Here is a 135000-nt window from a genome sequence, read left to right on the forward strand (position 1 = left end):
CGCTCTTCAGTAGCTTCCCACTTTGTGTGCAGTTTGTGGACCGTGTGGGCTCATTGGAGCGCACTGCTCAAAGTGAATCTGGGCCTGGGTTTCTGCACAGTCAGAGCATATTCAGCAGTGCTGTGTTAATGTGACACAAGAATCCCTGCAAATCCGGATACTCTGTGGAGCTGCTGCCATCAGTCAGTGTGTGCACATTTGAATCCACATTGTTTGTCAAGCTGGGCGTCATGCCAGCATCCCCTGAAGGCCCGGTCTGCACCACCGGGAGACCGTTGATCACCGATGACGCTCCCGCAGAGGAGGACAGGCCACTGACTGTTTGCTGAGGTTATGGGCCGACATCTGTCAGGAAGCACACTTTAAGTTGTTAGCCCGCTGCTTACTTTGATGTACTGAATTTGAATCGGCAAAGCCACACTTGCACCAGGCAAGTACACTCTATTTTCAAAGTGGGTCCACAACTGTGGAGAGACTTCGTTTCCCCCTCAGATTCATTCTCAGGTGTTCTGTTTGTCCACCGATTGAGCGATCCTCTCCCACTGGACCTCCCACTGGACCTCAAACCCAATGGTTGACCCTCCTTCCCAATACACACGAGGGACGTCTGGTTCTGGTTCTTTGAAATGTTTGGACAAACTCAAACATTCTCTTGATGCTGCCACTTGAAGCTCAAGCTGACAGTGGTGTAGCTTACTCAGACATGACTGCGGACGACATTGTTCTTTTATTCTTGTTTGATTAACGATTACACTGATGCAATACATGACTCGTGTTTTGAGAAGAGTACCTTTAGGCAACTTAGGCAAACATGACCCATGTCCCAGTTACCGATACAAAGATCTCTTTTGTTGTGCGCTAACTTTTTTGGCAGTTAGTAAAAAAAGACATCGAAGTGGATTTGAGGTGTACCCTTAACACATTTTGAAATGACAATTGTATGAACTTGAAGCTGCACTAATCATTATTGTAACCCTGGCTCAGTGTGTGGTGAGAAAGGGAGAGTTTAAGCTTTAGTTTTCAGCTCACCAGCCTTGCTTTGTGCAGGCAGCTGTAAGATAAAGAAAAGCAGATGGACCCACAGAGCGGTGAGCCTTAAGAAAAGAAAACGTCGCTTCATCGTGTAGAAAGCATCACCAGGGCTCCACAGTAGCAGCTCATCACAACGTACTACAATCGTGAGCCTTTTCTTTTCGCGCAAATAATTCACATCACATATTTTTCGATTGTTTTTGTCTTCTTTCTCGCAGTTTGTTAATATTATGTGGCGAATGAGGGACATGTTCTTCTGTGGACAAAGGTTGATTTTGAGCTTTAGCCATGCGAATGAAGGCATCGACCAATCACGTGGTGCGGAACGGGTTGATCTGCGCTTATTTATGAAGAACACAACACAGATGCCTCGTCGTCGGAACCAAGAAGGAAAGCTTTATTGCTCCTTTCAACCTTGACGAAGGCCGTACTGACCAGATCACCCCTTTCCAATTCTTACCTTTCACAATAAAAGCCCTAAACATATGATAACCACAGGTAACTGATAATTCTTACACACACACACAATAAGAAATGCTTACAGGTACCTGTTAAAGTTAAGTGAAACACAAATGCAGTGCGTCTGCTGTGTTGCCAGGGTTGGAAAGAGTTAATATCGAGAGTCTGTTTCTTCACTCTGATTGTCTGCCTGAGACGTATGGAACATATGGAACATATAGAACACATGGAACACATGGAACAAAGTGCTGGCTTAGTACACTGTGTTCTCTCAGTGTGTGTGTGTGTGTGTGTGTGTGTGTGTGTGTGTGTGTGTGTGTGTGTGTGTGTGTGTGTGTGTGTGTGTGTGCAGAGATGTTGATGTCTTTCCCAGCGGACAGAGTGCTGTATAGCGTATCCCACCCTTTGCATTAACAAACACATGCTGAGTATGGAAACAGAACCCACTCTACTGACAGTGTTCTGGGGTACCGTTGGATGTGAATCATCACAGGGAGATTTGACTTTTTACAGCCATTTTACTCTCTGATCCCAGTACTGAAGAGTGAAGGAAAGAATTTTGGACGAATGTAACTTCTGCACAGCGATGCTTCAACCTTCAGTCAGTTCAAATGTGCAGATGAACTGACCAGCATGATGTGTCTCTCCTCTGAGGAGTCAATCAAATGTTTTGGGGATAAAAAGTTGCCACTGATTTCACAAAGTTGCCTGAACAGTTACCCTGTTGTCCCCGCGTAATGTGAAACATATGAAACTGTTTACTGGTGTGTGTGTGTGTGTGTGTGTGTGTGTGTGTGTGTGTGTGTGTGTGTTGTTCGACCCCTTTATCTGATGTTTGGGTTTTTGTGTGAAGAGTCAGTTGACGTGTCGGTGCCTTTCCGAGGCCTTTGATGTTTCGTATTTATAGTTCTGAAACTCTTTGGTACTAATGACTGAAATAAATACTTACATGTAACCTTTGTCTGTTTCTATTCTGTGGCCTTTCACTGGAAGCTGGTCGTTAAAACCTGACTTCACAATGTCCGGGAGAAGATGACGAGCAGCACATAGCTTACGTTTGGGCGCCATCTGGTGGCTGAGTCGAGTCGAGTCGAGTGAAATAGGATTAAAACATCTCTGTAGTGATAGAGGTCTAACAAACCATTGTTTTCAGTTCACCACTTTTACTCACTACTCTCATCACTATGTTCACCGTGATGGTTCCTGAGGTTTCTTTCACACAAAGCCACAACAACCAAAACATAATTCAGGTAGAATTATACATTAATTTAAAAATATATGCTGTGTATAAATAAATAGACACATGAGTGGCTGTGGAATATGACACACAAGTACATGTAGATTCAGCCTGATGCACTCTGAAGCTCAGGGCTGTGAAGATCCAGTCTTCATAGCCCTGAGCTTCATGTCTGGATAGAAACACAAAGAGGGAATCCCAAACAACACTTTGTATGACACCTGCACCCACGTCTTCCAAAGTCCAGAACTTGTTTCAGTATGTAAAAGACAACTCCGTGGTAGGAAAGAAACATTTTCTACTTCCACGTTTCTCATGAAGACTCGTGTCCTTGGAGATGACGTTCTTGCTGATAATGAGACTACTGGGGGCTGATTAAGAGACAACGGGCCCCTGAGCACAGACATGCTGAAGGCCCCTCTTCTCCATAGGAGCAAGACACATAGAGCTGCTAGTTGTTTAGCTTCTTCTTAATTGTCTGTTTGTAGTCATTTTGAGTATCTTTGTGGTCTTCTTGTGTCTCTCTGTATCCATGTTGTGTCTTCTTAATAACTGTATTGAGTCACACTGTAATTCATTTGGTCTATTAGTAGTTTTTTTTAGATGTTTTGCATCTCTTTGTAGTCCTTTTGGATCTCTGCAGTTGTTTTTTTGTCTCTTTGTAGTCATTTTGTAGTTGCTTTTTTGTCTCTTTGTAGTCATTTTGTAGTTGCTTTTTTGTCTCTTTGTAGTCATTTTGTAGTTGCTTTTTTGTCTCTTTGTAGTCATTTTGTAGTTGCTTTTTTTGTCTCTTTGTAGTCATTTTGTAGTTGCTTTTTTGTCTCTTTGTAGTCATTTTGTAGTTGCTTTTTTGTCTCTTTGTAGTCATTTTGTAGTTGTTTTTTGTCTTTGTAGTCATTTTGTAGTTGTTTTTTGTCTTTTTGTAGTAATTTTGTAGTTGCTTTTTTGTCTCTTTGTAGTCATTTTGTAGTTGTTTTTTTGTCTCTTTGTAGTCATTTTGTAGTTGTTTTTTGTCTTTTTGTAGTCATTTTGTAGTTGTTTTTTGTCTTTTTGTAGTCATTTTGTAGTTGCTTTTTTGTCTCTTTGTAGTCATTTTGTAGTTGTTTTTTTGTCTCTTTGTAGTCATTTTGTAGTTATTTTTTTGTCTCTTTGTAGTCATTTTGTAGTTGTTTTTTTGTCTTTGTAGTCATTTTGTAGTTGCTTTTTTGTCTCTTTGTAGTCATTTTGTAGTTGTTTTTTGTCTCTTTGTAGTCATTTTGTAGTTGTTTTTTTCCCTTTTTTGTAGTCTTTAAAAGTATTTTTGTGTTTGCGTGTCTGCTGTTGTTTTGGTCTCTTTGTAGTATTTTTTTTGTGGTTGTTTTATGTTTCTTTGTGATAGTTTTGAGTGTCTTCCTGGTTGGTTCGTGTCTCTTGGGGGGGGGGGCTGACACTTGTCCCTGTGCCAAGTAGGCCTGTTCAGTAATCCATCCATGGCGGAATTCCAAAAAATAATTTGTAATGACACCTGATTGAATTTATTCTGGATAATGATTTGTGTATAATGTAACATTTAAGTATATCAGTAATTAATGTAGGGATGTATGCACGTGTAACAATATATACGTGTCTTTATAGGTTCAGTAAGCTGACTGCAGTTTGAGTGGTACCGCAGAGAAAAGATGCTGCAACAAGACAACACTAGAAGCCAGATTTAAATCAGGAAACTGAGTGATTTCCCCTTCAAAATAAAAGGTTTGACAGGTCCATGAGGCATTAAAGACTTGCATGATGTGAAGCAGCATCTCGTTCCTCCCCTGGATCCTTATGAGATTGTTTGGCAGCGGAACAAAGCTCAAAATGATATGCAAATGTGATGTGTGTAGAGAAAATGAACCTTTCCTTTCAACAAACTCTTTGCTGGAGCTTATAAATCTCAGTCACGTCATGAAAGTCACCAACAAAGCAATTAAGGGAAAACCAATTCTGCCACACGCGGAGGAAATCGATCTAGAAATATATGGTACACTTGTGAAAATAGTCAGCGGTAACGTTAGCACTAATGGGATTTGAAGTTGACAAGCTGAAACATGAAAAACCACCGACTTAGTCCCTTAATTCTATCATTGTTTTCCATTTGGTTTCCCAAAATATCTACAACATGGTACAAAGCTGCTTGACATGGCCCAATACCACCGCTGCTGCTGTCATTTATTTTCAGGGCTAAGATCAACCCATCAACGATACCACAGCAAATGGAAAACTACAGCACACTTCTGAACACATGTCCTTACTTTTACTAACACCTTAATTTGTACTTCAAATCTTTAATCATTCCATTAAATTCAATATTACTGTTTTCCTTATTAGCATTGTTTGTCCTTCAGGGTGGACATGGCAACCGTTTTTTTATGTGTTAATTATTATTATTATTATAAATTATATTTCATTATTTAATAAGAATAATAATTCGAATTTTCTTTTTTAAAGAAAATGTCCCTCATCTTCCCCCTCCACTCCAATTATATATATAGATATATAGATGTCTGTGTGTGTGTGTGTGTGTGTGTGTGTGTGTGTGTGTGTGTGTGTGTGTGTGTGTTTTAGGTAAGTTCGAAGTTCGGTGGTAAATGATATGAAACATATTTAATAACTGACATATTGCAGCTTGGCTGTCCCGGAACTTTGTTTTGAAAGACGTGTTCGGAAGTTCTACTTCGTTCTCGTTAAATAACACACGGTGAAAACAGAGCCGCGAGAGGAGCAGGAACGCGGGATGGATGCAGTCTAACACTGAGAACATGTCATCAGCAGTTACACCTGATTCATGAAGCGAAATATGCCCTCCTCCTCTCCTCCTCCTCTCCTCCTCTCCTCTCCTCCTCCTCTCCTCCTCTCCTCTCCTCCTCTCCTCTCCTCCTCTCCTCTCCTCCTCTCGGCTAACAGCAGGTGGATAATGCGACAGCCGGGAGGATGGTTTCTGCCCTGATTGACATTTCCCCGCAGATCCAATCGTCTCCCTCGCTTGCTGATATGGCAACAAGCTAATTCAAAGTCCGTCTGAGTAAGCTAGTTCTCAACCGGAAGCTTAGTGGCTTCACTTTCAAAATAATAGCAAGAGCGGTAAACCGAAACCGTGATTATATCAACCGGGTTTTTTTTGCCTTTGTAAATGAATAAGAAAAAAGAATATAAATAAATGCCTACACATTTCTATTGCAACCGACATTTTTTTTGGATGTGTCAGAAATAAACATAACATTTAAAATATTACAATATGGGAAAAAAAATTGTTTTCCACTATACAATTGGTTCTCTGTTACATCAACTAAAGAATTGCAAAATTATTAGACCTTAACATTTGTCTGATATTGGGCTCTAGTAATTGGGAGTTCAATGCCTCAGCCTGCCTCGTATGCTTAGTAAAACCGTATTAAGGGTGTATAAAAACATTCAGGGGAAAAAAAACCTAAACTTTCATGAACTACACATGCCTTTTACTGTGTTAATTTACGTTGCTAAAAAAAGTGTATTAACACTGGCTTTATTTTGGAAAACATGGAACAGGAAGTGCTGCGATCAGTACCGCGAGCTTGACACTGTTGTGGTGAAGAGGTTCAGCTGCGGTAGTTTGAGGAGCAGTAGACGTTTAGAGGAGGACAGCAGAGGAGACAGCGCCGAACAAGAGGAGTCGGGTGGACTACATTCATGGCCCCGGTGTCTACGGAGTGAAGAATGGGCTCCACGCTATCGCAGCCATGGCCAGATTCACCAATAGAAGCGCCGAGGACGGGGGCTCACGGGTAACGGCCCCCGCCGAACGCGGAGAGGCGCGGGACCTGGCCGAGCCCCGGGAACTGTCTCTGGAGGAGGTGCTGAAGTCCTACGAGCAGCCCATTAACGAGGAGCAGGCGTGGGCGGTGTGCTACCAGTGCTGTAGCGGGTTGAGGGTGCCCCGCCCGCCCGCCGGGACGGTCCTCCGGGTGAAGGACCCGACCTCCATCCTCCTGCAAAGGGACGGAACCGTGTCATTGCAGCAGGAGCCGCGACGCAACGGTAGGACGGTCTGACCGTTGATGGCCAATAACTTGCTCTGACAAAAGTCAACTATGAAAAAAGTAAATTCTAACAATGTGTCCATTCCGTTTGAAGTAAGTTAGCGCTTTACCGTCTGACACAGCATTATATTTAAATATCAGGAGCCACTTTTCAATTCGGCGTAAGGTTATGTCCCTGAATCGGCACTATATCTTTATGTAAAACACCGACTTTTGCGTCTGGTCCGCTTGATTCCTGCAGTACTTTTTTTCTGGTAAACCCCTCCGCGGTACCCCGGCGACTAAACTTTATTTTCGTATAACAAACTACACACTGTTCGGTTGAACATATCAGCGCGGAATTGAAGAGTGTCTATCAGTACTTCATCATAGATATTTAATCATGTCTCGTCTCGCAGGAACCGGGAACTAAAAGCAGTTCCGCCTGAAATGATTCGAGTTTCTCATGGAGTTCGGTTCGCAGGAACGTCTTCGGAGAGAAGACGGTGCTCTCCGTCCCAAACACCATTTAATATTCCTGCATAATCGACCTTTTAACTACATTATTTATCATTATTAAGCTGACACAGTATTTTGATAAGTCGCTATCGTGTCGCCCTCCTGATGCCAACAAGGATGACTTGTATTGTGCCGGTAAATGATTAATTATTCATGGCGCTTCACCCGAGCATCCCCTCTTGCAAAAACTGTTTTGGAGACTTCAAAGGGCGGATGGAAGCCCGAAGTCTTCTAGTTGTTTCTGTCACTGCCTCGTGCCCTTACCTGCATTACATCACTATTTGCATACCTCTTTTGAGAACCACTTGATCATAAATCAACTTTCAGAACGCCACAGGGAGTTTCTCAAAGGTCTGGAGTCATAATTCTGTGTTTATGTTGCTGCATCTCTTGCACTAAAACACACAGCCAGAACATTTGAACTTCCCTGATGCATATTAAACACATCAGTGAGACACATCGCGAGGAGCAGGAATGTGAGTAATGATCACGAGAGCCTCGGCTTTTGTCGAGTATCTGGAACAAGTCGCCACAACCGGATGAAAACCTACTTTTGTTTGCTTTTTAAGGAATTTAACTGGAAACGTTTACAGTCTGTCTCCAGGCAATGCTTAATGCTCGTTGCTCAGCAACAGGATGGCGTCTATCTTAAATCATTATTTTAGAATTCCTGCTTTGTTGAACTGTAGAGTTAGACATGCACTATAAAATGACTCCCAGTGACCCATGTCCCCTAAGATTTACACTCTGCTGAATACTGTATACACGGTGAGGTGGTAATATTGGTGAGATTCTGACAATGAGTCACTTTGTATTCTATTCAATTAGATTATAGTGACTTTAAAGTGTTCACCATTTGGCCAGGGACTCATTGGATCCCCCTCATGGTGCATGGGGGAGACACTGGAGCTGCCACAGGAGTGAGACACACAGACTTTACAGCTGGTTAGGCTCTTTTTGTCGTTGTTTAGTTTCTCTTTGTAGTCATTAGGCATGTCTTTGAGGGTTTATGTCTCTTTGTAGTTGATCTGCGTCTCTTTGTAGTTGTCTGGAGTCTTTTTGTAGTTGATCTGTGTCTCTTTGTAGTTGGTCTGGAGTCTCTTTGTAGTTGTCTGGAGTCTCTTTGTAGTTGACTGGAGTCTCTTTGTAGTTGATCTGTGTCTCTTTGTAGTTGGTCTGGAGTCTCTTTGTAGTTGTCTGGAGTCTTTTTGTAGTTGTCTGGAGTCTTTTTGTAGTTGATCTGTGTCTCTTTGTAGTTTGTCTGGAGTCTCTTTGTAGTTGATCTGTGTCTCTTTGTAGTTGGTCTGGAGTCTCTTTGTAGTTGATCTGCGTATCTTTGTAGTTGTCTGGAGTCTCTTTGTAGTTGATCTGTGTCTCTTTGTAGTTGATCTGTGTCTATTTGTAGTTGTCTGGAGTCTCTTTGTAGTTGACTGGAGTCTCTTTGTAGTTGGTCTGGAGTCTCTTTGTAGTTGGTCTGGAGTCTCTTTGTAGTTGGTCTGGAGTCTCTTTGTAGTTGATCTGTGTCTATTTGTAGTTGGTCTGGAGTCTCTTTGTAGTTGATCTGTGTCTCTTTGTAGTTGGTCTGGAGTCTCTTTGTAGTTGGTCTGGAGTCTCTTTGTAGTTGTTTTGCCCCTTTTCCTACTGTGAGTCTCTTTGGGGCTGTTGCATCACTTTGTAGTTGTTTCTTCGTGGTCATGTTGAGTCTCTTCCTGGTTGATGCGTGTCTCTTTGTCGGTGAAGGCCAGGGGGACCCCTGACCATTTTAGAACCCCTGAGCCTGTGCTTGGTAGGCCCGGTCAGTAATCCATCCATGGGAGAACTTCTTAAGATCCTTGCGAACCACGTTTGCCATTTAACAGTAGCGAACACTTTGCTGTGATCATTAATTGTCAGCGCTCACTGTTTATCCTCGTAGCCTGTGTTGGTTCATGCTCTGCTGATCCATAAGTAAACACGATCCACATATAAGTAGTGGTGCAAATGCCCTAACCAGCATGAAGGGAGTCTACTGTAGCGCGTCTGTCTACATTATTAATCTAGCAGTCAGAGGAGCCTTTGCATTGTTTAAGCGGCTAGATTCATCCCAAATCATCACAACAGTTTTAGACAGCAGGGCTGCAGAGGAAACGACGAGTATTGAGCAACAATCTGAGGTCCACGCTTCATTAATAATGCAGAGTATTTTTCATTGACTACTTTCATTTATATTTGTACCACTCATACAAGCACATTTAGGGTCACAGAAACCTACCACTGGGCCTCATTTCACAAAGATCAAAGTATAACTTCTGACTATAAAAGATAGATTCAACACTGAGGACATGAACAGATTTGTGCCACACAGAAAGATCGTTAGTTTAATCCTGAATACAAGAGATCGTTTGACATTTTTGCTTTTGAAATGACTTAAACTAATGTATTATGTAGATGATTGTCCATTGATTTCCTGTTGGTAGACCTAGTTGCTGATGAATCCAGTAAGTAGCAGATGAAAGCACTAATTATATTCAACCCTCATCAGGTCGTACACCGATCTTCAACGGAGGAGGACGTTACTGTGAGTCCAAAAACAAGCCGGGACCGAAGCTGCACTGCACAGCATTTTACTGTAAACGTATCGGCCTGAGTCACTAAGTGACTCTGCAACAGAGGGAGAAGCCGCCTCATCCTCACTGACGCGCCGCACAGTCGCTCTGCTTCCCAAATGGAGCTCTGGTGTCTGGTAGCAGACGACCTGCAGCACCACGGCCGCCGACGGCTCCGCTCACCGGCGTCTCCGCTTCCGTTGTTCTCCGTCTTTAGTCTCCTTTTGGTGTGAAACACGACGGGTCGTCCCTGCTGGTAAACGAGTCCGTGTGTGTGTGTGACGTTTACTGATGTCGATGACATCAGCAGGTTGCAGCGACTATCTTGTAGTCGACTCTGACCTGAAACAGCCTTAATACAAACTGGTGAAGGGTTCGGGTTAGGGTTGGCGCTGGAGAAACTGGTCAGGGAGCTGCTAGCTTGGCACAGGAGACGTTGGTCGGGGGGGGGGGGGGTCAGCCTCTATCAGAAGAGGAGAGGTGCTAAAAAGTTGTCTCATGGGCTTTTCACACTGCACACACAGCAAAGAACTGATGACACATTATAACCCAGGCCCAGGACCACACGGTTCACGTTGCACTCCTGCTAGCCCTGGGTTAAACGTCTTGTCGTGACTAATGTTTACATTCTAGATATCAAACTATTCCTCTGTTCACTATGACCCTGTTTCACACCGGCTACTTCCAGCGCTGTTCATCTGGTTCAGTCGGTTTTTCAGGAGATAACCTGCAAGCCCTGGGCTGACGTCAGGGTTAGCCCACTTTGCAATGTCCAACTTAAAAACCCTGGCCGACGCTTTTCCAATGAAAGTGGCGAGCAGCACTCGCTCCAAAAGTCCCTGAGTGTACCGAGAAAGTGGGAAACACCGACAGCCCGTCCCTTCAGGCCCCCCTTAACGCCACTCCCCCCAAAATGATCATTTAAATGAACGTGAACAGCGAACGTGGCTATTGTTAACACTCACCGCTGTCCAGCTAGATGTATATCTACTATATTATCTCTTTGGGCTGGCCTCTCTTTGACCCAGCATCCTCACTATCATTCACACATTAGAATGCAAACGGATAATATTCATGCATTCAACACTATAAAGCAGTCATACTAATAAGAGCCTTTATTCTTTCCGTCAAAGTTGGTATCCAGGAGAGGATTTAATATATTCTAGCGACTATAACTAGGTGTTCTCAATTTGTCATGACAGCCAAGTTTAGGTTCAAATTATAACAAAATATCTTTTATACCTGGCTTTGAGGAATCTAAACATGGTTTCTGCTAGTTTTATTTCTAAAGGTGAAATGAAAAGTGTTGAGATTTGTACTGTAATACTGAGGACATTTGTGCTCAGATGAGCCTGGATCACTTCAATGGCACAGTACCTTCTTCCCCATTAATAGATTTATGACTAAGTGGGCCTAATGGAAATGGTATTGTCCCTCGTAAAGACTGACTGAGCTCACTGCAACATGTATTCTAAATATGAATATTTAAATTCAAATAAAGTGCTCAGTTTGACCGTGTCGGTCGAGAGAAGCTCTTGATTCGTCATCGATTTACCTTTCTGATATCTTCCTCCTGCGTCAACCGGACTGCTTCCTAATCCGGGAACAATAAACGGACGTGGTAAAGGGATGAGCCGTGGTAGAGCTTCAGATAAGCAGCAGTTCATGTGAAACGGGAGTTTGAAGGCTGCTGGAAGACATTGCAGGACGAATGCTAAAGGGTGAGGTGAGTCGCTGAGTGCAATTAAGGCCAGCAGGAAGTCAAAGTCCAGATACACATCGCTCCTGTCAGATAAAAAAAAAAAGATAAAGAAGCTTGCATCACCCAAATGTCAACTGCTCCTTTTGTTTTTGTTTTTACGGATGAAAGACAAGAACTAGTTTTTAGCTCGCTGACCGTGCACCGGCGAAACACGAGACTCGAGGAGATTCGATTTGCAAGCTTTTCCCATTACGGCATCGCTCTGCTCCTCAAGAGGTCGCGCCAAACGTCTCTCACGGCAGTCACTTCACCGAACACGTAACATAGACATGAACTCCGAATATATAACGAATGCTTTCCCCCTTGATTGTTGTTCTCTTTGAAAATAAGTGCAAAGGTCAGCGCTGACTTGACGTACCGGTCAAAGTGACACACCCTGCCACACATGTATACAGGTCATTTCTGGTGACGGCTGAACAAATAGAAATGTTCCGTCTCTCCTTTCCATTTAGAACTTCTGCTCCTCCCAGCCCAGTTTGTCTTCTGTCACTCTGTGGTTCCTTTTGAATTCGGTCTCTCAGACCTTTTATTATTATGGCAACAGATGGCAAAGTCCATCTTAAGGGACCATGGGTGTCGGTGTGAGCGTCCGTGAGGGTTTTGAGGAAATGTTTTTCCATCTTTACCCAGAATAATCGTGTGACTAAAAGCTAATGAGGAGGAACACCGTGGGGTTTGGTGGGAAGGGGCTCGTGGTTATTAAGACGCAACATTAAAGGACCAGTTTGTAGGATTTAAGGTCACCTAGTGGTGAGTCAATGCCTTGAATCTGCCTTGAAAAAATGGATGATTGTATAGAAGTCTAGTCTAAAATGACTCTACTTCTCTCTTGATTTATTCCCTCAGTAAACATTGTAAACATGAGTTTATGGTCTCAATCTCTAGTTTACAGTCTTCTTCAATACAGCATGATGTTCATTTAGTACATTATGCTCCATTTAGAGTCAAACAGACCATAAAGAGGGGATGCTTTAGGGGCGGGGCTACACAGTGATTGACAGGTCAATAGAGCTGCATATTTGGAACTCCTCCACCTTCCAAATATGGTCACTTCTGGTCATTGGTAGCGAAAAGAAAACATGGCCGTAATCCAAAATGGCGAAACCAAAATCGCAGAACTCAAGGCTTCAAAACGGCGTTAATTGGACTTTCCCGTTCAAAACGACGTATGTCGTCGTATATTGTACGAATGGTCAGAGTGGCGGCCATTTTTCTGTGTACCGTTGCGACCGTTGTAAGGGGCTAGCTTCCGTATAAACTAAACTGACTTACGACAAGTCGTGGACTTGCAGTTACGACTAAAACGAGCAGCGGAGTCGTAGCATTACAAACGACCCAATGCTTCATCCGCACACTTCTGTCACCGCGTAGGAAGGCACATTGCTATTGCAAGATGATTACATTTCCTGTAACCAGTGTAGCATTAAAGCATGGCAGAATTAGCACGCTAGCTAGCTAACTAGGGGACAGCTGGCTAGTTAGACGGGTAGCCTCATGTGGTATTATTGGGATGCTAATGATGCTAATTTACAATTCTTGTGAACGCGTGTCCTTTTACGCATTCAGTCATGTTTATGCCGGTCATTTACACAGATACCGGAAGTTAGATTCCGCACGAAAGAAAGGAAGAGAAAGTTATGACAAGAATACCGACATGTTCTTGAGGTCCAGTGTCTTATTGTCTCCTGTCATGAAGCAACTATCCCTACCAACATTGTGTCTCCTAATAACGTTTCCATGAGCTCACAACATAAATCGTTAAAGGCGTTAAAATTCGAAATTCAGAGCATTTGTATCTCTCGCTATGGTGTTAGCTAACAGCGCTAACAGCGCAAACAACTGCAATAGTGCTTCTTTACCATTCTCTGCTCAGGTAGACGCACTTACTCGATACCTTTACACTGCTAATAGTTGTTTGCTGCTACATTAATGCTCTGAGTATCGTATAGGGAGTCTGTAAAGCTGCTGAGATGTATTTAGAAAAACCAGCCCTGACAATTAAATTAGTTTTTATTGTAAAAACCAACGTTGCTTCCAGTTGCTGGTAGGCATATATATAGGCATATATATATATATACACATATATGTGTGTGTGTGTGTGTGTGTGTGTGTGTGTGTGTGTGTGTATATATATATATATATGTGTGTATATATATATGTGTATATATATATATATATATATATATATATACACACACACACACACACACACACACACACACACACACACACACACATATACACAGTAGTTTAATGTTTATGCTTACCTCTGTTCTACCTGTCCTTGTTTTCTGTTTATTTTTCTATTTCTGTGTTTGTACGTTGAGAGTGAAATTCCTTGTATGGCCGATAAAGCTGATTCTGACTCTGGGTTAGAAAAGCACCGCAGCTCAAAGTGCCAAACATTCCCTGTGCGTATATCTAACTGGGTTATTGTGTTTTTTTCCAACATCTAATCTCTTGGAAGTGTTTTTTTTTCTTCTGTTGTGTTCACTGACCTGTAACTGTGGGAAAGAGGCGGCGGTATCATCGGGTTGCACCTCGTGACCGAGCCGAGCATTATTTGAACCTGTCTGGCAGGTCTGCAGGGCTTCATGTTGTCTCTCATAACAGAGAGTCTCCTTGCCCCTCCTTCAGTGTCAGTTGCTGCCCTTTTGTTGCAGAGTGAAGCGGCGTTCACACGGGGGAACAGAGTGACGCTCTGTTGGTCCGAGGTTCGAGTCCGGCTGTTGACGGGGGAGGATGCTGCGACCGGCTCTGATCTCTCATCTCTCTCTCCTTTCATCTCTCTCTCTCTCTCTCTCTCTGATGTTTCCACCGGCTCCCTCCGTCCATCTTTGTCTCCGTCTCCTGCTTCTCCTGTCCGTCCATTCTCCTGTTCCTCTGCAGCGAGAGCTGCTGATAGAGGAGTTTCAGGCCTCTCGGGTGTCATTGCCGACATCAGAGTTTTTACTCTCTCTCTCACACACACACACACACACACACACACACACACACACTCTCTCTCTCATAGTTAGGCACGGCAACCCTGGCTGCGGCACAATAATGCACGGCCCAGTTATGACTGTGGGACATATGGAGTACCGCATTTGATTTATTGAGTAGAAGATTGAAAACCAGCTGACTGAGGTTTTTTTTTATATTAGTGCAGTAAAGCACGACTGCTAGTGGCACAAATCTCAGGTTTTCTTCAAACAATTTGCTCATTTAATCAACCAGCTCAATATGGAAGCATTCCTGTTTCTTGGTTGAAAGCTGCTCCTGTGACAAATAAAATGTACCATGATGTGTGAATCTCCGTTCTGAGCATTGCTGCAGAGAGTGCCAGCTGTTGGTGCATCAGAGAAGCAGAAAGCATAAGTAATGCACATGTTGTCTCTTCTCTGGGAGCATTTTGGGAAGACCCCAGTGACACTCGTGTTCATGTTACGCAACACCGGGTTGCACAACGAAATGTTAATATCTTTAAAAATCTGAGACAAAACAAAAACGTGAAACCGATCAAATGATCAAATCTGTGCAAAATGTTTAACAAAGGCTGTAAAACTTTTGCAGGAAAAAGTTCAAAAGCATTTTACACCATCAGAAGCAGACTACTCTAATCAAACCTTCCAGTTAAACTACAGGTACCAGTTTAAAATGGGTAATAGAACCATTTCTAACCCACAAGAAGACAAAATGCATTTGGACTTTCACAGAAACTGTCCACACCTGGTACGCAGGGTGGACAATATCCCCTCACTAGTGAGGACTCTGAGGTAGAGCAGGTCCTGTAACCGGAGGTTTGCCCGTTTGCTCCTCCAGTCCGCATGTCGAAGTGTCCTGGGGCAACATACTAAACCCCAAATTCCAAGATGGGAACCTAATCTCTACACAGAAATAGACAAATACAATTATTGAGAAAAAAAAATTCAACAGACAGTTTTGGCCCGCCCCATATTTAATCAGCCCGAACACCAACAGTTTTTAAAGAAATAATTGAGTTATTAAGCGCTAATTATCAAAATGAGTCACTGCAGAAAGATTTGGTGCATTAAGTTCCCAGTTTAACAGAAGTTGACTCCTATAATGTGAAAATATGCAGTGAGAAAGAGAATCGGCTTGTTGTATAAATGAATAAATAAAAACCCGTCGTGATGAACATTTGAATGGAATAAAGAATCACCGTTCTTTGTCTCCTCAGATGACACTGATGGACCTCCTCCTCCGCCTGCTGCAGAGCGTCAGGTGAGAAAGAACGAGGACTTTTATTTGCAAACAGAAGGGGTTCCCCAGGAGGCATGAACGACAGTTTACTTATTGTGAATTTCAGTTCTCCTTTATTTTCAAATGTGGAACAGAAGTTTGGAATAATATCTTACACTTGGCCTTTCTAAAGGCATCTCTGTCGTCATCTTTCTCCTCTTGGCACATTGTAAATATCATGCATCATGACTGGTTACAGAGAGTCTGTTATGTGAAACTCGTGTTCACGTTCTGTCTGAGTGAATTGCATCTATGTGGGTCTTTAAGACGTTTCTGTTATTGGTAAAGGACGACCTATTCATCCCCTTGTTGCATCTCCCGTCCGTCCCTCCAGCTGGTCCAGTCGCTGGGCGTGGCCATCTACCGCGCTCTGGACTGGGGGCTGGATGACAGCGAGGAGCGGGAGCTCAGCCCCCAGCTGGAGCGCCTCATCGAACGCATGGCCGGAGGGGACCAGGGCGGAGAGAGCGTCTGCGCCGTCGGGAAGTTCACCACAGATGAAGGGTACAGCGGGCAGGAGGAGGAGGAGGAGGAAGAGCAGCGGGAGGGAGCCACGAGGCCGGTGTGCACGTTCCGCCAGGTGACGGCGCTGTGTGCCTCTCGGCTGGCCGACCCCGGCTGTGCTCCGGAGCACTACCAGGCTGTCTGCAGGGCTCTGTTTGTGGAGACTCTGGAGCTGCAGACCTTCCTCATCAAGATCCGAGATGCTAAGGAGGTACGTCTGTTAAAGCAATGTAGCTGGAGCAAATACCGGAAAATAGACTCATGACTGCTTCTCAGCTGTGGACTTCCATCACCTGCAGTGGCCTGCACCTTGCTGTGTGTGCACTCTTTGAATCTGAAGTGCTTCCTGTTCACATGCCCCCCCCCCACCACCACCACCACCACCACATTCACACACACACACACTGTTTCCTTCTAGTGCTCACCTTTACATCTAGACTCCTGTTTACACACGTCGCCACTTTTCTCGGTTAAAATATTGTCCCAAAAATAATAACAATATTAGTTTGTTTGGTGTCATTTAGCAGCTGGATTCCCAGATGTGGAACCAAACGTCCAGTAGAGTCATGGTTTGATTAAAATGTATTCTATTTAAAGTGTTCTTCAACAAACGCACCAATATCTTGAATGCTGCACAGTCACTCAGGTATGGGCTCATTTTTAGGGTTATTCCCATTATTACAACTTATTTATAGCTTTGACCATTGCGTCCATCAGTCATAATAATATTCACCACATGACGGGTTCCCTGTTTCTGTTTACATTCAGCTGTCTACCCTTTAGCCTTTACGTATTTTGAATGCATTCCATTTCTGATAAAACATTTTCAAATGGTATTATTTGACTTTGATGTTTGCTGCTGTAGCTCGTCGTCTGTCACCACATTGTTAGGTTTCTTCACGTTACCAACACCGGCGGTCGATCGCTGAAATGTTGATGGTTGACGGGTAGTTACTGCGCCCCTGGTGGTGGGATTATGATCTAAACCTGTCGGCTTGTAGAATCAAACAGAATTAGGATTTGTTCTTTGTTTTTCCTCTTTTAAAGGGATCTTTTTTCATTTTCTTTTCTTTTAAAGCAGAACTCTGAAGGAAAACGGTATTCTGTCACGTCGTTGTGCGGATTGAATGAAATGACTGGACATATACAGTATGTGGGAGCCATATATATATATATGCCATATATGTGCACATGGTTTCCCATGTAGATTACAATTGACACTTTACGTCTCACTTTTGATTTTTGTTTTTAATAAAGTCTTCTGTTGAGGGAGTTAGAGCCACCGTCTAGTGGTACCATCATCAGAAAGGAACCTGATCACCCATCGGATTTGATGCGCACACACACACACACACACACACACACACACACACACACACACACACACACACACACACTTATCCCATTGAAATCAACAGGACCATCCTCCAGTCTGTCTAAAGCTGTTGAGTTCGACCCTTTTAGAAAAACCCAAAGTGTTTGAAATGAGACTGTTGCCACTGTAGCTTGTCTGTTGCTTTTTGCCGCACAGATGCTGAAGAAGATCACAACAGAGGAAGCTGTGGAAGACGCCTCCACAGCTGAGCTGGACGCTCTGAAACACACAGACTGGGTGAGCAGAGCGAGAGCGCAGTGTCACAGGAGGACAATGCAGCGGTGTTGTTGACCCAGGAAGGCGGTGTTGTCGAGTTGACGTGTGTGTGTGTGTGTGTTGTTGTTGTTGTTGTTGTTGTTGTTTCCATCCCAGGCTCGTCTGTGGGTGCAGCTGATGAAGGAGCTCAGGCAGGGAGTGAAGCTGAAGAAGGTGCAGGAGCAGCCGTTCAACCTGCTGCCCACCGAGTTCAGCCTCACACCCTTTGAGATGCTGATGCAGGACATACGGACCCGCAAGTTCCAGCTACGCAAAGTCATGGTGAGAGACGAGACTGGCTTTAAAATAATCAAGCCAAGCATGAGTTACGATATGAATATGAAGATGTAAAAGCAGTAGTCATGTCTGTGCCATGAAAGCAGTTGAAGTGTCGGTAGAGGTGTTAAGCTGAAGGCAGCTAAATCAAAGCATCGCAGATCTTCTGGAGGAAATACAAGATCCTTCTTTCCTGAAATCATAACCCCGAGAGCAACGTTTTTATCATCACTTGACTTTGATTCAATGGAGCATATGCCGTACATACGGCTGTGTTACAGGAAGGAACTGTTGTGTAGCAGGCATACATGAGGCAGTCACCTTGAGGCCTTCTCCACAGGCAGATGCATAATTCAGCCTCGGAACACAAATATTAATGAAGGCTTCTCACAGCCTTCTGTCCCCCTGAGCTCTACGGAGCACTTCAGCTTCTTCTTTAAGCGCTTCTGCTTTGGTTTCATGGCTTCAACTGGTTTGTGTCTTTTCAACCCCGTCTCCAGCAGCAGCTGTTTTTATTGAGAAAGCTCTGATACACCAGAAGAAGTCAGCAGCAAGCTGCTGAACACTGTGGACCATTTAGCAGCTGCCAATTTAGTTTTTTTTGCAAAAGTTGGTGGAGACCAAAACGGAGCTAATAGAGAGTGAATTTCTGCAGGTGTTAATCGGTGACGATCTTCCAACGTTGTCCTCGGAGGTTGTTTGCATTGATCCCTGTGATGATTTACACACACGGCCCTACAGTTGGTGTTTCTCTGTTTCATTTAGGTGGACGGTGACATTCCCACCAGGGTGAAGAGAAATGCGCATGAGTTGATCCTGGATTTCATCAGATCAAGACCTCCTCTTAAACCAGTGAGTTCCCCAGAGAGATGTGAAGGAGGCTGCATGCCTGCAATTCTTAAAATAAAAGCTATTGTGAGGATTTTGAGCGTTACTCACTTTTTTTAAACACATCGCTATTTATTAACTGTGCATGTCTTCATCTGAACGTACAACTGTGACACATGATTGTAGTTTAAGTTAACAGCTTGCTAGAAAGGCATCCAAATGCTAATGCAACTCTGAGTCCTGAACAATAGCTTTGACATGTTACTATAATTGATATATTAATGATTAAAAGCTGTTATTCATACAAGCTTTTATGTCAGCAGCGTTTATCAAAGCCGTTTACACGCAGTCACAAACACTGTGGGTTACATCGTGTCTTTAATTCGTTACCTTCGCTCATCCATTCATAGACGTATGTATGTCTATATCTCTCTCTATGTACGTAGTCTCCTCTTGTAGCATAGCTGTGTTCTCATTGCTTCTCCTCTCCGTCAGGTTTCAGAGCGCAGCCTCCCCCCTCCTCCCCCGCAGCAGCAGTCCCTTCATGAAAAGGTCCTGGCTGAGATCAAGCAGGAGAGGAAGCTCAGGCCGGTGGTCCTGCCCAGCTCCAGACGTAAGGGGACCATGGTCCGCATTCCTGCCCCGTCTCTCCCCTCACAACACCAATTCAGCACCCTGAGTCAATGGACAGCGACAAAGATACGCTGCAGCGCCGCCCTCTTATTCCGTGATATGAAACGTATCAATGCGCCGAATATATGGACGCTTTGAAGCTTCATGCACAATGTTGATGTGCTGATAACGGTACATTGTAAACAACCAGTCAGTGTTTACATTGACAGGAGGAGAGCTAGTAACGTTAGCGGCACCGCTAACGGCTAATGAACCAAGGTTCACTTCAGTTACATTACAGTAACAAAAAACACATTTACCTATCTTTTAAAGTTTGGTTTGATTCATGTTATGCTCATAAAACATCAGTGATTAATTAAGAGACTAAATACAACCTTAATTTATGACTTTTACATACTTAACGTTGTAAAAGTGAGACGGCAGAGTGCAGTTTGAAGCGTTCAGCTGCGCTGCTTTGCAGGTCTAAGAGCAGACCTTAGATACTGTATGTTATGTTTCCACCAGACGGACACAAAAGCACCTCAAATACAAATGGTCTCTTATTAGCTTTATGCATGTGAAAGCGTTGCATGGTATCTGGAGAGGAGCGTCACGGTGATATGAAGCGCAGTAAAGGATCTGTGACTGTGTTTCTGCAGCTCGCTGCTGCAGACGAGTGTGTGAGCTGTAGTGTGTGCTACAGAACACGTGGAGGTGGCTTTGCATGAATATTGAGCACCAACCGGAACAAACCGTACTGCTGTCGGCTTAAAGTCAGTTCCATAAAATCTAACTTCTTAACGTTTACACTAACATGGCGGCGTTGCTTCGCAGTAATTCTGCCGCGTCGCTGTGAGTTATCGATGCTAAAATGCTACCCAGGGCTCGTCTGAGAGTCTCTGCCCTCTGATCTCAGTTCCTGACTTGCTTGTCCCCTGACGGTGCTTCTGGTGTCTCCTCCCTCAGCGTTTGGCTCTCTGCCCTGCCTGGCTCAGACTTGTCCCTGCGACGTCAAATCCACGTCATGCATCGACCTGTCCGCGTCGGAGCCCCGGCCCCCGTCCCGCCCCCGCATCCTGCTCAAGGCTCCGACTCTGGCCGAGATGGAGGAGATGAACATTTCTGAGGTGAGGTGTTTTTTTGGGGTGGGTGGAACCATTGCTCTTAGAACAGTCTGGTGTTTTTCACTGTAGCACATGCTTTGTTTCCCAGCCTAAGCGGGTTCAGATGCCTCTGTGGAAAAAGAAACAACACCAGAGAAGAATCCTCTTTGTCTTTTGCACAAAGACGCAACAACTTGGGGATTATTTTTGACATTGACCATCAAAACTTTATACTTCAGCATCTTCAGAAATCCCCTCACTGGCCCAAAGTGAATCAACTTAATGCAGATTGGAGTTTTAGTTAAACAAATATGATACTGGAGGAGCAGCTGCTAAGCTACTAGCTTGCAGTCTTCTTCTTTTCAGCCTTTGCTGGTGCACTGCAGTATATCTTGGCATGATGCCTTCACCATTGTAGGACTTTGTATCTCGTCATCTGTGTGTCATGGATGGATTACTGAACTTGACTTGACCTTCACTTACAAACTGTCCCTCTGTGTAACAACCAGGAAGAGACTCAAAATGACCACAAAGAAACATTAAAATGACCACAAAGAAACATTAAAATGACCACAAAGAAACATTAAAATGACCACAAAGGACCACAAAGAATTATTAAAATGACCACAAAGAATTATTAAAATGACCACAAAGAAACATTAAAATGACCACAAAGAAACATTAAAATGACCACAAAGGACCACAAAGAATTATTAAAATGACCACAAAGAATTATTAAAATGACCACAAAGAATTATTAAAATGACCACAAAGAAACTACAAAGAGACACAAAACGAACAGAAAGAGAGTGTAGACAGCTGTCAGGGTTGTGTGTCTGGCTCCTGTGTAGGACAGTTGTTGGGGACTTTTGCATATCTGTGCCCAGGGGCCCTTTGTCTCATGATCTATTCAAGCACACGAGAGGATGAAACTTGTAGAAATACTGTGCCACTGGAGATCTTAAACTCCACAGGAAGCCTTTGAGCTACCAGGGACCCTGGTCCTGATCGTGGTGTGTTTCAGGCTTAGCTGCACCCCTCACTGAACCAGAGGGACAATCAATCTGCCAGACTGATCCAGAGTCCCGTTGACCCTGTTTACATCTGGCATTAGCGCGTCGCCTCCTGTCCTTCACTTTTCCTTTTTTCTTTATTGTCCTCCATCACATCCGACCCCTCCCACTGTCTCTGACCCCTCATTTCCTTCTTTCCTCTTCCTCTCCTCCCTCCACCCTTCAGGAGGAGGAGTCCCCAGACAGCGGGGAGCTGAGGAGGACGGAGAGCTCCCCCGGCCCTCTGAAAAGAGACCGCTCCTTCTCGGAGCACGACCTGGCCATGCTGCGCGCCGAGATGCTCCCCTCGCTCTCCGAGTCGGCCCGGCTGGGCGGGGCGGTCAGGCTGAGGGGGGAGAGGCCTCGGTCCAGGACGCTAAGCGGCGTCGGACCGCCTCCTCATCACAGAGGTCAGTGTGTGAATGTAGTGAGGACGACTTCACCCAAAGTTGTCTACAGAAAGCAAAAGTACAAGATGGTTTAATTAATTGAGCAGACGCGTCAAATCCAAGAGAAGAAGAAGAAGAAGAAGCTCGTCATGGTCGGTATTAATAATATAACATAACTTTATTTATATAGCACCTTTAAAGACAATACAGCAAAAGCAAGGCAGCGAAACAATAGAAAGCTCAACAAAGAGATGAAACATATGAACAATCAATACGATAAAAATAATCTAATAAAGACAATGATTTAATAATATCAATGATAAAATAAAGCAGTAAAGCGACGACGTCACATACAAACCAGTCCGTAAACATGGTTCTGTTCGCAGGAGAGCCTGGTGTGTGTGAACCATCTTGAGCATCAGAACCCAATGAGACTGATGTTCTGGATGATACCATGGAAATCAAATTCTGCTTTAGCTTTTTCAGCTTCCTAATGTGTGATTAAAGGAATAGCTCAAATATTAGAGTAAATACTAGAGTTGTGAATGAAAAAGATGCAGTGCACCATGAATGACCACACGGTGGCACTGTTGCTGCTAAAGACACGGTTCTCTCGCGGCCTAACTCTCCACCAAACGTCTCTCTGTCTCACCGTCATGCTTTACGGGGACATTTGAATATAACCGACCTGTGCTCTCCCACTATGGCAAGTCCAAATGTCTCTCATCTGCAGCCAGGGCTGGGCCCAATGCTGAATTGCAACGAGTTGTTGTATTTTTCCATTTGCTCTCTATGAAACATGGCCACACACATCGGCACATCTGGTTCCGTCCAGGTGATTCTCAGCCAGACTCGTCGATCTCCAGGAGTCTGAAGACACTGCGGCTCATTCCATCGGTTAGATCCTGTGACTTGACTGAAGGAGAGATAATGAATGAGACCAGCTGCTTGCAATGAAAGCCTGCAGCCCTGTGTGGCAGGTGGTTCATACGTCACGCTGTTTTTAAGGGGAGATGCTAGTGGTGAACAGAGTAAAACATGTAACTAATGGATATCACCATGAAACTTCCCCAGTTGATTACTTACACTAAGACAATCGTTATGTTTAAATAGGCAAACGAGGCATGATCTAATTAAATATGTACTCATTTTAGGAGCAGAAATCTGAACATTGGAGGTTCAAAAACATGTTTCATTTCGTCGACACATTCGAGTCAAAGGTTTTTACTGAGGGGATTTTACATATTACTTTGTATTACTGTAATACTCTCAACAGCCATAAAAAAACAATCATTCTCTCCATGTTTTTAGTAATAAAATGATGAACAAACTCGGGGCCAATAACAGTCGAGAGTGAGACGCAACACGGCGAATTAATTAAGCTGTTCTCTTATTTTAAGGCTGTAAATTACGGTTGCAACTAAGTTATCTTGATTCATGTGTTGAAATATGATATAAGTATCATTTATTTTTATCAAAGAAATCAACCAAAATTGTATTAAATTAATTTAAAAAAACTAGTGCAAATACATTCATAACATTAGAATTATATTCTTATAAAAAGCACAAGTAAATGTCCTCAGAAGTGGGTGTATCTCTATCTAACTATTACAATGACTCGCACTGTGTCGCTCATAGAGGTTTGTGTGTTGAGTGGCCAAACACTTTATCATCGACATCATATGACAAATCAGTAACAGAAAAAAATAATGTTTTTATGCGACCCTTAAGACTTTATTAGATTTGAGCTAAACTAGCTTCCTTCACAGTGTTCATCGGCTCTTCTAGAAGCACTTGGTAACTTTGTGTAACACTTTGTGTAACACTTTGTGTAACTTTGTGTAACACTTTGTGTAACACTTTGTGTAACTTTGTGTAACACTTTGTGTAACACTTTGTGTAACGCACATTTAAGTTCAAAAGGGCGTCGCGCCAAGTGGAATCTGCTCTGAGGGGGACCAGATGTTTCTCCATGCCGGCAAATGAATGCTTCTTGTTTAGCTAACAGAGCATCAGGACATAACAACACCACAGTGCCAAATAACTGCTAGACTCTTACCAAACGTCACTCTCTTTAGCTTATGGGGACCGGAGTATAGGGCAGATAAATCAACTGTTTCTATGTCACGTCCACTTACATTTATACTATTATTTTGTGTGTTTAAATATGCAAATAAGGCATTATTTTAGTAAATATGTGCTAATTTTCATTTCCACAATATAAATGTTTCATTTTGTTGATATAAGGGTTTTTGGATATCTCATTGTATCATTCCATAAATTATAAAATGCATTTTTAAATGTACTATTAAATGAGACTATGAATGATGTATGAACAAAGCCCTCTGTAAGAACCTTCACAATGAAGACGTTTGGTGTATGTAAGTGCTAATGAAGAGGAGATTTCTGGCTGTCTTAAAAAAACAAACTAAACTATTTTGTACGTTTTCTTTCCACTAGTCTGGAAGAGGACAAGTTATGGAAATCTGAAAATTGACAGAAGCCATGTTTTTGCCCGTAGTGTCTCTTTAATCCCCCTCCCACAGAAGGAGACACCGTGCACAAGTTACCCGTCTAACGAACAGTTAAGCTGAGTGCACTCAGGTCGTCGATACAGCGGCTGTCGGCCTAAACACCCTTTTTTTAAATGTCCAGCTCCTCTGCCTCGAGGCCTGGAAGGAACGAAGCAGTGCATTAATTAGAAGGTCATGACAAAACCCAGCAACCACTTTGATTGTTTCCATTCCGCTTGTAACTGTAGAATATCTATTCAATTAAAAGTACAGGGTTTTCAACCTTGAATCAAAAGATTCTTTTGTTGTGGAAGCACGGTGTCCCCGCTGCTTATCCTCAGCTATACCTCGAGCACTAACCTCATTAAATTACTGTTACTCACTGAAATACGAGCTGAATTTCATGTCAGTCCACAGCAGTGGTCCTACACTCCTTGCTGACAGGATTACATCTGCCATGAAGCTGTTACGGAGTCTAATCAAATCTAAAGATGTACCGATAAGGTCTAACTTGGTGAAGGAGGGTAGAAGCTAATGGGTTTGAAATGTGTGCTGCACGTAAGCAACAGGCAGGATGTTATCTGTTTGATGGCCATGATTGGTGCATTAGCAGCCCGGCCGTCCATATCCAGAGGCTTGACTTCATCCATTCTCAGTCTGCAAGCTGATCCTCCCAGCTGCATGCCACACATGGGTGGATTATAGGACAATGGGCCCCTGGGCACAGACATTAAAAAGGCCCCAACATGTCTCCAACATGTCTCAAACATAGGAGCAGGACACACAGACTTTATAGATGTTTATTCTCTTTTTGTTGTTGTTTTGGTCTCTTTGTCGTTGTCCTGTGTCTCTTTGTAGTAAGTTTGAGTCTCTTTGAAGTTGTCTTGTCTCTCTTTGTAGTCAGTTTGAGTCTCTTTGAAGTTGTCCTGTGTCTCTTTGTAGTCCGTTTGAGCCTCTTTGAAGTTGCCCTGTGTCTCTTTGTAGTCAGTTTGAGTCTCTTTGAAGTTGTCCTGTGTCTCTTTGTAGTCAGTTTGAGTCTCTTTGAAGTTGCCCTGTGTCTCTTTGTAGTCAGTTTGAGTCTCTTTGAAGTTGTCCTGTCTCTCTTTGTAGTCAGTTTGAGTCTCTTTGAAGTTGCCCTGTGTCTCTTTGTAGTCAGTTTGAGTCTCTTTGAAGTTGTCCTGTCTCTCTTTGTAGTCAGTTTGAGTCTCTTTGAAGTTGTCCTGTCTCTCTTTGTAGTCAGTTTGAGTCTCTTTGAAGTTGTCCTGTCTCTCTTTGTAGTCAGTTTGAGTCTCTTTGAAGTTGCCCTGTGTCTCTTTGTAGTCAGTTTGAGTCTCTTTGAAGTTGTCCTGTGTCTCTTTGTAGTCTTTGCGTGTCTCTTTGGATGACATTTCATAAACAAAGGGCCCCAGTGTCTGTGTGCGGTAGACACGTTCAGTAACCCATCCACAGTCCTTCGACAATAATGTAGATGATAAAATGTATTGTGCAGTATGTGACTTTGCCAACTGGGGTCCAGCTTAACTGTGACTGTGAGGATGTAAGCCCCGGCTGTCATCGGCAGCTGATCCAAATTAGACGAACTGATGATGTTTACCGGCCTGTTTCAGCCTGTTTACTTTCCATTTAGAGCCAAATTGACACCTTCCATTTGCAGGATCGAAGAGGCACCCAGTTTCAGCTGTGTCTGTTTTTTTAACCCCCTCCCAACGTCGGCTATCTGAGCCTCCTCTGAGTTTCTCTTTTAAGGGCGACTGCTGAGCAGACCTCTCACTGGGATCTAAGTTACAGATGAGGCAGCATGGGCCGAATCGCTCCACTGAAATCGGATTAATAATACATGACGGCAGTAGAGTCGATCGTCAAGCACTCTGAAGGCCAGAGACTTGAGATGGAGCTGAATGAAAGAGGCTGATGTGTAATTCATGGCCTTGTTAGACTGGGACTTGTGGCGTTTTCAATGTTGTCTTCCTGCAACAAGTCACATTAACAAACAGACTGAGGTCAAAGGGTTCCTTACCATAATGCTGTCAGACAGTCATAATAACCTGAGCCTGTCAGTTTCAAAAAACCAGCACATTTAGTGGGCCTACACTGACAGTGTGGCGTTGCCTCGAGTGATTACATTGCAGCCCGTTTAGCGGCTGTGGTCTGCAGCCTTCTCCTTCAATACGGGACCAATTTCATAAATCCTTGTCCCCATGAGTAACAGATGCAAGAACGTGGGACAAGCAGTAAACAGGGTAACATGAGTTTTCAACCTGGAAGCGCTCATCATTTCCTCTCTGGCTCATTCACTTTTCCTCCATTTCCTCACCCCAGCCTCCTACCCGGTTCACGGCTGGGTGCCGCCCTCTCCGGCCCGCCTGTCTCTGAGTTCAGTCGACGAGACCACAGAGGGATCAGAAGCTCCGTCTGGCTCCAGAGCTGGAGATGAGCACCAGTGGATGGTGAGTTACAATCACAGCGGTCCCACTGGTGATAACAGCGCACTGCAAACTCATTGAACAATTCTGACATTACTATTTCATACAGTTTCCAATATTTTCAGGAAATGAACGTCAGTATCTTTTCAGAAGACAGAATGTGACCGATTGATGCACTAGATTCCAGAATTATGACACTTGATTTTAGAAAATCCTTGAAACAAGTAGATATTCAAAATAAACAAGTTAATATTAACTCCTTTTGAATTCCATTTAGAAGCTGCTCTGGAGCTTTAGGTCAATATTACATGATCTTCATGAGCAGGTGGGAGTTTGCCAAGTAGTCATGGAATTGTAAATGCAAAATTCTCTATTTCTCTGAGCAGCTCAAAGGTATCCTTCACCCCAAAAATGAATGGGTTTGACGTCTACCAACCTACCGCTCACTGTAGAGTCAACTGATGGGTCTGCTCTCCTCTTCAGGAGGAGTTCAGCCACCCGGTGGAGAGTCTCGCCTTGACGGTGGATGAGGTCATCAACGTACGCAGAGTGCTGGTCAAAGCGGAGATGGAGAAGTTCCTTCAGAACAAAGAGCTCTACAACAACCTGAAGAGAGGCAAGGTACCGGAGCGGAACTTCACTCATTGCTGTATCTCACTCTGCTGTGTTTACAGTAAACGGACTCTGTAACTGTGTGTGTGTGTGTGTGTGTGTGTTCTCAGGTTTGCTGTTGCTGCAGGGTGAAATTCCCTCTCTTTTCATGGCCATCTACCTGCTTACTGTGTAAAAGGTATCAGAGAAGACTTTCCATGCTCCTTGATGTTTGTCCCAAGATACTGAGGGCATGAGTCTGATGCATGTTTTATTTATTTCATGAAGTGCTCATTAACATATTTTCTGTAAATTAGATTTCACAACATGGTCTACATGCGGTCCAAACGTCTCTTTACTGCCAAGATGGTGTCTTTGTTGCCCTAAAAGTATTGAAATTGAAATATTTAACAGTGTTTCTACACTGAACGTTCAGTAAACGGTGTAGTTCCTGGGTTGGAATTTAAAAAGGTAAACTTTGATTGAATTAGCTGCTTGAGGCAGATAAGCTAACGTTAAAGCTAACATGAAGCTGTGATGTCATTCTGTCATTTCAGTGTTAGACCTGCTGTATGTCCCATTCCAGCCAAAAGAGATGAATATATTAGAAACGATCAATGGTTGAATTAATCTGTGAACTGTTTTCATTTCTTATTTTCTATTTATGTTCATGATTATAATGCTCGGGAGCTTCTCGAGATGCTCTAGACAGAGAAGACCTCAATACTGGATCAATTTCCAAAATTGTTAGTCAGATCTTTCTTTACATCAGTGTATTGATTCATACTTCTTTTCTGTTACAGATCTGTCTGCGGCTCCTGCAGTGCAAAGGTACCTTTAACAACGTATAGTGTTTAGTGACGGCCGTCATCAACAGGGCTCAACACTCATTTTTAAAAGCGGTTGCCAGATTGGCAACCAGGCATCAGCTTTTTGGCTGCCAAAAAGTAAAATACGGTTGCCATATTGAATACATTTTTTTTAAGTCATTAAGATACCACGTCAGCAATATTGAAATATCGCTAATGCAACAAAAAGAAAAGTGGTTGCCACTGATGGGAACCAAAGGCCAGGAGTTAGTTGCCAATTTCTCAAAATGGTTGCCAATGGCTGTCAAGCCCTGATCGAGTGCTTCTTGCTTTTTTATTTTGAGTATGGTTCTCTGTGCCTATGTTTCTATTTAGAGCTTAAATGGGATATAGTTCCACTTGTCAACACATTGTTTCAATTTGTCAAACTGAAGTCTTTCTGTTGACGTCATTTCTTCTGTTCTTTTGTCGGTTTGCATTTGTTGCCTCGGTCCCAGACCGTGTTGGATGTCTGGTTCTGTGCTCCATAGGTTTGACATTCAGGCTGTTTTCTCGTGGTTCTAATGAAGTGTGTGGTGCTGCTGTTTGTCGGGGGTGCTGTGACTCATTTGTGTTGTGCAACATTGATCGTGTTTGTTCTGGTTGCGTGTTTATTTGTGTGACAGCTAATGGTCGTGGTGGTTTTGCCGTGTAAGTGTGGAGTCCTTTGTGTTTGTGCGATTGGAATCTCTTGGCTGTACTTTCCTCACTATACAGCTCCAGCTCTCGTCTCCGTCTCACTGTCTTCCTCTCGTTCCTCTTCCTGTGCTCCAGATGAAGATTCCCTCGAAGAAGATGGCCCACATTCCTGTGTACACTGTGGGCTTCCACAGCACTCCAAAGAGCCACGGACACAAGAGCCAAGTCTACAAGTGAGTCTGTGTTCATCTGATTATATAGACTTTCATAAAAGATGACTTCAAATTAGAAAATTGTACAGAAATGACCCAAGACATATGTCAGAAGGCGATCAGTAAAAATATATTTTGCAATAAAGATTTTGTGTGGCCGAAGGCATTCTGTTCCCGACCATCCATCCGGTCAATTCTTATGAACGCGATATCTCAGGAGTGCTTTTAGTGACTTTCTTTAAACTCGGCACAGATGTTCACTTTGACTCGACGATGACCTGATTTAGATTTTGGTGGTCAAAGGTCATGTTGACCCGACAAAACGGGCTCGGGCCATAAATCAATACATTTATGAAGTGATGCAATTTTGGACAGACGTGGACGTCGACTGCAACTTGACCGGTTGGCGGAGGTCAGCTGTGACGTGTGTCTAAAAATGTCTAAATGAAACAATATCTTTTTTTAAACCGGCCGGAGCCCGTGACGAATGCAATAACGAGGGACCCCAAGGAGACGTCGCCTCATTTTAGGATACATCACAATGTACGGGTGAAATTGTCATGACGTGTATTGATCACATGCGTACTCCTCAGAGGATGCACCCTTTAAATTTTGGACTCTCCGTTGGAAATTTCAACATTTTAGACATATCTCATAATTTAATAGAGAAACGAGTGTACATTCATGCTCCCAGGGGGATACTCATTTGATTTTCATGACCTCCCCTCTAGTGCCACCATCATGACTCTTACTCCACGGCCACGCTGCTGACGGGAACGTCGTTAGACTTGCAAGTATTTAGTCATGAATCTTAGGTGTTTTGCCCTGATGATGATGAATGGTAAACGGACTTGTACTTGTATCTCGCATTTCTAGTCTTCCAACCACTCAAAGGGCTTTTACACTACATGTCGTCATTCACCCATTGGTGGGTAAAGGCTGCGCATCAGGACTGACCATTAATACCCATTCAGCCTACGGGAGGAATTTGGTGTCTTGCCCGAGGACACGTCCTTATGGACTAGCGGAGCCGGGGATCGAAACCACTGATCCTTTGATTGAAGGACGACCCGTTCTCCCACTGATCCAAACAAAAAAAATCCAAACAATTGGTTTGATATTTTGATACGGTATGGTGCGCTAGAAATAAGAGCCTCCAGGGCCCTTTAGCAGGGCTCCATCCCTACGGTCCGGTTCTTCTACCGTCCATTAACCTCCAGCCATCTGAGGCCAGTGTGTCATTTCTAAAGTTCTCTCAAGGTAAAGTTGACTTGACATTATGACCCCAGACACTCTGGCCCCGTTTTCCCCACAGCTCCTCCAGCCAATCACAATCCCTGTTCAGTCCAAGGACACGTGTCCAGCTCGAGGTTAAGAACACAGGTTGAGTCTATTTAAAGCTGCCACTGACTGCTGACCTTCGCAGATTGCCTACTCAATCCAATCACACACACACACACACACACACACACACACACACACACACACACACCCCTCCCCCCGCCCATCCTTTTGTTATATAATCAGTGCTGCGACTCTAAGCGGCCATTATGTAATAATTACCCAGCTGTCATTAATATCCTCACTCCTTGTGCCCGTGTGAAGACAGACATGGGGGTGAGAAATGGACGAGGCGTGCGGCCGTGGTGATCCGTCACCGCTGTCCGACCGTGCAGCTCTAAGGGCGGGAATAGTAGGTTTGATAACGGCAAACGTTAACGTTATTTTAATCACACATAACGACCTTAATCTTGTAGTTTGGTGACTGACGGTTCCACCAAAGCACCTTCTGTCTTTTTTTTTAAATTCGATTGCTTTGAGAATATGTTGAATGCAACGACGAGTGATATTAGTTTTAAGATGAGCATTAATGACAAATATTTTTCCTAAATTTGAACTCCCAATAATATATTTGTTTTTCAGTATTAGCACGTCCACAACACCGGACTCACAAAGACGCATTTAAAAACCCAAAGAAGCAGAAAGAGATCAAACATGCTGACTAACTGGACAGCACCGTTTTGTGAAGGCCCGGTCGCACCACAACGAGCAGCAGAGTTCTTCCCTTCTTTCTATTATAAGTTAGTGAAACCAGGGAACATGCTTGTGCTAGCAAGTTGCCACCGTAGACCGTCTGAAGGATCTTCATGTACAGTCTGCAGTCGGCTCTTCAAGCTAGCTTGCTTGAGAACTGTCGGTTAAGAAGCTAGCTACCGTAGCTCGGTCGCTAACTGCACAGTAAGTTGACACAGTTTGTGCACGAGGTGTACCGTACGGTTGACTCCTGTCTCATGAATGTCTGTAAACGCGTCTCCTTTAGTGAAAAGAGGCCGTTCTGGTGATCTGGTTGACGCGGTGTTCGAAGGAGAGGGTGGAGGAGGACGGGGTGGAGTTGTCGATGGTGAGGCAGCAGACTGGTGTTAGTGAGGGATTTGGGACCGGTGATGATCATGAGAAAAGTTTTCTGTTACCTTTTTAAAAAAAGAGCAAAAATAAGAAAACATTTGTTCTTTCATAGCTGCCTGCATGAGGCCCAATGATAGCGTGTTCTGTTAGAGACTCAAAGGTCAGGACTGTCGAGACAATTTGCTGTTCTCTGCGGTGAACAGTGGCACACCATCTGTATTCACACTGAAGACATAAAACCTTTCCAACCTCCTGCAGGTCACTCCGCAGCTTGTCCCGCCGCTCGGTAGAGGAGGAGTTCCCCCACCTGTACGGCCACGGCTGCACGCTGCGCGACATCTGCGCCGAATGCACCAAATTCGTTGCCGACGTCATTTCCTCGAGCCGCCGGAGTCTGGACATCCTCAACAACACTCCCAAGAGGGAAGCCAAAGCCGCCGCCACCCCCCCTCAGAGACCACAGCTGCAATGTCAATCACACCTCCAGACTTGCCCTCACCCTCATCCTCACCCTCAGCCTCACCCTCACCCTCAGCCTCACCCTCAGTGTCAGCCCCAGTCCCAACAGCAGCAGCTTCACGCGTCATCGCCGTCTCCTTCGCTGCATCTCCACACCAAGACGATCAACAATGTCAACCAATGAGGAGATGAACGACTTTTTAATGCCTTTCTGCCCACACACACACACACACACACACACACACACATACACACACACACACACACACACACACACACACACACACACACACACACACACACACACACACACACACATACACACACATACACACACACACACACACACACACACACACACACACACACACACACACACACACACACACACACACACACACACTCCATACTGAGTTTTACTCTTCCGCTACACTGTGTGCACACAAAGTTCTTTGAATATTGCTGGGTGGAGCATTAAGTGCGTTATTTACCGGTTATGCTATGATACATAAACCTTTTCTGGTGACTTTTTATCCCATTCTGCAAACACACACACACACACACACACACACACACACACACACACACACACTCCATAATGAGTTTTGCTCTTGTGCTACACTGTATGCACACACACACACACACACACACACACACACACACACACACACGCATGCACAGAAAAAGTAGGGTTCTTTTAGGGTTTTAATGGTGACGTAGCAGTAAGGACTCAGATAGCTGTGGGATTGGTTCAAATAGATATCAATAGACAATCCAGTGGGGATCCTTCAAAGCTCTTCAAACGTTACTGGGTGGAGCATTCCATTCCTTATTTGACTGTTGTGCTATATGATCTGGAGCTGCGTAGAACACTTTAGTAAGAACCTAGAGACTCTAAACCACCACCTCACCCACCATCCAGTGCTACGTTATCTTCCATATCGCACCATCTCACCCAGCAGAGCTAACTCGTGCACAGAGCCCCCCGAGTCACTTTATGAGTGTGAGAGTAAAAAGCTCCCGGGAGGCAAAGGGCCGATGACTGCAGTCCTTCTGCTGGTGGAGTGTGTGCTGTGAGAGGAGGTGGTGTTAGGGTGGTGGTCAGTTGAGGAGGACATAAGCTGCGTGACGTAGTCAACATGTAGCCCTAGCGTTTTAGCTCTCTGCGGTTGCCTTGTTTGTTTTTTTTGTTGTTGTCATGAATGTAACTTAGGACACAGAGACAGAATTGTCAAACGATAAGCTTGTACACGGCGTAATGACGTTTATTTTTAATCGCCCGAATAAAGGGATGCGTAAGGAGTGGCTGCTGCAGTGACGAGGCCTCTTCGTGTGTTTTTAGACCTGTGGAGCCCCAGGTGCAGCTGGAGGAGGTGCGATGGCAGCGACACTGTGAATGTATCGGGGCGACGCTGCAGACCGCTCCGTTCTCCGTTCTTCTTTTAACCGACGCAGCGCGACGGCGCCGATGTGGAGCAAGCACATGAAACTCCCTCACTCCTCGTGGACGCTTGCAATCTGCTCTGGTTTTGTAAACTCTTAAGTAAACCTCAACTGCAATAAAATGTGATGACAAACACGAGCGGGGCTGCGTCTGACTTTCACTCTTCTGCGTTGGTCTGTTCTGTGTGGCCACATGATGGCCTCAGTGGTCGCAGAGCTGCACTTCATTAATATATGGAATCACAGTGTTGTGTATTTCTTTTATTACGCCGCCGCGACAGATGTGTCTGGAGGCACGTTTTCACATTACTCCTCTGTCCCGTCCTTCAGAACACGTTGAGCTAATTTCTTTGACTTTGGCACAAACTAGTAGAATGATGCTCGACCTCACGAATCACATTTTTGGCCATAACTAATAAGGATTCATGTGCTGAAAGATGAAAGCGATGACATTTTGGACAGACATTGATACAAACTCAAACGTGACTGTTTATCCAACGATCTGAGGAACAACTGCAATAGATAGGGGAACTAAGCAGGGAAGTTCTCTTGATTACAACAATACATTCTGTCTGTTTTCCTCTCAGAAAGTTTCTTTCAGTGTAGGACTTGGAAGTGAAATCCCCAACATCTGTACGATGCACTTCCTGTCAGGGTCACTTTGACAACAGTCCCCACAGTGGAACCTCCAACAATACCTTACTTAAGACCTGTTCAGGCCCCCTGAATCACTGAGATTCAAGCTATCCTCACTGGCTATTCCACAGGTAGAGGCAACCATCAATGAGCACAACACTAGACCCTCTGGAATCACTGAATCAGAAGACGTGGTCTTCAGTTCAGAGGTCTGTAACCAGGCTGAAGGGATTAAGATTCACAATATAACTTATATAGATTTTTTATTTACAGCCGGGCTCATTCACCTGTCCGGTAAACAAACAAATGAGGTTTTCTATTACTCAAATCATCAAAGTTTGTTTATCGAAGGTAGGATTCCCTTTTTATTTTTGCACACTAACAAGGAAACAAGTAATGTTTCACTAAATACACTCAGTTGTCTACAAAATGTCACTCAAAGAGAAAAACGTGCCAACTAGGAAGACTCAAAATGACCACAAAGATGCATAAAACGACACAACGTGACTACAAAGAGATTCAAAACAAAAGAGACACAAAACGACTACAAAGAGACAATACGACTTAAAAAAAATAACAAAACAACTTCAAAGTTACACACCTTGACTACAAAGACGCAAAGAGACGTCTTTCTTTATATATAGACGGATCTTTCCCAATATGAGGCTTGCAGCAGCTGAGCTCTTCTCAATGAAAATGAATCCTTTAAATTAGCCGCTTGGTAAAATGCTCTCAGATGCGACTCTGCCACAACCCTGCTGGTGGTGGAGATGAAAGGCACATGAAGTGACTCCATCGGAGGGCCGACCTGTGACTGTGCAGGAGTGTGCATCTCTGCAACGCAGCTACATTCAAAATGACTCTCAGTAGAGCGCAGATCTCCGCCAGGTGTGTCTGAAACGACCACTGCTGTAAAGTCTTGATTGAATGAATACAAGTCCTATTTTTTGCCCATGTGTAGGTCCATTAGCTGTTAGCTCGTAGCCAAACACACTCAAAACAATAAAAGGGAGCAAAATGTTTTCCTCCACTGTGTCTCTGGGCCATCGAGCAGAGACACGGGACAATATAAAAAATCATGTCACAGTTATCCTGGCAAAAATCTTTATTTACAGTATTAATTGCGATAATAATCAAAATATGCTTAGAACTTTTAGAATAAAACTAAATATCTTATATTTTGTTAAGAAATAAACGTTTTGATTGCATTACAGATAAAACATCTTTTTTGTGTCAAACAATCTTAAATAAGGTCATCATAAATCATAAGGTCCCCCTCATAAATAAAGGAGGAATACATCTAAAAAATAAAAGCAACATTGTGTGAGTCTGTTCTTTTTTGACATGATAATTCCTGTATTTTTTAAAATCAGGCTCTATTTTTCACTTCATTACCATAATAGCGAGCTCGACAGCTTTTTAGTGTCACTCTGGAGAATATTTACGATTATCCCAATTATGGAAATTCCCCCACGATCAACTTATTGCTAGTGTTTTTATCGTGATCTAGCCCCATACCTAGCAGCGATGCACTCAGCTGTTCCATCACCATCTGCCCCTCTACTGGCTGGGGGCCGGTTAGGAGCAGTGAGTGAGGAGTCAGCAGTATAAAACAGGTAATAAAAGGTGTTCTGAGAACGTGTGAGTCACTGCAACAACGAGAGGTCCTTCAGCATGCAGCCATGACTGGCCACCCAAAATATTATGCAGTTTGGTGCTGCAGAATGCCAGATTGGCCGTGGACAGACACAGCAATGCACACACACACACACACACACACACACACACACACACACACACACACACACACACACGACCGATATCATGATCTCCTGGCAGAGATAATAAATGGAAGATCGCCATGCTTGATGCAGACATGAGTAAATCATGTATTCTATTGTGATCACGATCACAATGTTTCACGAGATCACGTCATTAATATTTTGTGGACTCAACAAAAGACTTTTTCCTCATCGCGTGTTGCTTTGTGATCAAAGGGAAAGTGAAAGCAGCCGTGTCGGTCTGATGCGGAAAGACGTGACACACTTGTCACGAGCTTCCTTGTGGGAATATTTTGCCATCTCAACATCACAGCCTTACGTTCCCCCTATGTGACTAATAAATGGTTGTCATTTTGACAGAATGAAAAGACACGTTTTCTCACGTGGACACAGAGTGACCGAATAGTTCCAACTTGAACGTTTTCCTTCATTATGACACTGTGTACAATAAAGTCCATCTTATCTTATGAGAGGCAGCGACGGGGCAGTTCTGTTGACTTACTATTTTGGGGGAATGGTATTCAAACAACGGTTATAGTAGGCAGCAATATCCATGACTAGAGGCAACACAGTGAGTGAACTTAAGTAGGCTTTGGCCCCAGTCGGAGGATCCATAATGCGTCGATGGACGCCCCGCCCCTTTCATCATGAATAAATAATCTACAGGTCGACGTGTCTATTGGCTGTCTCCGTCCGTCATCCGGCTCCGAGTTCACTCTTTAGCGAGACAAGCTGCGTGAAGGTAGAATGAATGAAACACACTGGAACGGGAAGTTATGAGATTATTCTTTCAAAATAAAAGCGTGAAATGTAACAAATTAAAATGGTTTCTCCATTGACTTTTTATTACGTTTTATGTGTCCATTAAAGGAAGGCTAAAACAGTGTTTTCACGCACTGGTCAATTTTGAGATTGGACTATTTGGCTTTCATAACGTGTTTTATTTGAGACTAGTAGAAGGAAACATCCTAAATATTTATTTTACTAGTTTGTCTATTTGTATATGTAGCTTTCTCCTGTATCTTTTTTTTAATGGAAATAATTAAATGGGGAAGTTTCCTGGCGATATATATTTATTAGATTAATTTCTTACTCTTATTACCTGTAGTGTCTTCAAAATGTAATTTTACAAAACATCTCTTTAAAGGCCGTTTTCTTTAAATGAGTTTTTTCTCAGACTATCCAAAATGCCCTCGAGCTGTAAGACTGCGTGACTCTAAAATGACAACAAAGACCAGACATTTGAACGCTGCTTCATCATGTTCACCCATACATCTGTACAGTTGATCGAGCTACTTCACTCCAAAAATTGACCCTAAAACAAATTTCGTGCGCATGTATTTTATTTAGAAAGACTTCCCCGGATGTGCTGTAGGTTTGTTTCCGCTAACTTCCCGGTGGAAGTCGGGCAGCTTTAGAGCTTGAACTCATCAACAAGCCGTCTCAGGCTGGCCCATCACGGCCAGTTGTTCTTTTCTCTTTCCTCTCCCTCGTTTTTTTTGGGGGGGAGTCCTTCTGTTTTTTCTCGCCCTCTGCCTGCAGTCACAGTGGGAGTGGGTGTGTCGATGCGGGCCAGTGCAGCCTAGTCGCTGCTTGTGCGCACTCTGAAAAAGAGGAAAAAGTTGATGATGACTTTAGTGTGAAAGCGGCCCGCCTCGGAGCAGGCTAACCGTCTAGGAATGGCAGTTTGGACCAGAGCGGACAAAAACGGTCAACTCGACCTTCTGCTCCGCGACCGCTGGATCCGAGTGGCCGCCGAACTCACCCGAGAAACGCTGACTTTAACGGCCGAGGCGGAGGCGACCGGACCGGGGGGAAATCACTGGGACTACAACAACTCTTCGGCGGGCCTACGAAATGGCATGTCGAACGGAAACGACCCGGGAACGAGTCCGGGGAACCCTGGCCGCGGTCCGTCCTCGGGTCCGGACCAACTCCAGAACCAGAACCAGAACCAGAACCACGGGGGTAGGGGGCGCAGTGGCAGCCCGGGGCGCGGGGGTGTCAGTCGAGGTCAATACGACGCCAACTACGGTCCGAACAGCCCCGGAAAGTACCCGAATAACGGCACAAACTCTGAATTCGGAAGCCCCGGATCCAGCTACGGCAGTCCCGGGTCCAGCTTCGGGTCGAGACAAGGCGACGCTCCCGTCAGCCAAGACGGCCCCTCTGAGGCTGTGCGGAAAGTCCGAGTTGTCAAACAGGAGTCCGGCGGGCTGGGGATCAGTATCAAAGGTGGGCGCGAGAACCGGATGCCCATCCTCATCTCCAAGATCTTCCCGGGTCTCGCCGCCGACCAGAGCCGGGCTCTCCGGGTGGGCGACGCGATCCTGTCGGTGAACGGGAACGACCTCCGGGAGGCAACGCACGACCTGGCGGTCCAGGCGCTGAAGAAGGCGGGGAAAGAAGTGACGCTAGAGGGTAAGTTGGCCCACGCGAGGGCGAGGACTTGCAAAGGCCGGAGATTAGACTCCTGTGGTCCGGCTGCACACCTCTGTACGGTACTCCCTCTTTATAGAAGTTATTGGGTTTGGTACTTTTACTTCTAGAATGAATATATACATAAACTCATATCCGCGCGAGTCTAACCTGAAGCTGAACCTCAGACTCAAACTTAAAAAAAAAAAAAAAAAAGAAAGATTTTTTATAGATTTTTTATATACATATATACTAGTTGCTTTGTCCTCAGAACTGTATGTGTAAAAGTACTTTAAATACAAGAGTAGCTGAGGGTCAGGGACGTCTGTGGGTTTTAACTTTCACCACACAAAGTAACCATTAAACCATTACTGCAACACCTCCATGATTCACCAGCATCCATTCTGCCATGAACCAAAGGGCTCCCAGCTGATCCACGACCAGAGGAGGAGGAGCAGCAGGGCGTAAATCAGATCAACAGAACAGAAAGCCTTTGATTAGTGCAAACAGGAGAGCGGCCACAGTTGTGGTCACAGTCCGGGGTTAGATGCATCAGCCTCTGTCCGTTTGAACGGCTGCGGGTTGCCGAAGATAAGAGGTCACTGTAAACGGACGCAGATGAGATGAGATGTGTCTCCGTGAGACAACACGGATTCTGTCCTGGGGAGACTCGGAGGGAGCCAGAAACACAGAATATACTACCAATTACAGTGTCCCGCAGAAGTGTGCTGAAGTACAACTGCGTGAGCATGTAAGGCATGAATAACCGGACCACGAAGTGATGTGTTGAAAAGATCCGTTTGTTATTGTGGGCTTGAATTCATTTTTTCTCAAGATAACCTAGGATACGGTTTGAGCGTATTTCTAATATATATTTCTGTTGAGCTCTAGTGTGTTTGAAGAGCTACTCGAGCTGCATTGATCACTGGTAATCAGGTGACGACGGTGGAGCCGAACAGACGAAGGATAGCGAGCGAGAGCCAGACGTCTCAGAGACGTTGGGGACGTCTGTCTGTATTGTGTGACCCTGTGACTCCTGCTGTCTCTCTGCACATGGCCTTAAATAGATCCAAGCGTCACACACCGTCATGAGTCACATGAAAGCAGCCAGCGGGTGAAGAACGTCTGGCGGCTAAAGAGCCAGATGTTTTCCTCAGGAGTTGGTGGAGACCAAAGCGGAGCTAACGGGAGGCTCGATAGTCTTTTATTTTGAAACTTCCGTTTGACATCGACCACAAACCTCCAGTGGATGCTGCTCTGTATCTGCTGCATGTGAGACTGTTGTTCAGGCTGCATATTTATTTTAGACAGACAATGAATTAATGCAGCTCATAAACGTCTTGCTGTTATCATTGGATATGAGAGGTAGATTCCTTATTTACTGTCTCCATCAAAAAGCTTTAAAGTGTGCTTCAGATGGAAGGACCGTGCTATACACAGAGACACACAGGTGCTGTAGATTCATACGTTAGGAGTACTGGCTTGGTTCTGGGACTGCACAGCGCTCCATAGACACCAGTTGGGATCCTAAACTGCGCGGGGGAGGGGGGGGGGGGGGCTTTCGGAAACTTCAGGCCAGGAACTGCTAAATGTAGCGTTTAATGGTTCGGAAAGGAGCGCCGGGTGAATACTGACGAGCAGGAATTGTAGGAACGAATCAATGTGTGGCACATCGAGTCAGTATTCAAGCCTGTTTCTGCACCTTCCTAAATACACCTCGGCCCCTCCACTGTGCTGAGAAGCTCTGTGTAACAGAAATGACCCACAGTATTGGGTTGGTACAGTTTGGTATCAGCTGGTTGATGGAGATCTCTAGATGTGCAGACAAGAACATGTCGGTAGAAGTGTATCATTCTCAAACTGCTGGAGGAATTTGGCCTTTTGAAACTGACATCGGTACGGAACACAAACACTCACAGGGAGGACGGGGGGGACGGGGGGGACGGGAGGACGGGGCCCTCCGTTTCTGAAGAATGTGTCAGCTGCCTGTCACTGTTTGTCAGTGTGAGAAGGGAGGCGAGCTCTGCTGTTTGTGGACCGGCCCCCCCCCCCCCCCCCCCTCTGAGAAGAGCCACAGCAGCAGAGGCTGGAGGTTTTCCAGACCGCTGCGCCGCGTACACGACACACAACCCCCCCCCCCCCCCCCCCCCCCCACAGATATCCTCACAATTAGCTTAGGTGCCCCACATTCCTGACCCTCGCTTGCATGTGCATATTTAGGGCAAAGGTCAACAGCGGCGGCTTGTTGGATGGTTCCACACTTTCAGGGATTTTGCATGAGGGGAGAGAAACACACAGTGAGAGGGTGATGGATGCACCGAACCGTTTCATCAAGAAGCACACTGTCAATGTGGTTCTGTCCCAAATATACTGTATGTATATATATATATATATATATATATATATATATATATATATATATATATATATATACACACACACACACACACAGAATATACGGCTAAAGATAAAGATCCAGCATGTGCTCTCGACACTGATGAACAAATGAACTTCCTGGTCTCAGGTCTGTTTCTTCTCAGTTGAAGCTCGGTTCCAGATTCACATTATCGTCTTTACTTTGATTCAATCTTATTTGTTTTTACCCAAGATGGATGTTCTTGTCAAGCACCACCAGATTATTGTCTTGTTTCAAGAGAGTTTGACTAATGTGTCAATCATTCAATCAAGTGTGATTCATATCGCACCTTTCACACAGTGCTTTACAGAAGAGATGATGTAATACACACCACATTAAGATCAGATTATGTATATTATTTTTCTTGCCATAGATGAACTTTTCTTGCATTGTAAGCATGAAGGCTTCATCTTGTGGCTGTCAGAGTTAAGGCTGAGCAATATATCAATATTATGTCGATATAGTGATATGGGACCATTACATTTTGGATATCCTAATATGGTGTTTTTCCTGGTTTTAAAGGCTGAATTACAGTATAATCATGTTATTTTCTGAACTTCCCACACTGTTCTAGCTGTTATATTATTTAACTTTACCCACTTAGTCATTATTATAATAATAATAATAATAATAATAATACATGTTATTTATATAGCGCTTTAAAAGGCACTCAAAGACACTTTACATGGTAAAAAAAAACCCAATAAAAGCATTTATAATAAGAACAAAATCATAACAGTAAGGAACAAGACAAAAGAAAGAAAGAAAGAAAGAAAACCTACATAACTGCTCGCTGGTCAAAAAAATCATCATCATCATCATCATCATCATCATCATCATCGCCCGGCCCTCGTTAGAATGAAGGTTTGTTGGCTGAAGGAGTGATTGAACATTAGTTCTTCTTTCCCGTTAACACATGACATCTCCCAGACTGACGCCGCTGGTTAATCCCCCCCCCCCCCCCCCATGCCAGCTGACTGACATAATATCCCATATGTCCGAATGATTAGTTGTAAGCTGGTGTCTTATTGGGTTAACCCGGGCGGTCGGTGGAAGGAGCCCTTTAGTGGGTAATTGGACAAACATACCAGACACAGGGGCTATTGATGCAGACGGGGACAGCCCTGACGAGGGACGCGTCTTTTCTTTTGCTGCGAGGCCAACGACCGGCCGACCACCGTGCCGCTGGCTGTCCTCGCGGGGCGAGATCTGCCCAAAGGGGGGCCCGGGCCCGTGGGTCTGCACAGCCTGAAATGGGCCTCTGTGTGAGCTCCGATGCCTGTGGTGTTCATCTGCACACTGCTCACTGCGTCCTGTCTGCATCACATGACCGTATCGATTACCGGGTTAAGCTAACGTTGAATGTAAATTATTCATCACAAATGTAAATCAGCATGAACCCTCCCACTCAATGTAGTCTCTTCCAGTATTATTTAAGGCACATTTAAATACTTTAGTGTTAAATATAAAGTCTATTTTCTGCAGTACATTATATATGCGACCTCCTTGGTGTTAACGTTGACGTTGCTCGTCATCGTTTGTCATTCTTTTATTCAATGGGTTCATTATTTTATTGGTACATATTATTGGTGCAGTTAGATATGTCCAGTAAGCTCACGCTCTCATAATCACAGCTAAACAGACTGTCTCCCATAGACTTACATTGGGAAAGAGACGTCTTTAACTTAGCTGATTTTCTTTTTCTTTTTATTGAATCGACTTCCCGGTACAAAAACTTAAATATCCTTTACTTTATTATAAATCACAAGGCCCCAGAAGTTGTAAAAGGCACTAATCTGTCCGTGTGAATGAACCAGAGACTGAGAGCTGGGGGGCGGGGCTAAAGTGCCCTTCCTCTATGGGTCAGTTGATGCTGAAGATCGCCGGGAGATCTGGGTAATTTTATACTTAGCTGTCGGGGATGTTTTTAGTCACAACTTTCATAGAGATGAAATAAGCTGAATCCAGTTCTCTTAATACAGCCGTGCTTAGATGGTCTTGCAGATCTAGTATACAGAATCTACATACTATGCAGCGTGGATGCACTACATACTCAATTTGACATCATGCTTAGTATACAAATCACTACAGGCTAAATTTAACGTCCAGCTGTGCAGGTTCAGCATGAATCAATAATACCGCGTGTTGTTTTCAGGTCTAAGAGTTGTGAGAAGGCAAACCGTGGAAAAATGTTTGGAGTCAAATGGACCATTTCTTCAGTACATTTTAGTTTCAATGAAAACGGAGACTTACCCTGAGAAACCAGATCATTGCTTCCGTTGACTTTTATGAGACGTCATTTTTCATCGCTTTGACTCTAGCAGCTGAAAAAGGCGAAAGAAAAGGGAATATTGTAAAGGGAGTATTGTAAAGGGAGTATTGTAAAGGGAGTATTGTAAAGGGAGTATTATAAAGGGAGTATGATAAAGGGAGTATGATAAAGGGAGTATGGTAAAGGGAGTATTCTAAAGGGAATATTGTAAAGGGAGTATTGTAAAGGGAGTATTGTAAAGGGAGTATTGTAAAGGGAGTATTGTAAAGGGAGTATGATAAAGGGAGTATTGTAAAGGGAATATTGTAAAGGGAATATTGTAAAGGGAACATTGTAAAGGGAGTATTGTAAAGGGAACATTGTAAAGGGGAGTATTGTAAAGGGAATATTGTAAAGGGGAGTATTGTAAAGGGAGTATTGTAAAGGGAACATTGTAAAGGGAATATTGTAAAGGGAGTATTGTAAAGGGAATATTGTAAAGGGGAGTATTGTAAAGGGAATATTGTAAAGGGAATATTGTAAAGGGAGTATTGTAAAGGGAGTATTGTAAAGGGAACATTGTAAAGGGAGTATTGTAAAGGGAGTATTGTAAAGGGAGTATTGTAAAGGGGAGTATTGTAAAGGGGAGTATTGTAAAGGGGAGTATTGTAAAGGGAACATTGTAAAGGGAGTATTGTAAAGGGAGTATTGTAAAGGGAGTATTGTAAAGGGAACATTGTAAAGGGAGTATTGTAAAGGGGAGTATTGTAAAGGGGAGTATTGTAAAGGGAACATTGTAAAGGGAACATTGTAAAGGGAGTATTGTAAAGGGAGTATTGTAAAGGGAGTATTGTAAAGGGAACATTGTAAAGGGAGTATTGTAAAGGGAGTATTGTAAAGGGGAGTATTGTAAAGGGAGTATTGTAAAGGGGAGTATTGTAAAGGGAGTATTGTAAAGGGAGTATTGTAAAGGGAGTATTGTAAAGGGAATATTGTAAAGGGAATATTGTAAAGGGAACATTGTAAAGGGAGTATTGTAAAGGGAACATTGTAAAGGGGAGTATTGTAAAGGGAATATTGTAAAGGGGAGTATTGTAAAGGGAGTATTGTAAAGGGAACATTGTAAAGGGAACATTGTAAAGGGAATATTGTAAAGGGAGTATTGTAAAGGGAATATTGTAAAGGGGAGTATTGTAAAGGGAATATTGTAAAGGGAATATTGTAAAGGGAGTATTGTAAAGGGAGTATTGTAAAGGGAACATTGTAAAGGGAGTATTGTAAAGGGAGTATTGTAAAGGGAGTATTGTAAAGGGGAGTATTGTAAAGGGGAGTATTGTAAAGGGAACATTGTAAAGGGAGTATTGTAAAGGGAGTATTGTAAAGGGAGTATTGTAAAGGGAGTATTGTAAAGGGAACATTGTAAAGGGAGTATTGTAAAGGGGAGTATTGTAAAGGGGAGTATTGTAAAGGGAACATTGTAAAGGGAACATTGTAAAGGGAGTATTGTAAAGGGAGTATTGTAAAGGGAGTATTGTAAAGGGAACATTGTAAAGGGAGTATTGTAAAGGGAGTATTGTAAAGGGGAGTATTGTAAAGGGAGTATTGCAAAGGGAGTATTGTAAAGGGGAGTATTGTAAAGGGAGTATTGTAAAGGGAGTATTATAAAGGGACTGTACATTTGTTGGCAGATTGACCTTGGCCCAAACACTCACTCACCCGTTTGGAGCGTGAACGCACCGTAATGTGACTGACTGGAGCCTCCGTACCTGGGCTGTTATAGCTCCATTACAGGCAGGACTGTGCTAGCGGAGACGCTACGCTGTCTGCAGAAGAGCTGGTCACTGCGGAAACTCTGAGCAGCACGATGGGAACGAGTTACAATACAACACGATTCTGACTAAGTCAGTGGTCCGAAATGCTGCTATCTCGGTTATTTAGCCAAGTATGACCGTGCTGCTAACGGCTAACGCTTACCAACTATCGTTAGCTCTCCTTTTGCCGTTGTCCACAACGTAGCGTTATGGAGGAATGGGCTACTAGAAAGCATGAATGGCGATCTCTGGATAGCGTATTCTGACTGAAGCCCTGCTCCACCGGAGCAGAAAGCATCCAGCTGCTCCTCCCTGTGGGGACATTTGTAATCTTTAACAGCCACTACAGTAGACAATGATGATTGTGAGTATTTTTGTTGTCCATAATCTCCTTTTATCCTTTTGTAGGAAGTTGGCACACATATTCAAATACACATGCACTGAATGCGCTGGCCTTTAAAAAGTGACTTATGTAATTTGATGGTGTTGCAGATAAACACACTCTTGTGTTTACACTTCAACAGCATGATTCCCCCAAAGGCCTCTGATCCAGGTGAGAGGACAACAACGAGGAGGGGGCAGGTGTGACTCTGTGTTTGAGGGATCAAGGGAATACTTCCTCCTGCTGTGGTCTGTGTGTGTGTGTGTGTGTGTGTGTGTGTGTGTGTGTGAGAGATACCTTGTCTAGAATAGAGCGCTGCAGGATGATGTATTTTTGTAGGCCAACCAGGAAATCGGCGTCACATTCGTTCCCTTTTCTGCGTCTCGTTTCAGTGAGACGCAGAAAATAAGCTCTGTGGCAAATAAACGTTTATGAAACTTACACACTTTGTTCTGCGAGATGATCTTCACAATTGAACACCACTTTTCTGATTTTTGTCAGGCTATAAAAGGAACTACACCGCGGTCACATGACTCCACGTCACCACTGAGCTAAAGGAGGACGAGAGTTCTAGTGAGGACGTTTAGTCCTCTCATTTACACACAAGGATGTATACTGATGTGTTCTGTATAGTAGAACAAAATGTTGAAATCTCTTCAGTTTGTGTTAACCACAGAGTATTATTTTTTTTTAAATCCCTTATTAGTCCCGCTGTGCAGAAGTTTGTTCGACCCATCCCATCCCTAGTAGGTTCAGTGTCTTGCTCAGGGACACTTTGGCACAGCACATGTAGTAACCGAGAATCGAACCGCCAACCTTGCGGTTACCGGACAACCCTCTCTACCCCCATGTGCCACTCACTGTGTGTGCGTTAGCACGTCTATGCTACGCTAGAATGTCTACACGTACTGCTTTAGCTTGTTCATGATTGAAGGAGTGGATGAAGACCCTCCTGTCTGCTTCTCTCTGAAATCCCTTTTGTTTTCCAAACGAGAGGTATTTATTCAGGGAGTGCAGTTAGTGACAGTATGGGCTCCATGGCAGCTGCTACTCCCTCTGACAGCTTGAGGGAGTAGCAGCGGTGGGCGGGGCTTAGCCAAGGCTCAGTTTGACCATACTCCAAGCCCTTCTGACTGTTGACACTGACCACTATTGCATTGTGATATTGATTTTGTCTTTGGTAGTATCAAAAAGTTAGATAAATAAAAGTCCTTTTAACTCTCTGGCTAACTTTAAAGTCCAACTATTTCATTGTTTAAACCAGAGAACTGAACAGTAAAAGCCTTACACATGTTCACTATGCTATTGTGAATGTGGATACCAGAGGAGGGACCCCATGAGGACATCTATTCCACCACACACACACACACACACACACACACATTCTGACACATTGTTCTCATTAGGTTTCTGGCACAAAGGGACTTTATAGAGGGGGGGTGAGGGAGGGATTGAGAAAGAATGAGGGAGCAGACAAGATTAAGAAGAACTTTATGAGAGGTAAGGGAAAGGATGGAGGACAGGAGGGAGAGGGGGACAGCTAAAGAGACGGAGGCCTGTGAATAGAGAGAAGGTGGGACGGAAGAGAAGAAAGGAGGGAGGAGATTGAGAGAAGCGAGTGAGGACAGAGCAGCAGGCCAAACCACAGGGGGATTTCTTTTGGGGGGAAAATACAGAGGCCGGGGTCTGACTGCCTGACTCGCTGCTCTGCAAGCTATTATTTTGTTATTTCGGCCATACCATGAGATGATTGTGTGTGTGTGTGTGTGTGTGTGTGTGTGTGTGTGTGTGTGTGTGGTGAGAAAGAAGAGGGGAAGGCGGGTAGTTTCACGGATAGCTTTTCGCCACAACCAAATATGTGTTGAGTCAGACTCTTCTGCCTCTTGCACTCCTCCTCGTCTTCACTTTTTCTTCTTCTGTCCATCCTCTTGCCAGTTATTGGGTCTTCATTATGCAGTCAAGCAGAACACTTTTGAGAGTTAAACTTTCCAAACTGCAATGAAAAATGTTTCTAATTGCAAGCGAAAGAAATTTGTCATTAAAATGTATTAAAGCGAATCCAAAGTTTCGCTCGTGGGCGGGACCTACGCTGAAAGATGCAAGACACATTGGCCGGTCTAAATTGGAGTGACAGCTTGGCTCTCCACTGCCACAGCTTTGTTGAATGCTCGATTCTGATTGGTCGATTATGACAGTCTACCGTTAATATGGACACAGGTCTGATCGTGGACTCTGGAGGATCACGTCAGCTTCATTAAAACAAATTCATTCATAAAATAATTTTAAAATCAATATTTTGCGTCAAATTATTGATTTATTTAGCAATTATTTTTTGCCAACTTTTAGATTTGCAAACAAAAAATGTTTTTTTTGCAAGTAGAATAAAATAGTGATTAAAATGTATTCATGCTAATCCAAATATATTATATATATATATATATATATATATATATATATATATATATATATATATAATATTTTAATTTGTTTTACATGTAACTTCTGTCAACTTTTGGATTTGCAACCAAAACTTTTGGATTCGCATTAATGACATTTTTAGCACACGCGTGTATATACTCTACTTGTAATAAAATGGTATTTTGATTGCCGTGTTGATCATTTTACTATACAAACTTTAATTTCAGTGGAACGTTTTGCACTCGAACCTTTTCTGTTTGGTTGTGTATTAAAGACACAGAAGGGAGGCAGTTGAGCTGGACTCATGGGATGTTGGTTGGCATGTCTGGGGAATCTGCTTTTCACACATTTTTGTAGATGCATACACAGAAGCAAAAGTGTGTGAGCACACACACACACACACACACACACACACACACACACACACACACACACACACACACACACACACTGAGCTGGTAGTCCTGTGTGTACAGACCTAATTAGAAGCAGAAGTGGAGCTGACAGAACTAATGAGTTCACTTTACAGCACCAAAGTAGAAAGAGATAGACTAACAGACATGTGATGCAAGCAGAAAGCACTAAATCTGATGATGGAAAAAAACATTTGATCTGAGAGAGACAGATTTATTATTTAGCAGAAACAAAATGGGAAACTGTGTAACACTGAAAAGCCCCAAATGCCACCTCTAATGAGCTGCTGGTATTTCATATATTCCCATCATTGTTTTCTAGGGCTGAAGAATCACTTCAGTGTAGCCGGTGGAAACGGCACAATGGATAAACCAGTGGCGTGTGGAGCATCTCGGCTGTTCAGAGAGCCTCGTCCCATGACCGAGGCTCTGATTTCTGTGGCTGCATCAAAGACTGTGACCGCTCACAGCCCTTTTATTCAGCCAAACAAAAACTCCAGTATTCATACTGTAGGAGCAGATATACAGCGGTCCACAGCGCCAGCACGTTACGCAACGGAGCATTCACGAGCGCCACGGCAGCAGAGCGCTCTCGCAACCGAGATTCACCAAGCGTTGCTCGTTGAGTTATCTGAAAGATGTGTCAATACATGTATTATACATATTGTATTAAATTCATAGAGCCAGAGAAGTGGGGGATATTATGGAGCACCTTATTTATGGCGTCACATTTAGAGATGTTCTGATGATGCCAATCCCGATACTTGAACTTGCTAATCGGCCCATAATGAGTACCGTTCACATCCCGGTGTGTTAAGAGACAAAAACGTTTAACCGGGTCATAATTCCCTCTCTCATATCTATTTTATATTGCTGAAAAATGACTGCATTTATTCAGGTTTCCCACCAAAAACAAAATTGTACAAGATTACATTTGAACACGTGATAACGTTATAATCTACTTTGCCAAATGGAGCTTGAACGCATCGTAGTGTAACTCAATGGATTCCCCGTCAACGTTAGCTGTTAGCTTCGTTAATTAGCCAAGCAGGACTGTGCTGCCCACCAACTGCTAACAGCTAACGCTAACTAGCGCTCCTTCTGCTGATTTTTGTGCCTAGTTTTTGTTCACAATGTAGCATTATCAAGGAAAAAAGACATTGCATGGGAGTGTTTAACCATGTATGTGTAGCAAGCGGTCAAGTAGCAAGTGATGCCTGTTGTTGTTGTTGTTGTTGTTGTTGTTGTTGTTTCTGTTTAGCTTAAATGGGCTGATGAGTTACATATAGTGATATTGGATCTGAAAAACCAACCATCTCTTCATATGGAGTTTGTCAGAGCTCACTCATAACAATGATGATAACCTGCGTTCACGTTCCCCTTTCCAGAGAACAGCCATCATTGTGAAACTCCCTGCCAGTGCCGGGAAATGAATTGTTGCCATATCCTCTTTCCCCGTGACGCTAATCAAAAGGCTTGTTCTGTAAAACATTAACACATGTGCACGTACAGCTTTCAGTTCTACCCTATTGTTCTGAAATCAGTCTGACATTAGATAGGTAGCTACAGAGAGTGATGCACCATGTATGGGTTTTGTCTAACTCTGACTTTCCCGACATCATGTGTGGGACAGCTTTTGATATAAACACAAATAGTGTGTTGGCTTTTGCCTCTTCCTCAGATTGAGCTGCTTTACCAGTCACAGAACGAACACTTTTAAAGGTTTGTTTTCAGCTCATTTGCTTTCACATTTATACAGCGACTTTTACACCCACAAGCCTGCATTTGACTTCATATGTCGAGAGATCATTCTACTGCACTGGGGTCCCCCAAGGCTCCGCTCTGGGTCCCTTACTTTTTGTCTCGGCTTCTTGCTGTATCGTCACTTCTGTCGATTGCCTGGTGCATGTCGGTCATCGCGCTCATAATCACGGAATCACATATGCCGTATCTGAATTTGCATAAGCACGACTCAATCTCGCAAATGACCGCTGAACTGCGAACAGATGACTGGAACGCTGATGCTCAGTGAGCTGCTCGTCTGATCTGTGAAGACGTAAACATGCACGACCACAGAGAGCCCCGGGTCTGCTTCGCGGACGGAAAATATCTTGGCCGAACATCTCTGCGGCAAATCCGATTATTAAGCTGAAAGCGGAGCTTTGCAGCAGAGACATCCTCTTCCGTACGACCTTTAGACATAAACATGGGCATTCGGGAATGCTCTCACACTCACTCACTCACTCACTCACTCACTCACTTACCCCGAACCACTTACGTCTGCAGAAATGATCCCAGACCTTGTCGGTGTGGTTGTGAGAGCCGCTGAAATGAGCCTTCGGTTTCTTGGCCGGTTGCCTCGGCGTTACTGCCGGCCCCGCCTTGTAACTCTTGAGTCATACACGGCACGGTAATGTACACACACACACACACACAAAGCATGCAGGGACTCATGCTTCGTGCAGCTCTCTCTGGCCTCTACGGCTCAGTCATGAACTGTGTGCTGAGCTCATTTCAGAGACTTTATCTTTCTGCAGCTCTCGTGTGTACACACACACACACACACACACACACACACACACACACACACACACACACAAGCCAAACCTAATATCCCGGTCGACGTTCAAGAGTGACCTCGCCTCTTAAGAGTGGGGTTTCATACAACGACCCGACGCTCCAGTGCACACACATACCCGTGCAATCTCTTTCGTTTCTCGTGTTCACGCTCAGACAAGTAGACTGTGACGCCATGCACCGGAGGAAACGCAGAGGAGGTGAACTGGGCACGTGCAAGGGAGGATAAAAGATCGCAACGAGGGCCGCAGAACCATATTTGAAAAGGGAATCCATCAGTTAGGAGCCGACCAACGGTGTACAGCCGATTCCACTCGTATTTGTTGGAGATCATTTCACAAAGGGGACAGCTGTGTCCTTTTTAAGACCTATTGAAAGATAGCAGGAAGTGTTTACATTACAAGTTCTTGGCCGTAACGTGACCAGTGTCCTTCACGTTTGAATAACTCGCCGGATGAATAATCAGGTATGATTTAAACTCGAGCTTGGACAAAACGCGGGGAGCAATCTGTTTTCCGTCCCCCGTGAATTTACAAGCCGAGCGTTGACAGAATGGAGCCGCAGCTTTCTGCGACTGTTTGACTGTTTGAGAAGTCTCACCCTGACCGGGGCCTCAAAGTGTATTTAAGAGCAGATTAAGTGCGGACTTCTTCCAGAAAACATCCCAGAGTGTTTCCTTATGGCCTGGCTTTACGACCGGCCATCTATCCTGAGTGACTGGGTGTTATTGGGCGGAATCCCAACGACGGTCAAAACTATCAACACACCGTTTCCCTCCGAGATCTGTGGATGTGTAACAGCTGTTCTAACAAACTCCGGCAACCTCGACGTGTTTATTCTATTACGATAAGACGTATCTGTCGATCGCACATATTTGTAAAAGGTTTATGCTTGATTTGAAGGCAATGCTGTTCGGCTCTTGTTGTTGCTCTGCGTGAAGACGGAGGGTGGAATAGATTATAAAGCATTTGATGCTACATTGATGAGTTATTGGATGCTTATTAGAAACTTTTCATGTTTTTGCAGCTTTACAAAATTAGGCTGGTTCCATTTAGGCTTGGGACGTTATAGACAATTTGATATCACGATCATTCTGGCCAAAATAATTAGGACTATTATGAATAATAACCAATGAACAGAAGTGACCATATTTGGAATGCGGAGGAGTGACGTAGAGACGCCGTATACTGCTCTGGCAGCGGCATCGACCTGTCAATCACAGTAAGCCCCGCCCTGAAGCATGCCCTGCTTTATGGTCTATTTGAATCTAAATGTACCATAATTTACTGCCCATAACATAAATGGGCTCACTGTGATTGACAGGTCTCTGCTACTACCAGAGACGCAAACTCCTACACATTCCAAATATGGAATCTTACATTCATTGGCTGCAAAAAACAACAACGTGGCGACGGCCGTAATCCAAGATGGCGACGGCGAAATCGCCGAACTCAAGGCTTCTAAATGGTGGTCCACAAACCAATAAGTGATGTAATGATTACTACTTCCACTTCTTCGATACAGTCTATGGTTGTTCCTGTGTAATGTAAATGAGCCGATAAATAGAGACATTTCTGATACTGGTGTCGTTGTCAAACATCAAATGTAGCATACATTACCAACGTGAAGCTTATTTCACTACTTATTAAAAACAAATATTCGGGTATTAAATACCCCTGAGATCCTACTTTGTATCCATATCAGCCAACTACTGTATTGGTTGAGTGTCGGATGTTCATCGGTTGATAAACGATACATCCTCTTCTGCTTGTCCTCCACAGTGAAATACATCCGCGAGGTTTCTCCGCTCTTCAAGAAGCCGTCCCTGGTGGCCGACCTGCCGTGGGACGGCGTCCGCCCACAGTCGCCCAGCTACAGCGGCAGCGAGGACTCCGGGTCGCCCAAACACTGCGGCTCCTCCTCCTCCTCCAAAGACAGAAAAGTCATTAGCCTGAAGATGTGCTTCATCAGCAGGAACCTCACCATGCCCGATCTGGAGAACAGGTACGATGTGAAAGACGTTTTTGAGAAGCAGCTGAGGTGTTTAGGTGGAATAGTTTTTCTTCCGCCTGTATTTTAACTTCCGTACGAGGTAATGATGGTGACGAATCATGGACCAAAACATCATGGAATAAAGAGTAAATGTATTTTCACTATTTTAAAATGAAAATACATTACAAGTAAGTAGTGCTTTTGTAAACAGCACGTTAACACAAACTAATATCCGTCACACAGTTAAGATGGAAAAATATGAATGTAGAATGCAAAATGGTGGCATCTCCGGGTAACTATTTGGCATCCCTATCCTGTTTTTGGGCCCTAAAATAATCATTAAACCTGTCAAGTTTCAATATTCCATCATTTCCTTTCACTGGTCTAGGATATGGACAAAGCTCAAAGGAGCATACATAGAACAATTATATATTCAATAGCTTGTTTCAAGTACATTTTTGTTTCAAAAAGATATTTCACTCTTAAGAATCTTTCAGAAAGCTGAGCGATTCTGACCGTAGCAGTCCTCTTTTTGGATTGTGGTTGGTTCTTCCCCGTGAGAACTTGACATATAGTTTTGTCTCGTCCCTGCGTGGGGCTGCTGATACAGTTCATACGTGTCCTATTCAGACTTTTGGAGCTCCATTCCCCGGACGGCCAGCACACGGTGGTGCTGCGCTGCAAAGACGGCCCCACCGCCAACTCCTGGTTCACCGCCGTCCACACCAACATCGCCGCTCTGCTGCCGCACACCCTGGCTCACATCAACGCCTACCTGGGGGCCTCGTCTTCGGCCGCCACGCACCCCCACCTCAAACACATCGGCTGGCTGGCCGAACAGGTATCGGGAGAAAAAAATGCATTGCTAGTCAACGTCTTGGGTCCGTGTTTACTTCCTGTCAGCTGACGTCATTCACATACAGGAAGTAAACTGGGACACATTACATATACAGGTCTATACAGTGGATAAGCAGTTGCAAAGGTTTTAATAATTAATAATTTAATAACACAAATGGAATAACACTCAAAACATATAAATAATAATACAGCGAATAACTACATAACTAGACTAAAACTATTTGTTTAAAGATTCCACTACACCTATAGAAATGTTATCTCTCAACATGGAGTTCATGCGCATGCTTAGCCTAGCTTAGCTTAGCACAAATGATGGAAGCAGGGGAAAACTGCTAAGCTAGCTCTGTTAAAAGGGAAGAACCATGCCTTCCAACAGCTGCAGTACTGCCTATTGTATTGTACTCATCTTCATCAACATCTAAAGTTGTTATATGGAAAGCTATTCATTGATAAAGCTCCAACAACTTGTTTCATTTTGGATCCGGTTGAAGGTTCCAAGCATGTGCTAAACTCTGAGGCTAACAAATCTCTAATCAGAAATGTTTTCTTTAGTGAAACTATCTAGTGTTCTGATGGTGCTCCAACCGTTTGACATGTGAACATGAGCCATGCACCCAGTTTGGTCAAGAAACACTGTAGATGTTCCTACAACCAAAACCAACACATTTCTATTTCTATATTTTTTGGGATACGGCATCTTTAGGTTTGAGGTGTAAGTACTATTTCAGACATGTTTCAAAATAAAATACATAAGAAATGTTGAATTATGGTACATTTAAATTAAAAACGTGTTATTTATACATATCAAGGTAGACTTTTGTCCAAGATAATTACACTCTAAGTATTTTTTTTATCAGCACATGCTTTGATGCTAGTGCGGGAGTACAGTGCATTTTCAGGTTAGATGAATATAAAGTTGAAACACAGGTTGCTTTCAACAGGAAATGGTGTCGGTGGTTTTTCAGTTTAGTTTGCCACAGTCCCTAATTCATGTCTTCTAAATCACTGCGCATACACTGATCTCACACATATACGCTGGCGTTTCTTCTCTGCAGCGACACACAGGAAGAGTGTGTTTTCTTGAATTGGCTGTAGTCCTGAATTTAAACCTGTCTCTTGAAAGGTGAACCAGGGCCACTCTCCATTCCCTCTGAATGATATCTTTTCACTTTGATGAAGTGTCTATTCAAGGCCATGTTGAATGCATGGGTGTCTGGCTGTGTTTATCTTGACCGGGCTCAGACAGGAAACACATATGCAAGTTTCCGTTGCATTGCACCGTTTCCTGTAGAGCCCACCTACTCACCATGGCTGCACCCACAAACACACTGTCTGGTTTTGATGTCACTGTAACTCCACCAGCACTCGAGTGACTCGGCCGTGACTCAGACAAACACACACCGCCCTATTTTTATCACAATGCTGTCAAAATTCAGGTCAGGCTGTCAGAATGAGCTACTTAACTCCTCTGTTGCTGTGCCCCGTAAAAACTACATCACTGTTAGGGTTCACAAAATTCTCTCAATACAGCAAAAAAAACAGAAATGGCATTATAAAGTACGTTCTTTTTTTACTCTGAACAATGATGGATTCATTTGTGTTCATTTGTCTTTAACCCGTGGGCTGCTGTTGTGCTTCAGTGAAAGGTCACGACCTCTCTGATCTCTGGAGGAGGCCAGAGATCCGCTGCTCTGCCGTTTCTTTCTGAGACGCTAGATTAATCGTCCTATTTGTGTCGTTACAGTCAGCTAGCTTTGTGTCGTCCGTGACGTCCGGCCGTCTGTTGTCAGAGCATGTTCGTACAGCCTGGTTTTCCACTCCAAAGTAGCGTCTCATATATCCGGCTATAAATACGTATACCTTGAGCCCTGTTTGAATCGGTAGGTAGTAGCTACCTAAACGCTGCGGGGAGAGTTTGTAGTGTGTGTGCTGCTGTTGGTTTTCCTGTTAAGCTAGTTTAGCGTAGCGTGTAGAATGTTGTTCTTCCGTGGTGGGCGTGTCAGACGGGTTGCCATGTAGGTGGCTCCACCAAGAGAACATTATATTTCCCACAATTTAAGCTTTAGCATAATTGCATTAGTATTATTCAAACGTATTGTTCGGTTCGTAATGCGTACCGAAACGTGAGCCTCGTACCGAACAGTTTAATACAAATACGTAATTGTTACACCCCTAATCACTATACCTCTACACTGTCAAACTACTTCACTATACCTGTAGCCCGTCAAAATACATCCCTATTCCTGTACCCATAGTAGACCATACCCCGTCAAACTACATCCCTATACTTGTACCTACTGCTGGCCGGTGTACCGGTTGAACCGGTACCGGTTGAACCGGTATACAGTGCCTTGCAAAAGTATTGACCCCCCTTTGCGTTTTTCCTATTTTGTTGCCTTACAACTTGGAATTAAAATTGATTTTTATTTGGATTTCATGTAATGGACATACACAAAATAGTCCAAATTGGTGAAGTGAAATGAAAAAAATAACTTGTTTCAAAAACTTCTAAAAAATAAATAACGGAAAAGTGGTGCGTGCATATGTATTCACCCCCTTTGCTATTAAGCCTCTAAATAAGATCTGGTGCAACCAATTACCTTCAGAAGTCACGTATTTGGTTAAATAAAGTCCACCTGTGTGCAATCTAAGTGTCACATGATCTCAGTATATATATATATATATATATATATATATACATATATATATATATATATATATGTATATATATATGTATATATATATATATATATATATATGTATATATATATGTATATATATATATATGTATATATATATATATATATGTATATATATATGTATATATATATATATGTATATATATATATATGTATATATATATATATATGTATATATATGTGTGTGTGTGTGTGTGTGTGTGTGTGTGTGTATGTATGTATGTATGTATGTATGTATGTATGTATGTATGTATGTATGTATGTATGTATATATATATATATATATATATATATATATATATATATATATATATATATACACCTGTTCTGAAAGGCCCCAGAGTCTACAACACCACTAAGCAAGGGGCACCACCAAGCAAGCGGCACCATGAAGACCAAGGAGCTCTCCAAACAGGTCAGGGACAAAGTTGTGGAGAAGTACAGATCAGGGTTGGGTTATAAAAAAATATCCAAAACTTTGAACATCCCACGGAGCACCATTAAAGCCATTATTAAAAAATGGAAAGAATATGGCACCACAACAAACCTGGCAAGAGAGGGCCGCCCACCAAAACTCACGGACCAGGCAAGGAGGGCATTAATCAGAGAGGCAACAAAGAGACCAAAGATAACCCTGAAGGAGCTGCAAAGCTCCACAGCGGAGATTGGAGTTTCTGTCCATAGGACCACTTTAAGCCGTACACTCCACAGAGCTGGGCTTTACGGAAGAGTGGCCAGAAAAAAGCCATTGCTTAAAGAAAAAAATAAGCAAACACGTTTGGTGTTCGCCAAAAGGCATGTGGGAGACTCCCCAAACATATGGAAGAAGGTACTCTGGTCAGATGAGACTAAAATTGAGCTTTTTGGCCATCAAGGAAAACGCTATGTCTGGCGCAAACCCAACACCTCTCATCACCCCGAGAACACCATCCCCACAGTGAAGCATGGTGGTGGCAGCATCATGCTGTGGGGATGTTTTTCATCGGCAGGGACTGGGAAACTGGTCAGAATTGAAGGATGGATGGCGCTAAATACAGGGAAATTCTTGAGGGAAACCTGTTTCAGTCTTCCAGAGATTTGAGACTGGGACGGAGGTTCACCTTCCAGCAGGACAATGACCCTAAGCATACTGCTAAAGCAACACTCGAGTGGTTTAAGGGGAAACATTTAAATGTCCTGGAATGGCCTAGTCAAAGCCCAGACCTCAATCCAATTGAGAATCTGTGGTATGACTTAAAGATTGCTGTACACCAGCAGAACCCATCCAACTTGAAGGAGCTGGAGCAGTTTTGCCTTGAAGAATGGGCAAAAATCCCAGTGGCTAGATGTGCCAAGCTTATAGATGCATACCCCAAGAGACGTGCAGCTGTAATTGCTGCAAAAGGTGGCTCTACAAAGTATTGACTTTGGGGGGGGTGAATCGTTATGCACGCTCAAGTTTTCTGTTTTTTTGTCTTATTTCTTTTTTGTTTCGCAATAAAACATATTTTGCATCTTCAAAGTGGTAGGCATGTTGTGTAAATTAAATGATACAAACCCCGAAAAAATCAATTTTAATTCCAGGTTGTAAGGCAACAAAAAAAGAAAAACGCCATGGGGGGGTCAATACTTTTGCAAGGTACTGTACCGCCCAGCACTAGGTACCAGTAGGTACCGGTTTTAATTTCCTGTATGATATGAATTTTTCATATACTATGCACCGTCATACTGGTGCATAGCCAAAACAACTGCTGTCGTTCTTCAACAGTCAGCAAAATATATTGTTTGCCGCCACGAGCGCTATGGTCAGAGCGCATCCCTGTACCCCATCGAACTACATCCCTATACCTGTACCCCATCAAATTACAGCCCTATACCTGTACCCCATCAAATTACAGCCCTATACCTGTACCCCATCAAATTACATCCCTATACCTGTACCCCATCAAATTACAGCCCTATACCTGTACCCCATCAAATTACATCCCTATACCTGTACCCCATCGAACTACATCCCTATACCTGTACCCCATCAAATTACAGCCCTATACCTGTACCCCATCAAATTACAGCCCTATACCTGTACCCCATCAAATTACATCCCTATACCTGTACCCCATCAAATTACAGCCCTATACCTGTACCCCATCGAACTACATCCCTATACCTGTACCCCATCAAATTACAGCCCTATACCTGTACCCCATCGAACTACATCCCTATACCTGTACCCCATCGAACTACATCCCTATACCTGTACCCCATCGAACTACATCCCTATACCTGTACCCCATCGAACTACATCCCTATACCCTATCAAACTACATCTCTATACCTGTACCCCATCGAACTACATCCCTATACCTGTACCCCATCGAACTACATCCCTATACCCTATCAAACTACATCTCTATACCTGTACCCCATTGAACTACATCCCTATACCTGTACCCCATTGAACTACATCCCTATACCTGTACCCCATCGAACTACATCCCTATACCCCATCGAGCTACATCCCTATACCTGTACCCCATCGAACTACTTCCCTATACCTGTACCCCATCGAACTACATCCCTATACCTGTACCCCATCGAACTACAGCCCTATACCTGTACCCCATCGAACTACAGCCCTATACCTGTACCCCATCGAACTACAGCCCTATACCTGTACCCCATCGAACTACATCCCTATACCTGTACCCCATCGAACTACATCCCTATACCCCATCGAACTACATCCCTATACCTGTACCCCATCGAACTACATCCCTATACCTGTACCCCATCGAACTACATCCCTATACCTGTACCCCATCGAACTACAGCCCTATACCTGTACCCCATCGAACTACAGCCCTATACCTGTACCCCATCGAACTACATCCCTATACCTGCACCCTTTCAAACTACATTAAACATCAGTAGACATGTACTCTGTCTGTTCAGTAATGTTCTAATATTTTACAAATCCATAGCTATGGAAATGGAGAACACATCTGCTTACTTTTCTAACACAGCCAGACTTACCTGTAATAATTCGTAGGGTTGGAGACTATTTCATGCAAGTTGACTAGTGGTTGGGGAACTGGATATACTGTATATCTGCCTTTTGCAGTAAACCTAATGCTAGAATTACTGGACGATACATGTAGTACAAAGTGTAATTTGGAGATTTATTTTGTACTATCAGTAATTACGAGTATTGACATCTCCACCTGACCCTCTTCTTCAGGTCCAGCTGGAAGGTGGACGGCAGCAGTACAAGCCAGTGGTCATGGCGCTGACGGAGAAGGACATCCTGCTATTCGAATCGGTGCCATGGAGCAGAGAGTCCTGGTCCATGCCTCTGCTCACGCACCCCCTGCTAGCCACAAGGTGAGGACAACAGACAGCGGGGTCATCCGGCTGTAGCCAGGATGCACATATCTTACCCGACCGGTCCTCTGTCCGTGCATCAGGAAACATTTCAGACCAGAGATCAAACATTACTCGTTTACAGATTTGAACAGTTCAGTCATCATAATTCTAATATGGGTTTATCATTTCTTCATGGTACAGATAATAATATTTATGTTAAAATGCTTTTGGATTGGCCATTTTTGCAAGGCATCAGCTGACCAGGACCCCCACCTGAAAAAAGCAACCCTAATGTCATCACCCAGTTCATCCCCTTGCCGACTGCAATAAACAGATGAAGCAAATCAATTTAATTTAGGTGCCAATGCAGATCATCCATGCAACAATAAAGGAGGTGTTGTACTTTCATGTCTCTCCCTCCAGACTGGTTCATTCCGGCAGCGCCCGGGGTTCTCCTGCCCAGGGTTCGGACATGGTCTTCGCCACTCGGACGGGCACAGGGCGGGGCATCGAGTCCCACATCTTCCGAGTGGAGACCCACTGGGATCTGTCGTCATGGACGCGAGCCCTCGTGCAGGGGGCACACGCTGCCGCTGAGCTCATCAAAGAAGTCTCTATTGGTGAGTGTGTGTGTGTGTGTGTGTGTGTGTGTGTGTGTGTGTGCTTGTGCGTGCAATGGGTAATTAGTCTGTAGTAAGAATTTAAAGTCAATACCAAAATCTGCGGTGGACATCGGTTTTCCAAAGTAGTCTCATGGCACAGGTTTAAGGCACTCGCATTTTAATTGCATATCTTCACTTCAACCTCAAGGAGTGACCCCCCTGAACTCTGATTGGCTCTACCAGCTCAGAGGTGGGACTTAAGAGTAAACCGGAGCCGAAGTGGCGCCTATTCTGCCAAAAACTTAGAGTAAGAATACGATTTTGTTTGGATTACAAAATGTTAAAATCAGGAACGTAAGAAACTATAAGATACTGTAATGTCAGTAGTAAAGTAGTGTAGACATGATTAGCGGTTAACTAATGCTATGCAATATCTCACTCTGGATTCCCAGTAAGAGTTTTTACTCAAAACATGATCAGTTTATATAGTATGATGCACAGATTTAACTACCATGCAGTATTATAAAGTAGTTCAACTGTCCCCACCTTGACGGTCTCCAACATTTAAATGCTGCAGCTCACACAGCAACGATCCAAAAAGTAGGAATGATCAATAGAGGCATTGGACGACGTCAACATACGTATTACCCAGCATTCATCACTGCATATCTGTATATGACACAAATACCAAAGAAAGTGCAATGTGTGTGTGTGTGCTCCTGTGTGGTCGGAGTCTGTACTCACAGGTTGGCAGCAGTGAGTCAGCAGCCTTTAAACCACCTTTAAACATAAAGCAAGTGAAGAGAGAACGTATGTGTTCACAACCTGAAGCCCGTATATAAAGGATTTTTTTTAATGTTAAATGTATCTAGGCTATCTTTGAATGTCAGAGTACTTTGACTGTGACAGGAAGCTCCAGACACCAGCTGGCCGTGTGCAGCAGCTCAGAGAGAGCAGCTCTGTGCAGCAGAAGCAGAAGCAGAAGCTGGAGCCAGCAGAGGGGAATGTTTCCACTCTGTGCAGAACAATGGTTGGCTGCCGGAACAGCACTGGATGGCTTGTTTTCCTCCCTCCTTCTCCTCCTCCCCCCTCCCTGTCCTTAGTTGAGCAGAAACATTCAAAGCCGGTCGCGTAACAGTAACACACATTGAAGTGTGCTTCGGGATCAAATGACATGGCGGTTTAAGCTGCAGAAGGAACGTTTTTACATGGAAGATAGGCTTGTGTTTATACGCCGTGGATTAAGTCTGTCTGAGGCTACGTCCACACTGCTACGACCTCCGTCCACACGGCGTTTCAGCACCGTTGTCTAAATGATCTCCGTCCACACGAAAACACCTGAAAACGAATATATCACGTTTTCACGTACACTGGGCATGCGCCGATGTAAACCGATCTCTCTCTCTCTCTCTCTCGCTAACTGTGACTCTGCTTTCTAAATGGAGCATAATGTACTAAATGAACATCATGCTGTATTGAAGAAGACTGTAAACTAGAGATTGAGACCATAAACTCATGTTTACAATGTTTACTGAGGGAATAAATCAAGAGAGAAGTAGAGTCATTTTAGACTAGACTTCTATACAACCAGAGGAGTCGCCCCCTGGTGGACACTAGAGAGAATGCAGCTCTAACACACTTCTTCATTAGCTTCTCGAGGCAGAAATGGAGGTTGCCGCCTGGTAGATTTAGTCACCCTCACATCCACACACATCCCTCACCCCCACTGAGCCGTGCTCCTGCTATAACGTGAAGCTCATTCCTCTCTCTCTCTCTCTCTCTCTCTCTCTCTCTCTCTCTCTCTCTCTCTCTCTCTCTCAGGTTGCACGTTAAACAGGCAGGACGTCCGGCTCACGCTGCACTACGAGAAGGGCTTCACGGTGACGAGGGAGCCAGCAGAGCCGGCGGGGGGCGCCGTGCTGTATAGATACCCCTACGAGAAGCTCAAGATGTCCGCCGACGACGGGATACGCAACCTCTACCTTGACTTTGGGGGTCCAGAGGGAGAGATGGTGAGCTGAGACAATAATGAAAGACACGATAATATTTGATACTTTCACCACTACCATGACTTTTCTCTCCTGCCAGAGAGTCGTTGATCAGTTCGGTGTACGACACAAAGACACTGAAACTATTTATCATCGATGCATCAAGAAATCATTTCATTGTTTCTAGCATCTTACTCTAATAATAACTCAAAACTATTCTAGGTCATAAAGAATAGTTCAAGTGTGTGTTGCTTCAAGCTCATTCATTTGAGTGACATGACTTCATTTCAACATACCTGAATCTCCTATTAAGGAGGTTTTGTTGCATTGTGGGTAATGTAGCAGCCAGGTTATGACAGGGAAGAAGAGAGCATCAAAAAAGATACAAAAACAACTAGAGACCGACTAGAGACTGGATCACATGACCAGTGACTTCCTACCCCCGATGCTCTTCTGGTAAAACTGGTAACGTTTCTGAAGTACAGCTTGCTCGCTGTATCGCAGTGACAAATCTGTCCACAGACAGACAGACAGACAGACAGACATATAAACACTTGTGCTCCGTGATAACGACACCGATTTGTTTCGCTTTGTACAGAATTACAAAATTTTCTGTAAAATGGCAAATAACTGTTGCAATGAACACGTTAGCTTGGAACCAGAGTCGATAGAATAAAGTGATCGTTCTCATGCAGGGCGTCGTTTACCTCAGAACAGACTGACTTCTCTTTGTGCCTCTTGTTGACCCCCTGAACTCCTCCCTCCGTCCTCCAGGTGTTTGACCTCCACTCGGGTCCAAAGCCGGTGGTGTTCGTCCTCCACTCCTTCCTGTCAGCCAAGCTCACCCGAATGGGCCTCCTGACGTGAAGCGGCCGACCACGAGACCGTCCTCTGTCAGGAGGAGGAGGAGGAGGGAAGACGCTCCCAAAGCGCTGATACCGGGGTGTTGATTTTCAATTTCCTTTTGTTCTTTTTTTGTTTTGTTTTGTTTTGTTTTCCAATTTCTCCATTCACAGCTGAAGCTGCTGGGCGGGTTTGACCCCCTCAAACTGTTGATTGTCTGAAAGTTGTGCCTCTTCTTCTAACTTCTCCTCGGCCGATTGCAATCATTGGCATCGCGAGGTCGGGAAGAAGGAGGTGGAGCTTTGCTTGAAGTCACGAGGCGTCGCGAGACGGTTACACTCACACAAAAAAAGTATTATAAAATAAAAGAACATTCCATTATATTCTGTATATCTGACACGACGTTAACGACTCCGTGACCCGTGCGGTTCTAGCAAAGTGTTCCTGAAATGCAGGAAGGATTTTTAGACGATGCACAGCCAGGCTCAGCTCGGTGAATGCTCCCTGTTTGAACTCTATGCCTAACATTCCACGACAGCCTTCCAATGTAGTTTGGGCTCTTCTTAATGCATCTGTGTGGACGCTGGTTCACCGTCAGACTGCAGTCTAATGAGCTGTGTGTGTGTGTGTGTGTGTGTGTGTGTGTGTGTGTGTGTGTGTCGGCTTGATAGTGTGCCCGCTGTCTGACAGACTCTTTCTAGCACATTATCCCAAACTACTGTCGTAATCAGGAGTGCCAACTGTGCCTTTTTACATGCAGTCCAAGACACTCTTTGTATCGTTTCCTCTTCTTTCTTTTTTTTTTTAAATTCCGCACAATAAGAGAATTTTAAGCTTTCGACATGTGCAAGCAATAGTATTACTCTTACAGTGTAAACCATGTTACTTTTTTAAAGTGTGTATCTCAAGATAGCATGACTCCCTGACATTGAACTGTGTATCTGATGATGAAATATGCCATGAGCTTGTGTTCCCTCCCCTGACCTACACTACCACGCCGTCTCCGGGTCTCGTTACCGATCCTACGGCGGCATTTCTCTGCTTCAGGACTGTTAAACGTTTCATTGTGGGCCGAAACAGAAGTACCGTTGTGTTTGAATGGTCAATAACACCAAATACGTCTCGCCTCCTGTGAACCCCCTGAGCTACAGAACGGTATTTAGTCTTTTACTTCCATGTGAGTCTAAGAAAGTTTGAGGAAATAACCTTTTACTCAATCGAGTTACTTCCTTTTGGAGCTTTCAGCCGCATCTCAGGGTCTCTGTTGTCGTCACGTGACTTGCGTAGTAGGTGTCGGTGTACCGGGACAGGCGGGGGTGTCGGTGTACCGGGACAGGCGGGGGTGTCGGTGTACCGGGACAGGCGGGGGTGTCGGTGTACCGGGACCGGCGGGGGTGTCGGTGTACTGGGACAGGCGGGGGTGTCGGTGTACTGGGACAGGCGGTGTCCGGTAGGAGACGTGAACAACCTCCTCCATCTTTGGCCCGATCCCAACGTCCGCCTTCAAGGACTGTTGAAGCGCGTTCCCGCCAAATCCGTGACGGTTTAGAACTGTCCCACTGTCAAATCATCAGGCGGACATTTTCAGCACCTTTATGAACACTTTCCATACGTCTGCGTTTGAAAATCCTTTAAGTACCCTTTAATGACCAGCTGATGGATCACATGTGTGTTACTTGTAGGAGTTAGAGTGAAGGACTTTTATCTTTCACTTTTTAGCAATTTGATCAATTGGTGCGCCCCGGGCGTTGGTTCAGGCGTCGCTGTTTTAACGATGTAGCGAGAGCGAGGTCACGCGAAGACAACCGCCGTCCACCGATGAAGGCCGTGAGGTGCAGTTGAAAGCTCTGGAAGAAGCCAGTAAATGGACCCTAGAGTTAAGGTTATATGTCAAACAATTCAGTTTAATGCTCTTAAGAAGCACCATCTTGTGATTTCTGTCAAAAGGAAACCCCATCAGCACATGTGTTTATCTCCGTCACGCTCTGCTTTACCTACAGTAACCCATACATGACTCCAGCTGTCTCTTACCTCCAGGTGGGTTGAGTTACATCCTTCCTTCAGGTGCTCCGTTCTGTCCAGTGCCTCGTGTTGAGACTCGGTAACGAGTTCAACGTGACCCTAATCAACACATTTTCATAAGCAGTCGGTTGGCTCACGGTACAGCCCGTCCCTTCAGTAGAGCCTCTGTTGGACACAGCGGCGCATTGTGTCCACTGACATGTCCCCTCTGTCCTCAGATAAGGATCTCAACCCGGCTGAATGACCCTGGTTCCGTTCTGGACTCTGATGTCCTTGTGAGGGTTTGAACACGACAATGTGCCCTTATAGTTGACACGGTTAACGGAGCTCCAACACGTTACTTCTTTCTTTGTGCGCTTGTTGCGTTTGGTAAGTCTTCTTCATCCCGCTCAACCTTTCTCGTCACGTGGATCTCACCCCCGGCACAGAAGTGATTGTCTGACGTTGATCAACCTTCTACAAGCTGCAGGCCGTCCCTCCTTCAGCTCGATGCACTAACCAATCGAACCCCTTTAAATCTGTGAATGTACACCTCTCCTCCTCACCTCTCCTCTCGGTGATTATGTTTCATCTCCTTATGATCTGAGCTCATCCTGTCTATGCAAAGCAATGCTTCAAAGAAGTTTTTTTTTTTTTTTTTTTTAACCAAAGGTAATATCTTGCGTCACACACAATCATTGAGCTGATGAGTCACACCGGGATGAAGCGCTGCTGCAACAACCTGTCATATGCAAAGTATTTTAGACTTCCTTCCAAGATACCATATACACCGTATGATAATGTAATAATCTCATATGTAAATACCTACCAATAAAACTGTTACAAATCACATGAAGGGACGTGTGCTTTGAATTGAAGTGTTGTTCATAACGTAGACAATATTTACTTCTGATTTTACGTATTCGAGGCGTATGTGTCTTTTTCAATGATGGCAGTACTACTGAAACATCCATGTACTGCTGCTGTAGCACCAGTAGGAGTGCTGGGCGGGAGCAGCAGCAGTCCCTTGATGCATCTCCCACTTTACCACTGGTCAAGTTTAACCGAAAATATCAGTAAAAACTAGAAGACTCGAGTGTGTTTTAATTTTTCAAAAAAGTTAAAAATGGAATTTAAAAGTTGTACAAAACTTAATGTATGAAAGCTGCGGAACATTTGAGGATAAGTAGATAAGAGGTTAAAAGCAGCTAACGCATTATGAAGAGGTGGAAAAGTGGGAAAGGGATAGAGGATGCACACTTTCAAGTAAGCAATATAAGGAAGGAGGATTTGAGTTTAAGGCCTTAAACATGCTCAAGTCTACTAAGGAGACGAGGTTTGCTCTGTCTTTATTGGAATAATCTTTATTATCTTTATCTTTATTTTCAATCCTTTTAGAGCTTTCAATTTCGATAAGATAGGTCCATCTGAAGTGACCTGCTTCTTGTTATGGTTTTGAAAAACATAAATGCATTATATTGTACTTAACCACAGGTATGTCTGTCAAAAGAAGCCATAGTATATCTAAAAAGTCATGAACATGCCATTGTATGGTATGTTGAAAATAGTCAAAAACATATGTCAAAAAAGACAAGAAAGAAAGCGCTAGTATAGCTGAGGCTGAGGAGACGACCACAGCTGTGGAAAACGTCCCGGGTGGTACCGGTCCCAAAGGCCCCGTGACCCAAGGACCTCAACAGCTTCAGGCCGGTGGCGTTGACGTCCCACCCGATGAAGACGCTAGAGAGGCTGGTCCCTGGTGAGCTCATCTTTGGACCCACTTCAGTTCGCCTACCAATCTGGCATCGGGGTGGATGACGCTGTCCCCTACCTGCTGCAGCGCAGACCAGATTTCACTGCACATGTGTTGTATCCCAATTAAACACCCTGTGACATCTCCTCTTTTTAAGGCCCAATCTCAAAGTCCACACTCAAGAGCTCACAGACTTCAAGGTCCGTGAGGGTCTAGAGCTGTCCTGCTGTTAAAGGGCTCTCTATCAGACATGTTGAGCCCTTTATGAACCCCTTCAGTAAGTCACCAATAGATGCAGACTTTTGTCCAAGGGAATTACCCACAAATCATTGCAATGTGACGTTATGGAGACGTAAAATCAGAGGATATTTATTTATTTATTCATCAAATATTTGATTTTGTCATTGAAGCTGTTCGGACAAGTAAATAGATTATCTGAAGTTACCTCTTATCTTGTGAGGAAAGAGTCTGGAAGACTCAGGGTTCAGGGTTTGAGGCTTTAGGGGGACATTGGGATTGGGCCCTGGTTCAGGGGGACATATCCATTTTGGGCCCGCTCACACTACATACTCCGGTACAGCAGGTGGCGGTATACACTTTATAATCATGAGTAACGATTGCAAGCTGCCATTAAATAAAAGAAAGAAGAAGAAGGAAGCCGCAGCCTCCTTGTTGCTGTGGTTTTGTTGGCTCGAGGCAGCTAGCTGTCATATTAGCTAGCGGTTAGCTAACGCACTGTTGTGTCATGTCAACACGGGGCTGCTAACGGGTTCATCTCTTCACATATCCGCCTTTGGGTCGAGTCGGGGGGGATATAGAGAGTCTGAGCGCCGAGAGTACAAGAGTGAGATGAAATGACAACGTCAACACTACAGGTAGGCGACTGTTAGCTAGCCACCGTTAGCGCGCTGCAGCTGGACACAACTCGGCTTTTGTTGCGCTAACGTGCTAGCAGCACAGCTGACGCTAAAGCGCGCTGATGTTGTGAGCGAGCCAGTTGAGCTAAACAGCGCACTGCCCTGGAAACAACATTAGCGTTAACGAGCTATTCCTAACGTCACTGTGCTAGCTAACTATGAACAATAAAAACAATATCATGAACTCATTCTGGTGGGGGTTATGCATCTGTGTATTGCTAACTTTAGCGTCTCAGCTCTGCTGGAGACTGTTTATAACGGTAGCAGCCGCTCCCTCACCGTTAGTTTACAAATAACATGGAAAACTCAGGTAGCTATAGCTGACTTGAGCCACAGCACAGTGCATTTTGTTGTAGGATCCCTTTGTACAACATGCTGTGTTATGCTAGTTGTGTAATTTGTGCTTTGTTTGTAATTGATGCTCCAGTGTTGACGTGTGCAGACCCATGTGAGGATGACTCACGTGTTCATTCCCTGCCTTCCCCTCTCCCCCCCCCCCTCCACCCTCAATGCATCTCACGTCTACACCCACATCTGTCCTCTGACTGCATGTATCTGCACCTCTGCTGCAGAAAGCGATTGATCTTGTGACAAAAGCCACAGAGGAAGACAAGGCGAAGAATTATGAGGAGGCCTTGCGTCTGTACCAGCACGCTGTGGAGTATTTCCTACATGCCATCAAATGTGAGTCCCGCACCCTGACGTCCAAGTCAAGTTAGCTCTGTGACCCTCCCGTCAGCGCAAACGTTGTTGGGCGTTCGTTCACGTTGTTGTGTTGGAATTTCGTCTTTCCCCTTCAGATGAGGCCCACAGCGACAAGGCCAAGGAGAGCATACGAGCAAAGTGCATGCAGTACCTGGACCGAGCGGAGAAGCTGAAAGACTATCTGAAGAATAAAGACAAACAGGGCAAGAAGCCCGTGAAGGAGGCGCAGAGCAATGACAAGTACGCGGCTCCTCTGCCCTCTCTGGGGAAACGTGCTCAACGTCTGTGGGCTCTGCTGTATTGGTGTGAACCTCTGCGTCTGTGTTCCGGTGTAGGAGTGATAGCGACAGCGAGGGTGAAAATCCAGAGAAGAAGAAGCTGCAGGAGCAACTTATGGGTGAGTGTACTATTGACTAACACCACGCTGCTTCTTTGTGTCTCCACCTGAAGTGATTGTATGGAAAGTGTTGAATTGAATGCATTGCTAGTAGTCCGGGGGCCGGTGGGGTTGTGTGGTCTACAGGTGTTCAGTCACCTTGAAAGAAGTTGTCTTCCATCTGCGTTGTCATTCATGCCCTGCCTGTGTGTCCAGGTGCCATTGTGATGGAGAAGCCCAATGTGAGTTGGAACGATGTGGCCGGACTGGAAGGAGCTAAGGAAGCTCTGAAGGAAGCCGTCATCCTGCCCATCAAATTCCCTCACCTCTTTACAGGTACTGGGGGGCGTTCCCCCGCTCTACTTCTGTTTACGGCTAAAAATGTTCATCAACAATTGTATAAGTTTGTGACGATGAAGGGAAATACAGAGTTCAAACTGAAATGTTCTTTGGAAAGACATTTTGATATTCAGTTTATCATTCAGAATCAGATCAGAATCAGGTGTTTGATAGAAGAACGTTACACACACACACACACACACACACACACACACAAGGGGATTGGTGCATAACAATAAACACAGTGCAATAATATAAGAAATATGAACATTTACAATAAAATATGGTAAACAAACAAATAAGAGTACGTTAAAACAAGTATGTTATTAAAGTGTCATGTGTATATTGATAGAGAAAAGATGTGCAAGGGTGTGAAACTGTAACAAATTGTCGTGGGGGTGTAAGTGTCTGAGTCCGTGGGGGGTCCTGGGTTATGGTGGAGCTCCACAGGGTCGCTGATGGAGTCACACAGAGCGCTAGTGGCCCACAACCACCTCCACAAGCTGTTTAGTCCGCACCAGGTCGATCCCCCACCTGTAGGCGGACTCATCCCCACCAGAGCTGAGTCCACTGAGGGTGGTGTCAGAATCGTCTGTTGTAGCTCATTTAAATATCACTAGAGAAATGTCTTGTCAAACAGCATGTTAGCATTATCTCTTTTGACTGTACCCTAGTATGACAGCATGTGACGACATCTCTTCTGGTCCCTTGTGTTCTCAGGCAAGCGGACTCCGTGGAGAGGCATCCTGCTGTTTGGCCCTCCGGGGACGGGGAAGTCGTACCTGGCTAAGGCCGTGGCCACCGAGGCCAATAACTCCACCTTCTTCTCCGTCTCCTCCTCGGACCTCATGTCCAAGTGGCTCGGAGAGAGTGAGAAGTGAGTCTTTTCTGCAGTCTTAAGCTGTTCTCTGCAAGTGTATTGTAGTGAAACAATGTAGCAGAATGATCAAAAGTAAATGATGAGAAAACACACATCAGCATTCAGTTATCACTCAGAAGCTGCTACTGTAAGCTGGGCCCCCTGGGCCTGAACCCCTCCCTTCACAGTAGGACCCTGGACCTTCTCACACAGAGACGGTGAGACGGACGGAGCCGCGATCACAACCCGTCTCTCAACGTCGATGAGACGAAATCGATGATGGTTGTCTTCTCATCACTGGATCCCGTGTGAAGCAAGTCGGGAGCACCGAGTTTCTTGATGTGCACGTCGCTCGTGACCTGGTCAATGTAACGGCAGCGCCCTGACCAACGAGAGACTCAACTGCCGCCTCCGGCTGCAGAGAGCCAGCTTCCCTCCACCCTCCAGGGAGTGTCCCGTCTGGTACCGGGACTGCATCAACTCAGAGTCCGTCTTTGGACCCTCTCTCACCTTCCTCCATGACATCTGCTCTAAATGCTGGCCTCCACGTTTACAAAAGACCCCTCCATGGACCCTCCACTCTGCTGGAGGAAGATCCTCCAGACTCAGCAACACCCTGCTGCCCCCGAGCTCCACATAACAAGCATTTATTTACACTGCTTCTGTTTTTCTCTGTTTGCTATTGCGCTATATGTTAGTGTGTTAGACTGGCAGCGCTCCGTCTGTGCCGCTCTCCGCCTCTTTCACTCGCTGTCGTCATTACGGAGCGCGCCTCTTTTAAGGTTGCTGTCCCCGTGTCTCCGTGTCTCCCAGGCTGGTGAAGAACTTGTTCGACCTGGCTCGCCAGCACAAGCCCTCGATCATCTTCATCGATGAGGTGGACTCGCTGTGCGGCTCCAGGAACGAGAACGAGAGCGAGGCCGCCCGCCGCATCAAGACGGAGTTCCTGGTCCAGATGCAGGGTGAGCCAAATGAAACGAGAACAATACCAAAAAAAAGTGACAATAGAAACTACAAAATCATCTTAAATATGCTAACACAGAACCCTGTATGGACACAGAAGCAGAAAGACATAGAGCTGACTGAAGCGCTCTGGTTTTGTAGGTGTGGGAAACAACAACGATGGAGTCCTGGTTCTGGGAGCCACCAACATCCCCTGGGTGCTAGACGCTGCCATCCGCAGGAGGTCAGAGGTCACTTCAATGCTCCTCTTTTCGTTTTGTTGGTGTTTATCTCACCCTGACTTTGTTTTATTGTCATTCAAATAAGCTCATTGTGTTTTCGTTGGCTTAGACAGAGCTGTGTATTTCTACATGTGGAGCGGGTGCTCTTCACGGAGTCCACCGTGTTGCTACGGTAGCCCAGAACGGACAAACCAAACACCGGCTCTAAATGGAGGCGTTCACGTTTTTGCGTCGGCCACCGTAGTTCTGCTCCAGGCTCCTGGTGTTTGGGATTCGGTGGTTTCTAGTAGCAGTAGTGGCGTTGTGGACCATTGTTGATCCGCCCTCCTCTTTAAAGTTAACCATCACAGTGTGAGATACAGTTTACTGACGACCGTTATCGGACAATATGCAGTTTATGCTTTTCTAGTTCCCTGATGTTACATTCTAAACCGTGTTTACGTTCAACAGAAGGAAAGCTAGTAACGTTAGCAGCGTCGCTAACAGCTAACGAACAAAGGTTCCGTTGACTTACATTATGATGCGTTCAGGCTCAGTTTTTTAGCATTAAAAAATACAACCTTTTGTTCCCTAATCATTTGAATTTGGGGGTTTTATTCAAAAACATAAAAGCCTCGTAGACCAGCTGCTATAATCAAACAAAACCGATCTGGATCTGATAATATGGATCACCAATGATCGGCAATTAGTATCGGCAGCAAAAAAAGTGTGGTCAGGAATCTCTGAAAGTTAGACTTGTTCCCTCTTTTCTTTTGTGCCGATGTGATCCGTGATCTGAACCGTGATCTGAACCGTGACCTTTAGGATCTGTTGCTCCCCTGTCTAGCAGTGAGGTTTGCAGATTCCTACTAACTGAAGACCCCACCGCTCTCTCCTCCCTTTCCAAGAGTAAAAAGGGCCATCCATACCATAATAACACTGTTACTAGGAGCAACGGGTGCCACTCTGCAGCTCACGTTACCGTGGCTTCACACGCGTGTCGGAGGACTACGGTGGCCTTTCAGTAGTGTTTGGTGAAGAGGACCGGCTCTTTTTCTAGATATGAAGGTCTCACTCTCAGCTAACGGAGAGGCAGGCGATTATACACTCATGAAAACATAGTTGTGAATGTTATATTCCATCTCTGGGAACATCTTGTCAGGTTTGAGAAGCGTATCTACATCCCTCTGCCGGAGGAGCCGGCTCGGGCTCAGATGTTTCGTCTTCACCTGGGAAACACGCCACACAGCCTGAGCGAGGCCGACCTGCGGCAGCTCGCCCACAAAACGGACGGCTACTCCGGCGCCGACATCAGCATCATCGTCCGGGATGCTCTCATGCAGCCGGTCAGGAAGGTCCAGTCCGCTACCCACTTCAAGAAGGTGAGCTCATCGGAGCTGTTACATGTCAGTGGGATTCCTGTTCTTCTCAGTTGTTTTCCAGTTTCTTTTGAGCCCTTTGCTCCTTGTTCTTCCTCCTCAGGTTCACGGTCCGTCCCGCAGCAACAACCAGCTGATGGTGGACGACCTCTTGACTCCTTGTTCCCCTGGTGACCCTGCTGCCATAGAGCTGACCTGGATGGATGTGCCTAGTGATAAGCTACTAGAGCCCATAGTCTGCATGGTGAGACACACACACACACACACACACACACACACAGACAGACACACAGACAGACAGACAGACAGACAGACAGACAGACAGACAGACTCAGAGGAGAGACCAAACTACCGTTTGGTCACCGTTGAAGGTTGGATGTGAGCAGCTGCACACACTTGCAGGGTGATTTATATTTTTATATAAATATATATATATTTGGCGTACGTGCATTTCCTGAATGCACGTACGCCGTAGAGGTTGCATTGAGTTATTATTATTATTATTATTATTATTATATTTTATTATAGTTATAAAATAGTATTGGGCGAAGGACAATTGAAGACGTTCTCGTGATACAAATGTAACATTTAGTTTTTTAGAGAAATGCAGTTTGAAGGAGATGTTTTTACAGCAATATAAAAATGATATGAGAGGGAATAATGACCTGCTAACCTTTTTATTTTGAACACTTATTGGATCAACACTCTTAATCGGACAATAAGCAAGTTCAGGTATCAGAACCTCTCTAGTCATTTCAGACCTCCAGAGCAACAACAAGAGAAGACAACATACATTTTGAAATGGAACACTCCGTCCATTAACCTTTACAACAAGATCACATGAAGACATGTAGGTCATCACATACACACTAATGAATACCGACACACACACTGCTGGAAATAGAAGCTGGTAAAACGTTGTGAAGAGAAGCAGTAGAAAGGATACACTAAAAGTATATGTACACAAGAGTCCACATCAGACCCCGGATGGAGGAGGAGTTACATTACATTAGTTGAATATGAAACATTAACGTAAACCCAAATGTCTCGTCTGTCCTGTTCCTCTGCAGTCGGACATGCTGCGCTCTCTGTCCACCACCCGTCCCACAGTCAACTCTGAAGATCTGCTGAAGGTGAAGAAGTTCACAGAGGACTTTGGGATGGAGGGCTGAGAGACACCCCCCCCCCCCCCCCCCCCCCCCCCCCCCCCCCCCCCCCCCCCGGGCCACGAGAAGGGTCAAACTGCTCCCAACTCATCAACCCCCCCCCCCCCCCCCCCCCCGGGCCATGAGAAGGGTCAAACTGCTCCCAACTCATCAACCCCCCCCCCGCTGTACCGTCCTGTAGGCCTTCATCTCTCTGAGCGCTTGGTTCACCGCCTCTCGTGGATTTCAAAATAAAGGACCGGTCTGTTTGACTGCCACAGTTTTTGAATTCTTGGAGGAAGTTGACCAAACGCTACAGTAGAGCATGTCGGTGTGATTTGGTTTGGTGGACAGCAGAGTCCACGTCGTTCCCTCATTTCAGACGATGTCTCGGTACCGAGCAGCCGCTGCAGCGTGTTCACCACCAGAACGATTCAGCTGACCGGCATCGCCGTGACGACGGCTGCTTCACAATCTGAATGCGTTCGTTTGTCCCTCTCTGAGCCCATTCCGTCTGAGTGAAGGACTGCACTGTTTTTTTTGTACTTTTTCTTTGTTTTTGCCTTTATGCACTTTGCTTTGGATCGCAATGAAGGACAGTGACGTCTAATGAAGGAACACAAGAAGAAGATGGTTCTCCTGCCAGGCATGTGAGTGTGTGTGAATGCAGCTCCTGTGTTTTTATGAAGCTTGTTTCTTAATGTATTGAGCCCTGTTGTTATCTTATTTGTATGAAGTTAAATGAGTGACTCCTCACTGCCTCTGTGTGTCTGCATCAGGCCTCATGTTTCACATTTACAGAACCAGAGGTGCGCTTGATTTAGAGTCACGCAGCATATTTCCTCAATCCAAAAACTTTATTGAAAAAGTTGTAAACTCAATCTCACCACATGATTCATGTTGTAGCTATTCTGGAGCTTTTGGTCGTATCACATGATCTTCCTCAGCAGATGAAGTGGTGTGAATGTTAAAATGAACATTTTCTTTCCTCAAAACGACGTTTCTAATCTCAGCTCCTGTTACTTTATTTAAATCAGCTTTCTGCACTCCATTTCCCAGAATACACTAGTCTTGAGTGTGAGCTATACTGTGACGTCTTCCCTTTTGTTGTTTGTTTTCTTTTATTGAAGTCTGTTCAGAAGCTCAACACCTTTTCTTCACGTTTAAATGTGAGCGGTTAGTTCAGTTTGCTCTGCTGTGAACCGATGAACAGTGTTACTGAACACTTCCTCTACAACTTGACTGACTATACTAGAGATACAGTGTTTACATTTGCAGTATTTATTTGTTGTTTCAGGATAATGTTTCTTTTGACATGTAACTGTACACACTAAGTTCTCCTCTGAGGCAGACGCCATGTTGTTTCCCCCTGTGTTCGGGGCTGGCCTTCCTCCTCGAGCGTGATCGGTGTTTGCCCCGTTGTCGGCTAACGGACGATAAGGAACGCTAGCCCCGCTGGCTCTCAACGAGCAGGACGACAGTCAGCCGGGTTAAAATAATCTTTTCAATCTGTCATTGGATGATTGTTCAGCACCAACTCTGACCTCTCGCTGTCAACACCAGAACTGCAGGCATGTCTGCTAAAGGCTTTAGCGCTAACAGTAGCGCTGTGTGTTTGTGGAGGTCCGTTATCAACGTCCCTGTAACCATGACTACTAATTTAACCTGCATTAATAAAAACTGACATTTCAAATGAAAAACAAATGGCACAATTTATGGTTTTACATCATTTATTACGTTCATTAGCTGATGGTTTAAACATATTTAGTCATGTATCACTTTAAATCACTCCCATTGTAACGGGTGGCTGACTCACACTCACACTCATTCACACGACGGAGGCGTTGAAGCTCGGGCTCCCTCATTTTTCTCACTTTTTTTTGCCTAAAGTTAGATGAGAAGATTGATTGTTTTGAGTATTTTGGTGATGTTGCAGAAACTCTGCACGAGTCTCGTCGTTTGTTAGCACGCTATGTTTGTTAGCATGCTTGCTTCACTTGCTAAATGTTGACGCTAGCTGGTTTCGCAGCAACGGTTTAAGCTTTGTGATCGTTTACTTTAGCTTGGAGCAATAAGTTAGAAAAGTGAATGTGAGCCCAAAACTTCAGCTAACGGTACTTTTTCACTTTGCCAGCATTGTTAAGGTAGAATGGAGCATTGCATGACATGAAATGTTGGACTTGGTCTTCTTAAAGACTCTTAATATTGCTCGTAAAGGGACTAAAGTATGGTGTGTGGTGAACTTTGCATTCTAGATTTGCCATTAAGCACAAGTGTAGGCTACTGTTTGTGTTACTGGTGTTCAGGCATACATGGTTACTATAGTTCATAAGAGAAAAAGGGGATTCATTAGTGTATGGCGCGATCCCTGTCTGTCATCCCAGCTAGATCATCACTGAACAAGACCTCTAGAGAAGAGGGGGAACCCTGAATCTACTCGTGGAACTCTGAGTTAAATAAAATAAAATAAAAGGGAATAAGCATATTTCCGAAAGTCAAACTCCTGTAACAACTAATGATAAGCGAGCACGTTCAGTATTTCACCTCAAGGACACTTTGACAGTTCACACTGCGAGGACCAAACCTGAGATCTTAACAAGGCTGCCTTTTCATTTCATTTTGCCACGAACTCTGTTTTCTCTGAGCGGTAAAGGCTCTTAAAGAGAGACCGCCACGCAGACCCAGCAAGGGCTCAGCTTCTGCTCGGTCTTATCGTTCTGATGTTAGGAATCCAAAATGATCACAGATCACAGCTTCTTATAGAACATCTAAAATGTAACTCGACACAGAAGGACGTTTGTCCTCGTTACTTTCATTGTATTTAGTGCGCAGACCTTGGCAGCAATACGAATGTTAAGATATCTGACGACCTCTAAGCACTGGATCTGCATTAAAGACTAACTGGAGTTTGTGGCTTTAGCCGTGTTGAAACGGATGCTGGCTGAACTCGTCCGCATTTGCTCAACATTAGTAAAAGGTCCTCGTGAGCAGAAACCAAAACGTCCATTCCTGAGAATGCCGCCGCTGCCATCTTGGTCACACTTTCATCCGTTTCGGGTGGCTGTCTGCCGAAGCGGCGGCCCGCTTGTTGCGATGGTGGGGGAAGGTTGGCATCAGGTCCGGTTCACAGGCTGCACGGAGAAGCAGAGGGTCAAGACGAGTGACTTATCAGAGGGCGGGGCGGGATTACAGCTTTTTACTCACGTAGAGGTTTCTCTTTGAAGTAGGAGCTCTCCAAGGAATCTTTGGCAGTAGCTCTGGATCAGGGAAACAAGACGATAGTCAATTATTGATCAAAACACAGATGCTGTTAAATCAGGAGAATAACGCACTGGACCTCAACAGTGTCAGGGCGAGTCATACTGTAGGTTTCATGTCACCTTTAAATCTGACACATCAGACCTAATGTGATCTAGTGTGTGTGTGTGTGTGTGTGTACCTGCGCTGTGGGTTGTACATGAAGAGCAGGTTGAGCAGTCTGTGTCCGGCATCAGACAGCCAGGTGAATTTATTCTTCAGGTTGTTGTACGGCTGCTTCCTCAGACTGTACTGACCGATGAGGGGCAGCTGAGAAAAACCCTGGGACACACACACACACACACACACACACACACACACACACACACACACACACACACACACACACACACACACACACACACACACACACACACACACACACACACTCCTTTAACATCACAGAGGGTTTGGTTCATGCTGGAGACGTGTAGGGAGCTGAAGTGCTCACCGGCCAGATGTTTTCGTTGGGTGTTCCCAGCAGCTGGACTATCAGGTCGACCTGCTGGATCTCAGAGGTTCCAGGCAGCAGAGGTTTGTGAGCCAGCAGCTCCGCCAGGATGCAGCCGACAGCCCTTTAGAAAAAACAAAAGAACGTCATGGAAATTTGTGTGTTGTCAACAATTCCCGCCATCTTTTCCCATCGGCTCCTTGTGTGGTTGGAGAGAAAGTCTGCAATGTCTGTGATTGTGATTCAAACCATAGACCGTAGGTAAGATGTGGACGTAGTAGTCGTGACGTCGTTAAATTGGTTTGTGAACTGGTTTGTTGAAGCATTGAGTTCGGCATTTTGGTCGTCGCCATCTTGTTTTTTTTGCAACCAGTGAACCTAAGTGACTTTATTTGGTTTGTGGAGGAGTTACGCCTCCGTAGAGACGCCACATACGTCTCTGCTAGTGACCTGTCAATCATTGTGTAGCCCCGCCCCTAAATCATCCCCTCTTTATGGTGTGTTTGACTCTAAATGGAGCATAATGTACTAAATGAACATCATGCTGTATTGAAGAAGACTGTAAACTAGAGATTGAGACCATAAACTCATGTTTACAATGTTTACTGAGGGAATAAATCAAGAGAGAAGTAGAGTCATTTTAGACTAGACTTCTATACAACCAGAGGAGTCGCCCCCTGATGGACACTAGAGAGAATGCAGCTTTAATAACACACTTCAGCTCTGGCTTCACTTTTCAGAACTGGAGGTCCCTTGTGTTTTAAGATGCAATAAGGTGTGTGTGTGTGTGTGTGTGTGTGTGTGTGTGTGTGTGTGTGTGTGTGTGTGTGTGTGTGTGTGTGTGTGTGTGTGTGTGTGTGTGTGTGTGTGTGTGTGTGTGTGTGTGTGTGTGTGGGTGGGTGGGTGGGTGGGTGGGTGGGTGTGTGTGTGTGTGTGTGTGGGTGGGTGGGTGGGTGGGTGTGTGAGAGTGTGTGTGTGTGTGGGTGGGTGTGTAGGTGGGGGTTGGGGGGTGTGTGTGTGTGTGTGTGTGTGTGTGTGTGTGTGTGTGTGTGTGTGTGTGTGTGTGTGTGTGTCTGTCATAATGCCAGCGGCTGGAGCCTCACCACATGTCCAGAGCTGTAGTCTGGGTCTTGGTCCCTAGGAGGAGCTCTGGAGCTCGGTACCTGCATACAGATGGAGGGGGGGGGGGGTGAATGAGCACACTGTCGTGACAGTCGAGTCCTGGTCAGCCCGAGTTAACGGAGCCAATGAAGATGGAGGATTACTGAGGGAGATTAAAAGGAGGACTTTCCACTGAGGCTGCACAAGGACAGGGTAAGGGTTACCTCCAGTGCACAACGCACACATCCACAGGAGGGGAATTAGGCTAACACCATATTTGCTGGCAGACACTCACCACAGTGTGACCACTCTGGGCGTCATGGGCTGCTGGGGGATGCCGTACATCCTGGCCAACCCAAAATCAGCTGTATACAGTAGAAACAAGAAACGGATCCATGAAAGTACGACCACTAAGTAATGGTCCCAGCTTTCACGCTGCGTTGACTTTCATGTGCAAAATGTAAACGTCGATGGATTGAATGAAAATGTTTTCATCATGACGGCTTTAACTGAGGCGACACTAAGTGACACACGGTGCTCCTCTTGTCTTTAAAAACAGTAGAACAAATGTCTCCATGTCCTTTAACTACTGTTGACTCTTGAACCGCAGCGATAATACTTGTGTGTTGGTGTCCTCCTATTGTATTTATTTGTTGTTGGTTTTCTTTCTATATGGACCCGTGTGTCTGAAATAAAGTTATAAATATACATTTATATATTCATTAAAGAAATGACTGAAAGCATGATATATCTCTCGATCTATAGATAGATCTATCTATAGATATATAGATCTATCTATAGATATATATCTATAGATAGATCTATCTATAGATATATAGATCTATCTATAGATATATATCTATAGATAGATCTATCTATCTATCTATATAGATAGATAGATCTATCTATCTATCTATATAGATAGATAGATCTATAGATAGATAGATAGATCTATCATCTATCTATAGATAGATAGATCTATCTAGATATATATCTAGATAGATCTATCTATCTATCTATCTATATAGATAGATCTATCTATCTATCTATCTATCTATCTATCTATCTATCTATCTATCTATCTATCTATCTATCTATCTATCTATCTATCTATCTATCTATATAGATCTATCTATCTATCTATCTATCTATCTATCTATCTATCTATCTATCTATCTATCTATCTAGATAGATAGATAGATAGATAGATAGATAGATAGATAGATAGATAGATAGATAGATAGATATATATATATCGATATATAGAGATATAGATAGATATATATATATCGATATATAGATATATATATCGATATATATCTATATATAGATATATATATATATCTATATATAGATAGATAGATAGATTTATTTCTGTAATTTTTTTTTAATTAATCAGATTAAAAAATAGTGAAAAATTACACCAGACAGAATATTTGGCCTGATTGCTTAATAAATGCCGATCAATCAATTATGAATGTTGCTTTGGATTCATTTGATGTTTCTCAACCGATCGATTAATCAACAAATCTTTTTACCAAAAAACGACATACTAACTGATCGAACCATAACCCAAATATAAAGAGATAAATGACACAGAAACCATGTGAAACTAGAAGCTATTACACAACATGGCAAAAGAAAAAGACAGCTAATACCGTAAAAAGCAACAACAAAAAAGCGAGCGAGGTCAAGGGTCAGTTCTGGGACGTATGTCAGTGCAGGAATAATGGGATTATAGTGAGAGCTGCAGAGGTGGTTATGGTTATAAACGATGACTCACCAATCTTAACGCAGCCGTTGTCTGTCATCAGCAGATTAGACACCTTCAGGTCCCTGATAACCAGATTAAAGAGGATGATGAACCGCAGTCCTCCACTCGGTCCTACTTTGTAGGGCCGTGTGCAGAAACCACTTCAAAACTGTCTTTCAGCCACAGCAGAGAATCTTTTATTTTGGCGAGTTTGTTTTTGGAGCTGGGTTTAGACTTTGTCAACAAGAGTTAGCTGACCAGCAAAGAGAATGTATTACGACCCTGTTACTGGGTCAGATCTGTCTTTCCTGGGTATATTCATACAGTTTGTTTCTGTGGTTTCCGGCGGACTGACCTGTGTATGATGAAGTTGTGGTGGAGATACTCCAGGCCTCTGAGCAACTGAAGGACGATACACTTCACCTGAAACAGGACAGCAGAGGAAGAGAAATGTCTTAACGCGGACGACACAACCGGACGCACAACAGGGGATTTTGTTTTTATGGGTTTTTGGTTCGATGTTTGTTATGAGTTCTGTTCTTAACACTTTTTACCGTTTTGTTCTACATTGTCAGACGGGTCATAAATGCTCTTCTGGTCAATTCAAAAGCTTGTACGCCTCTTTAAAAAAAGGGGGGGTTGCTGAGAAGTGTCTCAATGACACTACAACACCAGAACACTAGTCCTCCTTTAGCTTAGCTTAGCTTAGCTTAGCTTAGCTTAGCTTAGCGGTGGTGACGTGATGTGACGTGACGTCCTACCTGAGCCTCGGAGAACGGCGTCTGCATGTTCTCCAGCAGGCTGGCCAGATCCTGTTCACAGTAGCTCATCACCAGAAACAAGCTGAACGACAAACAATTACAGGAACAATGATGTTACGTTTACAGGCTGAATATGACAAGTTACATGTAGAATATTTATTTGTATTGCTCGTGAATCCACCCCCTACCTCTCCAGGTGACTGCCGACGACCACTTCTTTCAGCTCCACTATGTTGGGGTGTCTCAGCCTCAGCAGCAGGGTGATCTCCCTGAGGCTACTGATGGGGATCCCTGACAGAAGGAGAAGGATCGACAGGTTCAACAGGTTCATTTCTAACAGGCAAACTACAGAAACAATAAGAAGAACCAGGAGTCAGACTGTGAATAAAGCTGTCAGCACACTGGATTCATATCATAACAGAATAAGGAAACATGTGAATCCATGTGAGAGCAGTCATCTCACCATCTTTCTCTTTGTCCATCCGGACCTTCTTCAACGCTACAATCTCATCCGACTTGGTGTCTCGGGCTCGGTCTGCATCAAGGACAGGGGACAGTTTATCCACTGAGCAGTTCAGATGATCTATTCTTTAATGTCCTAGTCGAACCAATCGGTGACTCACACACGATGCCGTAAGTTCCTTCTCCGATGCGGTTAAATTTCTCGAACTCTCTAACACTTCTGCAGCTCCCAAACTAGAAAAAAAAAAAAAAAAAAGAGTGAAAGGATGGAGGTGACACAGAGGTAACACACTTTATGAGTCATCCTCGTCTCCAGGAGTAGTTTAGAAGATTTAACGGCGCAGTTTGAACACGACGATACCGACGTCCTGGATAAATGGACAGACACTTGGAAGTTGCACTATTCCTCTGGATAGCTCCACGTGACATGTTTTATGTTTTCAGAACCACTTCAGTGATCATTTAGTGAATTTGAAGTAGAACTGCTGAACGACGATGCATCAACGGAGGGATCTAATGGGGATTAATCAAACCAAACGGGCGCTTTGAGCCACTTGGAAGAATTGTCTCAGAGAGGAATTTGCCATTAGCTAAGTGGAAGTCAGATAACCAATCTGGGACGGCTTGTGATTATTTTGGCAATGAAGTTCACTCAGTCCTAAAAAAAGGTACCTTGAAGGCAGAGAGGACACACTCAAAGGGTTCACCGAGGAATCACCGGATGACGTAGAGAGTTGGCTGCTTTAAAGTGTGCCGGCTTATGTGCTGCTGGAATCCAGTAATTAGATTGGATGCTGCTGCTTGAGACGATGACTGAAGCAGTGAAGTGCACAGTCAGGCCTTTAATCTTACCTTGAAGACTAAGGACTTTACACAACGTGCTATCATTAGCCCAGGTAGTTTATTGAAGCGTGTAAAGACAAAGCTCCCTCAGATGGAGACAATGCCAAACTCCATTTAAAAAATATCAGCAATTTTAAGAACTACTTTGCTTATCAACACTGACGACCAAACAGAATAAAAGATTGGCCCATCGCTGATTGCGTTTAAGCACTACTAGAGATGCAATTTTAACTTTTACAGTATGTTCTTGTTTGCTATTAGCATTAGCTTTACACAGACTGTTTATTGTGGGGAAGACATTTACACAGTGAGATTTTTCCTGTATCAAATATAAGCCGAATTTCAGCCTAGGCCATGTGGAGCTTTGATACGTGTTAACTTGTGATCTATGAGTTCTGTATAGCTGCTGATAAGCAGATCATCGCTTAACTACAGGAGTTCTAAACGGAGTTTGGCGTCCCTCCCTCCCTCCCCACCACACCACACGGAGCTAATTCTCTTACCCTATCGCTTTGAGGCACTGTGAATGTTTTATTGTTCTTGATAGACTTGAGCTTTATGGGATCCGGTTCGTCGTCTCCTACGGCGTCCATTCTTCCATTAAAGATCGTTTTCAACCCTTTAGAAGACCCGCTGTGGCTCTGACTAGATGGGCAGCAGCTCAGTCAACAAGGGCGCCGCCATTATGTTTTGGTTTGGGCCACCGATAGGACAACTAAGAGCTTTCCCGGAGTTTGAACCGCCATGGTCCGTATGTCGACAAGTGGGTGGTATTTGTGAAGTCCATTTTGAGTCCTTCTGTAATGGAAAAAAATAATTAGTAAAGTAGGTTTTTGTGCAAAGTATTTAAATTCTACATATTGTGTTATAAATATGCATAGCGACTGGTTAAAAACGAGCTATTACTATGCAATGTGTGCTATTGGCTGATCTGAATCAGCTAATGCTAATCGCTAACATACACATATCTCAGCATGTAAACTCACACATTCAGTTTTTTTAAGAACTGTAAAGTTATTTTTCACAGCACGTATGTAATCATAACAGATCAGCATGTTAGCGATAATGTTTATCAAGAACAATCATTTAAAACCAAAAAATCTGGCTAAATGTCAAAGTAACACGGACCAAACCCAGCAGTCCACACGGTGCTTCCTAATGGGTTGTAACTGTAGCATGAAAGCATGGTGGAATTAGTAAGCTAGCTAGCAACTTAATGCTTCATCCAAAGCACATCGCAGATAATGTGCACATTAATATGACAATGAATTTACTGCTGATTCTGCTGGACTTTGAATCAAGTCCGTTTAAAAAAGCATCTCTACTCCTACTAAAGGATTCAGGGTTGTTGCTGCTGTCTCTGATCCTGTACCGAAAACCCTTTTGACCTTTGACCTTTCACCTTCTGTGGCGCGACATGTCGAGTTACTGTCCGTCCACCGGGTTCTTCCCCACCACGAAGGGCGTGGAGGACGGCCGCCGCTCTTTGACGGTGTCAGCTATGGTGATGGTGGACGGCGAGGCATGGATGTCCTCTCGTGACGGAGCTGTGACGATGATGGCCGGTGGGCGAGGAGAGGGGTCCGCTGAATCGGCCTCGACGTTGGACTGTGACGGACGGGGGCTCTCTGCAACTGAGAGGGGGGGTCAGAGGTGGAAGACACACGCTGACCGACGCCACATTATATTAAATGGACTGAACTTCATGTCGCTCATCATTCACACCCATTCATACTGAGAGCAGGGGCTGCCATGCAAGGTGCCATCAGGACTCTAGCTGACGTTCAGACACCGCAGGGAGCAATTTGGGGTTAAGTGTCTCGCCCAAGGACATCGACGTGGACTAGCAGAGCCGGGGATCGAACCGCCGACCCTCTGATTGAAGGACTACGCTGCTCCACCACTGAGCCACAGTCGCCAATGATTATATTACTATAATAATGACCCACTAAAACAGATTCTTCTTGTTTTAGGGAGGAAGAATGAACCCAACGAACTCATATGTTCTCCAGCCTACATGAGGATTCAGTCCTCACAGTGATACAAGACTGCCATTGGTCTGGGACAAGACCTGCGGGTCAGGGGAGGTAAACCAGCAGTCTGTGTGTGTGTGTGTGTGTGTGTGTGTGTGTGTGTGTTGTGTGTGCGCGCTCTCTCAGTGTTTCTGTTTGGTATGAAGCGCACTGGCACCTTTTAAATTGGATTGTGCTAATTTCTTAAGAGCGTTAGCGCTGGGTCTACACAATATTAGCATATATTGTTAACAACAACAACAATTAAGCATCTTGATCTATTCAACTGATGAACACAACAGCACAGCGGCAGACGAGGGAGCGGAGGCAGAGTAAAGTATGCCGGCATGGTTGTTGATAAAACTGTTGAGCATTCATTCTACAAAATGAAAGACAAGTAGTCATCTGCACCTCAAAGGACACTTTAGGAAACACATCAAAACCAAATACAAAGCACTGCGAGTTAGCAGGAAATATGTATGTTGGTTTTATGAGGCGAACTGCCCCTTTAAGATAAACACAAACAGAATATTGTGAAGAATCTGGGTAAGAATGGAACATATTCCTGAAGCAGCGATACCTATTCTACTGAGGCCTCCTGAGTTCCTGTGTCACTTTACCCCATACCTGAATATTCCTTCTGGCTCGCTCCAGCCCCCATCAGGGCTTCAGTCGGCTGGTTCTACAGTCCTCGCATGTCCACATGCACGGCGCTCACATTTTGTCCAGTCTACCCTACGGCACATTCTAGAGTGTGCATTTAAGAGCCTGTCTGCGCTACGTCTGAGGCCACCGCTTCGTTAGCCACTCCCTCCCAGGTCTCCGTCACCGGCTCGGTCGGGGTGACGGAGTTAATCCTGAGCGGTTGCTCACAGCAACCTCCCCATTAGAGGCCAATGAGGAGAAGGAAACTCTTGTTTTATTGTGAAGGAAACATACTGGACATACTGCTATCAGCCTCACTGACATACAAACACATACGCCAAAGGATTTAAACTGAATTATTATATTTCTCTTTTGTCTCACTGTACTCAAACCTAAAGACACTCTAGCTTCAGGTTTCACTGGGACTTTAAGAACTGTTTTATTATTGACATACATAAATCATAATGGGGCAACTATTGATTTGGATCACGCACAAATACAAACAAATACAAAAGGACGATTCTTTCCAAGAACAACAAAGTGCATGACCTGAAATCACAAAAGTCACAGTTAAATAAAACCGCAGAAGGACTGAGCGTCATCCTACCTCATCAAACTCCACTCTAAGGCTCACGGGTGTGTTGACCATATTAGGCTCTGTACACTAACAAGAGGGTGTTGTAGTGTTTGACGTGAGAGAGATAACGTCCACACACACACACACACACACACACACACACACACACACACACACACACTTAGCATCAGAACATCCTCCAGTTATCTAAAAAAACAACTGCTGACAGTTCCGCTCCGTTTCTCTCAGACGTTCGTACGCCTCATGAATTCAGCGGACCTCCTGCGCTGACGTCTCCTCCCTAACGTGAGCTCTTCAGCCGGCCTCAGGCCTCCGAGCGCTGTGGACGTTCTGGAGGAGTTTCTTCTCCTCGCCTGCAGAACGAGGAGAGCAAATACAGTTTCCCGACAACCTGAGCACACGTTCTAAAGTCATTTAGGATGCACCAACTGCTGTCACTACCCTGTGATTTATATGTAATATAATATATAATTGGTATATTAAGATGCAGCACTCCCCATTACCAGACTTTTGACTGCAGACACTTTTCACAGTCGACATTTAGACTTTTGACAATATCCGAGATATTGTAGTACGTCTGAAACCAGAAGTACGCGACTTGCATACTATTTCAGTATGCAAACACCGGATACTACGCCGGTATGAGTATCCCACAATGCAATGCGGTAATGATGCAACTTCACAACAGCAGCTCTGTAAAGTAAATTCCGCTTCAGTGAAAGCGTAAGTAGGATTCCACTTTGCTAGGCGTAGACATTTTCTAAAATGAGCTCAGACTTACCATGGTGACGCGTCTCCAACCAGCAGGGAGGCTCTCAGGAAGTGACGTCATGATGTTGAACCACAGCATAAGTAAGAATTAATGATGGCTCAGTCCCAGTAATAATCCCAGTAATAATCCCAGTGAGCCACCCTGCACAATGCCAGGGACCATGAAGTGACCCGTCTGAACGGTTGTTCAAAGTTGTTTCAGTTGTTTTCGGGTGGTGTGAGGATATACATATTCAGTAAGATCCACACTGTGGAGTCTCTCCTTGTAATAGACCGATGATAATACACCATGATGTACATCAGTGAACAAGACTCCTTTTGAATCTTTACACATTGGTTTCACCAGTGTGATGAAGTGTCTAGATTTCAAATGGTACTAAGGTGTGATTTATGTATCCACAAAAACATGAAAGTGACAGTTAACCCATCATATTCTAACAATGCTGATTATCAAAACAGGAAGTAAATGCTGACAAAATAAAAACACTGATTAACAAAATATATATTCCACAATAGAAAAGTTTACCACATCCAAGCAACAATATAAAAGCAGGCTAAGATAACAATGCTGGTTAAACATTATTATGTCATATCCCGTGGGATCAAAGAGAGAATATAGTGTGAGTGACATGTGGTCACACTGTCTGTCTGTCAGATATTTCATTTTATTAGTCAAAACTTAGTTGTTTTAATTTATGTAACTTTACTATGTTATCAAGAGCTACTCACATCTGTGCTTTGTCTCCGATGACATGTCAAAATGTCTCATATTTATTATGTAAGCTAACGTTACAGTGTAACGTTAGCTTACATCGTAATATAATTAATTAATTAATAAATTACACAATAATTTAAATTTAAATTTAAATTTTAATTTTAATTTTAATTTTAATTTTAATTTAAATTTAAATTTAAATTTAAATTTCCACACTCCACGCTACTTGGTGACGGTAATGCACCACTTCGTTGTTTGCCAACCGCCAAAAAACATCAAGGAGAAGAAGAAGAAGAAGAAGAAGAAGAAGAAGAAGAAGAAGAAGAAGGAAGACGAGAGGAATTCAAATCACGTGACTACACTAGGACCAGGAAGTCGGATCCACCGCTTTACCAAAACAAACCAAAACGAGACTGTTGGGAAGCCGAACATTATTTGTCCTGTGATTCCCTGGAATCGTATTCATCTCGCCATGGATGGTATGTGGTGTTTAAACCGCTCAACGGTCCGTTTTGATAAGCGCTGCCTCCAATCTAATGACTGATAGCTAGCATTAGCTTGTTAGCTTGGGTGGCTGGTTAGCTAGGTTAGCTGTCAGACCTGTTATGATTAGAAGGTTACATTACATTACATTACAGTCATTTAGCAGACGCTTTTATCCAAAGCGACTTACAATAAGTGCATTCAACATTGGTAATCAAAAGAACTACTAGTCACCAGAAGTCATAATTTATTAGGTTATTAGGTTATTAGTATCTCTAACGGCAGCTGCCAGCCTGACTATTATTTTGGCCTTTGGTTTGATTTGACATCTTATCTTAACGGAATCATTTCCTAACCGATGACTGATACATTAGGAATGTCACACTCCTTTTCACATGTCATCAGTGGAGCTTCGACAAACGTAGACACTCCTACACACTTCTTTAAGTTTGTATAAAATCATTAAGACTTAAAACTGATATATATATATATATATACACATATATATATACAGTAGCTTATTGAATCCTGGCGAGAAGGTTGTATTTAATATACATTGTTCTATTGGTTGTAACAATATAAAAATAAAATAATTTATTTGCAGTGAATCGTTTTTTATCGTTTTCCCAATATTGGAAACTAGTATTATTTGAATACTTTATAATATAGTAATTTATTTGACTTTTTCCTGTACTGTTTGTATTTTGTGACGGGATTTCCCCCTTTTATGATTTATTTTACAACAATTTTGAGGGTTTTAGGCTGTCTAATCTAGCAGATTTTGGACAATATTTGTTGTCATAAGTGTATTTTTTCAAGTAAAAATCAGAAATCATAAATTCTCCTCAGAGGGCTTTACAGTCTGTCCCGGGACCCTCACATCGGTTCCTCAAGCAAAGCAAACAGTGTGGACAACTTGTTATCATCAATCTCAGAGAATGAAAAGCTAACGCTTTAGTAATGTAAGAGTTAGCATATTGCTACGTTGTGACAGTCAACATTATATGCAGCGCATAACTCCGTCTCTCCCTGTCCCCACAGACACACTCTTCCAGCTAAAGGTACGTATCTGTGAGAAGGTTTCATCCATATCATAACTTGTTACAGCTTGCGTATTATTTACTCATTTCCTGTACTTCTGTCTGTGGGGTTCACAGTTCACCTCCAAGCAGCTCGAGAAACTGTCCAAGAAGGCAGAGAAGGATTCTGGTAAGGAGCAGGCCAAGGTCAAGAAGGTGAGCGACTGGTCCCAGCTGCTGGGGGCCTCGGGGCCTCGGGGGGCCGAAGGGTTGACATGTACATGTGCTGTGATGCTGTGATCAGCGTCCTACAACGTCTGATGGACGCCCTCTGTTGTGTGTCACGCTCCTGTCTCTCTCCCATCAACTTGTTCTGTCTTCATCTGAAAGGCAAAAAGTTACTTTTATACTCTATTTAGAATACTTTGAAACTAAAGATGATATTATTGATATATTTAGTCACCTTGTCTGATAACCCTTTCCTGCCATGCAGCTCCATGATCAGAGCTATCAGTAGATTATCTTCTTCTTCTGGTCAAACGACAGCAGGGAGTTCCACTCATCGGCCAGCAGGGGGCAGTACAACTTCAGCATTGACATAGAGAGCCTGTTGTTTAGCGAAACTGATGCATCACTGCTGTTGTTATCATGAGCGGCTAATTGTTTATTTCAGCTATCAGGTCAGGAGACATCGCTGTCCCTGGTATCAGGTCAGGAGACATCGCTGTCCCTGGTATCAGGTCAGGAGACATCGCTGTCCCTGGTATCAGGTCAGGAGACATCGCTGTCCCTGGCTTAATGCATGTCCGATGTTTCTTCACTCCACTTCTCACGTCCCGTCTACCCCCCCCACATGTGAAGCTGCTGCTGTTGGATTCTATTATTTTTGAAAGTATTATGATTTTACTAATCCAGTCTTCAAGTTGCGATCCTCACAGTAGAACCGTTATGAAAAAAAAAAGCTGTCCTGTTGTTGTCAGGCAGCACAAGCTACAGCATGCTAGGACCTGAGCAGTGAGTTAAAGATAGACTGTTTTAAATATGGATGTGTTAAAAACACTAAACCCACAATGATAACAGCTTCACAAACACAAAGAGTTGCTTTTCTCTATTTGATATCTTTACTTCTGTGATACCTTTTTATTTTTTTATTGTATTTTAAACCAAATGGAACTTGGTTCTGCTGCATGTCTCCTGTTGGTCCACTACAGCACACCATCGGTCACTCGCTCTAATGTTTCACTCCTCCACCAATACGTCCAATATTTGCCCACAACTGGTGGGGAGAGTAGAACACAAGGACACAAATCAATGTCTGCAGACGCCGGGTCTCAAAGGTGAAGCCAGTGCTGAAGGTGGCTTCACTTTGACTACGTCCACTTCTGATACACAGTCTATGATTTCACACTGCAAGTGAATAAAATACTAATTCATTCAAGAAATACAAATAGATTCCAAAGCAGCTTTTCTTTACTTGTGCAAGAAAAAAAGAAAAAAAAGTGTCTTGCACAAGTGAAGAAAAGCTGCTTTGGAATCTATTTTTAGATTATGTGTCGTTGACTCTGTCTCTATAACATTAATTGTTTATGTTCTCACTAGACATAAGACAATATGAAAACATCTCATGTCAGGATTGGCCACACATTGAGATTCATCATATGATCCCTGTAATGATCAAAACTATTAAGATGACACTTAAACATACCGGAAGTATTTTGATTGCGTCGCAGACGTACATCCTTTCTTGGTGAAAAACAACTTATCTTAAATAGGATCATCATAAATCATAATGAGAAATATATATATATATATATATATATATATAATATATCCATTTTAATTTAAAGGAGAAATATATTTTTGAAAAATACCAACATTGTGTTAGTCTGCTGTATTTAAAACATCAGGATCTACTTTGTTCTTCCACGTGATAGAGAGCTGGAACAGGTTTTTCATGTGAGTGAAGTCATGATTATAACAATTAAGGAGATTCATTAAAGCCCGGTTTCACCCTCCCAACCTTCCAGAGTGAGGTGTTTAGTTGTGAGCAGGACCAGAAAGACCTGTTTCTGATGTGGAATACTGTACTTTGGACTTTGGCAGTTTAGTTGAATCATTTGAAGACATCACAATGAGATCTGTTAATATTTAATGAGTGTTTGTCATCATCCGTTTATTAAAAGCTTCTTTACAATGTTGGCTCTAAAGGTCACGTGACTGTGAAGCTGAGCGTCAGTCTCAACACGTTTGGAGGACTTTACTAAATGAGGAACACAGCTTTTCAAAGTTCACAGGTTCTTTGTCTCGTCTCCAGGCTCTGCAGCAGAAAAACGTGGAATGTGCCCGAGTGTACGCGGAGAACGCCATCCGGAAGAAAAATGAATCCGTCAATTGGCTGCGCATGGCGTCTCGATTGGACGCGGTGGCCTCCAAAGTCCAGACCGCCGTCACCATGAAGGGGGTAAGATGCTGCGTCCGGTCCGCTCGACCGCTGCAGGATTATAAAGCTATTCTCATGTTTCCGCGGCGGTTTCTTCTTTTTCCCCTCAGGTCACCAAAAACATGGCCCAGGTGACCAAATCTCTGGACAAAGCTCTGAACTCCATGGATCTCCAGAAGGTCTCCGCCGTCATGGACAAGTTTGAAAGCCAAGTCCAGAACCTCGACGTCCACACCTCAGTGAGTGGCTGCAGATGATGTGCATTCGGTCTTGTACATGTATTTTAACGCTTTTAGAAAAACCCAGTCCTGCACTCCCTTGAGTTTTCTTTTCGCCTTCACCCCCCCCTACACCAGGTGATGGAGGACTCCATGAGCTCTGCGATGACGCTGACCACGCCCCAGGAGCAGGTGGACGACTTGATCCACCAGATAGCAGAGGAGAGCGGCCTGGAGGTGATGGACCAGCTCAGCCAGCTGCCCGCCGGAGCCACCTCGGTGGGAGCGGAGAGCTCGCGGAGCCAGGACAGGGAGGACCTGCTGTCTCGACGGTAAGGACCGGCGCCTGTGCTCGGTACGGGACAACGTGCTCCGTCCCGTAACCACCTGATTTCAGGTTAGGGGCAACATCTGCGTTGCCGGCTCGTTTTGTCCTTAAAGGTGTACAATGTCATAACGCCACGCGGACTAAAGCTCGTTCCACGACGAGAGTGGACCCGGGGTCGGCTTTCACTTTAGTGTGTGCTGCTGGACGCGGTACGGGGGTTCTGGTGATTGTTGTGTTTACAAACAGGAAGTGTTAAATTCCCCGCATAGTGTGCCTTTAAAGCAAGACACAGAGTCTTCACCCGGTCAACTCTTTTGACTCTCTGGTGCCGGTCTAAGAAGAATCACGTGACCTGAGCATGAGATCAGGACATTAGATTACACAGCAGGCTACCACACCCACACTCAGAACACTGTGTTCAACTCAGAGGGAGAAGCTAGTCAGATTAGTTGGTGAGGTTAGACAGCGGTTTGTCACGTACAGTCAACATGGTCAATGGCAGCCTTCACTTTAAAAAGCACAGTCCAGTATGTTCTTTGAACCGAGGAAGTCCTGGTGATACAACAGTTCCTTGTGTTGCCTCCTCCTAGTTGGTGGTAATTGGTCCTTAAGGGGAGACACTACAGGCCAAAACACTGGTCAATTTAAAGATTGTGCTTCCAGAACACGTCTTCTTAAAATACTCATTTAGCTGTTTATTTTTGCGTCTGTAGTTTTCTCCTAAATTCACCAAAAGTTACCATTAGATAATGCCTTATGAGCATGTTCAAATATATATATATATATATATATATATATATATATATATATATATATATAACATTATAATATCTGTAAAGACCATGGCCGATTCTTTAGTTGGATTATCCAAACAGTTCGTTGAACGAGCCTGAAAGAGGAAGCCTCTGCCGACCAGAGTCTACCACAAACGGTCCGTGAGTCCGTTTAGAGGTTCTGCTCCTTTATGCTCCAGGCCACTCCCACTGCCACACCCTCTTTTTGCACACACCTCTTCACACACACTTGACCTCCACACACACTTGACTTGGTTCTGGGATGTTGTGTCGGTCAACAGACTGATTGATAAAGACGATAATAGTTTTCTGTTTTATTTTTGACTACCCAAGAAGAGCTGCTCGGCACATTTCCCCTGATGCTGATGTCAGTGAAGTTCTCTGTCTTTCCCTATAATCACAAGTTATTTCCAGGAAACATAATTAGGACACGACACAGCTACCAGCCTTCACATGCTCAACCCGTCAGACGCTCATTAGGCGTTGTTGTTCTCTGCTTGTTGACGGGCGTCTGGCAGCTGTTCCGCTTCATGTTGAAGCAGGCGGACAGCTTGAAGCTTTGAAGGCGGAGCTGACGGGGGTTTAAAGTGGGGTTGTGCTTGTTCCCTTTTTAAACGTGTCTCTGGTTAGATGCCTTGAAACGCTGTCTGTGTTCAACACGAGCTGAAGAGACTTTAAACGTGTTGGTCTATGATATATGAAATAAGTCTGGTGAATGTAGAGGCTTCCACGTGTCTTAATAAAAATGTCTAAATGAGACGACTGAGCGTGGTCTTGGTGGTGGTGACGTGAGGTCATGTGACCGTGACGTAGGTCCTTTTATAGCCCAACATCAGCTTTTCACTCCTGACGAGTCTTCAAGCTTCATTTGTGAAGATCATCTGGTTGAACAAAATAAGAACCGTTAACCGGTTTATTTTCGACAACAATCCAAAAAGCGATGGAACAAACAATCCCATGAGCTTTTTGTGGAGGGAACCAGCGCGAAGCTAACTTCCTGGTTGGCAACCAACTAGAGCTTCATTCAGGTCTAAGTACGCATGATGTCATTTAATGATTGAATCACATCTGGAGGGAGTGGCTTTTGTTTCCCTCCCTCCGAAGTAGAGATGAGCAGCGTGATGCCGTCCTCGCTGCAGCTTTAGGTGAATGTAGCGGTGCTGCGTTCATAACGCTGCAGGTTTGGGAAATGTATCTCGTTTCTTCTTCATAGCTTGCATCTCATTTCACTGAAGCTCCACACTATTAATCTCTGTTTTGTTTCTGCCACGGTTCCAGGTTGGCCGCTTTGCGGAACTGAGGGCTCCTCCAGGAAGAGGAGGCGGCGGCGTGGAAGCAGACGAGTTTGAAGACGGCGACGGGAGCAGTGCGTGTAGGTTTCTGTCAAACTGTTCCTATCAGGAGGACTTAATGAGCCTGTCGATTACACCCCCCCACTCTATAAATACACCCCCACACACAACGGCTAGAAATACCACCTGAGAAGGCATCTGTTCCTGTTTCCATCTCCCCCAGGAATAACCCATTGGATTGCATTTTACCCTCCACTTGCCCTTTTTTCTCCCTCTTTCTCCTCCTCCTCCTCCTCCTGTGGCTACACTCACCCCTTCTCAAATCACACCATGTACAAAAAAAACACATTTTACAAACTGTAGTTGGTGATCATATAGATCATATCTACATTTTCTTTTTTAAATGGACGATTCTGTTGGTGACGAGGGAGACGTGTACATTTAACAGGAATGAAATATCAGCTTTTGCACTTTGGTGTTTAGAAAGTTAGAACTAGACAGCTGGTCTCCTCCTCACCACGACGTGTACGACACAGGACGATCTGCAGCCCTTTGGTTCACCAGTGATCTGTGTGTTCTACTTTCTTGTTCTTCATCTTTGTTGTTCTCATAACTGTGTTCAGACTGTTTGTTGTTGCTTTGAACGCCTTATATTGGATGCAGGTGCTTGCATAGGTGCCCCCCCCCTCCGTCAGTGCCTGAAGGACAGTAGTTTAGAAAGAGCAGCGCTCCCAAACTCAACCGACATCGGTCAGAAAGAGAAGATACAGTAACACAGTCATCACCCTCTCCTCTATCGGTCCCAAACACTTCTGAATTAGAGCAGGGGTGTACATGCTGGATACATATAGGTATATATATATATGTTTTTCTTTTGAAGACAATTGATTGCTCCTCCTACTTTGCCTTGTAAGCCACCATCTTGTTTCTTTGAGATCTCAGCTCTGTGTTGAGATGTTGCTGTTGAAGTGACTTCCTTTCCCTCTCTGAGCGTCAGTGACGGGTCATGCGGTTCCAAGGCCAAGACCTCAGCCTACGACACCCAGGGTTCATTTTAAAAGTTCAGCAGACTCTGCAGCAGGTTTTTTTTCTATATTTCTCCTGTGAAAAATAAAATCTCGTCCTCTGACGCAGTCTTTCATTTGACTTCTGTGGTGCGGGTGTTGAGCATTTACAGCAGTGTGCGTCAGGTCAGATACCGAGCAACTGTAGATGAAAGCATGAAGACAAGGGACAAAGCTCATGAAGACAAGGGACAAAGCTCATGAAGACAAGGGACAAAGCTCATGAAGACAACGGACAAAGCTCATGAAGACAAGGGACAAAGCTCATGAAGACAACGGACAAAGCTCATGAAGACAACGGACAAAGCTCATGAAGACAACGGACAAAGCTCATGAAGACAATGGACAAAGCTCATGAAGACAAGGGACAAAGCTCATGAAGACAAGGGACAAAGCTCATGAAGACAAGGGACAAAGCTCATGAAGACAACTTCCTCTAGGAATGCCCTTTAAGTTGGGTTAGCTTCATTGCAGTAAAGGTTGTCCAGTTGGATGGTCTGGTAGGACAGAGCTACCCGTCAGAAGGAACTGATCACCTCTGCTCAATATTCCAATTTTTCCAAAACTTACACCAAATACCTGCAAAACGCCGTCAGCCTCAGCTTTACTTCAGCTCCCATTTGTAAAACAAACACATTTTTAATTTTGCATCATAAGGAATGTAAACAGCAGCACCAACAACAGTTCTCTGGGTCGGCCGTGGAGCGGTGATCGTTTCCAGGGCAGCTGCTCCTAATCCACACGCTTCCTTTTCAGATGTTGATGAATTATTCCTTCATATGCCATTACTGATAAACACGGAAAAAAATAAAATAAATGCAGAGAAATTCATGGGAGCTACCGGCCGCAGCATTACATGCGCCGCTGTTGCCATATTAACTCTTTGATTTAGAATATTAAAATGGAGATTAAAGTATTTAATACTTTATATTATAGCATGCTTTGTAATGGCCCATTGTTTCATAATCTGCCCTCTGACCCCATCACCTCTCCACCATAGTTCAGCCTCTTTGTGTTCTTCTTCTTCTTCTTGTGTGTCTCTTTATTTTCGTTACACACTTCTGTGGTTTTGTGTCTCTTAGTGGTGGTTTTATATTTCTTTGTGGTCATTTTGAGTCTCTTCCTGGTTGGTTAATGTGTCTTTGAGTGACATTCTGTAGGTGAAGGCCAGGGGAGCGCCCTGACTCTGAGCCTGTTCAGTTATCCATCCATGAGCAGCACTCACAGAAAGTAAACCGTTCAAATGAGATTCAAAAAATGCTCACAGTGGCTTTAAACTCGCTGTGAAGCAAACCGTTTGTGTTCATGTGCCGCTCTCAGCCGCTCTAAAAGGAGTTGTGTTCCGTGTGACGCCCCTTCAGCAGCTCCACTGGGAGACTCCGGCCTCCTGTCCTCAGGGTTCATGAAACCCTGGCCTGTCCTGTTTGTGACACATTGCCAGGCCACCTAGCCTGTGTGGATAACCTTGCGTGGACCGGTGCTAAATTGGCATTTCGGGACAGGGCTCCCTCGGATCAGTCATCACGGCTGCTCTCAACTCATTTGCGACAACACGACGCGAGGCCAATCAAAACCACCGCCCCGAGTTTGGCTCATGAATATTCACACAGATGCAGCGCGTTCGCTCACAAAAGGCAAATACGGGAAGCTGTGTTCTCCGGGTAAACAGAATCCTGTAATTTCTCACCAAGGCCGTTACTGGGGAAAGTGTCAAGATGGGCGGGGGTGGAATGTAACTGAGAGGCTCTTTGCATTTCTCTGTGCCTCTCTCCTGCTCTGTTCGCGAAATAAGTCATGAGGTGAATGATCGTTCTCCGGGTAAATAATGAGACAGCCCTGGGAGGGGAGCAGCACATGACGTGCGTGCCGAGGCAGCCTCCCTAACAACTGGCTGTCGCTCCGTGAAATGTCAAAGAAGGGGGCCGGTGCGATCGTCCCAGCAGGTTGCCTTGGCGTGCGCTGAGTGTTTCCACTGTGTGGACTCCCCCGCCTTGTCTTTTTTTCTGGAAGCCTCGACTTAGCCGCATTGACAGAAGGAGGGCGCACAACTCATGACAACACAATAGCCGGTGAACAAGGCCGTCCCGGGACTGAAACGAACACGGTTAATATCCTCGGTAAGCCCGGGTGGCATTTGCGATGGAAAATATCGACCCAGTGACCTCACTGACCCCCTCCTGGGAAGAACACCGGAGGGTTGTGAATTGAAAATGGCTTTTTAAGTATGTGAGTGACTCCCAGCAGGAGCACCGTTGCTATAAAAAGGGATCCTCTGCAGGGTTATGCTGACGGAGACGGAGTTCCCCTTCAATGCCTCGTCCACGCGCTGAGCGGCGGGGTCCGGTTTCGGTCGTGTCTGCTTGTTTGTGTATGACAAGTAAGCAACAGCCTACTTTGTAACTGGAGACTGCTCAGTGAGTGTGACCGTGTCGAGTGTCTGCCGTGAGCACAATCGATGGGTGTCACGAGATGCTACAGGGATCAAAGGTCAGGGGACTGACAGGGAAAGTCTGGGTTAAGAGGGCAGGAGGGAGGAGCAACGGGCCTACCGTCTCAATGTTTCTAAAAGACAGTAAGGGAATGTGAAAGTGAGAGAGGAGCTGGAAGCGGTGTCCACTAGGGACGGAGGGCCCAACACGGATACTTAGCTACTTTCAGTAGGAACGAGTTAGTGACACTACGGCTGGGTGTTCAGGTCGGATGATATTTAAAATCTAACAAACTCTTGCCAGTTTCTTAGATTTTTAGAAAAAGAAAAACAATTATTACAGTCGAAGGCAAATCACATGACACACGGCGGCCATTAAAAACAAATTACAAGAGCAAAAGAGTGCAATCAATCATAAATATAAATAGTATATTTACATAAATACTATGATTTAACAAAGTGCTGCATGACTGACTCCTAAAACCTATATAATTTTATTATGAATATAGATTCCAAATGAGTAGCTTGTGAGTATTGAATTATCAATACCATACATCCTTGTGTCGTTCATGGCCCTTAACAAGCTGTATTATCTGCTTATTAACTATCACTTCATCATGATGTTCTTTCATTTCTAAGGATTCCGCCATTTCACTTTGATCAGGAAATTAAGTGCGTGTGTCTGTGTATGACGGGTAATCCCTGGTTTACAACCCCCCCCCCCCCCCCCCCCCACACACACACACACACACACACACACACACACACACACACACATACACACACACAAATCACGGTGTTCCCTCTCCCGTGTGACCGCCCCTGCTCATTGGCTGAGGGACGGGGCGAGTTGACGCTTTTGGGCCGCTCCGATTGGCTTAATGAACGCATACGTCAAGGTAGTCAGGGTTACCCAGACAGAGACAGGAAGTAGTGGGGGTTTTTCATTAAGCAAATAAAACGGCATACGATTTGTCATTTAGTAAGTAACAACTGGAGAAACAATATCAGGCAAGGAAACATTGATTCTGACGCCAGTCCGTGTTCAGTCGAAAAATGTAACACAAAGTTGATAAAACTATGAGCAACCAAACCCCTCTTAAATAATATTGACTCCCCAATCACCGCCTCCTGTAACACCTGTATGCACCTAGTTGACTCTAAATCCCCTCAAAGTCCAATGCAACCAGTGGGATACCAACTCCGGCTCATGTCTTGTTAATTTGAGGTTATTTCACCATGTGAGCACAATATAAAAACAAGCCCAAAATACATGTTGACACACAAACCAAAATGAGTAAGTAATTTAAATTACCAGTGAATTTTGCAATCAATGAAATTAACATATAACAAACATATACAGGGTATTACACTCTTTGATGCGTCCAACCAATGTTATGGTGATTTATTTTGGAATTTCCACACCGGAAGTCAGACTTTTACTCAAGCTAGCTTGAACTAAATCTGAGCAGCGAGCAAACGGCATCCGAGCTACGATGCGCTCCGTTATCTCAAACCGGGGGGACAATAAAAACGGAGGACGAGGCGAGGCTTCGGTTCACCGAGACTGACACCTTCGCATCGAGTAGACAAAAAGAGGGGAAGCTGCGAGAGAGACCTGCGCGAGCGTGTGCTCCTGTGTGCCGGAGGGGGCTGCTGCCGTAGAGCTGTAGGCTCAGACAGGACAGGGCGGGGTGATGTTTAGGTTCCGGTATAAAGGCAGCAAGAAAATGGGAACCAGACGAGATGTGGAGCTGGCCGCCGACGCTGTTGTTTTGTACCGGAGACTAGAATGAGAAGTTTACCGTCCTGGTGTAACAGGGCGGCGGTGTAACCGTCTGGGGAGGCCGCTCGCGGGGGAGAAGCGTGTCTCTGTGGCGCCCCTCCGCCCTCTGTCCGTCAATAAGATGAGGACGCTATTTACATTCTGTTGTCTCTTCCTTATTACCGGCGGAGCGGACCGGGCGTGGGCCACCGGAAACCTAACCGTCAACAGCAGCAACGACACTAACCTGACGGCCGACAGCGGCAGCAGGTATATCACTATCGGGGACGGGTCGTCGCAGGAATTCGAGTTTCCTGAAAACACCAACGGTGTGATTGTAATCGCCAGCCAGTACAGGAGCGCCGCGGCGAGCAGGAAGGGCCGCCAGAGCTGGAAGCAGACGGTGACGGTCCGCTCCCTGGACCCGGAGGTCCTCTCCATACTCAACGTGACGGACAGCGGCCACGCAGCGACGGCCAAGAGCTACGTTATCAGCATTCGCTCCGGGTTCCCAGGCCGGGCTCAGCTGCAGATCCAGCTGCTGGACCTGGACCAGGATTCCGTGCCGGTTCTGATCGAAGAGAGAACGGATTACTCCATCAGAGTGGCGCCCGGCAACGATGACCCGGCCACCCGGCTGGTCCAGTCCGGCGGCCTGTCCCATTTCTCTGAGAACCCCGTGCTGTTTGCCCTGCTGCCCCTCATCTTCGTCAACAAGTGTGCGTTTGGGTGCAAGGTGGAGGTGGAGGTGCTGCGGGGCCTACTGAAGAGCCCGGTGCCGCTGCTCCTGGGGGTGCTGGGTCAGTTCCTGGTGATGCCACTGTATGCCTACTGCGTTTCCCGGCTGGCCTCGCTGCCCAAAGCGCTCTCCCTGGGCCTGGTCATCACCTGCTCGGCCCCGGGCGGCGGGGGCGGATACCTGTACAGCCTGCTGCTCGGAGGAGACGTCACCCTGGCCATCTCCATGACCCTAGTGTCCACGGTGGTGGCGGCGGCGGCCATGCCCCTGTCGTCGGCCCTGTACGGCAGGCTCCTGGGCGTGCACGCCGCCCTGCATGTGCCGTTCGTGAAGATCCTCGGCACCCTCCTGTTCATCGCCATCCCCATCTCGCTGGGCATGCTGGTCAAGCTGCGCCTGCCCGCCCTCACGCGCGTCCTGCTGGCGCTCATACGGCCCTTCAGCTTCGCGCTCATCGTCGGCGGCATCTTCATGGCCTACCAGATGGGCGCGTCCATCCTAGCCAACGTCAGGCCCCAGATCGTGGCGGTCGGGGTCACGGTGCCTTTGCTGGGGCTGGTGGTCGGCGCCGTCCTGGCCAAGCTGGCGGGCCTGGCCCCGTCGCTGAGGAAGACGGTCAGCATCGAGGTGGGCGTCCAGAACAGCCTGCTGGCGCTCGCTGTCATGCAGCTGTCTTTCCGCCGGGTGGAGGCCGACTTCGCTTCCCAGGCGCCCTTCATCGTGGCCCTCAGCAGCACCTCGGAGATGCTGCTCATAGTCCTGGGCTACTTTGCCCAGCGGAGGTTGTGCGGGTCCGCCGTCCCCAGGAGTGACGCCTGATTGTAGCCGCTCTTCTTTCTTCTTTTGTTCAGAACTTTTTGAAGAATGAACTCTGTCCAACCTGTGGACATTTGGTGTCCCCGCAGTGTTGTCTTCGAGACACGCGACAACCACCAGTCCAGGCATCACCGTTGTGGTGCACCGGACGGCGAATGGACTTTTTTTGTGTTTTGTCGTTGTTTTCGTATTTTTCATGAAAACCAAAGGCCTTTTACCCCCCCTTGAGACCCCCCCTTTTTGTGTTTATTTTACAGTATGTACTTTTTAAAATCAGATTATACTGTGAGGTACTCAGTGTAAATATTCCTAAGAAGAGACACACCTATAAAAGAAAAGATATTTTTGTACCAGATTACTTTTTGTAATCAAAAAGCAAAGATCGATTTGCATCATGTTTACAAGAGGTCCATGTGTCTTAGCCTGGTTGGGGGGTAAGTGGAATCATTTGGGGTAATCAAACAGGAACATGATGATGTTATGAAAGTATTTGCCACTGATTGTGTCTCCTGGATTTGCGAATCCATGTACTTGAATATTAGCGAGGAGAAGTGAGGAAAAAGTAAATAAAAACATTGTTAAAGCAGACTTCGGTTTAAGAGTGTGTGTGTGTGTGTGTGTGTGTGTGTGCGCTAAGAAACGCGTCTAACAGGTCAGTGTTAATATAGACAGAGCTAACACGCCGAGAGCGAGACCAGAATACCAACCTGTGACCGTTTAGTTCCCCTCAGCACACAGGCGGAGGAACAGTTGTTTGCCGTTTAGTGTATTTACAGGAGCAACACGCACAGGAGGAACTTCACCCTCCTCTGAAACACAATGCACACTGTCAAGTGTACTTGTTCTCCAGTCAGGCGTGTGTGTGGTATTGTGAATGGGTCTGACAAAAGGTGGCGTAATCAACAGATCAAACACGGCCAGTACACAAACCAATAAAAGAAAGTCAGCTGAGTTTTGGTTTTTGAGTTTGTGCAGCTTGAAGTATGAAAAAGTGGAGCTCGACACTAAAACGTATTTACATAAGCCAGTGAACACATTGTCACTATTTGTTTGGTCCACAGTGCGTTCAGCTGTGTGTTTGCTGTAGAGGGTTTTGCAAATTTAGATTTTACCGCTTCAAGCACCACAAACCACCTTTTGTGCGGCCGGTGGCAGATATCTGCCAGATGAACCCAAAACTGTGAGCCTGAGTACTGAGGTGAGATCTGAAGAGATCGAGGGACGAACGAGAACCGGAATCAAAAGGAAGACGTCTGAAATGCCACGGGACGGGGGGGGGGGTTTAGAGGAAGCATGTGGAAAACAAGCCGTGCAGAAGGCCTTTGCTTTTGTAACCTGCTGTACCAGAGACCAAGGTCCAGGGTTTATCCAGGGTCTACTGTTAAAGTGTGCTGATGTGCTCATTGTTCAGAAAGCAGCACAACAACCGTCCTGCTTTCTGTCTGAAGAAGCAGCTTCAGTGAACGAAGCGGAGGGGGTTTTATGTTCTGCACTTCCTGTTTACGTGTCAAGATCCGCAGACTTTTTCTTCTTCTTCTTCTTCTTCTTCTCTCAGGCTTTCACTAACTTTCTGAAGAGTGTTCAGACCTGCAGAGATCAGACTGAGCTCTCAGGAATGTAGCACAGCTGTAAAGCCTCCGGGCCGGGCCTGAATGTGGTCAGGCCTGAGAGTCTCAGTCGGTGCTGGAGCCTTTTCAACTCCTGTGGCCGCCTCGCTGGCAGAGAGGAGGAGGGGGGGGGGGGGGGGTTGTCCCGAGGGTTAGGGTGACTGCATGAAGAGCAACACGATCTCTCTGAGTCACGGCCGCTTTGTGCTTCCTCATAGGTTACAGCATGAACCCTTTTTGTAGCATTACTGTTGATTTGTTTGCCACTAGAGGCCCTGACCTACATGTGTGTAACGGAGACTAAACGCAGTCATGCAATCAGTGGGAGCTTAAAAGATTCTACAACGGGGCCAAAGCAGCCTTCTGACAAATTCCTTTTGAGCTTAAATAGAGTTTAACTTCAAGTGTCGCTTCAGAGGACGTAATGCGTTTGTTCCAGGCTCTCTTTTTCATGACGTTTCATGAAACGTGCTCTTCTGTGTGAGATAACCTGCTGTTGGAATAGTTTTGACTCAAAATGATGACAAAGAGACACACATTAAATACAAACGGACACAAAAAGACTACAAAGAGACACAGAGTGACTACAAAGAGACACTTAACTACTACATAGAGACACAGAGTGACCACAAATAGACAACAACTACATAGAGACACAACATGAGACAGAAAACAGAGTTGCATTATGACTACAAAGTGAAAAAAAGAACTACAGAGAGACACACAATTACTACAAAGAGACAACATGATTAGAGACACAACATGTCTCCAAAGATACACAAAACAACTACAAATCTGCCAATGCATGTTGACGCCAAACGCTCACTCTGTCTCTTTCTCAAACTTTATCACACACACACACACGCATGAAATCCTGCTGAGGTCCAGATCCAGTCAGGCCTTCAATCAAAACTTTTGCCCTCGAGTGTCAGTGGCTCACTTGATCCAGACAAGAGCTGCCACTGTAGCTGACTGTGTGTGTGTGTGTGTGTGTGTGTGTGTGTGTGTGTGTGTGTGTGTGTGTGTGTGTGTGTGTGTCACTGTGTGTTGTTCCTCACGGGGCTGACAGGAGATGACGCTCTGCCTCGCTGGTGAGTTTGCACTCAGCCCGTACATCAGCATCTTCTGTTTGTATTACCACCCCACACATTAGCGGCACAATGGGGAGAGGGGCTCTTAAAAATTCATGAGGACACATTGCATTAAGTTTTCATGAGTTCCTTTCAGCGGCTCCCACGAGACGGTTTTCCTGCCGCAATGAAGCTGGGAAGTCCAGACAACACAGGAAGCACTCTGCACACCGTGAGGAACGATCTCCACCCCAACACCGAGGGCAAGATGGAGCCCGCCGCTGCCGCTCAGTCATGGCCGCCCAGTGGGATTCAGCCAGGTGTGGAGCTCACTATGCAACACCTGTCCTGATCGCTGTGCATAGTGTTTCTACTGTAGTGTTTCTACTGTGCATAGTGTTTCTACTGTAGTGTTTCTACTGTGTGTAGTGTTTCTACTGTAGTGTTTCTACTGTGTGTAGTGTTTCTACTGTAGTGTTTCTACTGTGTGTAGTGTTTCTACTGTAGTGTTTCTACTGTAGTGTTTCAACTGTGTGTAGTGTTTCTACTGTAGTGTTTCTACTGTGTGTAGTGTTTCTACTGTAGTGTTTCTACTGTAGTGTTTCAACTGTGTGTAGTGTTTCTACTGTAGTGTTTCTACTGTGTGTAGTGTTTCTACTGTAGTGTTTCTACTGTAGTGTTTCAACTGTGTGTAGTGTTTCTACTGTAGTGTTTCTACTGTGTGTAGTGTTTCTACTGTAGTGTTTCAACTGTGTGTAGTGTTTCTACTGTAGTGTTTCTACTGTGTGTAGTGTTTCTACTGTAGTGTTTCTACTGTGTATAGTGTTTCTACTGTAGTGTTTCTACTGTGTAGTGTATCTACTGTGTATAGTGTTTCTACTGTAGTGTTTCTACTGTGCATAGTGTTTCTACTGTAGTGTTTCTACTGTGTGTAGTGTTTCTACTGTGTATAGTGTTTCTACTGTGTGTAGTGTTTCTACTGTAGTGTTTCTACTGTAGTGTTTCTACTGTGTGTAGTGTTTCTACTGTAGTGTTTCTACTGTGTATAGTGTTTCTACTGTAGTGTTTCTACTGTGTATAGTGTTTCTACTGTGCATAGTGTTTCTACTGTAGTGTTTCTACTGTGCATAGTGTTTCTACTGTAGTGTTTCTACTGTGTATAGTGTTTCTACTGTGCATAGTGTTTCTACTGTAGTGTTTCTACTGTGCATAGGGTTTCTACTGTAGTGTTTCTACTGTGCATAGGGTTTCTACTGTAGTGTTTCTACTGTGTATAGTGTTTCTACTGTGCATAGTGTTTCTACTGTAGTGTTTCTACCGTAGTGTTTCTACTGTGTATAGTGTTTCTACTGTGCATAGTGTTTCTACTGTAGTGTTTCTACTGTGCATAGTGTTTCTACTGTAGTGTTTCTACTGTGTATAGTGTTTCTACTGTAGTGTTTCTGCTGTGTGTAGTGTTTCTACTGTAGTGTTTCTACTGTGTGTAGTGTTTCTACTGTAGTGTTTCTACTGTGTATAGTGTTTCTACTGTGCATAGTGTTTCTACTGTAGTGTTTCTACTGTGCATAGTGTTTCTACTGTAGTGTTTCTACTGTGTATAGTGTTTCTACTGTAGTGTTTCTACTGTGCATAGTGTTTCTACTGTAGTGTTTCTACTGTGCATAGTGTTTCTACTGTAGTGTTTCTACTGTGTGTAGTGTTTCTACTGTGCATAGTGTTTCTACTGTAGTGTTTCTATTGTGTGTAGTGTTTCTACTGTGCATAGTGTTTCTACTGTAGTGTTTCTACTGTGTGTAGTGTTTCTATTGTGTGTAGTGTTTCTACTGTGTGTAGTGTTTCTACTGTGCATAGTGTTTCTACTGTAGTGTTTCTATTGTGTGTAGTGTTTCTACTGTGTGTAGTGTTTCTACTGTGCATAGTGTTTCTACTGTAGTGTTTCTACTGTGCATTAGTCAGTGGGGCATTCACATTGGATGTGAGAGAGAAAACTGTGGACAGAAGTACTCCCTTGGAAAAGTATAAAGTAAGATCAATATATCATATACAAACAGTATATCAGCTTATAGCATATGATGCACCGTATATACACTATAATAATAATACACCAGTAGTGTAATGTATAGTAAAGTAACACTGACAGGGCCCATCATGTCTGATAATGAGTACTTTTCTACAGTGTACTAAGCTACATTTTGAATACTGGACTTTTAATTGCAATGTGGTATATTTACATTGATTGACATTGCAGTGTTGATACTTTTTGCTCAAGTAAAGCATCTAAATACTTCTTCCACTATCAGTGTTGTGTGTAATGTGCAACTGGAACACAGTTATGATCTATTGAGAATGATAACGCACATCCACTTCATTCTGTCTCTTTGCTTCCTGTGTTGCTCATGCTCATTCTAATCACAGGACCTCTCCATCCGCTCTGTGCTCAACTCTTTTTCGAGGTTGCAGCAGAATGCTTTGTCTGTGACATTAAATGATGCAATGAAACGACAAATTGTGGGAAAACATAGCGACTCCAAATTCACCTCCAGTTGTATTTATTTAGCCCTTTATAAATACAGATCAGCTGAGCATACACATGCTCTGTTACAGCAACGCCCTGTTGATGGTTAATAGAATCAACACAACTGGGAACAAAAAGAACAGACAACAATGCAGAGAGGTTGCTCTCATAACAGGGTGCAGTAAAGAGAGGCTCTTATTCTCTGAAAGTGAGGGAAGGTAGGCTACAAGAGTTCAGCTTGAGTTTGAAGACACAGAATGTTGCTCAGCAACAAACACCAGAGCCACAGAGGAGAAACTAATTAAACACAGGAGACACTGGATGCCAAAATAAAATGATTTACCATTGCCTTCAAGTTTTTAAAAGTTGAGTTAAATTCAGTTTTAAATTTGTTCCACAAATACATATATACATGTGGATTTTAAAAAAATGTATACATTTATTTAGAGTAACAAAAGGACCGGCCGAACATAAGCACCAAGATCGTAAAGTGGTCGAGGGTACGCCACTGTGTTCGGGGTATATACCGATCCCTGGAGCGGTATGCCACTCTTAAAAGTGGAAGTTCACCGTCAAACAGACACAGACACGTCTCTTGATGCAATGCAAATGTAATGCAAATTCTTTGATTCTGTTCGTGATGCAGTAAATGTATTTTTTCTGACTTTATTGACAAAGTAGCGCAACACAGCGTCTTAAATAAAGGAATGTATCTATTTGATCTCGTCCATTTTCTTTTTTGGTATACATGCAAGGCTTTTGAAATGACAATTTTTTATGATTTCGTATTTGCTGATGTAAACCTTGAACTGATAGTATGTAATGTTAAGCTCCTGCCTTCAGGAAACGGTGTATCCCGCTGGAACAGGAGTGGCAGAGCACTCCAGGGATCTCTGCGACACTGAACAACTCCGGAATACTTTTTTGTTTGTCCCACACATAGAATGGTCTATCCTGATTGGCTCTCAACAGACCAATGGGAGAGAAGAGCGCGAGGGGCAACATGGAGGAGAAAGTGAACCAAAACAGCAGCCTGGGAAAAGCTAACCAGGGAATGAATGCCCTCATTTAGCGCCGTCCAACGTATCGCGTTCAGAAGGACAACTGGCGGAAACGCCGACTTTCTCTCGAAGCGCGGATTCAGCCGTAAAGTAAAAAATGTCGCTGAGTGCTTCGTGTGAAACGGTCTCTCAGAAGAGGACTCTGTCGAGCCTCCTCGGTGAGTTGACAGCAGCTAGCTAATGTTAGCGGTATTACTCATGGAGCACCAAACGAAACGTGTCGCGAATACAGTCTCAAATGACAATACGCACTCAAAATGTAGCCTTTTCGACGAGGAAGCAAACCTCGACGTAACACCTGTACATATTTGTCATCTAATCTGAGTTTAGTTTGTGCCTCAACTTCAGTACAACAAAGTAACCTGATTACACACTGTGTTATGCAATACTGAAACGTGTCCACATACATATTTGTCTGACGTCTGCAGCATTTCCTGTTTTTATCTTCCTCCAGCTGGCCGTGTGGTGAAGAGGCCGAAGCAGGAAGATGCTCGGAGGCTGCAGGAGGCAGCGATCCAGCTGCTGGAGCAGCAGCAGGACCTCTGCGGTCTGCTCAGGGAGGTCGGGGTGAGTGAGCGATACGGACATCGGTACCGAGGCAGAACCCACTGGGCTGCACAGCCAATGGGCAAGCCACGACAGGAAGGACATTTATACTAATCTGTGGACTGAGGAAGAGGAGTGTTACGCCTCACAATGTCATGGCTGTCAAATGATGCAATAAAGTCCCAGTTTAAAAACAGAAAAAAAGCCTCTGAATGAAATACATAGTAATGTATCAGACTGTATGGGAGTAACTGGAGCTGTGTGTGCCACTTGATTGGCTTTGGTGGAAAATATTCTGCATTGCATTGTGGTTCAAAGGAACGTTGCTCTTTAGCCCCAAACCTCCAAAGACATTTCACTGCAGTGAGGGCTCCTGGGTGAATTCCTCATGTGTAGAGTGGTCTGTAAAGATGTAGGAAAGCTGCCTCACCCTCAGGAGTAGACCTGTGCTCCTTGTGCTAGGAGCTGGTAAAATCCTTTATGATCTTTCACTAATATTGAATTAATTTAAGTTTTTTGTTTGTTGTTGTTTTCTACATTTTTTTGTTTAGAATACAGATCGGTGCAACATTTTCCGCGAGCAGAAACAGGCGGGCTCTGAAGGCGCCACATCCACCGCTGCGTGTTCACTGCTGGGTGAGTGTTTGAATTGCCTCAGTGCTGCACATCAGTGCTGCAACAGCTACTGTCTGAGTCCGCTGCCGGACGCCACGACACGGACAAGTTTCACCTTTTCACGCCGGCCGTCTTTGCTCCTTCTTTATCTTCTGGACAACTGTCGGTTTTTCGTCCGCTTGCTTTTTGTACGCCACAAAAGAGACGTACAGAAATGGTGACGGCTCACAGCAGAGTGAACTACAGGGTGTGCTGTCTGTGGACAGGATTCGAGCTGAGGCGGCGGGCCTTGCAGCTGGGCGTCCCGGCGGCGGCGCTGTCCGTCAAGATGGTGCTGGAGAGGCTGACGGAGATCACGGGGAGCGAGGAAGAGGAGAAGAGGAGAGGGCTCCTCACGTCCTCTCAGCGAGTGAGTATCTGACAGTGAAGAGTTGATGATCAGTTGATGAAGTTCTACACACAGTTTAATTCTAAGACTGATCTTTATCTGACACGGTGCACAAACACCAGGTTTAAACAGAATGTGGAGGGTTATTCCTGAGTGAGGACTAAACTAAACTATATCTTTTTATACAGTTTCATTTTCAGACTTTTGTATATGTTATCCAGTACGTGTGTTATTAAGATTTAAGTTATGCATGTGCAAAATCTCATTTTGACAACCTCAGAGCGGCAAACTGAATGCTGTCGATGTCTGAGTGTACGCCTCGAGATATCTGCAAGTCTCGATCGATGGAAACCACTTTATACCAGATAAACAAATCCACTTTAAAAACGTTACTGCGGTCAACACATGGTCATTATTTTATACCAGTCAGAGAGGGGACTCTGCTCCTTATTAGAATCAGGACAGACCGGAGAGGAGATGATGGACAAGCAGATGCTGGCTTGAGGGACCCACAATCCAAGACTCGGGTGCTGAAGAGACCAAAGGGTCTGTGGTGGGAGTCGGGACAAAGGTCCAGAAAAGCAACATTGTAAAGGAACGGATGGAAAAACGAGCGACGTGCTGGATTCACTCCTGAGGGATGTGTGAACAGCTGCACTACTGCTAGTTTGTATACTGACATATTATATACTCAGAGATAATATTAATATGAGACTCTTCTCCCACAATGCAATGTCCAAAGTAAAATGGAGGAGCCCTAGTAATTGGATGACAGTAGAATGGACATTCCCCGTTCAATTCAACACAGCGGGAGGGTCAGAGCGGAGTCCGTTTTTTAAGCAGACTTCCCTACAACCCGACTAGAGTCGCAGATTTGCCGAAAACATGCCAGTAAATCAGACGCCAGGCGCCTTTACTTCAAACACTGTAGAGAGTGGATTGCCTTTCTCACGGTGACTTCGTGTTTTCTTCCCACAGCTTTGCTGCTGCATCATCTCTGCATGCTGAAAACGTTGGCAGATCATATCTGCGGTTTAACATCTTTCTGTCTCACGAGTTCCTCTTTCATTGCTGCGGGACGACTCTTGTTCTGCAGGAGGACAGAAAGCACGTTCAAATGTGACACACGGTGTAAACATGTGTCCCGTCCCGTCCCTGTCCTCTCCAGGTCCAGCTGTGCGTCCTGCTGGAGTCCAGCAGAGAACTGCTGTCACAGGGAGCCCTCTGCCCTAAGCTGCTCTGGCAGGAGTACAGGAGGGATCAGGTGTGTGTGTGTGTGTGTGTGTGTGTGTGTGTGTGTGTGTGTGTGTGTGTGTGTGTGTGTGTGTGTGTGAGTGTGTGAGTGTGTGAGTGTGTGAGTGAGTGAGTGAGTGAGTGAGTGAGTGAGTGAGTGAGTGAGTGAGTGAGTGAGAGAGAGAGAGTTCAAACATGAGACTTGATTACTTCTGAAGAGGTTTTGCACAATTTGTAGTTCCATGAAGTTACTTTAAAATGTTCATTAATCCCTTCACAGTCGGTCTGAACAACAGGAACAAACATGGCCGCTCTTTCTTATATAGAGGATTTAGGAAATGAAATATTTAATGTGGTGTTTTTACAGAGGCTACCCAACCTGGAGGTGGTGTACCATCTCCACTTTTACAACATCCTCACCCTGAAGTACATCATAGAGAGGTAAGAAACCCAGTCCTTTAGTTTACATACAGGGTGGCCTCAGAACACTATCGAAGCATACAAAGTCTTTTAGGGATTTAAATGTTAATAATAACTGAATACACAGTTATGAAATGTAACTCTACTTCAGAACACTTAACTGAGAATTCTCTCGGTGGAACATTTTACTTTGAGTGGGTCGAGTTACAAGTTATGTGTGACTCTTCTGGTTAGTTCAGAGACGGGAAGTCAAACCGCCTGAATACATAACGTTCAATGCTGCAGCTGAACTCTCAACAGAACACGGAGTTGCAGTGCCCCTCTGTGGATGTAGAGCGCCATCTTTGAGTTGTACATCGACTTCGGTTCTCAGAAGGACTAAAACACGTCAAGGAAGGATATCCGAGTAAAAGCGTGGCCGACACCTGCACCTCTCTGCAGCATATGAACTTGACCCTATCGCTTTGTTTCTCCGTTCAGCGATGAAGAAGCGAGGCTGTGGATGGTGTCTCAGCTGAAGGCTCTGTGCGGTCGGACGCCTCCTCACGGAGACGACGAGACCAAACGAGCTCAGCAGAAAGTGCTGACAAGTAAGGACGCTGGAGTTTCAGTCGGGCTCATCCGGAGGGTTTCCCCGCCGGCTCTGGTCAATATACAATATAATATAATATAATATATATATATATATATATATATATATATACATATACACATACACACACAATATACTCAACATACGGCTGAATATCCGAGTCAGCTGAAACACTGTAAAACATATCCTCCGCCGTTACAGCCCCATCACTCGTATTTTGGGGTTTTTAGGACTCGTTGTTTGCAATACAAGTGAAGAGAACAAGGAAGTTCTGTTTTTGAGCGGCAACTTAACAGTGTTGCCCAGTCGATTCTGTTCAGCACCGTGAGAGTTCTATACAGAGAAGTCAGAACTGATCTTATGCTTAAATCTGTAAAATACCACCGCCCCTGTCAACATGAAAGGAGTAGTGGTGAGTTTTATGTTCTGTAACTGTAGCATGAGAGCATGGTGGAATAAGCAAACTAGCCAGCTAGCTAGCTAACAAGCTAGGCGCTAAATTCAACAACTTCAGGCTTCGGAAAGATAGACTTGCACTGCCAGGGTTAGGAGGTTTAAACGCAACCAACCAAGCTACAAAAACAATGCCCTCATGGTATCAAGTACACTCCATCAAGTACACATTCCATCAAGTACACACTCCATCAAGTACACTCCATCAAGTACATTCCGTCAAGTGCACTCCGTCAAGTGCACTCCATCAAGTACATTCCATCAAGTACATTCCGTCAAGTACACTCCGTCAAGTACACTCCGTCAAGTGCACTCCATCAAGTACACTCCATCAAGTACATTCCGTCAAGTGCACTCCGTCAAGTACATTCCGTCAAGTACACTCCGTCAAGTACACTCCATCAAGTGCATTCCATCAAGTTCACTCCATCAAGTACACTCCATCAAGTACATTCCGTCAAGTACACTCCGTCAAGTACACTCCATCAAGTGCATTCCATCAAGTGCATTCCATCAAGTTCACTCCATCAAGTACACTCCGTCTGCCGCTGCTGAGGCTGATCTCCTGTGTTTCAGCTGTGGTTGGAGTCTTGGTGGGACGTGGCTTTGAGCTGATCCAGGAGCCGTCAGCTGCCGACAGGAGGGCGTCCCTGCTCTGCTGCTCGGTGCTGGACGACCTGCTCTTCTGTGAGTCTGCGTGTTCCCTGTCCTGTGTTGATGAAACGTTCAGCAAAGCACGTTGAGTCACACCTCTGGAGCCTTAACGCTAATTTCTACTTTTTTTAAGATGTCTTAAGTATCATCTTAATACTTTCCTTATTTTTTGTCTCACTTTTTAACACTTTATTGTTTTTTTCAGGGCTGCTAGACACCGTGGAAAAGAGTCTGACGCTGCGCTGTGCTGGAGCAGGAGCTGAGCTATGGTTCATTGTGTTCCATGTGTCTTATTAAGCTTCATGAAATCAGATAGTTTGAGGTCTCTGAAGAAAGAAAATCTAAAAAACAAACAACGGTTCTCAAACATTCCCCCTTTGGAGGAAGAACAAAATAATGATAAAATCGTCCCATACAGATTTTAATTTATCGACCTTTTCTTCTTCACATTTACAGGATTCACATGTTTGACGCCTCGCTGTGTGGAGTTTCGGCGTCAGTGGAGACCCTTCAGCGTTTCTTCACACACTCCCTCACGCAGACTCTCACTTACAAGCCTCAACTAACCGGTGAAGACAAGTTGTTGACCTTTTTGAACTGCTTCATGCTGAATGTGTTCTTTTTTTTTTTTCTTGATAATACTTCTACTTAAACGTACGATACAAATCTGGTAAGAACTTCAACTGGGGTCAGAAAATTCAGGTTTGGGAAGACTTTGAAATGAGTATCCTGAGGTACATGTACACGCTGCTTTCATGTGGGGAAACAATCTGAAGTGTGACAACTTAATCTCATATCCTCAGTGTCCGATGCCATCGCTCTGCAGAACGAGTGGACCTTCGCAAAAGCCGACCGGTTGTTGACCTCTCTGTTCCGTAAGGTAAGCGTTAAAAGCGGCCCAGGTTGTAAAGCGTCACATATCAACTAGTTTAGACTAAAGAGCAAGTCTTTTTCATAACATTGTAGTTAAAGGTAGAGAAAGATCTACTAGCTGTTCTACTCTCATTCTATTTCTACGGTCGGATCGCTTCAGGCTTCAGGTGCAGAGGAACGCATTGATTTATGATCTATTATGATGTTCTTACCTGCAACAGTATGTCAGTCTGTTAGTCGCTCTCATCTTAAAAAGGTCACTGGAAGTGCTCTCTGTGTCCTCCGATCTTTGGTCTGTTGTAAGGAAGCTAGCGGCAACTCGTCTGTATTGTTCTTGTGCTTCGGTGACAGCTGGCTGTGATCTTCAGTGTGGAGCAGCTGCTGTGTCACCTGCAGCAGGTTTTGGAAACCCACGAGGTCAACTGGAAGCACGTCCTGTGCTTCCTCTCCACCCTGCTGGTTTACCACCCCTGTGCCCAGCTCAGCCTGAGAGGTAAGCGCGTTCATACTGGACTGATACTGCAAAGTGCCAATGTTTAGCTCTGTTAGCTGTTAGCCAAACACACCGTCCAAAACAAAAGCAGAGAGCAAGCTGTTCACGTCTGCTCCGTTTCTCCTCCTCTGCCAGAGCTGCTGTCCAGACTGCTGAGCTCCGCTTTTGAAGCCTACGACCTAGAGAGCGTGATAACCGCCTTCCTCTTGGCTCGACAGGGGGCGCTGGAGGGACCCGCCGTCTTCCCCTCCTACAGCAGCTGGTTCAAGGTTTCATATTGGCTTTTAGTTTGGCTATGGACATGTGTGGATTAGTGCTGCTGACCGCATAAGACAATAGATTGTTTAACAAAGGTGGATTGTGTGTCTGTGTGTATTAATAGGGTTGTTGTTCAAACCCATGATTCATCCAGAGAGTTTGATGAGTCTTAAAGCGCCTCAATATGCATTATTTTTACTAGCAGCAGTATACTTGTCTGCCCTCTCAGATGTCTTTCGGGGGAGGCAGTGGCCACCATGCGACCAGTAAGAAGTCTCTGGTGTTTCTGCTGAAGTTCCTGTCTGACCTGGTGCCCTTTGAACCCCCACAGTACCTCAAGGTGACGCTCTACACATGTCTCTGAAACATCTTTGAGAGCCTCGTTTCGCCAGTGGGGCGACCGTGGCTCAGTGGTAGAGCAGGGTCGTCCTTCAATCAGAGGATCGGCGGTTCGATCCCCGGCTCCTCTAGTGCACTTGGGCAAGACACTTAACCCCAAAAGTGCTCCTGCAGGCATGGATGTGAATGATTACAGAGTCCTGATGGGGAGGTGGCACCTTGCGTGCTAGCTGCTGCCATCAGTGTGTGAATGGTTATGAATGGGTGAATGATGACATGTAGCGTTAAAGCGCTTTGAGCGGTCGGAGGACTAGAGAACGATACAGTAAAGTCCATTCACCGTTTAACTGATCACTACAGCAAATAACAACAGGATTCAGAAGAAGACACGCTAAAATATAGTCCATACTGTATGATGAATGTATGCAGTATAATAAACCATAACTACTGGAATATAACTTAATACACACTGTGAAGTCTGCAGCAGTGGTGGAAACAAAGTACATTTACTTCAGTACTGTGATTAAGTTCAAGTTCGAGGTACTTGTACTTTACCTCAGTATATCCATGTTATGCACTTCTACTCCACTACATCTCAAAGGAAAGTATTGTACTTTTTACATCCAACACATTTATCTGACAGATGCAAGGCTGGTAAATGTGTATGCTAACTAGCTAACTAGCTAACTAGTAATACTAAATACTCACACACTGGGTTTCAGCTGAACAAAGTGGTTTGGGGGTTTAGTTACTCTTTAAAGTTAAGACATCTTTTCCTTCCAAATGTAATGAACATTTGAGGGGAACTAATAAGCATGTAAACACGTTTTGTTGTGCAGTAAATATCGTCTTTGTTGCCCTTTCTTGAGGCAAAATGTAAGACAAGGCACCGAAGGCTAAAATGTCGAATTGTACTCACTCAGCGGAATTAGCTACTTGGCTAGCTAGCTTGCTAATTCCACCATGTTTTCAAGCTACAGACCATAAAAAGGGACCAGACCCCAAGGTTGGAAACCACTGCACTAAACTACCTGAATGTATAAAGTAAAACTAGCTCCACCATGACCAGCTTTAGCAGTCAAATGCTACTTCCAGTCTTTCTGTGCAATGAACACGTTACGCTTTAAGTATGCTTAGCTGCCAACACTTCTCTACTCTTACTTTGGTCATATTTTGAATGCAGGACTTTTAACTTGTCAAGGAGTTCATTTTAATGGTTGTCTTGGTACTTAAAGTCGAGATGAAGAGAAAAATGCCTTTTTAAAGCCCTTTAGATCCCTTCCCCAGTCATAATGTGCATCTACTTAACAATATATGCAAATAGGATTACAGATGAATCACGTAGTTTGTGTTTAAGCCGCTCTGACTTCCATGTCACTGGACCGAGGAGTGCTTCCACCGCTGTGCTGGACTAGAAGGAGTCTCACTGTCGTTTTACCTCTGCTAGGTTCACATCCTGCAGCCTCCATATGTACCCGTGAAACACCGCAGCCTCCTGATGGAGTACGTCTCTCTGGCCAAGACCAGGCTGGCCGACCTCAAGGTGAACGCCAAGGGATTCATCCTCGGCACATCATTACTGCTTATTCAGACATTTTAACATTGAAAATAGACACAGTCCTCTCGGATCTTCTGTGATGTATCCATGATTGTGTGTGTGTGTGTGTGTGTGTGTGTGTGTGTGTGTGTGTGTGTGTGTGTGTGTGTGTGTGTGTGTGTGTGTGTGTGTGTGTGTGTGTGTGTGTGTGTGTGTGTGTGTGTGTGTGTGTGTCCCACATGCAGGAGTCAGTGGAGGACATGGGTTTGTATGAGGATGTTTCTGGTGCAGGCGGAGCATCATTGCAGGTAACGGCAACACCCAGTGGTACGTTTGTGTCGTCGGGCAGAAAACGCCCTTATTTTGACGAGGCTCTTTTATTTTACCGAGCTCAGGAAAGTGTCAAAGATAACGGAGGCAAACATTTCAAGCGTCGCGCTTAAACTAAGATTTGAAGAAACCAGAAAATCTCAGGTTAAGAATCAATGATGCAGTGAATTATTATATGAATCCACCCTCTTGCAGATGTGACTAGTTCGTGGTCTAAAATCCTGTTTGAAACATTTCGATTCTTGAGTTTTGGTCGCTGTACCAAAGCAGTCAATACTCAAAACATACTTTTCTTCAAAGCTCTGTGTTTTAATTTAGATAAATGTCTGTTCAGTCACTATCTATCGCAGAAGGAGGTAACACAATGGGGAGTGAGCCCTACAGACTTGTTTTTCAAAATAACGTCCCCCATTCCCCTCACTGTATGTCGACAGGAAACTAGGGGCGGACCCAGCTTTTTAAAATAAAAGCCCTCGGAAGGTATCGGCATCTTAACAGGGAATAATAAACACTGGGTGTCTGTAGGCGACGTTCTCAGTCAAAAATGCTGTATTACAGTTTATCACCATTAAATAAACAACCAATAGAACTATGCACACAATTCTAAAAACTTGATGTCAGACTGCATTGTTTTCACTCCAACATATATCAGAATAGGACGTCTAAATCAACCAGGACTAATAGCAAACTGTTGTAACCACGACACATTCGGCCGAGAGTCACCAGTTAACACGGTCACCGGTTGATCCGAAACCCCCCCGGGGGGCGTCTGTGGCTGCGAGCTATGAACCGCGTTGAATGAAGTCAAACCTCTGCGTCTCTTCCTGCTGTCTGACGTTCTGTACGTGAACACGGATAACAGAGAGGGATCCTCTACAGACTTGGAGCTCATAATGTGTCTCTGGTGTGACGTTACACGCTAGCTTTCTCCACCAGATACATGTTTAAATCACTAAATACTGCGCTGTAGCTCATGTCTTCTACCCGCTCACTGATAGATCTGGAAAGTGACTCTCTTTAGGTTGCATAGCTGGACAAGCAAACTGCGTCATCATTGTTTAAACTTGAACTGCCGATTCATATCTAAGCTCTAGTTCCAGCTTTTGTTATCTTAATAGTATATAACAGTGTGTGTGTGTGTGTGTGTGTGTGTGTGTGTGTGTGTGTGTGTGTGTGTGTGTGTGGGTGTGTGTGTGTGTGTGTGCGCAGCCCCAGTGCCAGGCCGTCCAGGATGTGGAGAAGGCGGTGTCTCTGTTTGAGAGCACAGGAAGAATCTCTGCCGCCGTCATGGAGGCCAGGTATTCAGCCACATGGTCTCCTCCCCTGCAGCACATTTCTAAAGTACACAACAGGTCCTTTTGAGACGATCTGGGTGTCGTGTAGATGTGAGAAGTGAGTTAGACGGATTATTGACACTCCTGTCCTCCCCCAGTATTTTCCGGAGGCCGTATTTCCTGGCGCGGTTCCTCCCGGCCCTGCTGACGCCGAGGATGGTGAGCAGCTCTTCCTCACTGTTGCCGCTGCGCATTTCTCCGACGTGAAGCGAGTTTATCTGACGCTGTCTTTCAATTCCAGCTTCCCGTCAAAGCTGACGCGAGGATGAGTTTCATGGAGGCTCTGAAGAAGTGAGTTATCATCAGAAGCTTGTGAAATTGCTCTTCTCTTTCCTCCAAGGCAACTTGAGTTTCTATAATTTGATCCTGTCATGTATTTATTGTCTCCCAACATGTATTCTTTTATCACTTTTAATCTAAACACTTTTGATTTAGCGTCACTGCTTGTTCTTTTGTGTGTTTTCCCTGTTATGACGCTGTGTTTGTCTGCATTCAGGGCAGATAAGATCCCTTCTGCACAGTATTCATCGTATGTGGAGTCCTGCCAGAAACAGAGGCAGCAGGACGGTAGGTCATTCGCTCATTTATTGTAGTGGATGCTCACAAAATCAGATTGAGTCTAAGAATGCAATTAGAAAAACAACCACGTACGAACCTAAAACTCTTGATTAGCATCTTGTTTTAACTCATTTGGCCCTCAAAGTGGCACGATCCATTAATAGTCGGCTCCAGAGCTATTTACTTCCTCGTTCATGTGAGGGGGTGGGGTTAAAGGAAACGCTGGTGCTTGCTCCATGGGCCCCAAAGATCCGGAAGATCCGCTTAATTTCGGCTGATTTTTGGTTTTTGGAAGTCAAACTTTTTTTCTGAGCAGCTTTCATAGCGATGAACGTGGCTCCGCCTCCAACTCTGTATCCACTTCTCTTCATGCATCCACGGGTCTAGACTCAAAGCGTTCGTGTTTTATTTTCTCTATGCACTCTAAACACAAGGTACCTTCATTGTGTGTGAGCAAGTTATGTCAAATTACAACTCCCCTGGAAGAAAACAACAAGTCCAACACGTTTTCACAGATGGAGAGAAGAAATCTCCCAGCAAAACCTTCTTTCTGCTGTTCTTAAGTCATGAACACAGGAGACAAAACTGTTTTCATCAGACGTAGAACGTTGATCAACAGAATTACATTTTTTGCCCCTCAGGGCTTCCGTATAGATGTAATGTACCACAATTGCGTAACCGAAATATCCCATAACTGCATTGACACTGTGTTGTGTTCCCAGGAGGCGCAGTGTGTTTGGACACCAGTGATGAGCCTCTGGAGGTCCTGAAGATTCAGCTGCAGCAGTTCACAGAGCTGCTTGTTGAGGGGAATGACGGAGGTAGGCCGATAAGGACATGCAGCACATCGCACTCAGTAGTCAGGATTAGCTGGAGTACAATGAGGAACACCTTTAAAGATAAGTAGACACTCACTGTACTTTTTCTCGTCCTCGTGATCGTTTGGATGATCGTATCTGAACTGCTCAGGTGTGAACAGAGGCTGTCAGCAGCCAATGAGATGGGAGTTAATAAAGAAGCGTTGAAAGAAAGACGCTCCAGCTTTTTGTTTCTTTGTGTTTCTGTGTTAAAGTAAAGTTTTGTTTGATTGTTTTGGGGAAAACCAGGAGTTTTTCTCTGTAGTTGAAATAGTTTTATGTTCCAGCTGTATGCAAAAAATACTCTGTACTTTTCATTATACAGATTATACAGAAATAGGTGTTACCTGTTTTTGTGTAGTTTCATATCTCATATATATATATATACAAATAATTGTTTAATTAACATAAAACATGCTATAATATTCACTATTGAGATAGAAGGATTTGGGCCATATCGCCCAGCTCTACAATGAGGCTGCCTCTCTGAATCCCTCATCTCCACACCTGACCTGCTGACCTGTACCCTCAGAGATGTCCGCCCAGCTGTCCAGGATCTCACACACTCTGAGCGTCGTCTTTCCCGGCCGCCCCGATGAGCCGGTTGGACGGACGGTCATCGAGCTCCACACGAACACCCCGCTGTCCCCTGAGCTCCACGTCAAAGTACGAACTTCTCTCTGTCTTGTAATCGCCTAATGCTGCTCCGTCAGTGAGCCGCATGTACGTCAGCGTGTGTTCTTTCATTCTCAGGTCGTCAACATGATCCTGAGAAACTTCTGCCAGTGCGTGCTCGACGCTTCCAGAGCAAACCCTCCTAACAAGTGAGCACTGAAACCTTTTTGCGGTAGACAAGAAATTTTGCCCAAATTTCTTTTGGGCGTGCATCTCTGCGTAGTGTTAGCTAGTTTGTTTGTGGCTGTAAACGGGGAAGAGGCCATGTGGAGCAATCTGCTGTAAAAACACCCATCAGGGTGCATCTTCCGAATGAGCTGTATATCCGGGCGGCAACCTCCGGTTCTGCCGAGTGAAGCCGATGCGGAAGTGTCTTAAAAATTGCATGCTCTCTACTGACCAGCAGGGGGCGACTTCTCCGGTTCCAAAAAAGAAGTCAGATTGTATAGAAGTTTATGAGAAAATTACTACTTCTCTCTTGATAACCATAAAGCAGGGGATGCTTTAGGGCGGGGCTTACTGTGATTGACAGGTCGCTGCCACTACCACAGCCGTATACGGCGTCTCTACGTCACTCCTCCGCATTCCAAATATGGTCACTTCTGTGACCAGAAAAAACAACAACATGGTCCGTATTCCAAGATGGCGACGGTGAAATCGCCGAACTTGAGACTTCAAAGCATCAGTCCGCAAACCAATGGGTGACATCACAATGACCACGTCCACATCTTATATGCAGTCTATGGTTGTATACATTTCCACAGAATGCTCCTAAAACCAGAATAATATTGGCATCTCCCACACCTCTTGGTGGGAAAATGCTCTATTTGGAATAAGCAATTACAAGGAACCAGACCATCAAGGGAGCCACCCCAAAGCGCGGGTATAGCGGCAGTGTGACTGTGGAGCCGGAATCCTCCACCGGAGGTGTAGAGCCGATTAAATAACTTTAGTTTTGGTCTCCCATTGCCATCGACTGACCAGATGCTTCTCCGTCGTTACAGACAAAGCCCGTGGGCCTCCAGGTTTGTCGGTGCACTGCTCGGCAACACGCAGCTCCTCTCCGGCCTGGTACAACGACTCTGGGACCTATTTCATAACCAGGTACACAAATCCATATTCCGATGCACTTGTCTCTACATCTGTATTTCGCTGTGTGTCTGTGACCTGCCATCTTTTTTTGGACTACGTTAAAGTCACTTCACCTCTGTATTCCTCCGCGCCGCTCAAACCAGTACATGCACTCTTCAGCTTCACGAACCTCTTCTGTCCAAAAAAGGCGGCGTCGCTGAGCCCCGCCCACCTACTCGGCCTGGCGGTGTTTGCGGTCCATCTCCACGCCTGCATGCACCACGGTCCTCTGGTCCAGCTGGTCCCGCCCACACTGCCGGAGCCGGTTCGCGTCGGGGAGGCTCTTAGCTCGGCGCTGGTCTGCAGCACACGCTCCGACATGCTCTTCTGTGTCAGGTGAGGTTGATTCCTGGATTCCTTTGAACATTTCTTGCGTTGCTGGTACGTGACACCAGGGCGTCTGGCCCGGCTGCCACCTTCACTCACAGTCTTCTCGTTGCCGTCCAGGTTGTGTGTGGCAGCTTTGTGTTACGGGATCTGCAGAGGGGACTCATTGCCTCAGCAACAACAGCAGGACTACATCCTCAACAGCTTCTATAAGAAGGTGTCTTTTTCATCTTACTTTCAATAATGTCATGAGGTTTGTGTTACCTCACACTGTGAAAGGGTAATTGGGGAAATTCTTACACCATTTACTAAAAGGTTGAAGCCGTGATAAAGCAATAGTAGAAAGGTGCTGAGGTGTTGTACTTAAAGAGTAACTGAACCCCCAAACCACTGTATACGGTTACAATCGTGATATTTTAGTGCAACGTATTTGAATTCGTCATATTGTGTGATAAATATAGATAGCGACTGACCCTTACTTAACGCCCACACTAGTTATTTAACTCTTTATTCAAACAGGAAGTCTCATGACAGAAAACTTACAAGTCAGATATTAGCTTCACATTAAGAAAAAAGTGGAATTTTTCTACATCTATATATTTGGAATGACCAAATTAAGAGAAGAGCATCATCTGCATAGAATGTAATTCACATGATGTGTTTGAGTGGGTTTTAAAGGGTTAAAACCCGATTATTTCTTTATAATGCATTTAATACTTGACTTTTTTCTTTACTGGGCTCTCATAGTTACAGTCTACAGTCTATGAGCATATCTCTGGGTTATTCTCGTTGTCTTTTTGATGGTTCACGGTTCATTTTCTCTGCACACCCTCTGGCGTTTCGTAGATTATGCAGCGCACAGAGTATGAACGCCTCTGTTCATACTCGGAGCTCAGAGGCTCGCACTACGGCGCCAAGCACGAGTATAAGCACATTTTTACCCTTTCAATTACCCTGTGACTCGTTTATGCTAATCGCTAACATACATACAGCTAGAGCTAATGCTAATTGCTAGCATCAATGTATCTAAGCCTTGCGTATTTACTCAAATTACAAATGTTTGTAAGAGTTTACAATGTATTTTTTCAACATAACTGACTCTTTTACTGCTCTCTCACGTAACCATAATCATAACAAAAGTTAGCATGCTAGCGATTAGCATTGAAAAGGCGGAAAGAATCGACTGTCGTTAGACGGTAATTGAAAACATGTTGTTGTAAAGGTTAAAGTTACATAGACCAAGACCAGCAGTTCAATTTATTGAGAAGAAAAGCGTCTTGGGAGCGGGAGGGATGCTTGTTTCTGATGTCTTTAATGAAGGGTCATTTGATTAAGTCATTTTAACATTTATTTAGCTCTGGATCTTCAGAGAGGGCTCTGGACCGATCCAGCTGTGTCTGCCCCTTGTCTCTGTCCTCGTTTCTCAGACCTCAGTACAACCAAAACGCATAAAGTTGGCGGTTTGCTAGTCAAGATTGGTTCAGAGAACCCTTCAATGGTGTAATGGTTCCACCAAGAAACCCTCGATCAGGGCTCCTCATTATGTGGGGCTGTGCGACACACAACAATCCTGTAAAGAACTGTTTCTTCAAATCATTTTATTTGAATGAAAAGGGTTCGTAACAGAACCCATAGTCTTACAAATAACCTTTGACAAAAAAACAAAAGAAATGGGTCCTCAGAAACAAATGGTTGTGGGTAGAACCACAGCCCTTCAGGAAGAACCCATTTGGAACCCTTATTTGTATAGACTCTTATTTCATTATTACATTATTGTATTCGTTATAACTCTACATATAACTGTGTGTTGGTTTAGCTCTTGTACCTCATCCCAAGACTGTCGCCTGAAACCAGAGGAACTCCCATCACCGCTGGCGGTCTAAATGGTGACCACCAGGAGGAGAACCCGCCGGGCCTGTGGAGCAGTGCCACAGACGCCAACGGCACCTGGAGGAAGTCCGCTTGGGATCTGTGGAGGCACCCGGCGTTCCGTCAACTGGAACACACGCCACAATATCAGGTAGGTCATTTTCAATGAGCATCGGAGAGCTCCGGAGGTGGCTTCCTTACTTTCACTTTTGTGTCATTTGTTAAATTAATTTGATTTCTATTTGTCAAGCTGTCGTTGTCAGAATGGCTGGCTATCGAGCTCAGAGTACAGAGAAGTGAAGACGCCCTGTCAGACCCAGAACGGTAAAGGCATGGAGCACACACACACACACACACACACAGTGTCTAATGTCTAGTGGCTCCTGTAAGAGCTTGTGTGTGTGTGTGTGTGTGTGTGTGTGTGTGTGTGTGTGTGTGTGTGTGTGTGTGTGTGTGTGTGTGTGTGTGTGTGTGTGTGTGTAGTCAGGAGTACCAGCAGTGGGCCTGCTGGGAGCTCTACCTGTCCCGTCCGGAGGAGCAGGGAGGCTGTGGTGGAGACACGAGGATGCTCTGCTCTCATCTGCTCAGCGCCGTCATGGACCAGCAGCAAAGGTCGGTGTACGTGTTGACGTGTGTCAGATTGAATTATTGTACATAAACACACAGACGTCGAGCTAGAATAGATTTCTTTCTACATGCAGGTTTACTTTTTGCCAGGTTTGTGTGTCGGGTCTTTTTGATGTGTCTTTACTCAGTAGGTTTAAAAAAAAAAAAAAAATCTGCTCCAAGTGCTGTTCCTTTGATGAAAGATTGTTTGAGCATATGGGCACAGCGGATTGTCCACTGATCACAGGGTTGGAGGTTCAATTTCCGGCTGCAAAGCATCAAAAGCAACATAATTAAAAAGTGAGGATGTAACTCTTCTATGTAATTTACGTCAACAGCAACCAGAGCCTGCAGAAGCTGCATCACAGAGCGTCAGAAACAGGCAGCTGTCTGCCAGACATCCTGTCCCGGTTACAGGTGTGTTCACTGTTCACTGTGTATCTGTTCAGTTGACAGCATACACAGAATAAACTGTGTAAACTGTTAAGTTGAGTGATGTTGTGGTCCTGAATACATTCATTGTTAAAACACCAAAAAACTACTGAAGAAGGTGACGTTAAATCAGAATCTGAACAACTGTGTGTGTGTGTGTGTGTGTGTGTGTGTGTGTGTGTGTGTGTGTGTGTGTGTGTGTGTGTGTGTGTGTGTGTGTGTGTGTGTGTGTGTGTGTGTGTGTGGGCGGGCGGGCGGGCGGGCGGGCGGGCGTGTGTGCGCAGGAGCTTGTCTATGACATGGAAGTGACCAACCTCTGCCGTGGAAGCAGCCGACCCGACGTGAGCGACTTCCTGTTGGAGTCGGTGTCTCAGAGATGCTCCTCCTCAGGTCCGCCGAGCATCAGCGCCGAGCTCAGCCTGCAGCACACGCTGAGCACGTGGAACAGGTGCTCACACACACACACACACACACACACACACACACACACACACACACGGACGTACGTGTCATGCAGATCATCTCTGTCATTTAATGTGTAAGCACTGAACAGTGTGTGTGTGTGTGTGTGTGTGTGTGTGTGTGTGTGTGTGTGTGTGTGTGTGTGTGTGTGTGTGTCACAGGGTCCTGCTGGCTCTCCCAGCAGTGTTGCTCGTTAAAGTGAGGTCCGAAGGAGGGCGGGAGACTCTGGAGTGCGACACGCTGATAGAACATGTCAACCAGCATCAGGTGAGCTTTAAAACGTCTTGAATGTGGACTCAATAGAGCCCACCTCTCTCTCTGTCTCACCTCCTCGCCGTCTGTCCGACTGCAGAGGAAGGCGTGTTCTCCGGTCGGCTTGCTGTCCTGCCACCTGACGTCACACCTGCTGAGAGTGAGCAATCTAAAGATGAATCAAAGCTAAGGTGCAGAACTTCTTGCTCCAGTTGAGTTGAGTCCGCTCTCTCTCTCTCTCGCTCTCTCTCTCTCTCTCTCTCTCTCTCTCTCTCTCTCTCTCTCTCTCTCTCTCTCTCTCTCTCTCTCTCTCTCTCTCTCTCTCTCTCTCCAGGGTCTGTTGTGTGCCGGCGCACGCTGCGGACGCTCCAGGGAAGAAGTCAACAAAGCCTGGTCCCAGATCAGTCTACGCTGTCCGCTGCTCCTGGTCTCCACAGCGGTAATGTTCCTTCTCCACACAGCTGATGAACTCTAGTCGCTTTTTCATGCCGACTTCTGTCTTATGCATGCTGATGCTTTTTGGATAGGATCTTTTTACAAATGATACGATGAAAGATGCTCCGGTTTCACGGTCCTGATGGTGGTCATGCTGGCTCGTTGTGGGTAAAGAAGCAATAATTACGGAGCTGGGGGAGGGGGTAATATTCCAAGAAAAAACTCTGAATTTCTGAGATTCAAGTCGTACATTTTTTTTTTTTTAGAAGAAAACTCACAAATTTGCAAGATTTTCAAATTATCAATACATGAGCAAAGAAATCTACTCCTGCGAGTAGGACATTCATGAAATCAGTACTAATGCAGCCCTCGTCAATGTTGTCTTATTGTGTGTGTGTGTGTGTGTGTGTGTGTGTGTGTGTGTGTGTGTGTGTGTGTGTGTGTGTGTGTGTGTGTGTGCAGCACTGGTGGGAGCGTCTGTCTCCGGTGCTTTTGTCCCTGTGGCGTCGCCTGTGTGACGGAGAGCCTCTACCAGAGCAGCTGCAGCTCCTCGCTGACTGTCAGAACTGGGCCTGCAGGTGAAGCTTCATTCTCATGAACCACCTCCTCTGATCTCATGTGCTTCCACATGTCAGCGATGAAACATGTAACTGATGGTGTGATGGATGAGAAGAACCGGCATAGTCTGGATCCCTCCAGCTTCTGTTTCAGTGTGTGTTTCAGTCTCTGGTGGTTCGTGTGTTTGGTGTTTTTACATTCTGTCTGGCTTCCAGTTTGGAGAAGGGGCTGCCGTCGTCGCCGGTGCCCACGGCTGCAGCTCTGCTGCTGGCCGCCAGCCTGCACCGTGCCTGGCGAGGCCACGGAGGCAACGAACGGGGCTTCAGCGCCGCCCTCGGCGTGCTGCGGCCAGAGAGGAGCACGCAGCACCGACAGGTGAGCGCAGGGAACTCTCTCATGCTCACGGCATTCTGACCACCATTCAGTCACGTGATCTTTATATACAGCAAGTTATATATTTTTATATATATATATATATATATATATATATATATATATATATATATATATATATAGTGCATAGTTACAAAATCATTTCACCTCAGGTTAAAATGAAGTAATTCATTTTAGAAAAAATGATTTCACTGAATTGCCCTGCAGCTTTAAATTCAGTTCATTCAGGTGTGAAGTGATGTCAATCAAAAAAGCCACGATATTATATTCTTCTCATCTTCTAACAAGAGAAATGTGTGAGCATGGACTTTATGTGTGGTTATTAAACTACTTGTTTCAGCTCTATTCTCTCTGTTAACATCATAGTTGGTCAGTGAATTAACATGTTAGGATTCTGATCATATTGAGCTCTGAGGTTTATTTTCTGTGTCTGTTCTGGATACGTTTGATCTAAAGAGTTGTGCTTTGTCTCATAGTGGCGCTTCATATTACTGCTGTTGATAATCATCACGGTCTCTGAACATATGAGACACACTGGTGTTAAACTGTCCGTGGGAAGAATGAACCTATAAGAGTCTGGTCATTGTTGGTTAAAGACTCTGGTCTCTGGTCTCTGGTCTCTGACCACTTCTCTCTCTCTTTGGAGAACTTCATGTGAAATAACTTCTCTGACTCACGTAATAATTCTTCTTCTCGTTCTCTTTCCTCGTCTCTCCCCCGTGTGTCTACATCTCACTCGAGTCAGGAAACATGTCAGAATACTCATCTTTGATTGGCTGAGCTGCATCACGTGATGTGATTTACGCCGCTGAACAAATACCGTAAAGGCTGGAAAAGCTGCGCCGGTTAAAATACAAGCGCTCCGTCAAAATGTCATAATTCTCAATTATCTATCGGTTTTAGGTCGTGGGTCCGGATACAACGGCGGCTGGGTCCGGATCCGGACCGCGGTCCGCCTATTAGTGACCTCTGCTGTATTCCATAAGTAATCGTGGGTTTGTTCTTTATTACATAATCCTTACCTGCTGCTGTCTCATTTCTTTGTCCAGGTGCTTGTCTTCCTGCTCTTCCTGTGTGTTAAGGACCACCTGTCATCCCTCCTGTATCCACAGGTAATTCACAACTACTAATAACTAACCCGGACAATATCCACCAGCGGGTTGTGTTCAGGTGTAGGTTAGATCATAGTGAAGCAGTTGGGATTCATATGCACAGCACGTCTCTCTGACTCCGGACGTCTTCATGGCATCAGAGGGACATTCTCACACCTGTCAGTGTGACGTATGAAGCGGACCTAATGATGTTAAGATGGTCCAGATTTGTAGTCGTTTCTGTCAGTAGGAGTGTTTGTGTGCATGTGTTAAAATGTGTTGTGTCATATATGAATAACTGACGAGGAAGAGAGAGAATTAAATGAATAAGTCTGTAAATAAATGGTAATAATAATGTTAAGTAAAATAACTACATAAATAATATCAAAGACAAAAAATAAAGGTGTAGCATTACAGACACGAGTGTGATATTGATTTTCTCATCTAACACTCGGTCAGAAAGCACAAAAGCATATTTCTCAAAATGTGGAACTATTCCCTTAAAGGGCCAGCGTGACGAATTAGACGCCATCTAGTGGAGAGGTCCTGCCAATAGATCCCCTAAACGCTCCACGCCGGCCTTTTAAGATATCGCAAAGGTTCTGCACAGTTCAGCTACATAAAAACTCCCTCAGGCCAAACTTCACCTCACGTTTACTGAGTTTCAGCTTCAAGCAAAGCGCCGTTACTTGTGTACTTTTGCCAAGTACACAAGTAACAATTTCCCAAAGGATTTGCCCAAAACATCTCCCATACAGCCCCGTGAAGCCTGGAAGCACACCAGCTGCCTCTAAGCTTCTACTCCAGCATGAGGCGTAATGGAGGTGAAGCTCTCTGTGTGTAATGTTTCCGTCTGCAGGAGAGGAACCTCCAGAGGGCCACTGATGTCTGCAGCGACCTCCTGCTCGCGTTAGTGGACTCGGCAGACTGGCTGCTCGTCTTCCAACCCAACGGTATTATCGCTTTAATCTTCTCAAAAAGCACGTCTCGGTCCACTCCGCTCGCTCAGCGTTAAATCTAACAGCTGTTTGTTTTCTTTCTAAAGCTCAAGAAGGAGGCGTTTACCAGCCGATGGCCATGGTGATGTCAGATGAGCTGACCCGGCTGATGCCGTGGGCCTTCTACAGGTTAGTTCTTCAACACGTTTTCACTTTTAGACTCTCCCAAGGGTTGGACCCTGACTGCAGGTCTTCATGTGTGCGTCTAGCCTGCTGCTCCAGCAGAGTGCCGAGCTGCTGCGGAGAGCGGCGCGCTGTCCGGGCTTCCTCCGCACCTCCGTCCTCTGCTACGTCGCTCTGCTGCAGCTCTTCCTGGAAGGAGACGCGCTCGCGCCGGCCTGCCGACCCGATCAGGTGACCGAGCCGCAGATGATGTGGTTTATCTCAGCGTGACGCGATTCAAACCGTTGACATTTGTTTTTTGTCAGATGGAGCCTTTCCGGATTCTGAGCCGCGCCAAGCAGCTTCTCCTGAGAGTGATCCCGCAGACGCCTCCCACCGCGCCGTCCTCCATCCGACAGGTAACACACACACACACACACACACACACACACACACACACACACACACACACACACACACACACACACACACACACACACACACACACACACACACACCCTCTGTTCTTAGGATCTTCTGCTGACAGCATTCACTCGACTCTCTCTCTCTGTCGTCTCGTCTCTCTGCTGATGTCCTCCCCCCCCCCCCCCCTTCCCCCGGTCCAGCTGGAGTCCCAGTGCGCAGACCTGGACCCCGAGGTGGCATCGGCTCTGTCCGTGCACCTGGACCCTCACAGCCTCAGCCCAGAGATGGACTTCCTCTGAAAGAGCTGTGTAAAGCGAACAGGGACACTAAGTCTTCTCCCCAGTAGTGGTTTCTGTGCAGCAGGTACTTTACGTCTAACAGAACCATGTTGTTTTAAACAGGACTGTCCACATTTAAAGGCTAAATACTCAAGCTTTGTAAAAACTCCTCCATTTTATTTGTCTTTTTATACATAATGCACACAGGATTTTATTACACACATGAACATCAGAAGCCCTTTCAGCTGTTTACAATACAGATAGAAGCTCTTGAAGAGTGCTTAGTATTGTAATAACTTAATAAAAAAATTAAAAAAAACGGATCAAAATCATTCTCTGTGAGGAGGTCACAGAGAAGTGCTTCACGTATATCCTGGTAACAAGAATAGTGCATTGTGGGACGTGGGACGTGGGACTGCGTCCACAGGCGCCGTTAACGTCACCTTTACGCCAGATGTGTAACAGAGGTGGTTGCCGTCTTTTTGAGTTCTGATCCTTCAGATTTTAATTAAATCCGACCAGTTTTATGTATTTATGACCGCCATATTTTTCACTCTGTGATTATGTTAATTATCACACTCAGATGGCCGACAGGAAACGACCCTCTGCTGCTACACATCATTCAACTGGCAAAGAAACAAACACTGGGTGACTTTTATTGTAAAGCAGTTACAGGGCACCGAGGTCGGCGAAAAAGCAGCTGTCATCTTTTGGACAGCGGATCCATCCATTATATTTGCGGGCTACAGTTCTGCCAGCTGCTCGTATGCCTGCGGTTCACACCGAAAACGCCCCGCCTGTCGACCCAGAGCGTCAGCCGGCACTGCAGCCACCGTCACACGTGGAGGAAAGACTTGTGGTCGGAAGATGACATAAAAGATGACGTGTGGAATGAAAACTGAAGCGCCCATAAGAGAGTAATTATCAGCAGATTGGTCAAGATCTACCGAAATGAAACTTGAATGCTGAAGACGCATGAAGCTGCTATGTTGTGGAGAAGTGTCCATGACACTGAATGGGAAAACCACAGTGCAGGTTTTCAGAGCTGGGGAAAATCCCACAGTTCATGTGTCCCCCGTTCAGCAGATCTGGACCCTCTGTCATCTGTCCTGGTCTTGCTGGACCACCTCTCCGGTCAGAGCGATGGCGTGCAGGTCTGAGTATGACGGCGGCGGCGGCGGCTGCTGCTGCTGCTGCTCGTGGCTGCTGCCTCTCTGAACCTTGGCCTGGATGAGCGGGTGGACCATGGACATGTGGACGTTCAGGTTGTGGGCCTTCTCGAAGCGCTTCCCGCACATCAGGCACGCGAACTCCAGGTCGGCCTCCGCCTTGTGCTTGGTCATGTGGTATTTCAGCGACGCTCGCTGGCGACACTGGAATCCGCACACCTCGCATCTGAAGGGACAGAAATGTATATATTTATTTTAAACCACGGTAATATATGGACCTCATCATCACATCGTCTGTACTCACTGAAGTGGCTTGGCCCCTGAATGTCTCATCTGGTGAACGGAGAGGTGTTTCCTCTGTTTGAAGGTTTGGCCACACTGGTCACAGATGTAGTTCCTCTCCTCTGCAAACACGCAGATGACAAACTTCAGCCGAAATACACATTAACCCTCTGAACCTCTGCTGGAAAAGCACCTTTTCTTTAAACAATTGCCAAAACTACAGCGTTTATAAAAACTGTCATCGTCAGAGTTTCCAACGTTCGGAGTTGAAGGTTCTTAAAGAAGAACCTTCAACCCCACAGGGGGTTTGGATGAACAGCGGAGTCATCGAAAATATGCGCGTGCATGTTGGCAACAGAAGTGGTGTTTTGCTCCAGCCGTCAAGAGGAGTTGGCAAACTTTAAACATTGAATTAAAACTGTTCGAAGGTTGAATCGGTTTCCCAACAGCGGACTAAAGTTCTCCAGAACTCCGAACAGAGCAACAGGTGTTTCAGCTTAACGAGTGGCCGTGTTAACTGGTGCCTCTCGGCCGAACGTGTTCGTGGTTGCTCGTAGTAGATTCCATTTTAAAAGTCAGAACTCGGATGAGCGTCGCCTTAAGAGCCCGAGCCAAATGAGTTGCTAACTTCCCCTCAGTTAACCGAGTTCAAGGGTCAGTGAGGCGGAGTTCACCTGAAGAGAGCCGGCCGCCCTCCCCTCTGGTGAGCTCACCTGTGTGGATGAGCTTGACGTGTCGCTGCAGGTAGCGGTCGATCATGAAGACCTTGTTGCAGCCGGGATGAGGGCACGGCCGCTCCTTCACCTCCTCGTGGTGCTCCTTGATGTGCTTCTAAACAGCCCCCCCGATAGGAAAAGACCGTCATTTATAGATTGTTTTTTTTCTTCTGCAGACCGTTTCTCATGCATTCGACTAAAGCCTGCTCCAATTGGTCGATACTGCGGACTACAAAGATACCAACATCTTGTTTTGCACGTATCACTTAAATAACAGTGAAGTGCATTCTGACCTTCAGACCATCCGGCGCTCTATAGACGGCGGTGCAGCCCTGATACGGACACTTGTAGATGTTGGGCAGCTCCTCTCTGAAACGAGTAAATACACGTTTATTAAGATGACCTGCATCTTTAACGTCTGCTGAATGGAGGTAGTGCAGTGAAGGAAATGTAAGACTCGAGCTGCGTACCCTTTCGGTTTGAGCTTGTTCTTCCAGCCGGGTTTGGGTCCTGGTTTTTTCTTTATCTTGGGCTCCACCAGGGCCTTGGTGCTTCTTCTTCTCTTGTTGGGGACGGTCACCCTGCGAGCTCTGGGACACAACGGTTCACTCAACACAGCACCTAGGTCTCTGTCACAAGTCAACTGTCGGTCCGGCTCGGCTGTTTAGAAGAAGGACGCCTGCACCCACCTCTTGTCTGAATACGGCTCGAACACCTCGTCGTCTGATAACCCTCCTTTTCTGCTCTCCTCAAAGTCATCGTCGGAGAGGAACCTGGAGACACACGGGTAGAGTTCTTGTAGAAGTTCTGATCTGATCACATTAAAGGCCGCAAAGCACCCAAAAACTACAGCGGAGGTTTTCTCCAGGTGGTTCTGATGGTGCTGTCCCATCCAGCCTGTTTGGTTCAGTTCAATTGAACTCAGGTCCGTTTGGGCTGGTGTGAAAGCTGTCAATCAAACCCCGGTGTGGACCATACACTGTATTTAAGAAGTGAGCGTGGTCATGGTGAAGTTTGGCAGTCGCCATCTTGTTTTTTTGCAACCAGTGAATGAATGATGTAGAGACGTTGTACACGGCTCTGATAACGACCCCCCAATCAGCGTGTAGCCCCGCCCCTAAAGCATCGCCTCTTTCTGGTCTGTTTGACTCTAAATGTTCCATAATGTACTAAATGAACATCATGCTGTATTGAAGAAGACTGTAAACTAGAGATTGAGACCATAAACTCATGTTTACAATGTTTACTGAGGGAATAAATCAAGAGAGAAGTAGAGTCATTTTAGACTAGACTTCTATACAACCAGAGGAGTCGCCCCCTGGTGGACAGTTTAAGCCACTTCCTCATCGGCTTCACTTCTCAGAACCGGAAGTTGCTGCCTGGTGCGGACCAACCACAGGGTTTTATAACAGCTGCTATGGGACTTTAGCATGATTTGAGAAGATAAATTACTAATGACTCTATCAGCCAAACCTATCTGTATTTAAGGCCATTTAGATGAGTCAGCGCAGGACTTTTCAATGATTAATAGGTCAAGAACTGTCTGACAGTGATCCCACAGGTCTGCAGCCAAATAATCCTTATAATCAGTTATTAATCAAAGAACATAAATAAACACAAGTATTAAAGTGCTGCATTAACTTCTGCCAGTCATTGTGTTTCTCAGCGTGGGTCCTGATGACGCAGGGTGACAATCGCCAACACCGTCCGATCAACGAGTTACCTGCCCGTCTGTTTACGTCACTTTAACCCTCTTGGTTCGTTGGGTTGGGTCATGTAAGACGTCAGTGTGAACAGGAACCGGACCAGAACTAAACTACAACAACCTATCAAACTACGGGTGTGAAATCACCCACCAGACCAGAGGAAAGACGGAATCGGGTGAGGAAGATAAACGTGTGGCTCACCTGTCGGACAGATCGCTGTCAGCGGTCCTGTCCTCCAGCTGGACCGGAGCAGGAGACGACGCCCCCCCGGGACCCGTGAAGTCTAATGGAGGGGAACCACAACCGTGTCAATACAAGGGTTCATACAGATGCCGCAGCAGGAGAACAGGTCATTGACATATCTCTGCTCATGAACCTTTGACAGCAGAACAATGCAACTTCAAACCTCCTAGGGACAACGAGAGCGATGAACAGTCACCTGTGTTGCCGGTCCAGTTCGCCAGCGCTGAGCTCTGAGTCTGTACAGGAAGTGCAGGTGGACTGTGCTGAGCCAGAGTGCTTACACTTCCATTCCCGCTGGGCTGCCCTTCTTCTTCTTCCTCCGACATCGCTCTGTCACCGTTGCCACTAACCAACGCCTCACCGTATAAGTCCACAGCGTACCCAGGGTTGGCGGCGGCGGCAGCGCACTGGGCGTCCATGACATACCTGTGGCCGTCGACGCAGCCCCAAACGGCCTTGACGGAGCCCCAGCACCGGTCCTCCAGCACCTCCCTCAGGTTGGGGCAGGAGCGGCAGGCCTCCCCGTGGTGGTGGGCCCAGGACACCAGGCCGTGGAGGCACTCGGGGTCCGAGGTGAAGGACTGTGGCGCTGAAAGGAGAACAGCAGAGTAATGCGATGGGTTAACTTGTGTTTTGTGTGGTTTCTGGAAGCAAAAGCGAAGCGTTGAAAGCTTTTATTTACTTGTTGAGGCGTGGTTCACCGAGGCCTCTGGACACTTCTTCCTGAAGTAGAAACAAACGGTTGTTGGTATTTGTAGATTTTTCTGCCTGAACAATTGAGAATCATTTTGTATTTTCTTGGGACTCACCAGCTTTTGAGGTTCTCTTTCCCAACAGCTGGGAGGTTGACTCTCTGCAGGAATCTGAGCAGGATGCCGTGGCACTTGTAGAACTTGGAGTGGCATTTCTTGCAGATGAACTCTGACAAGCGGGGGTCGCGGTCCAACTGGACCCCGACCAGCCGCTGGAAGTCCGTGTGGAACAGAAGGGGCGACTGGGCCACCGCGTCCGACTCGTCGTCGTCGACGATGCCGACGGAATCCTGAGGCCACTTGTCGAAGGCGTGCCGCAGGCTGCGCGGCGAAAACTTCCCATGGCAGAGCCGACAGATGGCCGTTGACAGTCTGCCTGCTGGGAAAAGAAACAGATCAGTGTTTTTTAACTCTCAGGAGCCCAAAAATTGGCAAATAGAATCTATTTCTGAGGGGGAAGTAGAGGATCCTTAATGAAAAGGATATCATAGCAAACTCAACACTGACACACACCTGAAGCTCTAGACTTGCTCTCTGGATGTTTTGGCGAGTCGTCGGCCGGCGTCACACTGCAGACGGCGGTCTTGTCCTCTGCGGTGGCGGCGTCGTCGTCGTCATAGAAACCGTCCGAGGTTGCAGGGACGGTCTTGCGAGGTCTCCCTCTGTTTGCAGGCGGCCTCTTCTCCTCCTCGCCGACGCTCCCCGTCGTCTGCGTCCTGCTGCTCTGTCGCGAAGTCTCCGATGATCTTGGACGTCTGCTTTTCTTCTTCATAGTTTTGCTCTGAAGCCCGGACTCTTCAGCAGCTGATCCTGGTGATGGAGCCCTGCTTCCTGTGCCACTGTGGAGATTTAAAGAGCAAGCCAATTCCAATGAGTTCCTATTTTATAGATTTATGTGGCATAAAGTTATTTCAATAATGCATAATCTTACAATGAATGCTCCAAAAATATTTTCTTATTTATTTGTCTTGGAGCAAGCTACTATTTCCCCAATCCTATGTGCAACAACACACGTTCTCCCTATTTTAAACACGCTTCTACGTTAATATGTAGCTTTGGTATGAGCAGCATGTACTCCTATAAGACACCACTTGGTCTGATTCCTCTATTCTTTGCCGCACCACTACTCACTGGTGACCATATTTTCACAGTGATGAAGCCATTTAAAAAAATCATCCAAATCCAGTGCAGTTTCATGACGATCATGTGACGGTAACAACAAATAACACTAGTTGGAGTTGCATTCAAACACCGTGCTGACAGTAAATACGGTAAGTATAGCATTCATTGGCGTCGTTGTGTTTCAATTGACTTTTAGTAAAACCGACAGATCAAAAGAAGTCTGGAATATTCTCATTTTGACGTTACGACAAATTTCGCGGTTGTTAATCTCAACATGCTAACGTTAGCTGGTTAGCCTGAACGAGCCTGCTAACGTCTGCTAGCTAGTGTCAACACGTCACGTCGTCGTAGTGAACGGCGCGGCCCCGCGGCGCTGCCTACCGTCACACTGTGTGGATCCTAGCGCCTCGCGTGCATGTTGTTTTTGAACGTAAAAGATGTTTTCATGAGAACTGAACGCGGCTCCGCGGTCTCAACACCGCTCGGCTCCCACTTGTAAACACTAAAACCCGGAAGTGCTAATTTACCAGAACAACACGCAGGAGAGGATATGCTATAGCGCCACCCGCCGTCCGTAGAAAGTAATGTAGCCAGTGAACACAA

At 45.0% G+C, this 135000-nt stretch overlaps 9 protein-coding genes and 2 long non-coding RNA genes across 19 annotated transcripts in view; 7 read left to right on the top strand and 4 right to left on the bottom strand.

The window, feature by feature from the left end:
* chst6 (carbohydrate sulfotransferase 6) overlaps positions 1-2446 on the top strand; it is a 10623-nt gene extending 8177 nt beyond the window's left edge. For all 4 annotated transcript variants that reach the window (XM_068723567.1, XM_068723569.1, XM_068723570.1 and 1 more), the window contains one exon: positions 1-2446. This exon is cut by the window's left edge and continues 2552 nt beyond it. The gene's annotated coding sequence lies outside the window, so the exon portion shown is untranslated.
* A 3878-nt stretch (positions 2447-6324) lies between these two features.
* Positions 6325-33919, top strand: spire2 (spire-type actin nucleation factor 2). The gene is made up of 15 exons (XM_068723321.1): positions 6325-6760; positions 15791-15834; positions 16187-16567; positions 17888-17968; positions 18104-18268; positions 19028-19114; positions 19586-19703; positions 20669-20829; positions 22045-22267; positions 27079-27206; positions 27666-27803; positions 27905-27972; positions 28577-28604; positions 29396-29493; positions 32137-33919. Exons 1-15 carry the CDS (start codon positions 6463-6465, stop codon positions 32519-32521), a joined length of 2403 nt encoding a protein of 800 aa, XP_068579422.1. The 5' UTR covers positions 6325-6462; the 3' UTR covers positions 32522-33919.
* Positions 33920-37522: 3603 nt separating this feature from the next.
* On the bottom strand, positions 37523-38046 carry LOC137881020 (uncharacterized). The gene is made up of 2 exons (XR_011103843.1): positions 37963-38046; positions 37523-37801 (listed from the first exon to the last, which is right to left on the bottom strand). It is a non-coding gene; the product is annotated as an uncharacterized lncRNA (long non-coding RNA).
* sntb2 (syntrophin, beta 2) lies at positions 37795-66058 on the top strand. The gene is made up of 7 exons (XM_068722689.1): positions 37795-38618; positions 52665-52887; positions 53506-53716; positions 59650-59792; positions 60198-60394; positions 62198-62388; positions 63139-66058. Exons 1-7 carry the CDS (start codon positions 37877-37879, stop codon positions 63229-63231), a joined length of 1800 nt encoding a protein of 599 aa, XP_068578790.1. The 5' UTR covers positions 37795-37876; the 3' UTR covers positions 63232-66058.
* LOC137881019 (uncharacterized) lies at positions 42271-50675 on the bottom strand. Of its 2 annotated transcripts, none has more exons than XR_011103842.1 (4): positions 50585-50675; positions 45773-45887; positions 43285-43355; positions 42271-42348 (listed from the first exon to the last, which is right to left on the bottom strand). It is a non-coding gene; the product is annotated as an uncharacterized lncRNA (long non-coding RNA). The 2 variants fall into 2 exon arrangements; XR_011103841.1 differs by having other exon boundaries at positions 50571-50675.
* Positions 66059-67616: 1558 nt separating the features above from the next.
* vps4a (vacuolar protein sorting 4 homolog A) lies at positions 67617-73890 on the top strand. The gene is made up of 11 exons (XM_068723917.1): positions 67617-67836; positions 68451-68562; positions 68679-68823; positions 68919-68980; positions 69176-69295; positions 70019-70175; positions 70971-71119; positions 71262-71343; positions 72483-72702; positions 72803-72943; positions 73770-73890. The coding sequence occupies exons 1-11, from the start codon at positions 67816-67818 to the stop codon at positions 73869-73871; spliced, it is 1311 nt and encodes a 436-aa protein (XP_068580018.1). The 5' UTR covers positions 67617-67815; the 3' UTR covers positions 73872-73890.
* A 1666-nt stretch (positions 73891-75556) lies between these two features.
* Positions 75557-85263, bottom strand: cdk10 (cyclin dependent kinase 10). 3 transcript variants are annotated; one of them, XM_068722745.1, is made up of 15 exons: positions 85152-85262; positions 83915-84146; positions 83016-83310; positions 81831-81903; positions 81671-81742; positions 81396-81498; positions 81208-81289; positions 80802-80869; positions 80477-80529; positions 78989-79058; positions 78696-78755; positions 77593-77716; positions 77284-77423; positions 77049-77101; positions 75557-76975 (listed from the first exon to the last, which is right to left on the bottom strand). In XM_068722745.1, the coding sequence occupies exons 3-15, from the start codon at positions 83103-83105 to the stop codon at positions 76881-76883; spliced, it is 1083 nt and encodes a 360-aa protein (XP_068578846.1). In that variant the 5' UTR covers positions 83106-83310; positions 83915-84146; positions 85152-85262; the 3' UTR covers positions 75557-76880. The 3 variants fall into 3 exon arrangements, with proteins under 3 accessions (XP_068578846.1, XP_068578847.1, XP_068578845.1); XM_068722746.1 differs by having other exon boundaries at positions 83016-83307; positions 83915-85263; XM_068722744.1 differs by having other exon boundaries at positions 83915-85263.
* Positions 85264-87595: 2332 nt separating this feature from the next.
* Positions 87596-93929, top strand: chmp1a (charged multivesicular body protein 1A). Its single transcript, XM_068722747.1, has 7 exons — positions 87596-87732; positions 88778-88797; positions 88894-88971; positions 91070-91216; positions 91306-91434; positions 91552-91745; positions 93814-93929. The coding sequence occupies exons 1-7, from the start codon at positions 87726-87728 to the stop codon at positions 93833-93835; spliced, it is 597 nt and encodes a 198-aa protein (XP_068578848.1). The 5' UTR covers positions 87596-87725; the 3' UTR covers positions 93836-93929.
* Positions 93930-98765: 4836 nt separating this feature from the next.
* slc10a3 (solute carrier family 10 member 3) lies at positions 98766-101227 on the top strand. Its single transcript, XM_068723765.1, has one exon. It carries the CDS (start codon positions 99227-99229, stop codon positions 100640-100642), a length of 1416 nt encoding a protein of 471 aa, XP_068579866.1. The 5' UTR covers positions 98766-99226; the 3' UTR covers positions 100643-101227.
* Positions 101228-106829: 5602 nt separating this feature from the next.
* LOC137881041 (Fanconi anemia group A protein) lies at positions 106830-128476 on the top strand. Of its 2 annotated transcripts, XM_068722741.1 has the most exons (42): positions 106830-107050; positions 107347-107459; positions 107990-108074; positions 108320-108462; positions 109610-109705; positions 110042-110115; positions 110575-110684; positions 111716-111826; positions 111999-112062; positions 112250-112362; positions 112597-112673; positions 113018-113159; positions 113295-113428; positions 113647-113757; positions 115204-115299; positions 115539-115601; positions 116833-116921; positions 117056-117116; positions 117199-117248; positions 117454-117524; positions 118238-118336; positions 118905-119038; positions 119126-119196; positions 120052-120151; positions 120327-120514; positions 120626-120722; positions 122322-122525; positions 122625-122698; positions 122858-122986; positions 123319-123397; positions 123697-123860; positions 124036-124141; positions 124227-124286; positions 124461-124565; positions 125024-125139; positions 125335-125494; positions 126562-126624; positions 127463-127556; positions 127649-127730; positions 127811-127955; positions 128030-128122; positions 128330-128476. In XM_068722741.1, the coding sequence occupies exons 1-42, from the start codon at positions 106990-106992 to the stop codon at positions 128426-128428; spliced, it is 4326 nt and encodes a 1441-aa protein (XP_068578842.1). In that variant the 5' UTR covers positions 106830-106989; the 3' UTR covers positions 128429-128476. The 2 variants fall into 2 exon arrangements, with proteins under 2 accessions (XP_068578842.1, XP_068578841.1); XM_068722740.1 differs by lacking the exons at positions 106830-107050; positions 107347-107459; positions 107990-108074; ... (4 more) ...; positions 111716-111826; positions 111999-112062 and having other exon boundaries at positions 112100-112362; positions 113626-113757.
* Positions 128477-128557: 81 nt separating this feature from the next.
* znf276 (zinc finger protein 276) lies at positions 128558-134895 on the bottom strand. 2 transcript variants are annotated; one of them, XM_068722743.1, is made up of 12 exons: positions 134779-134895; positions 133789-134114; positions 133333-133651; positions 133206-133246; positions 132720-133112; positions 132482-132563; positions 131264-131347; positions 131045-131164; positions 130868-130943; positions 130572-130689; positions 129881-129980; positions 128558-129802 (listed from the first exon to the last, which is right to left on the bottom strand). In XM_068722743.1, exons 2-12 carry the CDS (start codon positions 134045-134047, stop codon positions 129508-129510), a joined length of 1887 nt encoding a protein of 628 aa, XP_068578844.1. In that variant the 5' UTR covers positions 134048-134114; positions 134779-134895; the 3' UTR covers positions 128558-129507. The 2 variants fall into 2 exon arrangements, with proteins under 2 accessions (XP_068578844.1, XP_068578843.1); XM_068722742.1 differs by having other exon boundaries at positions 133333-133654.
* Positions 134896-135000: the final 105 nt, after the last annotated feature.

The sequence above is a fragment of the Cebidichthys violaceus genome, unplaced genomic scaffold (assembly GCF_023349555.1).
Source record: "Cebidichthys violaceus isolate CVI_PGR_0920_01 unplaced genomic scaffold, fCebVio1.0.p SCAF_3, whole genome shotgun sequence".
Lineage (NCBI taxonomy): Eukaryota > Metazoa > Chordata > Actinopteri > Perciformes > Stichaeidae > Cebidichthys > Cebidichthys violaceus.

What these genes read in the sequence shown, in the direction of transcription:
- vps4a (XM_068723917.1), top strand. Translation starts at nt 67,816, where the DNA reads ATGACAACGTCAACACTACAG. An exon ending in ATTCCCTCACCTCTTTACAG is followed by an intron (nt 69,296 to 70,018) that starts GTACTGGGGGGC and finishes TTGTGTTCTCAG; the next exon opens with GCAAGCGGACTCCGTGGAGA. An exon ending in TGGCTCGGAGAGAGTGAGAA is followed by an intron (nt 70,176 to 70,970) that starts GTGAGTCTTTTC and finishes CGTGTCTCCCAG; the next exon opens with GCTGGTGAAGAACTTGTTCG.
- sntb2 (XM_068722689.1), top strand. Translation starts at nt 37,877, where the DNA reads ATGGCAGTTTGGACCAGAGCGGACAAAAACGGTCAACTCGACCTTCTG. An exon ending in ATGCCCGATCTGGAGAACAG is followed by an intron (nt 52,888 to 53,505) that starts GTACGATGTGAA and finishes TGTCCTATTCAG; the next exon opens with ACTTTTGGAGCTCCATTCCC. An exon ending in CACCCCCTGCTAGCCACAAG is followed by an intron (nt 59,793 to 60,197) that starts GTGAGGACAACA and finishes CTCTCCCTCCAG; the next exon opens with ACTGGTTCATTCCGGCAGCG.
- spire2 (XM_068723321.1), top strand. Translation starts at nt 6,463, where the DNA reads ATGGCCAGATTCACCAATAGAAGCGCCGAGGACGGGGGCTCACGGGTA. An exon ending in CTCTGAAACACACAGACTGG is followed by an intron (nt 17,969 to 18,103) that starts GTGAGCAGAGCG and finishes TTTCCATCCCAG; the next exon opens with GCTCGTCTGTGGGTGCAGCT. An exon ending in CACAAGAGCCAAGTCTACAA is followed by an intron (nt 29,494 to 32,136) that starts GTGAGTCTGTGT and finishes AACCTCCTGCAG; the next exon opens with GTCACTCCGCAGCTTGTCCC.
- slc10a3 (XM_068723765.1), top strand. Translation starts at nt 99,227, where the DNA reads ATGAGGACGCTATTTACATTCTGTTGTCTCTTCCTTATTACCGGCGGA.
- znf276 (XM_068722742.1), bottom strand. Translation starts at nt 134,047, where the DNA reads ATGAAGAAGAAAAGCAGACGTCCAAGATCATCGGAGACTTCGCGACAG. An exon ending in GAGCAAGTCTAGAGCTTCAG is followed by an intron (nt 133,655 to 133,788) that starts GTGTGTGTCAGT and finishes TTCTTTTCCCAG; the next exon opens with CAGGCAGACTGTCAACGGCC. An exon ending in CGTCAAGCTCATCCACACAG is followed by an intron (nt 129,981 to 130,571) that starts GTGAGCTCACCA and finishes GCGTGTTTGCAG; the next exon opens with AGGAGAGGAACTACATCTGT.
- LOC137881041 (XM_068722741.1), top strand. Translation starts at nt 106,990, where the DNA reads ATGTCGCTGAGTGCTTCGTGTGAAACGGTCTCTCAGAAGAGGACTCTG. An exon ending in CCTACAGCAGCTGGTTCAAG is followed by an intron (nt 113,429 to 113,646) that starts GTTTCATATTGG and finishes CTGCCCTCTCAG; the next exon opens with ATGTCTTTCGGGGGAGGCAG. An exon ending in GAAACAGAGGCAGCAGGACG is followed by an intron (nt 117,525 to 118,237) that starts GTAGGTCATTCG and finishes TTGTGTTCCCAG; the next exon opens with GAGGCGCAGTGTGTTTGGAC.
- chmp1a (XM_068722747.1), top strand. An exon ending in AGCAGGCCAAGGTCAAGAAG is followed by an intron (nt 88,972 to 91,069) that starts GTGAGCGACTGG and finishes TCTCGTCTCCAG; the next exon opens with GCTCTGCAGCAGAAAAACGT. An exon ending in GAGGACCTGCTGTCTCGACG is followed by an intron (nt 91,746 to 93,813) that starts GTAAGGACCGGC and finishes CCACGGTTCCAG; the next exon opens with GTTGGCCGCTTTGCGGAACT.
- cdk10 (XM_068722746.1), bottom strand. Translation starts at nt 83,105, where the DNA reads ATGGACGCCGTAGGAGACGACGAACCGGATCCCATAAAGCTCAAGTCT. An exon ending in GATGGACAAAGAGAAAGATG is followed by an intron (nt 81,499 to 81,670) that starts GTGAGATGACTG and finishes TCCTTCTGTCAG; the next exon opens with GGATCCCCATCAGTAGCCTC. An exon ending in ATGTACAACCCACAGCGCAG is followed by an intron (nt 77,102 to 77,283) that starts GTACACACACAC and finishes TCCCTGATCCAG; the next exon opens with AGCTACTGCCAAAGATTCCT.